The 130801-nt window shown below is 39.7% G+C and overlaps 1 protein-coding gene and 1 long non-coding RNA gene across 2 annotated transcripts; one reads left to right on the forward strand and one right to left on the reverse strand.

Moving 5' to 3' along the window:
• Nucleotides 1-29443: 29443 nt before the first annotated feature.
• EMSY (EMSY transcriptional repressor, BRCA2 interacting) lies at nucleotides 29444-109364 on the reverse strand. The gene is made up of 21 exons (XM_008149992.3): nucleotides 109294-109364; nucleotides 107444-107552; nucleotides 101443-101542; nucleotides 99489-99563; nucleotides 98193-98234; nucleotides 94366-94541; nucleotides 92152-92304; nucleotides 88891-89150; nucleotides 79992-80268; nucleotides 77006-77260; nucleotides 70577-70726; nucleotides 66761-66931; nucleotides 58590-58726; nucleotides 55698-55871; nucleotides 53890-54085; nucleotides 44546-44710; nucleotides 42671-42826; nucleotides 38247-38398; nucleotides 35738-36301; nucleotides 34290-34790; nucleotides 29444-31459 (listed from the first exon to the last, which is right to left on the reverse strand). Exons 2-21 carry the CDS (start codon nucleotides 107511-107513, stop codon nucleotides 31265-31267), a joined length of 3969 nt encoding a protein of 1322 aa, XP_008148214.1. The 5' UTR covers nucleotides 107514-107552; nucleotides 109294-109364; the 3' UTR covers nucleotides 29444-31264.
• Nucleotides 109365-113429: 4065 nt separating this feature from the next.
• On the forward strand, nucleotides 113430-114427 carry LOC129151295 (uncharacterized). The gene is made up of 2 exons (XR_008558017.1): nucleotides 113430-113489; nucleotides 114301-114427. It is a non-coding gene; the product is annotated as an uncharacterized LOC129151295 (long non-coding RNA).
• The last annotated feature ends 16374 nt before the right edge of the window (nucleotides 114428-130801 follow it).

The following is a 130801-nucleotide window of genomic DNA, read 5'->3' on the forward strand; positions in this document are numbered from 1 at the left end:
CAGGACTGACTATGGCTCCCCGCCTCCCCGGGCTCTGGCGTGAGTTCCTCGTAAGTGCCAGGAGCTAAATGCCTTTCCTGGTTTGCATTTATTTCATCCTCTAGTGACGGGAGGATTATTAACATCATTCCACAGAAAAGGAAACTGGGGCTCAGAGAGCAACTCCCACAATGTGTCAGGGCTGCGTAACTCCCAAACCATGACCGCCCCACTCCTCCATCTGTTGGGGTTGTCTGCAGCCTACCCTGCCCCCCTAGGCCACTGCCCTCCATCCTTCTGCCACACTTCATTCTGGGAGCCAGACTCAGCCCTGCACCTCAGCCAGCTGCCTGGGCTGTTACCTGCACAAGCTTCCCACAGCCCTGCTGCCCCGTTACCATGAGGCCACCCACCACACACACCTGTAGGTGCCCAGCTCACCTGGACATCGCTAGTGCCTGGGTACTGCTGGGTCCTCTGCTCCCCACTCTGGTGAGTAAACCTCAACAAGGGAGTGGCCTTGTCTGCCTTTGTTGTGCTGTATCCACTATGCATGGCACATGCTCAGGGCTCCTCGAACATTTGCATGAATAAGAATAAATGGCCCAGCCAGTGTGGCTCAGTGGTGGAGCACTGACCTATGCACCAGGAGGTCACTGGTTCGATTCCTGGTCAGGGCACATGCCCGGGTTGCGGGCTCAGTCCTCGGCGGGGGGGTGTGCATGAGGCAGCCGATCGATGTTGATGTTTCTCTCTCATGGATGTTTCTGTCTCTCCCTCTCCTTTCCTCTCTCTCTAAAAAGCAATAAAAACATACTTTAAGAAGAAAAGAATAAATGACTCAGTCAAACAGCCCTGGCACCTACAGCCAGCACTGGCTGTGCAGGACCATGCCACCGCAGAGCTGGAGCCAGGAAGCCCGAGCAGTGGCCAGGACCGTGTCTGCAGCTGGATTCCACAGGTGGGGCAGAAAGTGGAGGCCGGAAGCAGATTCAGAGGAAGGGGCAGGAGGTAAAGGGCTCTGGAAACCACAACCAGGAAGGATGGCTGGGGGAGGTGGAGTAGCCTGGAGTCATCCTACAGAAGACTGCAGAGGGGTCTGCCCATTTACTCATTCGTTCATTTGTTCAATAAACTTTGCTGAGCATTCTTCCCATGCCACGCTCTGTGCTGCACGCTGGGGCACAGAGATGAATCCACCCGACCCCTGTCCTGGAGAATCCTCTGGTAAGCGGGGGATGGAACTGGGCCAGACAAGAGCCTCCCTCCTACCTCCCGTCCCCTACTGCTGTGATGAGCTGGGAACCCAGACCAAGACGGCGGCTGCCAGGCTACAGGGATTGGGCAGGGGGCACAGTGACGCCCTGTGACTAAGCAGCCAGGTGGACGGTGATAGCACCACAGAAATGGGGAACATGAGAACACCCAGAAGAACATGGGGAGCCAAGAGAGGGTCTGTGTGGGACATGTGGGGTTTGAGGTGCTGGTCAGGCATCCCAGGGACTTCCAGGAGGACCAGACAGATGGGTCAGGTGATCCCAGAGGCTCCAGGCGGGGACAGAGCCTTGGCGACTGCCAGGGTAGAGATGGTTCCCCGTCCCCTCGAAGCACCTGTGGGAGAAGAGTTGACAGTCTTGACGGAGAGGAAGCCCAGGCCACTTCCTCCCTCTGCTTGGAGCCGAGGGGTGGATAACGGCTGGCCTCAAGCCTGAGGCAGCGGGACCTTCCTGCTCAGCAGTGCAGCATACGAAGGAAATAACTTTATTAGCTCGTGGATGAAAAACAGGAAACGAATGCTGTGACTCGGGCACCGGCCGAGTTTCACTCACATCTAGTTTCTAGGAAACAGGTATGTGGCCTCAGACTAGGTTGGGGTTTTCTCAGCGAAGTCTTTCTGGAAACGCCATGCTTTTCTCAGGAAAAACCATGCCCTGTTGCCCCCCTCCCCGCCCCCCAGGCTAAGGGGTAATAGTGAGAAGAGGCCCCACTACTCACTCTGTCCTACCCCCTAACCCAGCAGGCCTCTAAGAGACCAAGCGTTGACAATGGCTGGTTTCCTAAGCACCTACTGTGTGCTATAGGCAGAAATAAACTGAATACATCAGTAATGATAATAACAAGAAGAAGATTGTTAAAGTTAAGTAAAAACTTTAGCTCAAAGAGCACAGAAAAGTTGAAAGTCAAAAGATGGGAGAGACAAATATTAACCAAAAGGAATCTGGACTAGCCAGATTAATGTCAGACAAGACACGCTTGAAGACCAAAGCATTACTGGAGATAAATTAGGCCATTACAAAATGATTAGATTCAATTCACCAGGAAGATGTAAAACTGTTTAACTCATACGCACATAATAACATAACTTAATAGATATAATAGATGTATAATATATACATGTAATATATACATATATAATATATATAGTAGGCAATCTATCAGGATTTGATAGATTATGTAAAAAAAAAAAAAAAAGCATCAGTAAGACTTTAGAGACCTAATGCATGGACACAGAACCTGCATCCAATGACTGAAGAATAAACCCAACGTAAAGCACATATGAACCACCTCTGCACACTGATACTACACTGGGCTATAAAGCAAGTATCAACAAATTCCAAAGACTCTGTTTCATCACAAACCATGTTCTCTGACCACAGGGCTCAACATTAAACAAATCTATCAATGAACTACTCTTTAGTAACAGATTAAAAGAGAAAAAAATAGAATTATTTCAATAAATATATAGAAAACATAAAATTCAACATATCCATCCATGGTTAAAAATGCAACTCCTAGCAAATTAGTAATATAAACCAACATTCTAAACCTGATAGCTACAAAAACAAAAATCTGAAATGTTAAAAATATTTATTTTAAAAACAGGAATAGCATAAGGATGCCTATATTGCCATTTCTATTCAACATGGTACTAGTGACTCCAGAAAATTGAATGAGACAAAAGAGAAATAAACTTTCCCTAGCCATTTGGCTCAGTGGATAGAGCATCCACCTATAGACTGAAGGGTCTCTGGTTCAATTCCGGTCAAGGGCACATGCCCAGGTTGTGGGCTCCATCCCCAGTAGGGGCAAGGCATCGAGGCAGCCAATCAATGATTCTCCAACCATTGATGTTTCTCTCTCTCTCTCCTTCTCCCTTCCTCTCTGAAATCAATACAAAATATATTTTAAAAAAGAGAGATAAATAAACTTATAAGGACTGAAAAGGGAGAAACAAAACTGTGTTATGATTTATATTATGATTTAATGTAATTTTTACATAGAAAAGCAAAATAATCTACAAACTATTAGATTTTAGAGAGTTTAGCAATTTGTCTGATATAAAATCAACATGCAAAAGCCAATTGCACTTCTATATACCACCATTTTTCCATTTTTCCGTTAGAAAACTGTACTTTTAAAAGGTAATTTGTGCTAGCAATAAAAATACACAATGTATTTTAGCAAGTCTAACAAAAGATGTGCAATATTGATAATAAAACATCAATGGAAGGCATTAGAGGAGACCTAAAGGAACAGAGAGGCCCACCACACTCATGAACAGGAAGGCTCACTATCCTGAAGACGCCAATTCTCCCCAAATTGATCTGAAGGCTCAGTGCGATCTCACACAAAATGCCCAATGACCTTTCTCACTGTTTCCTCATGATTAGATTCATATGGAAGGAAAAGGTCCAAGACAGGCTCCCATTGACCAAAGACGGGACCATTTGAAAATCAACAACAATAATAGCAAATAGATTTAAAGCATAAAAAATGATAAGGTCATAATAATAATTTAAAAATCCTTCTTGATCACATTTAGAGGGTGCCAGGAAGCTAGCTCATTATCCTGAAAACTGGCAAGTCAAAGGGAAAGATTCAGACATTCATCCTGACTTCCTAATTAAATTGTGCCTCACGAAAATGAACCAGTGTAGTTGATGCAAGGGAAGTTTTTGTTTTGAATGAAGGAATTCTAGCGAATAAACAAAGAATAGAATTAGAATATCACTGTTTTACATTTCCTCAGAGATGCCTGATTACAGGATAGGGACAGGAAATGTCCAAGAACATCTTGTTATGCCAGCAAGTGAGGAAGTAGTCCAGGAACGATGGGGGCTTTTCCAAAGGATGCAGGAGCCAGTTAGAAGCGACTCCCACTGAATAAAACAAAACCATAAGGTCATACTGATATAAACAAATAAATACATTGAAAGTTTGCTGAGGAATGGTATATTTGCAGCATTTCAAAGGCTCTCCCTATAAAACCACGAAGGAGAGAAGAAGCACGTCACTCGGAGAAGACTGGCAGACATCACCTTAGTCATCACCAGCAAAGGGGCCGATCAACACCACGCACCACCTGAGGGCACGACAAGAGAAGCACAGGGTCACTCCCCTGATGGTCCTGCTAACGACGGGTCATCACGACGACGAAACGTCAGACAGACTCGCAAGGAGGGAGAGCTACGGAATAACTTCCAAATTGTTAAACTTTAGAAAGTCCAGTAAGGTGGTGGGCACACAATGCAACGTACAGATGATGTGTTGTAGAACTGTACACTTGAAACCTATGTGATCTTATTAACCAATGTCACCCCAACACATTTAACTAAAAATATTTCTCAAGTTAAAGTGGATGAACTTTTTCCCACTGAAGGAATCTAAAGAGCCATAACTAAATACAGTACGTGTGTCTGAAACTGGATGCTGAGGCTATGAAAGGCATTATTAGGACAATCGACCCCTTGAATGGGGTCCAAGGAGTAGATGAGAGCAATGACTCTCTGTTAACCTGCTGGCTTTGATGGTCGTACTGTAGTTATAGAGAAGACGGTCCTTGTTTGTAGGAAATAGTACCGATTCGGGGGTGATGGGAAACCGGGACCACAGCTCACTCTCAAAAGGTTCACAGGAAGGAGGGTTCTTTGTAATGTACTTGCAACTTTTCGCGTTTGTGATTGTTTTCGAAATTAAGAAGAATTTTAAGAAACAATCAAAGGCAATGTCTGCATCTTGTTTTGGATCCTTCTTCAAGCAAACGCATTAAAAAGACAACCAGGGAAACGTAACACATTGGATATTTGATTATATTAGAAAAACATTCATTTTTTGAGGTGTGAGCGTGTTCATCTCTTGGAGGGTGATCATGTAGACCTCGAGGCTTGCTGTGAAGCTCAAACGGAATGATGTTTATGGAAGCGTCTGGGATGTACCAGGCTTGGTTGGCTCTCAGTGAACATCCGTGTCCTCTCCTCCTGTCTAAGGGCTTCTCAGGGAGAGGGGAAGCCCAGCCCTGCCACCCAGGAGCACGGAAGCCCCTTGAGGGCAGGGCTGTGTCATGTACTTCACTTCTCCGCGGTGGTCCCTGCAGCTGTCCCGCCAGCAGCACCATGTCTGACATGACTGACCCCTGGGAAAGGACAGCCCGACAGCAAAAGAAAGCCAGTCACCGCTGGGAAAGCCGGGGGAGGCTCCTCACTCATGCCACGAAGCGAAGTCTTGACCCTCAAGAAAGGAACTAAAAGGACAGAAACAGAACTTCTCAGTGGGGGGCCGGGCACGTTCTTGCTCCCTTTCCCCCTCTTTGGAGTCTGGCCCCATTGAGATTTGGAAATGTTTATTTATTATTTACTTTTTTTGGTGGGAAAACAGAGTAAGATAAAATATTTCCTTGTGTCTGGAGCGCTATTTTGAGCCAGGCCAGCCGGGTGATGCTCCCGGCGATGGACGCTGGCTGACCCAGGCTGGACCCCGGCCTTCCGGCCTCTCTCCCTCCCAGGCCCCACAGTCCTGGCAGCAATGCAGCCTGCGGGAGCCTGGTTCCACCCCCAGCCAGTGACTCATCCAGGGTGATCTTGAGGAAGCCTTTGGTCCTCCTTAGACCTTATCTGCCAAAGGGGAGGCTCGGGCTATCCCCGTCTGGGATTCTGACAGGGCCACTCAAACTGTGGAAACAAATGCGCTGGAGGGATATTGAGGGTGTAGACAAACAACAGACTTCCACACAGCCTGTCCAGCTCAAGATCCCAGAGGTGGCCAGGACCTCACGGGCGGTTCCTCGGACCCCCAGAAGCCTCCTCGCATCAAGCCGTGCCCCTTCTGTCCACCTCCTCTCAGTGGCCAAAGTGCACTTCTGGACAATCTGATTTGGCCCAACACTTGCCCAATTCTTTATCAGACTCGCACTCCTCCTCCAAAGAGTCGAATTGCACCTGAGGGCTGCAGGCCCCGCCAGAGCTGGGCACCCCCTCCTCTGCTCACCCAGCCCACTCTTCCTTTGTGCTCTGAAGCCAGGCTGGCCTCTGTCTGCTCCTCAAATCGTTGACGAGTCACCCAGGAGTTTCACAGGCTTCGTCTTAGTTCATCCTCACCTTGACCTTCAAGGCAAGTGTTCCTTCCGGGGCTAAGAGTTGGGTGGAAGTGATGTTTGCAAAAGTGTCTGCCGCACAATAGAACCTTAATAAATGTTGGTTTTCTTCCTTCCTGATGAACACACACCCTCTTTTCTTTACAAAACCCCAATGGCATCCACATAAATCTCATTCCAGCAGCTGCTGCTATTGGGTGGGTGTGAGGGGGGAGGGGCAGGAAGCCCAGGGGCCCACACCAGCCAGTGGGCCAGGCCCCGGGCTGGGAGGCTCTTGGGAGCCCTGCTCTCTCCTGCTCCCCTGGCCTGTGCTGAGGGGCTGGGTAACTGTGCAATGAGCTCCCCGCATCCCCAGTGGAGATGGGACTCTGTCTCCTGCAGATTGGAGGAGGGAGCTCCTGAGCAAGTCCCAGCAGGAGGAAGGAGCTACCTGAGACCTCTGGATCCTGAAGGTGGAGCAGGAGCAGGTGGTGGGGAGAAACACCCCCAAGGAGGAGTTTTGAGAACCTCTGGACAGCCCTGGGGAGGGGTTTGCTGGGATGAGGAAAAGGAGGCATCCCAGAGCCCAGCAGCCTACAAGGGCCAGACCTGGAAGCCCTGAGGGCTCCTCCAGGCCCTTGTTCTTAAAATGTGGTCCCAGGGTCAGCAGCATCAGCAGAGTCTGGAAGCTCGTCAGAAACGCAGAGCCTCAGGCCCTGCTCCAGACCTGCTAACTCAGAATCTGCCTTCTAACAAGACCCCATGCTTCACAAGCACGTGAAAGTCCGAGAAGTGCTGTGTGCGGCAACGCCAGGGACCGAGGCCCCGAAAGGAGGGACTGCCCAGTTTCTCCCAGTGAGTCAGCGGCGGCACGGAGCCAGGGGCCCAGCACGCCCGCCGCCATCGTAGACTAGCTCTGCCTCATCCTGGCCCTCCGCTCAGGAAGCTGTCCCCCCTCTCTGGGTGTGTTTAGGACAGAAAGCACTGAAACTGGGGTTAGAAGGGCCCTGTTGGGGGGCAGGGGCCTGGGATCTGTTACCAGCTGGAGGTGTAAGCTGTGCTCCCGGCCCTGGCTTCCCTGCAGTTCTCTGAGTGGACCGGGGTGGGCAGTACAAGCAACCACATTCGCTTTCCGCACAGCTGCCTGGTGAGGCAGGCAGGACAAGAAATCTCACCCCATTCTACTTGCGGGGACACTGAGGCCTGTTAGACAGTAGCCTACCCGAGGCTGCCATCCCCCGCTGCCCTTCACGGCTCTGCACAGCTCGGATGACTGAACTGTGCTCCCTCGACCCAGCCTTCCTCTCTAGTGGTTCTTTGCGCTCCTGTCAGTTATCAGAGGCCCTGGCTCGGCTGACAGCCAGCGTGTCTGCTGCTGCTGCTTGGATGTCCACATTCCTGGGCTGTGACAGGGAACACACCCCGAGCCCAGGCTGGGGGCACCCAGAGGGGTTCCGCTTGGCTGCAACCCCTGGGGCCTGGCTGTCTGGAGAGTGTCAGGAAGCAGAGAACTTTCCTTCTCACTGATGGGGGCAGGGGAGATGCTTCTAGAGGCTGAAATTGCCAGAGCTGAGTAGGGCGCAGACTCCGGCCGGCCGGCCCTGAGGCAAAGCCTAGCTAGTCCTGTGGACTGGGGGACAGGGAGTGTGAGAGGGGCAGGGACACGCTCAGGGTCAGTGGCTAATCAGAGGAAAACTGAGCAGCAAGACTGAAAGACCTCGGGTTAAAAGCCAGAGCTGCCTGGATTTTTGTCCAAGCTCTGACATTTCTTAGTTGTGTGACTGGGGCAAGTCGCCTATCACCTCTGACCTTCCGTTTCTTCATCTATAAAGTATTAACACAGCCGGTACATGTGCAGTAACCCCTTGGGAAGCCACGGGCACTCGTGGTTCAGTCTCAGCGCGGCACTGCATTTAAGAAGTGCACCTCCACAGACAAGGCCATAGAATAACCCGTTCTGTACCTGATGTTCTTGACGAGAAATGTGAATCCAGAGTCCATGCAGAGCTCTCAGGAGCCACTTCCTTCTCCGAGCCACTTCCACCCTGTGCCTGGTTTGGCTTCTCTCTCCTCCAACACCCTGAAAACTCCAACCCCATACTATTCAGCTTTTTCTCATCTTCCCTCCTCCCCGGTACTTTAGTATGTGCATCAACTTAGTCCATCGTCCAGCGATGGGGAAGAGAAGGGGGGAAACTCACAGGATTCCCTTTGGCAGGACGGGGACCCTGCATAGTGACCTGTGTCCATCCCAGTAACAACTCTTTTTAAATCTGTGGCAGGACAAAATTATTAACATACTAGAGGCCCGATGCATGAAGATTTGTGCAAGAATGGGCCTTGCTTCACCTTGCTGCTGGCACCTCCTTCACTCCGGCCGGAGCCACCTTTCCGCCTTCCCACGCTGCCCAGAGGCCCGGAGTGGCTGGGGCAGTGCAGAATGCCTGCGTCCCGCCCCGCCCCCAGCCGCTTGGTGCCTGTGTATGCAAATTAACCCACCATCTTTGTTGGATTAATTTGCATACTCACTCCTGATCGGCTGGTGGGCATCAGAAATGTACAATCAATTTGCATCTTACTCTTTTATTAGTGTAGATGGGTATCAAAGGCTTCTCCTAAGCCCTGCCCACTAACAAGACTCTGCCTTTCTCCTTCAGTTTCTTCCCATCCTCACACTCTAAGGAGGGTCTTACACTGCCAGGTAGAATCTTTTACTTTGGAGAATGGAGTTGGAGGGTATGCAGAGAAGAACGGGATTGAAGGGCAGCAGGGAAGGGGAAAGATTTGGCAAAAGAGACTTATTTCATTAAGAATGAAGGAGGGGCCCTAACCAGTTTGGCTCAGTGGATAGAGTGTCGGCCTGCAGACTGAAAGGTCCCGGGTTTGATTCCGGTCAAGGGCATGTACCTTGGTTGCGGGCACATCCCCAGTAGGGGGTGTGCAGGAGACAGCTGATCAATGTTTCTCTCTCATAGATGTTTCTAATTCTCTATCCCTCTCCCTTCCTCTCTGTAAAAAATCAATAAAATATTTTTAAAAAATAATTTTAAAAAAGAATGAAGGAGGGAGTTTTCACTACTGCCCAAGATATAGAACGCTAGAAACAGTGTTGCTCCCATCCTCACAAGAAAGGGCCAGGAAAACTACACACCAGATTTTGTACCCATCAGAAGTCTGAGGTTGGAGGACAATTAAGTACCCTGAATCCCCAGGAGGGACAGGCACCTCCAAAGAGAGATGAAACCAGGGAATGGGTCACCTGTGACAGAGCCCAGGAGGAAGAGGCACTGGCCACCATTCACACAGACAAGAAGAAAACAGCTAGGAGTTTAATAACTGCCAACAGCCAAGCGTTGCCTAGCATGATAGTATAGAGCTTCAGACTCAATAGAGTTTTAACATACCTTTAGGTTCTCTTTCATGCACCTCTACCAGGTAGCCAGGAGAAAGATGGGGAGAAGGGTGAGAGACTATTGGGAGTCACCTTCAGGAGTTCAGATATGCAGGAAGGTTCAGCAACTAGTAGAGGAAAGGCACACAGCACTGTCAGCCTGCCCAGACTCTTCTCTCATAGGGAACAAAACCCTTCGGCTACTTGGGCAGAGCATCATGCCTTAGTGCCCCCAAGGGCACAGGCAAAACCCCACTGCTTGACGACAGAAGGATGAAAGAAAAATATCTCCATTCTGGTAGAGAACAAGAAACTGTCCCAGGCCTCACATCCTAAACTAAGATGACTAGAGGGCTCTTTCCACTGGAAGAGGGAAGGAAATCCCATCTGGTGCAAGGTGCACCACAGATAGAAGGCAGACATTGGCTTCCCTGGGAAGGAGGGGCAGGAATGCGGAAAAATTCCCAGCTGTGAGGGCCAGGCACAGTGCTAACCTAAGACCAAGGCTGGAACACAACAAAAAGAACATCTCCCTGCGCCTTTGGTGAGTCTCACAGCACTGAGTCATCAGTCTACTACTGGGGAGGAGCAAAAATGTGGACAGTGAGTCCTTCTGTGGGGAAGGAGTAAGAGGATGGTTAAAGGAAAAGAAGAAATTCCTGAGAAAAATCCCCCAGCATCCTAGTTCCAATCCTAAGCACAAGGCAACTCTAGAGGAACTTGAAACGTATGATGTACTGAAGGTAACCATGATAACAACAAAAACCCAAACCCAGTTCAACTCCCAATTCAATCCCACACACTAAAGGTTTCACAGAACCGGAGATATGCCTATTTTCAGGTGTAAATTGTATTTATCTCAGTCTCTACTGTTCTACAGATAATGTCTGATAGTCAATAAAAAATACAAGAGACATCAAAAAATCAAGAAACAAATGGCCCATTGTCAGAGACAAAGCAATCAATAAAACCAGAATCAGAAATAATCCAGATGTTGAAACTATCAGAAGGGAACTTTAAAACAACTAAAAGCGATATGTTTTAGAATCTAGTGGAAAAGATGGACAATATCAAAAGCAGATGGAGTTTCAGCAAAGGAATGAAACTATAAGACTGTGTCTAATGGACACCCTAGAAATAAAAATTACAATACTAAAATTGAAGAATTCCTTTTATGGCTCATTAGTAGACTCTCTGACAGACTCCTCACTCTGAGCTCCAGCACTGGGCAGCTGCCCGAAAGGTCTAGAGACATGTTTGGTGGGGTGAGGGGAGTTTTGAATCATCTGGCTTTGGAGTGAGGGCTGGAGGGACCGCTTTCTCCCAGATAGAAGTGCTGGCAGAAGCTGTTGTTCCTTTGCTGAGCCCTTCCCTGGCAGGCACAGGCAGGTGCCGTATCTGAGTCTTGACCAGCCTGGCTAACACTGGTCACCCCACTCTGATAATTCCCTGAGACCCTACCCCATTCAATTTGGGGGCCCACCCAAGCAGCTTCTAGTGGCTTTTTCATACAAATGGCCCATTGTCATTCCTAAATTATCTCAAAGGTCTATAAACCCCAAACAAACAGCATCTGGACTTGGTGTGCCGTACATGGCCCCAGGCCCAGCACTAGTGGCAGCCAGACTCAGTTTGAAGCTTGGCCTCTCCCAGGCACTTCCAAGCCCAGCACAAGTAGCAGCCATCTTCAGATTGCTTTGTAGCTCATGCCAGCTGGTCCAAGGCAGGGCACAGATGGCAGAGGACCTTGGCCTGCATCTCCTGGAAGGCCCCAGTGCCAGCACACCTGGTGGCCAGTTTCAGACCATGTTGGAGTATTGCCCAACCACCTCACAAGCAACACACTCACGGGGAAGACTAGGCAGGCACCAGAACCCCACTGAAGCGAGTTTTGCTCCTTGTGGTCAGCCCCTGCAGAGCAACTCTTCTGCTATAGTCATGGCTAGTCCTCATAGCCAATCAGCCTGGAGGTCAATCCATCCCACTGATATGCCAACAGCAATCAAGGCTCAATCTAGGAGGGTATACACAACCCACATCATGGGTTACACCTGGAACTCCTGGCTCTGGTAATTAGGGAGGCTGTGCCACTGGGCCCTATAAGAAATCTACTATATAAGGCCAACCTACCAAGACTGAAAGACATGGCATATCTACCTAACACATAAAAACAAACACAGAAAGGCAGCCAAAATAGGAAGACAAAAGAATAAGTACTACATGAAAGAACAGGAGAAATCTCCAGAAAAAGAACTAAATGAAATGGAAGAAGCAAACTACCAGATACAGAGCTCAAAACAATAGTTATAAGGATGCTCAAGGAACTTAATGAGAATTTCAAAAGCATAAAAAAGGACATAGAAGCCATTAACCCTTTGCACTCGCTTGCTTTTTTCTCAAGCTGCTACTGATGCTAACCGTGTCGAGTCACACTCGACATCCGAGTGCAAAAGGTTAAAAAGAACCAGTTAGAAATAAAGAATACACTCGAAGGCATTAACAGTAGATTAAATAAAGCAGAGGATCAAAGCAGCAATTTAGAAGATGAGGTAGCAGAAAACAATCAGAACAATAACAACAACAAAAAAGAATTTAAAAATGTTTAAAGGACCACTAGGACAACATCAAGTGTAATAATAACCAAATCATAGGGTTTCAGAAGGAGAAGAGAGAGAGAGCAAGGAATTGAAAATTTATTTGAGGAAATAATGACTGAAAACTTCCCTAACCTGGTGAAGGAAATAGACACACAAGTCCAGGAAGTACAGAGAGTCCCAAATAAGATGAACCCAAAGAGGCCCACATCAAGACACATCATAATTAAAATAGCAAAGTTTAAAGACAAAAGAGAATCTTTTTTTTTTTTTTTAAAAAGAGAGAATCTTAAAAGTAGAAAGAGAAAGACAGTTAGTTACCTACAAGAGAGTTCCCATAAGACTGTCAGCTGATTTCTCAACAGAAACTTTGCAGGCCAGAAAGGATTGGTACAAAATATTCAAAATAATAAGAAGCAAGGCCTACTCAGCAAAGCTATCATTTATTTAAAATTGTAAGACAGATAAAGTGCTTCCAAGACAAGTAAAAGCTAAAGAAGTTCATCACCACCAAACCAGTATTACAAAAAATGTTAAAGAGTTATCTTTAAGAAGAAGAAAAAAAGTCAAAATATGAATAATAAAATGGCAATAATTACATATAAACAATTACTCGAATTTTAAATGGATTAAATGTTCCAATCAAACGACATAAGGTGTTATGCTGTACACCTGAAACTAATACAAATAATACTGAATGTAAACTAATTTTAAAAAATTAAAAATATAACAAATTATTTAAAAAGACATAGTGTGGATGAATGGATAAGAAAAACAAGATCATTACATATGCCACCTACAAGAGATTCACTTCAAATTGAAAGACACACATAGACTGAAAGTAAAGGATTGGAAAAATATATTCTATGAAAATGAAAATAAAAGCTGGGGTAGCAATATCTATACCAGACAAAATAGACTTTAAAACAAAGGCTATAAAAAGAGACAAGCACCCAGCAATTTCACTTCTGGGTATTTATCCAAAGAAACCCTAAATTGAAAAGACATATGCATTCATATGTTCATTGCAGCATTATTTACAATAGCCAAGATATGGAAAAAAACTTAAGTGTCCATCAATAGATAAATGGATAAAGAAGAAGCCGAAACCGGTTTGGTTCAGTGGATAGAGCGTCGGTCTGCGGACTGAAAGGTCCCAGGTTCGATTCTGGTCAAGGGCATGTACCTTGGTTGCGGGCACATCCCCAATAAGGGGTGTGCAAGAGGCAGCTGGTCAATGTTTCTCTCTCATCGATGTTTCTAGCTCTCTGTCCCTCTCCTTTCCTCTCTGTAAAAAGTCAATAAAATATATATTTTTTTAAAAAAAAAAAAGAAGAAGTGGTACATATACAGAATGGAATATGACTCAGCCATAAAAAGAATGAAATCTTGCCACCTGAAATAACATGGATGGACCTAGAGGGTACTGTGCTGAGTGAAATAAGTCAGACAGAGAAAGACAAAATGCCATATGATTTTACTTATATGTAGAATCTTAAAAGCAAAATAAACAAGCAGAATAGAAACAGACTTATGATATACTAGAGGCCCAGTGCACGAAATTCATGCACTTGGGGGGGGGGTTGTCCCTCAACCCAGCCTGCACCCTCTCCAATCTGGGACCCTTCTCACAATCCGGGACTGCTGGCTCCTAACCGCTCACCTGCCTGCCAGCCTGATCACCCCCTAACCACTCCCCTGCCAGCCTGATCGATGCCTAACTGCTCCTCTGCTGGCCTGATTGCCCCCAACTGCCATCCCCTGCCAGCCTGGTCACCCCCAACTGCCCTCCCCTGCTGACCTGGTCACCCCCAACTGCCCTCCCCTGCCAGCCTGGTCTCCCACAACTACCCTCCCCTGCTGGCCATCTTGTGGCAGCCATATTTGACCACATGGGGGCAGCCATCTTGTGCGAGGGTATGAGGGTCAATTTGCATATTATCTTTTATTATATAGGATTTTGATGGCTGCCAGATGGGAGGAATTTTGGGGGGATGGGTGAAAAAATTGAAGGTATTAAGAAGTACAAATTGGGCCCTGGCAAGTGTGGCTCAGTTAGTTGAGTATTGCTCGTCCCATACACTGAGAGTTTGCTGGTTCAATGCCCAGGTTATGGGTTTGGTCCCTAGTTGGAGTGCATATGGGAGACTACTGATTGATGTTTCTCTCACATCGATGCTTCTCTCTCTCTCTCTCTCTCTAAATTCAATAAAAACAATTTTTTAAAAAATAAGTACACATTGGCAGTTACAGAATAGTATAGCATAGAAAACATAGTCAATAATATTGCAATAACTATGTATGGTGTCAGATGGGTGCTAGTTCATAAGTTATAAATGTCTACTCACTGGGTTGCACACCTGAAACTAATATAATATTGTATGTCAATTGTAATTGGAAAATAAAAATTATATAAAAAAGAAAAAAATTATAACCTCAATAGCCCACACATGAACCCACAGATCTAAGAAGTTAAGATAAAATTAAGAAGAATAAATATAAAACAAAACAGAGACCCTAGATACATCATATTCAAAACTAAATATAAAGAGAAAATCTTGAAGAACACCAGAAGGGGTAAATACACATTACTTAGAGGCACAAAGATTAGAACTACAGCAGACTTCTTGTATGAAACTATGCAAGCCAGAAGGCAATTAAGAAATACCTTTAAAGCACTGAAATAGAAAACAATAACTGTTATCCAGAAGTCTTGCCAGTAAAAAATATATTTCAAAAATGAAGTCAAAATAAAGGCTTTTCACACAAATAAAAGCTGAGAGACACTATTGCCAGAAGACCTGTGCTATAAGAAATGTTCAAAGAAGTTCAAGTACAAGGGATATGATACCAGGAAAAAAATTAGATAAACACAAAGAAATGAGTACCTTGAAATATTTTTTAAATAAAAATAGATATATTTTTAATTGCTCTAAAAATAACTGTGTACCACAAACATAGTAATAATGGATTGTGGGGTTTGTGATATAAATAAAAGCAAAATGTATGATAATAATAGCACAAAGTATGGGCAAGAGGAATTGAAAGAATCCTATATAATAACAGCCTAATATGCAAATTGTCCCCTCGGGTGGTAATTCAACCGGGAGTTTGACAAGAAGTTTAACTGCTTGCTATGACATTCACTGACCACCAGGGAGCAGCACGGAACATGGTGGGCACTGGTGACATGGTGCTGGCAGAAGGCGGCAGTGGAAGCACTGCGGGCCCCGATGGGCCCCAACGAGAGCAGGACCGCGGCTGGATGGTGGAGCAGGTGAGTGGGTGGCACCAGGCCAAGGTGGGTGTGAGCGGGGGCCCAATCGCCCCGACGATCACCCGCAGATGGCGACCAGTGAGGGGGGGGGGGTGCGGGCACCACCTGGCTCCCAGGCACTGAGGAAGCCAGACGGGGGTGGGGGGGTGGGGGGGAGCCTACCCCAACCAATTGCCCCACAGGCGGGATGGTGGAGCAGGTGAGGGGGTGGTGCCAGGCCAAGGCGGGGTGCCAGGCGGGGTGGCACGGCTGTGGGGCTGTGAGGCTGGGGGCACGAGCTGGGGCCCGATTTCTGAAGGCCACCCAAAGGGACCCCACCCATGCACGAATTCATGTACTGGGCCTCTAGTACCATTATAAAGTTCTTATACACCTTAGGTGAAATTGTGTAATATTATTTGAGGGTAGGCTGTGGAAAATTAAAGCACATATTTTTAAAATCTAGGAAAACCACTAAGGATTTAAATTTTAAAAACAAGTGTAATAATAATAACAGAGTTGAAATTGAATTTTAAAAAACACTAAATCCAAATGAAGGCAGAAAAGGGAGAAGTGAAACAAAGATGGGATGAACAGAAAACTACTAACAAGATGGTAGATTTAAATTCAACTATATAATAAAAGCCTAATATGCAAAATGTCCCCTCCTCCGCGAGTTCGAGGGGGAGGGGGCGGCAGGGCTGGCCGGCCAACCACCTGCGGCCCCTCCCTCTGGCTGGATCCCCGCCGTGCATATATATTACATTAAATGTTGATGTCCTATATACACCAATTAGAAGACAGAAATTGTCAGATTGCATTAAAAAAGCAAGACAATAACACATTGTCTACAAGAAACCCACTCTAAATGTAAAGATATTGACAGGTTAAAAGAAAAAGAATGGAAAAGAGTGTACCATGAAAGCGTTAATCAAAAGAAAGATGGAGTGGTCATATTAATATCAGACAAAGCAGATTTCAGATCAAGGCAATAATCTGCAGCAATAATCTTCATGACTCTCACAACATAATGTTGAGCAAAAGAAGCCAGGTACAGACATGTATATACTGTATGATTCCATTCTTATAAGGTACAAAAGCAGACAAAACTATGTTGTTAGAAATCAAGATAGTAATTAACTTTTGGCAAGGGATGGTAATGACTGGCAGGAGCACACGCTGGATTTCAAGGTACTGACAATCTTCTCTTTCTTGGTCTGAGTTCTGCTTACATGGAGGTGTTCAGTTTGTGAAAATTTATTGAATCAACATGTTTGCAAGGTACAGTGTCCTGCATTATATTATACTGAAGAAAAAGGGTTGTGTGTGTGTGTTTTTTAATAGCATTAAAATACACAACAATAGCATGTAAGTCAGGAGTGGAAGGTACATATATTCTATGGCACTTTTATTATTCAAGAAGAGGGTAAACATATTAACTACATTGAGTTTTGGTAAATTCAGGATGATCTTTTAATTTCTTAAGAAATCACTAAAATGATAAAAACAGAGTGTATATCTTTCAGACTAATAGAGGGGGGAATGAAATGGAACCAAATAATATGAATAAAGGGGAGAAAGACATAAAAATAATGGAATAAACAGAGTTCAAATAAATGATATAAATTCAATATATCTGTGTTTAAATTAAGTATAAATAGAGTAAATGATATACTTCAAGCACAGAGATTTTCTGTTCACCAAAAGGCATTTTAAAGAGTGAAGGCAGGTGACATTAAACTTTATATAGAGAACCTCAAAGATTCCACCAACAAACTACTAGAACTGATAAATGAATTAAGTAAAGTAGCAAGTCACAAAATAAATGTCCAGAAATCAGTTGCATTTTTATACACCAATAATGAACTATCAGAAAGGGAAACTAAGAAAACAATCCCATTTACAACTGCATTAAAAAAAAATACCTAGAAATAAATTTAACCAAGGATGTAAAAGACCTGTACTCAGAAAATTATAAGACACTGAAGAAAGAAGATACAAATAAGTGGAAGCATACACAGTGTTCATGGAAAGGAAGAATTAACATAATTAAAATATCCATACTATTGCCCTGGTGGGTGGTTCAGTTAGTTGGAGCATCGTCCTGTGCACCAAAAGGTTGTGGGTTAGATTCCAGATCAGGGCACACACCTAGGTTGCTAGTTTGATCCCTGGTTAGGGTGTGTATGAGAGGCAACCGATCAATGTTTCTCTCTCACATTGATGTTTCTCTCTCTCTCTCTCTCTCTCTCTCTCTCTCTCTCTCTCTCTCTCCCCTCTCTCTCTAGTGAATAAGTATACCCTCGGATGAGTATAAAAAATTCAAATGTCCATACTACCCACAATAATTAAAACAGCATGGTACTGGCATAAAAACAGACATATAGATCAATGGAACAGAATAGAGAGCCCAGAAATAAACCCATGCCTTATGGTCAATTAATATTTGACAAAGGAGGCAAGAACATTCAATGGGGTAAAGATAGTCTATTCAATAAATGGTGTTGGGAAAATAGGACAAAAATGCATTTAAAAAAAAGAAAAGAAACTAGATCACCTTCTTACACCATACACTAAAATAAACTAAAAACGGATTAAAAATGTAAGCCCAGCTGGTGTGGCTCAGTGGTTGAGCATCAATCCATGAACCAGGACAGTGGTCGGCAAACTCATTAATCAGCAGAGCCAAATATCAACAGTACAATGATTGAAATTTCTTTTGAGAGCCAAATTTTTTAAACTTAAACTTCTTCTAATGCCACTTCTTCAAAATAGACTTGCCCAGGCCGTGGTATTTTGTGGAAGATCCACACTCAAGGGGCCAAAGAGCCACATGTGGCTCACGAGCTGCAGTTTGCCAACCACGGAACCAGGAGGTGACCAGGGCACATGCCGGGTTGCAGGCTCAATCCCCAGTAGGGAAAGTGCAAGAGGCAGCCAATCGATGTTTCTCCCTTTTCAATGGATCCATTATTTAGTCTATACAACATCAGGCAACATCATCTAAGGGTGGAGATTTGAGGAGAGAGATGTTATTCTCAGTCGGGGTGTCCTACGTGAGACTGCATAGACCCCATGTGCTACAGCTGTACAGCTCAACCTTTCATTTTCACACAAGCATGCACATGCACCCACTTCCCCCAGCATTCTCACACCACTAAGAGTTCACAGAGCCGTGTACAGCACATAGATACGGAGGAGACAGGAAGAAGCAGTGAAAAGAACACTAAGTGTGGAACCATGGGCTTTGGTTTGGCCCCTTCGTGAGCTGTGGGATGTCAAGAATTGGTTTTTCAGAGGTAACATGGTGCTAACTTACCTCCTCAGACTATTGTGAGAATGAGGAGAAACAGGGGATGTGAGACCTCTCTATAAACTTCACAGCACTGTGCACATGGTGGAATTATTCCTACTAGAGGCCTGGTATTTGTAAGACGCCCCAGAGAAAGTTGCTAAAGATAAGCTTCCCAATAAAACTGATGCACAATCACAAGAAAGCCAACAGGAGGTCAACTAAGACTTGATATTGAAAATAGGGTCTGTGGTCTAGCAGCACCAGCATCTTCTGCGATCTTGTTAAAAATGCAAAACTCAAATCCCAGCTCAAAATTGAATCCAAATCTACTGAATTGGAATCTGCATTTTAACAAAATGCCCGGGTGGTGTGAGTGCACACTGAAGCTGGAGACTCACTGGTCCCGTCAGTGGGGTCAGGGCCTGCCTTTTCCCTCACTTGCCCCTGGAGCAGCTCAGCTGCCTCCATTTTAGATTTTGGACTCTTATCCAGATCCGCTCTGGGGAGAAACGGAGCATGAACTAACCTGTTCTTATTCCTTTAGCAAGATTCTGTATTTTCATTCCTGAGTTGGGAAATTATTATAACTATGCCCATAATAATTGTAAAGAAATAAGAAATGGTAGAATCATGTTCAAGAAAGCATAATGAATTTCTGAAGTTTATCATCTAAAATGATTCAAATTAACAATAACAACAATATCCTATTGCTTAATTGATTTGCACCGTGTTAATCCGGAAAAGTTGTCAGTGCAAAATGACTCATTCCCTAAAGGTCTTAAATAAGATTCTAAAACCACCTCCCATGGCTTTCCTGCACTTTGAAGTGACAGAACGACAGCAGAGATGGGCACTGCCCCCTAAGTCTAGAATGGCTGATACACAAACATCTCTCAACAATAACATCCTCATCCAAAAATAACCTGCAATAAGGAGGCTATTTCTGGGATTTGCTTGTGCATTTTAGTTAACAAGCATCTGTGCACCTGTGGGCAGAGCCCCAGGACCAGGATGGTCTGAAGGGGGGGAGGGGGTTGTACAGTTGATCAGCAAACTTGTTAATGCTTCCTCCATAGGAAGTCCTGTTCTAAAAACATGGAGATGAATCCAACTTTTAGGGCAAAACCCTCATGGAGAAAAAAATTGGGAGCCATAATGGGAGATAAGGAGGAAAGAGTCTGAGAAAGCATCCCAGGAGGAAACTTTGGAGATGAAGGGTGAAAGGGGGTTTGGTCAACAAACAGAGGTATGAGAACAACCTGCGCAAGGCTTGGAAACAGAAAGGGCTTGTGAGTGTTCTTCTTCCAGCAGGACAACAATCTAATGCTATGGAAGAAAAACTCAAGATAAGTAGCCCTTTTTGGATCATGTCAAAAACTATGGATAGGCATGTGACAGGGGGTAGGGGAGGCTTGGGGAAGGTCAATGGGGGGAAAAAAGGAGATATATGTACTACTATATATAATACTTTAAACAAAAATAAAAATAAAACTATGAATAACTCATGGACCTGTCAGAATGCTTTGTTGGCCTCTAGGTGTGTAACAGCCTTCAGGTGACTGCTCTGAGCTCATTGCTCCCTAGTGAGCCCACACTCAAGCCCAGTTTCCCACCCCATCTGGGTGCTCTATTCCATTCTTCTGCCCCCTTGCTCATGGAAGAGGTCTACTGGTCTTCCAGCTTCAGCTCTGGGATTGCCTGTTTTTGAGGCCTCCACACCACTCAGAAACCTGACTCTTCCTCTCCTCACCATGGACAGGTAATAATACAGTAGAAAGCATGAGTTAGAAGAAAAGGAGTTGATCTTGGTTTGGGACAACTTGAAGCTGAAGTACTTGTAGGAAATCCAGTATTTGTACTAGTAAGATGTCCCAGGCAGTGGGTTTTGGGTCAGGGAAGAGATAATGATTGTACATATGGATTTGAGACTCATTATAAAAATTGAAGCAAATGTTCTATCACCTACCTGCTTCTGCCCCCTGCATATCTTCTTTCTCTTCTGTTGTAGTGGATGAATACAGCGCTTCCACAATCTTGTGCCCCCCCCCCCTCACCTCTCCACACACATACATACCATTACTCAAAAACAGTGCACCAGCATTCTCCTCTCCTGCGTTGTAAAATTTATTCTCTCCTTTGGATCAATGACTCTGGGAATCCCATTTCTTTAAATGATTTTTTAAAAAGGCCAGAAACATCTTGATCTCACTTGCCTTTCCAGCAACTATTCCATATCTCTGCTCCTCTTTACAGCCACTCATTGGATAATCTGTGTTCAGTCTCCAATTCCCTCCTCACATTCTCCTCTAGCTTTTGTCCCCAACTCCACCAAAACTGCTCTTCCCAAGGTCACCAATGACTTCACTTGACTAACTCCATAGTCTTCATCTTACTAACTTAGCAGCTTTCTTTATGTATTTCCAAAACACTACAATCTTAATCTCCAGCTTCACCTCCCATCCTTCTGGCTACTCCTTCTCGGTATCTCTTCTGGTTCTGCTTCATCTTCCTGACTCCTGCCCAGGGATGAGACCTTGGACCGCTTTTCTTTTCTACCTACCTACTTGACTTCTCCACCTGATGTCTAATAGGCAACTTGAATTTAATTTACCCCAAACTGAGCCCTTGATTTCCTCCTTCAGAATTATATTTTCTACCACAGTTTTTCCGACCTCAGTTAATGGCCATTCTAATCTTCTAAGTTGCTCAGGACAAAACCTTGGTGTTGAGAGTGTTGTCAACAAATTGCAGTGGAGGCAGTCCCAAGCTCCTATCCTCCCACAGAAATATTGAAAAACAAGCAGAAACTGTCAGAATCCACTTTGTCAGAATTCTGGAACATTGCCAAATGTTTACAGAAACAACCAAATGTTGAATTAAGAAAATGGAAATTTCCAAAGTGTAAGGTGGTTAATAGGGGTTGGGGGAGATGGAAATGGAGGCTATTTATAGCAGGTACAGAGTTTCAATTTGGAATGACGAAAAATTTTGGAGATGGATAGTGGTGATAGTTGCACAACAACATCAATGTACATAATGCCACTGAACTGTATATTAAAATGATTAAAATGGTAAATCCTATTCCATGTATATTTTATCACAATAAAAAATGAGACAGAAAAAACTAGGAAAGCTTTGTGGCATTTTTTACTAGCCTTTGCCCTACCCTGCTTGTCAACAGTCTTGAACATGTTAGCCCATGTCACCAGTGTGAGGACTATTCCCTGGTTCTGGAAGAAGCATAGTAGACCTCATTTGCAAATTATTGTGTCCATCTGCTCTAACCTGTCTCAGGGCCATTTGAAGAACTAATGCAAGGCACTTGTCTCTGTCTTACCTAAATCAGAACTCAGCCAGGTTGGAGAAGCAGCAGACATTGCTTGAAAACATGGTAAGGCTAACAATCCTCAGACACCTGAGGTAAAAGATTACAGATATATAATGAAAGAGGAGGAGGAGAAGGATGAGGAGGAGGAGGAGGAGAGGGAGAAGGAGAGGAGGAGGGAGAGGAAGGGGATGAGGGGGAGGAGGGGGAGGAGGGGGAAGAGAAGGAGGTGGTGGACTGGGAAGAGAATCTGAGGAGAGAGTTTCTTCAGGAAACTGGGGAATTCAAAAGGACCTATATACTAGTATAAGGAGGAATTTCGAAAGCCACATACATGCTTAGAAAAGAACTAAGATAACCTCAAGCTTTCAGCTTAGGTTGGTCCCTAGGTTTAGTGGAAGTCTGGGTAAGTGTTGAAGAAGAGCCATAGCACAAAGCAAATATGTAAAGATGAGAAGTGTGTTTGTTCATTTGTTTGGTTAACTTATGAGGTTCAAGAAAATCTCTGTTAAAACAATAGCTGAAAGCATGCTGAGGAACAGAGACTTCAGTGACCACACACGAAAAGTAATATAGTCTCTGGAAAAAAAAATAGTTAAGAGAAGTCACTAGACAAATACTAGTAAACCACTATATCCTTAAACAATATAAAAAAAACAAAAGACACCAAACCAACCAAACAAAACCTAACCTCAGCAAACACTGAGGGGAAGGGAAAATCTAATTTTCAGAGTTACCACATCAATATTCAAATGTTTCACTTTTCAACAACAATAAAAAATCATAAACAAACAGAAAAGTATGGCCCATTCAAAGGATCAAAATTAATCGACTGAAACAGTCCCCAAGAAAACCCAGACATTGGGCATACTACATAAAGACTTTAAAGTAATTCTTAAATATGCATAAAGAACTAAAGGATAACATGGACAAAGAACTATAAGAATAAGTGATGTATGAACTAAATGAGAAGGTCATGAAAGATAAAATATAAGAAGGAACCAAATGGCAATTCTGGAGATGAAAAGTAAAATTATTGAAATAAAAACTTCTTGGCAAACCAGTATAGGATTTCCTCAAAAAATTAAAAATAGAATGTCATAGGATCCAGCAATCCCACTGCTGGGTATATCCAAAGAAAATTAGATCAATATCTCAAAGAAATATCTGCACTCCCATGTTCATAGCAGCAATATTCACAATAGCTAAGATATGGAAACAACCTAAGTGTCTGTCAAAGATGAATGGATAAAGAAAATGTAAAACACACACACACACACACACACACACACACACACACACACACACAATTATTCAGCCTTTTAAAAAAAGTAAACCCTATCATTTGCAACAACATGGATGAAACTGGAGGACATCATGAGAAGTAAAATAAGCTAGACACAGAAAGACAAATACTGCATGATAACACGTATAGGTGAAATCTAAGAAAGTTGAACTCATGAAAGCAAAGAATAAAATGGTAGTTGCCAGAGGCTGGGGAAATTGGAAATATTGATAAATAAAAATTTTTAAAACTCATGAGGGGTTCAATTAAAATTTGAGCATGCAGAAGACAGAATCAGTGATCTTGAAGATAGAACAACTGAAATTATCCAGTCTAAGAAGCAGAAAAAAAAATTAAGAAACATGAATAGAGCCCGTGGGACATCATCAAAGAAATATTTTAATAATAACTGAAAATTTCCCAAGTTTAAGAAAAGACATGACTCTACACATTCAAGATGTTCAAAGAACTCCAACTAAAATAAACTCAAAGATCTACACTAAGACACATTATAGTTAAACTGTCAAGACAAGACAGAGAATTGTGAAAGAAGCAAGAGGGCAGCAACTTGTCATGTATAAGCACTCCTCAAAAAGATTAACAGCCCATCTCTCACCAGAATCCATAAAGCCCAAAAAGCAATGGGGTGACATATTTAAAGTGCTGAGAGAAAAATTGTCAATCGATAATCCAATACCTAGCAAAACTGTCCTTTGAAAATGAGGGAGAAATTAAGACATTCCCAGATAAACAAAAAGGAAGTTCCCTACCAGTAGATAGTACCTAAAATAAGAGCCAAAGAGAGCCCTCAAAGAAAATTATGAACCTACATGAAGAAATAAAGATCTCCAGGTGAAGGCAGCTACATGGACAAATATAAAAGTCCGTATCATTGGTTTGTAACTCCACTTTTTATTTCCTATGTAATTTAAAAGACAAATGCATAAAATAATTATAAATCTATGTTATTGGACACATAATCTTTAAATATGTAATTTGTGATGACAACAACATAAAGATAGGACAAAGCTGTATAAGAGCAGAGTTTTGTATGCTATTGAAGTTAAGTTGTTATCATTCAAACTAGACTGATATAAATTTAAGATGTTCAATGTAATCTCTTTGGTAGCCACAAAGAAATTATCTAAATATCTAAAAAAATGTACACTAAGAAAATGTGAAGGGGATCAAAACATTTCACTGCAAAAAATAAAAAATAAACTAAACACAAAAAAATGTAATGGTGTTTAAAAAAATTTATAAGGCGTATGGAAAACAAATACCTAATGGCAGAAGTAAATCCTTCTTTATTAGTAATTATACTAAATGTAAACAAATTAAACTCTCTAATAAAAAAGCAGAGGTTGGCAGACTGAATTCTAAAAATAAAATGAAAAATACAATATCTATCCATGAGATTGTAAATATAAAGACATAAACAGGTTGCAAGTAAAAATATGAAAAAATACATTCCATGCAAATGGTAACCAAAAGAAAGCTGAGGTAACTGTATTAATATCAGACAAAATATACTTAAAGTCAAAAATTGTTACTGGAGATAAAGAAGGACAATAAAAAAGGAACTGAATCATCAAGAAGTGTAACAATTATAAACATATGTGCACCAAATAGAGTCCCAAAACATTTGGGGCAAATATTAACGGAATTGAAGGGAGAAATATAGTGGAGACTTGTGAAGACTTCAGTATCCCACTTTCAATTATAGATAGAATATGCACAATGGAATGAAGATATAAATTATTAATAGAAGTACAACTGGAAAATTCACAAATATGTGGAAATTAAGTAACACACTCTTAAGCAAAGATTGAAGAAATCACAAGAGAAACTAGAAAATACCTTAAGATAAAAAAACAACAACCACAACATACCTAAATTTATTGAATGCAGAAAAAGCAGTGCTCAGAGGGAAATTTATAGGCATAAATACCTATAGTGGAAAAGAAGATCTCAAATCGATAACTTAATTTTATACTTTGAGTAACTAGTAGAAAAACTAAACCCAAAACTAGCAAAAGAAATAAAATAATAAATAATAGAATGGAGATAGATTAAATAGGGAAGAGAAAAACAATAGAGTATCGATGAAACAAAAAATCAGTTCTTGGAAAAGATCAATAAAATTGACAATCATTTAGCTACTAGCTACTGCTAAAGAAAACAGAGAAAAGATGCAAATAACTAAAATCAGAAATCATAGCAGGGATATGACTGCTTCCTTAAGCAATAAAATTATAAGAACACTATACACAATTATACTCCAATAAATCAGATCACGGAGACTAAATGGACAAATTCCTAGAAATATACCTATTACCTAAATTGGCTTAAAAAGAAATAGAAAATCTCAACAGACTTATAACAAGAAAAAAGATTGAACCACTAATCCAAAACCTCCCAACAACGAAAATTACCAGGACCAAATAGCTTTACTGGTGAATTCCACCATTTAAAGAAATAACACCAATCCTTCACATATTCTTTCAAAAAATAAAAGAGCAAACACTTCTTAACTCATTTGATGAGACCAGCATTACCCTGATACCAAAGACATAACAAGAAAATTATAGACCAATATCCTTCATAAATATAGATACAAGAATGCTCAACAAAATACTAGCAAATTGAATCCAACGGCATATTAAGAGGATTATACAACAAAAACCATATGGGATTTATAACAGGAATGCAAGAATAGTTCAACGTAAGAAAATCAATCCATTTACTTACTGTTCTTTGAACATGCCAGATACACATCTCAGGGCCTTTGCACTTGCTGTTCCTCCACCTCGAACACTCTTCCTAGAGACATCAGCCTGGCTGACTTGCTCATTTCCTTCAGATTTTTTTCAAGTTGCCGTCACGTGAGTACTTCCCTGTTTATCCTATCTAAAATTTCACACACATAGAAGACCCTGAAATTCCGTATTCTCCTTCTCTATTTTTTCTCATTATTTTCACTAAGATACTATATATTTTAAATGCATATTTATAGCCCATTTGGAATGTAAACTACATAGGGCAGAATCTCCCCCGCCCCCCACCCCCATTTTGTTTGCTGCTGGCTATCCTAGTAGCTAGAACAGTACCTGGAACAGAATAACTGCTCAACAAATATACAGTCAATGATTTAACCCATTTACAGGTGGAGGTTAAAGCCATAGTATGAATGATAGCTTCAGGAACACTGCAGAGAGTAAGAGGGATGTAGGTTGAGCACAAACCCTGGTGAACTCTATCATCAGGGGAAAAGCAGCTGATCCCATGCAGAGCCGAATATAATGTTATTGACTGAATGAGAGTGAATCCTACCTACCAAGATCATCAATGATCTCACTAAATTCTAACCACCTTGAATATTAAACCTTGAGATGCAAGGGCATAAAAAAATAGAGAAACTCAGCACCTCTCACTTTAGACTGAATTTTTTAGAGTAACTCCCTAGCACAGTGGTTGGCAAACCGTGGCTCGCGAGCCACATGCAGCTCTTTGGCCCCTTGAGTGTGGCTCTTCCACACAATACCACGTGCAGGAGCGCACGTACAGTGCGATTGAAACTTCGTGGCCCATGCGCAGAAATCGGTTTTCGGCCTGGGCGAGTCTATTTTGAAGAAGTGGTGTTAGAACACTCAAGGGGCCAAAGAGCCGCATGTGGCTCGTGAACCGCAGTTTGCCGACCACTGCCCTAGCATGTTGAATTTCAAGGACTCACTGGCAGGCACATTGTGGGGAATTGCAAAGGAACCCTCACATTGTGATAGTGTACATAAGGAATTCCTATCAGGTAGCTATAATAATAAAAGTGTAATATGCTAATTAGACCGGACAGCCAAACATCCTTCTAGACAAAGCCAGGGCTGCGAGGAAAGCCGCTGCGGCTGCAAGAATTTTGTGCATCGGGCCTCTAGTCGTCCATATATATTAAAGCCTAAGTGACAGAATGACTAGTTGACCAGTCGCTATGACACACACTGACCACCAGGGGCAGACACTCAAAGCAGGAGTTGCCCCCTGGTGGTCAGTGCGCTCCCACAGCGGGAGCGCCGCCCCGTTCCGATGACCCACCAGCCCGGCAGCAGCCATTCCCTCCCTCAGTAGTCCTGCAGGTCCAATCTCCGGAGAATAGGCCAGGCACTGAAGGACCAGCACCACTGGCATGATCCCAACAGTGCCACCGGCCTCCTGGAAGGCAGCCTTGGGCCTCACAGCCGCTTCCCCTCCCTAGACGCACCACAAGGAAGAAATGATATAAAAGCGGCCACCAGGTGGCTCCTGGCAACCAGCGTGAACGTCAGCAGGACAGATCCGGATCCCAGACTGGCAAGGGCGTCCCACTGCCCTGCCCAGAGGACCTATTGCATCCCAGCCCCCCCACCACTCCCATTGGGATGAGCGCCAGATGCAGGGCTCATGGCTGGTGAGCGCTGCTGTGGCGGTGCGAGCCTCTCCCTATCAGGATTGACTGGGCACGAGCCCACCAGTGCACGAATCCATGCACCAGGCCTCTAGTTATACAAGAAACTGGGTGACTTAAAAACAAAAAAAAAGTGAATCCTTGCCTACACAGAGCACCGTTATGCAATGCAAATAATTTGCAGTAGGTTATTAATGGTGAGCGCTAAGTAAATATGTTTATCCCCAAATGCTAGAGGAACCCAGCAGTGGGGTGGGATGAGTCCTCATTGAAGAGATCTGGGAAATCTTGGAGGAGGGGAAATTCAAGCTGGGCTTTGAGGAATGAGACTTTTAAATGCAGAGCAATAAAATGTGTGTGTGGTGAAGGAGACAGGCAGTAGATCAGGGACGTGAAATGGTTTTGAATCTAGAAACAAAGGTGGAAGCTTTGGCTGCCTGGTATGTCAGATTCAAAGTACAGTATTGGGGAAACCACGGAAGATGTTTGAGAAAAGGACAAAAGGAGTTGAGACTGGCATCAACAAAAGGTATGTCAAATACATTTTTCTGTTCTAATGAACCAATGTAACTCCAAACAATTTGTAACTATGGTAATTCATTTTGCAAACTCCACTGCCTGAAAACTTTTCAATGATGTCTCATTGTTCTTAAAATAAAGACCCAACCCTTTATCATAACCCACAGGATCCATATAATTCAGCCTGTACTTTCTGCTCCCACCACACTGGCTTAGTCTCTATGCTGCTGCCACAATGGCTTATTCAAAGTTCTCCTCCCACCACAGGGCTTTTGTACCTGCTGTCCATATGCCTAGACAGGTGTCCCCGCCTCCTCTTTGCCTAGTTAAATCCTCTTCCTTCAGATCACAGCTTAGGCATTCCATCCTGAGGGAAACTCTCCAATCTCCCCATTTCTATCATGGCACTGCAAATTTCTCCATCACAGCACTTAGTTGCGGGCTCGATCCCCAACAGAGGACGTGCAGGAGGCAGCCTATCAATGATTCTCATCATTGATATTTCTCTCTTTCCCTCTCCCTTCCTCTCTGAAATCAATAAAAATACATTTTAAAACATAAAAACTGAAAGGACGCCTGGAGATCCACATATAGTGTCACCATCCACTTAATCAAGAAACCTGTTTCTTGTTTCCTCCTTCCTTTAGCCCTCACATTCACTTCATCAGCAGGAAGTCCTGTTTATAAACTCCATACGGGTAGAATTTTCTGTTTATTCGGTATAGTATCCCTGGTGGCTTAGAATAGGGCCTGGCACACATGAGATGCTTAATTAATACTTTTTTGAATAAAAGAATTCATGTTGCCCTTGAAAATAACACCTTTAAGAGAAAACAATTTTAAAACTCTCATTTGAGAATTTGTTAATATGTGCACTAATTTTTTAAAAATGTAGACTATGGAAGTTTCATTTGCCATTCCAGTTGCTGAAACATGTTAAGACTAAATTCTCAAAGGGAGACAGGTATGCTATGCTGCCAGAATATATATAGAAGTAGAATGTAATAATTTTATTCAAGTTTGCTCTTGTTAACCTGATCCACAAATATTTAAAAGATATTTTATTTTATAAAAACTTACACCTGCAAGTAATGAATTGACCATAACAGAGGGATTAACCTGGAATACAGGATATGCTGAGGGGGCCTATAAACCCCTAAAATTATATGCAAAATCTAACATGTATATTGGCATGTGTATCTTTTTGGTGAGAGAGTTCATAGCGTAATCAGATTTTCAAAGAAGTCTATGACCGGAGAGGTTAAAAAAATTACTTAACTATAAACAGTCACAAAGTCTTTTAAACATGAATTTATACAATAAAATAACATCCAACAGCTCCATCTATGGGTAGGTCATCATCAACTAACAGAAATAATGACAACTACCAGAGATCAGTGCATCTTATGAATGCTTGTGTTTAAATCATGTCACTCTAGTGGGAATTTATTAACTATTGTATCACAGTTTTTCTTTCCAGATATAGATGCAAAAATTAGGAGACTGTTGATGAATTCTACTTACAGTACTTCAGCACCAAAAAATTGGGCAGTTATGCTGATATATGTATGTACAGTTCAACATTTGTCAGTCTTAAAACGCTCATTTATAGTGAAATCTATATAAAACCGTTAAAAACATTTCTATTTACATTTTTTAAAAATGAAAAGTATAATTTCCTTTGCCACAACTTGTCAAAACTGCCTTATCCTCCCACCCTCTTACCCCTCACTCTACTTGCGACAGTGGTCAAAAGACCCAAACATATTGCTTAAACAAACTATGTCCTAAAAAGGTAGAATGCTTAAAAACATTACATTTAGAACTGTAAATGAACCTTTTATACATTTCAAAGGGGGTTAAACAAAAGTATGTAAAAGATTTTTCAAAGTCTCAGTCCAACATGAATGTGCAATTTCAATGTAAAGATAGCAACATATGAACAATTTGTTTTCCTGAACATAACTGAACATTTCCTTTGGATCAGAAAATGTTTCTTTTTCCTCTGCTTCACAATGAAACATTTTCTTGTAAGTTTTCTTAAAGTGGGGAGGGGGGAGGTGGAAATGTAGGCAATCCTGGTTCACAGGAAATTTGTCAGAAGGAATATAGTCTGCTTTAAAATGTTTACACTTAAATAAATAGAAGGCAAGTGTGCTGGCCCGGAGCACAAAGGAACAACAACACAATAAATTAGCATACAATTGGTGAGAATGTACAAACCACCAGAAAAGCACTTCCCACTGGTTAGGGATCTGATTTTTCATCATCCAACAAGGACTCTTTAATGCCAGTATTTTTCTAGTTATTTTATAAACTATGATCTGAGCAAATGTAAAATGTTGAATTGGTTAATTCAACCCTTCCAGGGATTTGCAAAAACATACAAGATTAAAGGGGAAAAAACTGTTCCTGTCACACTGTTTCAAAGTACAAACTATTCACATTCTCTTTTTTTGATGGTGTTTTGCTCAGTAGAAGCCAGCAGAGGAACATTCACAGAAAAAAAGTCTCTTTCCACTGCAAGGCAAACTTTTCCATCAGCCACGGTCCAACAGAGGAAGAATATCAGGTCTCCTGCCCTGTAGATGTGCATCTCTTTTTTTTTTTTTTCTTTTTTTCTTTTTTCTTTCTTTTCTCTTTTTTAAAAGTACTTTCCCTGTTTTGTTTTGCTTTAAAATGCTTCTCCTGCAGCAATTCTTGTTGAAATACTGCTGCTGCGGGATCTACAGCCTAAGCATGGGCAAAGTGCTCTCTTTACACATCAAAATACAAGGGCTTCCCTGGACCCTTGGTAACCAAGTAGGTTTTAAAGTGCACTCCTGTATCCGAAACACTAGGATCGTTCAGCAGAACTCTGAGAGGGACTGGGCTCAGTTCCATCCTCTGTGCTACTGTCTATGTCCTGCTCCATTGCTGTTTCATCGTCATCCAACTGCTGACTGGTGAAGTTGTTTAGCTCAAGGAGCCCGCTGGGCTCTACTACCACATTGGAGCTGGAGTGACAAGGAATAGCATACTGGGGAATGGCCTGGAAGAGAAGACACAGGAGAAAAGCTTTATGGAAAGAAAAGGTAACAGAAAGATTATCCAACAACCCTAAAGAAGAAAAAAGGAATCTGACATTTATTAGACAATTACTACACGTTGGACACTGTGCTAGGTACTTTCACATGATATTCTACTAAATCCCCATAATAACACTATAAGGAAAATACTATTCCCATTTTACAAATGAGGAAACTAAGAGGGTCAGTGACTTAATCAAGGTCACAGTTGGTCAAGGTTAATGTCAGGATTCAAAGCCAAGTCCTATTAAACTCAAAGTAACCCTTCTACTCCTTGAGGGTTCCGCTTCTAACAAAGGAGGATGAAAGCTGTGCCTAATTCAAGAGACAGACGTTGAAGGACATTTTCATTTGATCATTAAGCACATTTTAAATGTATACGTAGTCAGATTTTTTGTTTGCCGCCCCCCCTTCTCCCCGTCCCCCTTTCACATAGCTAATCCTTGTGAAAAAGTCTCAGAGTCAGGAGACCAGGATTTTTGTTCAGCTTTGGCTCTAACTGTGGACCTCTGAAAAAATCACTTCACTTCCTTGAGCTTTTATACAAAAACTTTTATACAAAAGTTTGCTTTTGTATAAAATAAGATAGCTGAAGAAGATATATTCTAAAGATCCTTACAGTTTTAAAATTCTATGAATTGCACATATATAGACTCTTTCAGGATAGTAGATATATTCTATCTTGTTTACTACTCTAATCTCAGCACCTAGCACTGTGCCTGGAACATAGAGTTAAATAATACATGTGGAATGAATGAACAAACGAATGAACGAATGAATAAACGAACTATACATTACCTCTGTCTACAAAGAATTCATGCTTTTCATTCAAAGCATTTACTATCAAAGCACTTCTGTAGACTTCCCCATAGGTATTTTTCTAAATCAGTAAAATCAGTATGTACTTCAGGTCAAAGCTAAGTATAACTAGTAAGATCTGAAAATGTTCTAGCAATGTATTAATGATAATTATAATAACATGAACTATTTTTATTGAATCTATCAGACACTTGACCAGCTGCTTTATATACATCTTCTGACCTAATCCTCAAAACAACACTGTGAGGTGAATGTCATTGTTTCCATTTCATACATGACAAAATTGAGGTTAACTTTGTTGCTCAAAACCAAAATGCTGACAAGGAGTACAGGTGAGATTCAAATCTAGGTATTTCTGACTCCAAAAGCTTGATTCTTAATCACTATGCTGCTCTTCCCTCTGACATAGCAATCTAGCACATGGTACATGCTAAAAGTTAGCTGAGTATTCTGAAGAGAAACTATTAAATAGCTATTATCCTGATACATGCAATCGATTGCATTTTCACTCCTGTTCAGAAAGTGCAGAAAGTAATTTCCAATTAAGCTATCCAAAATTATTTTCAATTTAGTGAGTATACCAATTTAACTCCCCAGGAGCCATAATAAATTTTAGTAAAAATAGTATTGGCTACAATTTATTGGGCAATCACGGAGAGCCAGGTACTGTGCCAGGTGCTTCATCTCAATTTTATGTAATCCTTACATCAATCACGTAAAGTAGGCGTAACTTAGTCCCACTTTACTGATGAGGAGACTAAGGTACAGTGAGGTTAAGTAAGTAGCCTTGCCCAAAGTCACACAGTGAATGGCAAAGCCAGGAAAACATTCCTTTTTCACTATACCTCTTCAGAGAAAAACAACAACAAATCCCTTTGTCAAAGATTATTTAATTCACTAACATTTATTTTTTAATAGGGGGGAAAACAAAATATTTAAATAATTCAATGGCCAGTTCAATTTGCCTTTAAGCATTTTCCCCATACTTAATTATATCATATTTGGATTAATACTGGTTAATTTGCATTCTCTCAGAGCTTGGCATCATGGAAAAGGAAGTTTACCACAGGAACTGCCAAGTGTGAATCTAGAGTAAAATCCTAGACTATTCACATTTCATAAATCTAAAAATTCTCAATTAACTAAAATTGTTGCTCTGATACCTTCTGAGACAAGTATCAGTTTATCAAAATATGACAATTGTCAAACAGCCTGGTACTCTGGAAGGGGAGAGGGAATAAAACACAATTCCTAAGGGCTAGTCCAAACCAAATCTTGGTCTATTATGCATGATGAAAGATGAGTTTAGAATGAAGAGAATGTGAGACTCATGTTCACTAGCCTGTACTTACCAAGACAGGGCAGTAACCATAATGAGATTTTTCAATAATAATGATTGAAATAAAAAGCAAAGCTTTATGGTTAATCCCAAGTTAGATATAAAGTTAAATTACTTAGAAAATTTTCTTACTTGTTTCTCCAGACATTTCAGTTAGTTAAGTTTTTATTATCCTAAAAACCATAAATTTGGATCAAGATCAAAAACTGTATTTCCAAGGAAAGGATCCATAAAATGTACTTGAAATAGAAGTACAATCCAATTATATCCCAGAGCAAAGATTAAGGAGTCCAAAATTGACCCTAGGAAGTTGCCAATCTTCAGGGGTGACCTACTGAATTTAACCTTGGGAAGTGTGACCTGCATAAATCAAGCTGACATATGGGCTCAGGCCCCTTGACTGTCTCTAAGGTGTGCTGTCTGACAATGTCCATCAATTTTCTGGGATTCACTTCCAAAAAATTAGTATAAAATTGTATATTTGAATAAGTATTAAACCAAATTTGTCAAACACCATCTCAAGGTAATCTGTCTTTTCCCCATCTTGGTTTGACTTTTTCTGTGATATCCCAAAACCCACCAAACCCACCACCCCCAAGATGCCCAAGAGTTCTCATGTTCTTTCCAGTTCTTACCTGGATGATAATTTCTGCTGGGCTCTCTTCAGCTTTCTTTTGGCCTACATTCTGAATATGCATGAACTGGCCTGTTGTAGGCATTCCTGCTGCATCGATTTTCCTTGTTGTTAGGGGAGGGCCAGCAGCAGATGGACTTGAACAGGACTCTCTACATTTCTGTTGCTGGGGAGTGCAATTCGCCATCCCTGCCACCACCACGTGGGTGGAGGATGATGATCCTGCTTCACCAGCGAGCATACTAGTGGCAAGAGCCTTCTTTGGGGAATCCACTACCATATGCTCTACATTTGTATCAATCTGAGCTTCCATCAAAGACATTTTCAAAATGTCTGACACTGCTGTCTTCTCAGAGGCCTGAATGGGAGATATGCTTGTAACTGGTGATGTCAGCTTAGGCACAGAACTGCCACCAGTTATCTTTGTAACTGTGGGTGGCTGGCGCCCCTCAAAAGTTATCTTTGTAACAGAGGATCCTTGGGTTATAATTGGCTGCTCCACCTGAAAACAAATTGGGGTTGTGTGTGTTACAGCTACATCTTTTTGAAAATCTATCAAACACCCCAGACAATATGGCAAAAGAAACATTTGTGTGGTATACTAGGAAGATATTCTGAAGCTTGGTGTTTCGATAAGAGGGCTGGTAGGGAAGAAACTGGCTACTCGTACAGAACCTAGGGAAAGAGGAGGGGTCAAAAGTTCAGCCAGCCAAAGTTCATAGCAAATTAAGGGGGAAAAAAGTTACAGCAGTCTTGTTTTCCTTTAGGATTTGTATTCCCACACAGTATACCTTCAAACTGTCTCAAATTATTTCATATAATCTTCAGCTTTTAAAATAAGTTTTTTTTAATCTTTTGCTTCAAAATACATTTATACAAACATATTCTATATATTTATGTATTTATAATTTACACCTACACACATCACTCCAAAGCCACTGACTTTCCTGAAAATAGTTTTTCTTTCAACTATCCAGAGATAATTTCTCTGCAATGTAGAAGATAATTTATTAACTAGATGGTGATGATGCAAACTACAAAGGAAGACGTTCAATGAAGCGCCTTAAAAGACTACAGTTTACTTAGCATCACTGTCATAGAAATAAGAGTTTACAGGCATAGAAATAAATATTTTATACCTAAACAAATAGAAATAATTTAGGGATATCGCTTCTATGCACTGTTGATCAATGTTGAAGTGATTTCATTAAAAAATGCCTGGAAAATCAACTTCTGAGTACTATGATTTTTTTCCCCTTCCTATGTTAATGATGTGCATTTCTTCCCTAATGTCAACCTTCTGATGGGGCAAACTAAAACCAGCATAATGAGGCTTTCGAGTTTCCTCTTGCCAGGAGAAAGCACTGCTAATCATGATAGGGTCGTGATAGTTTCATTTTTTCCGTGAACAGAGAAGTTTAACTTTGCATGCTATCAATATTCCGTTACCTGGCTTGCCGGCTGTTTCTCTGACGAGGCTGGGAGCGCCATTTGGCTCTGGGGGGTTTGGGGTTGCACGTAGATTTTTGGTTGGTTCGGAGCCTGCTGCAGTTTAGGGAGCTGCTGTGTGGTTTTCACGGCAAGCACCTGTACTACAGTTTGCGGGGGCTGTGCCATTAAGGTAGGAAGCTGCCTGTCTTTGGCCACAATAGGATGCTGTGTGTGCTGTACATCTGGCTTGGGCTGTGCTTGTTCTTGCTGGAGAGGGGTGAGTTTTTGATGCCTGATGGAAAGCTGGGGCATTTGCGGGAGTTTGTGCTGGAGCTGGTCTGCCTGCAGGTGGATGGTCTGCTTCTGTTTAGTCTGGAAGCACTGCAGAGTTTTCACTTGCAGCTGAGTCTGTTCCAGCTGGGGCTGGCTAAGTTTCTGCTGTTTAGCAGACTGTGACTGAGGCAGGGCAGATCGGTAAAACAGACCTGTCTGAGGGTCTAAAGTGTCCATCTCTTCAACCTCACCCTCCTCAGTTCCAAGTTCCTCGCTGTGTTTGGTAAAAGCAGTGTGGCTGCTTAATGCCTAAGTAAAAAAGGCACAAAGTAAGAATGAAATAAGAAAAACACCTATAATGCTACATTTTCCTCAAATTGGAAAAGACTTGGTTATGAGATTCATGCAAAAATTATCAGAGGGAAGAGCCTAAAAAGACCAAGAAACCTCAAGATTTCCAAATCTAAAGGGGGCTTTACATTGAGACTCCTGTAATTTCAACTCTCAGACATTAAGTACTGTAAAAACTAGTCTACTCACTTCTACTAGTATAAGAAAAATTTGAGAGGGTCCGAACTTATAGGTAAGAAGAATAAGGTTGCTCTGCAAGCACAGCCCAACACAGAAAAAAAAAGAAAATGCTGCCCTGGCTAAAGAAACAGCTCTCAAGACTGGTAATCAGAGATGCTAACCATACAAAGATGTAGCAAACCAGGAATGAGGCATCCAGAGAAAAGCCAAGGTTCAGAGAAGCCTACTTTGGCTGTGTGCATGCCCAACAGTGTCCAGAACAGCGGTCGCCAACTGGTGGTCCGCGAGGTCCAAAAGGTTGGCGACCGCTGGTCCAGAAGGTAAGAATTGTTGCCCGAGGGACATGTCCATCCCAGTCCCCACAGAGGGCCTCTCTGCTCAGAGTGGAGATGGCTTATCGGGCTTCACAAAGGTCTGCGGAACCACCCTCTGCACTAGCCCTCCTCACCTCACTCCTTTGCTCAGATTCTAGGCCCACCAGGCAACAACTTCCCAGAGAGCCGGCTCCCTGGAGAGAAGGAGGGGGAGCGGACAAGAGCACTTCTGTCGGTGGGAAGGGAGATTGTCTGCTGTTTGTTATAATAGTGTTAGGAGGAGCATCAATCTTGAGTGACATGATTGGGGCCAGCCTGTCTGACCTCTCTGGCTGTCTTGAGAAAGAGGTCAATGTCAGGACTGGCCATAAGAGGGTCAGACTCCAGGCTGAGATCTGACACCTAGCAAAACCTCTGGCCATCTGACTTCCCTAAGTGACACCAATCCCATTCTTGTCCTATGCTGTACCTCTATAAGATTCAATTAAAACCCTCCCCCATCTCTTAACGAACTTATACCTACAGGTTTTTAATTCAACATTTTCTTCATTGCCATTCAGGTAGTTTGCCTACTATTAGGGTCAACTGCTACCGGTAGTTGAGAGCTGGTGATTTATGTAAATACTTAAATGTGATATCTATGATATCACTTTATAATAAAGGCAGGCTACTTTGAATTTAAATCCTGGCTCTGCCACCTAGGATAAGTTACTAAACTTCTGTAAGCATGAGTTTCCTCATTTGTAAGAGGGATAATACACCCATCTTACAGGATCATAGAATTAAACAAGTTAGTGCATTTAAAGCTCAAAGCACAGTATCCGACCAAAAAAAATCAACTTATCAACATGTTTTCTTTCTCCCATTATCCTTGGTACCAGATTCTCTGTTTTAATTAATTCATTCTCCCTGTTGAGTCTTTTCCTTCTTCATTGGTCATATAAAATTTTTTTTTTTAAAAAAAAGGTCAAATATTTATTTATCTACTTATAATGTTCCCATGAGGATTCATTATAAAATCAAAAAGTAAAACAAATAAGAAAAAAAAAACAACAACCTCAGTAACAAAAACCGAAACAAGCCAACTTCTATTTCATCTGAAATTTATCTGTGATAAATTCTTTCATAACAATAAAAATCATAGAAGTAGCGACCAATTCTAAATTCATATAGATAGCCCCACCCTTTCAAAATAGTAAGAGTTCACAGAAAATCCAAGAATATTATTTCTTAATTACTTTCTGTTAAGACTTTCAATTCGTTTCCTCTATTCACTCCTCACAGATGAAAGAAGTACACAAACACTCTCTGATTCAGTTATTTCTCCTCTTACAAGAGGAGATGAAACTGAACCTCATTTCAGGCAAAATGCAGTTACAGAAGGTAGGAAGAAAAAGAAGAGGTACAACCTGCTGCATAATGTGGGTGATTGCTCCTGGGGAAGATGCTGGAATGGACTTCACCACCACTGAAGTCTGTGTTGCAGTCTGTGACTGAGCCACATGCTGGAGTAGTGTCCGCTGGGGCTGGGAGGGCTGTTGGGGCTGGGAGCGATGGCTGACTGAAAATAGAGGAGGTGATGATATTTCTCCAGAAACCACTACAGCTTATGTAGCTAGTAGTCATTTTAAACAAATATGTGTGATACTGCATCACAGAGAAAGTGTGAAGTGAACTAGGAGGCAGAAGACCAGAGTCTGCCCATCTATGAGCTGTGTGACTCTGAGAAAGTCACACCCTCCTATGAGTTGTACTCACTTTCTCCAGTGACTTTTATCCCACTAAATAAAATAATAACCAGTTTCTGTAATGGAATCCCAGATTAATTTCTTTAGGGATCGTAAGACAATACAAGTTTATTTAATCTCTTGACCCCAATTCCAAGTGCAACAAAAACCAGAAGCATCCACTCTTTATGTTTATACTAGAGGCCTGGTGCATGAAATTTGTGAATGGGGGAGGGGGTTCCTCAGCCCGACCTGCACCCTCTTGCAGTCCGGGACCCCTCGCTCCTTACTGCCCACCTGCTCGCTGCTCCTTACCACTTGGCTTGCTGCTGCTTAGCACTGCTGCAGAGGCGGGAGAGGCTCCCACCACTGCCACTGTGCTTACCAGCTGTGAACCTGGCTTCTGGCTGAGCAGCGCTCCCCCTGGGGGAGCGCACTGACCACCAGGGGACAGCTCCTGCGTTGAGTGTCTGCCCCCTGGTGGTCAGTGAGCATCATAGCGACCGGTCATTCTGCCGCAATGTCGCTTAGGCTTTTATTATATAGACTAGTGGCCCGATGCACGAATGAAGATTCATGTAGGAATGGGCCTTCGCTCTGGCTAGAGCAGCCTTTCTGCTCCGGCCCAGAGCCGCCTTTCTGCCTTCCCACGCTGCCCAGCGGCTGGGGTGGTGCGGAACGCCTGTGTCGTCGCCATGGCGACAATGCAAACATCCTGCCCCGTCCCCTCAGCTCCTGTGTATGCAAATTAACCCATCTTTGTTGGGTTAATTTGCATACTCAGCCCTGATTGGCTGGTGGGCATCGTGAAGGTACGGTCAATTAGCATGTTACTCTTTTATTAGGTAGATAGCCTTACAGTTCTTAAAGCTGTAAAAGGTCAAGATGATACTGCAGAGAGTGTCATCACTAAGAGTTACACCTGGATTCTGCCCCACTCTGCCACCAACCAACTGTGGGAATTTGAAGACATCGTGTAAACTTTATTTAACTTCTGAAACAAGATATTTTGTTTGATTTTTGTTTTTTAATGGGATAATAATAATTTGTTTCTACCTAGAAGAGGACCAAATGAAGTAATAGATTGAAAATATTCCTTAATTTGTTAAGTACTAAAATATAAAGTTAACAAAATAATAGAAAAATCAGTGTTCTTTCATCTTCTCTTAGCTCATCTGACACAAATAAGAGTATACATTGAAATAACCCCACTTCTTTTTCTTTCGCTACAAAGATATATTGATGCCAATCGATCATATTTTACCAGCCTGAATTTCCACATTTTAAACAGTATAAACATTCACTGCGTCTTATTCTACACAGCTTTAAACATGTTTATATTTACTGAGAAACCAACTTTCTGAATCAGGAACAGAGTAAAAAATTCTAGAAAATTAGCTAAGAATTCTGAGAAATGAAAACTCAATAATCCATGATTCTAATGCTCATATATATATTTTAAAATATATTTTTATTGATTTCAGAGAGGAAAGGAGAGGAGAGAGATAGAAACATCAATGATAAGAGGGACTCATTGATCAGCTGCCTCCTGCACGCCCCCTACTGAGGATCGAGCCAGCAACCTGGGCATGTGCCTTTGACCTGAATCAAACTTGGGACCCTTCAGTCCGCAGGCCGATGCTCTATCCACTGAGCCAAACCAATGAGGGCTAATACTCATATATCTTGATCTACAATTTCAAGTAGTAGTGGTTTCATACTTAGAAAAGTCATCAGTGGGGTATCTAAGTGTAAGATGATCACTACAGAAATCAATGTAAAAATGCCATTTATGTGTAATAAGTACAGAACTTTTAAACTATTCAGTGAAATATAAACAAGCTTTATTTTTATAACACATTCTATCTATATTCAAAAATGCATTTTTCTATTGTTGCTGTATGTACATACTAGTATGCCTACATCTGATGAGATTATAGGCATCATTAGTCTTATTTTATAAATGTACTGTAGTATCAGTTTGCTTTATTTTTCATTTTATATTATATGAATTAATAAAATCTTTCATTTGTGCTCAACCAAACTGGAAAAAAAAGGAGTTGGCATTTATATCAAAACAACTAATGAAATCTACAATATGACTGAATAAGAGAAAAATAAATCATATTAAAATTAAATAAGCAAGTTAATGAAATTTTTATTGATGAAAGCATCATCAAAAATGAAAGGTATTTAAAAAATAAAGAAACTTCTGATGAGATTATCAGATTATATAAAACATTTCTGCTGTCCATACTAATCTTTACACTTATTACTTTAATTTTTAAGGAATGAAATGAATTTAATAGAAGATCAACTAAAACCATTTAAAAATAATCTTTATTCAAAATACTATAAATCTCTTCTCCAGAGTACAGGAAAGTTAAGACAAAACTAACACCCATTGCAGGATAATACAAGAGGCCAGGGCCAGGAAACTGGCTTGGAAGTCAAAGAAAATGCTGCATGTGATTGAGGATATTATTGGGAGGAGATTATGAAAGGAGGCCACAGAGTGAACATTGGAAAACAGCTTAACTGGGCCAAATAAATACCATAAAACGGTCACTTACTTCTTTAAAGAACTCTTTTTCCCCTAATGTCAAATTGTTTATTTCTGAGAAAAAAATCCCACTATTCTGCAAAAAGAAAATCTCTCTTCCTTTCTTTCACTGATTGGAGCTTTCCTTTCCCCTACCAGATCAGAGTAGAGCACCTACATTGAAGTGGTTCTCCCCTAAACAATCACCTTTTACCTTTGGTTATACAACAAATGGATGCACACCACTCACCTAGAAGGGGAAAAGCAACCTCTGTCCCCTCATCACTGCATTCTGAAAAGGATAAGTATGGGAAGAAATCATAGGTCTTTTCATCTATTTGTGATAATCTAGTCCAGTGATGGGCAACCTTTTGAGCTTGGTGTGTCAAACTTTGCCAAAAAACTGAACATAACTCAGGTAGTGTGTCACTTTGAGGAAAAAACTAACTCCAAGACTCTAGTCGCAAATGTTTCATCCTCAGGAGCAGCAAATGTTTCATCCTCGGCATGCGGCCGCGTGTCATCAGAAATGGCTACGCGTGTCAGTGCTTACACGCGTGTCATAGGTTCGCCATCACTGATAAGTCTATACCAAGGTTAATACTGATTTCCCTAACATACTGCCCTCTGCTTTATTTAGCTTTCTGCTAAATATCTCTAAAGTGCTAATAAATGCTAGATGGCTTTCCATAATCTTTAAATGGATTTTCCATTTGGCAATTTTAACCCATTAGTTTTAATATCTTCTAAAATGATGCCAAAGAATTCCCTTTCTGCTTCAGTATTTACTTCCTTCAAATATTTTTAACTTTATGTTCTCTTTTAATCACTGCTAAGGAATACTTAAGACAGGTGTTCTTTACATAGTGCTTCATAAGTCCTCTCTCCTAACCCTGAATTATTCACATTACTACTCTCTGAACTATTTCAAATCTCAAGGTAATGAAGTGTCCAAAACAGAAAGCAGTATTCCAGGTGTGGTTTCACCAGCATCTGAAAGAATCTATTATCCTTCCTGCTCCATTCTCTATATACACCATCCAAAAATCTCATTAGTATTTTGCTTCCAGGCTGTATTTTAAACAAATACCTAATTCACTTTCCACCAGAACTCCTAAGTATTTATAATAACTTAAAATTTTCCACATTTTTTCCCCTTTACATTAAAAAAGGGTTGGATTTTCTACCTTCTTTCTCCCTTGATCCACCTCTCCCCCTCCCCCAAAATTAAAAAGTTTGGATGCATAAAAATGTTTATTTCTAGATTTAAAAAAATATTTATCCTCTCTCTATAAGTGTTAGCCTATAGTCACAGGTATTATTTATGGCCAACTTTGCAGTTTTATATTACTTGCTAACTATAGAAACCTATTATCTCCGCCGCCCCCCACCTCCCCCGCCAGTTGTAAAAGAGTAAATCCCAAGGACAAAGTGAATTTGCTCTCAGAGCAAACTGAAAGAGATCCGGAAATGTAAAAAATATATTCTCCCCCAAACAACCACCCTATGAAATGCAGAAAGGTAGCTCTCCTATCTTAATACTACTTTTCAAAAGGACACCTACCAGTAGTGATGTATTCAGCAACTAGTTCTGACTCTACTACAGCAATTGATGGACTCTCCGGAGAATGTCTCTTTTCCTGGGTCATCTGAATAGGCACTGCCATTTGACTCAAGTCAATAGTAGGTTGTCTTGGTTTCGATTCCAATTTTTCCTTTACTGCATAAAAAAGTCAGGGGAAAAGTTAACTTTTATTACAAACAAGAACTAAAACCAGAGTTGTCCATGGGAATAACGAACCAGACCTCTGGGGTGCCACACTGGTAGTGACTAAGGAGACAATGAGTTGAAAAGGAAAAATCAGACTGCTATGCAAGAGTATAGAGTCCACAACTTGTGCAATCATACCCAAAAGCCTAGCAAAAAGGACTCATATGCAATCAGAGTAAAATCCCCCCCTATTATCATTAGGCCAGACAACTGGTTCTGTTTCCCTTATACACATTTCCCTTAGAACATTTTCTTTACCCTTCTGCAAGGTAGTCCCTGGAATCCTTGAGTTCACCAACCTGAAAACAAAGGGTGAATAAGCAGTACAAAGCATGATTTCCACTCAGGCACACCTACCCTGAATAACACAACTCGGTGATCAGTTTAATTGGTTCTATTAAAATTTTAAGATAATCTCTAAAGAAATATTAGAATGTTTTCAATGACTTTTAAAACATAAAAATTTTTCAACATTAGAAAAAATGGCTTCTGTGTTCCTGCAAAAAAATGTCTTCTGGAATAGTCTGGAATCAGGAATGGTTTCCGTGGACAGATTTTTCTATCTTATCACTTTTTCCACAGAATCTACTCAGTTTCTACTTTCTTATAAGGCATTAATGAAAATGGCTGAGTATGTAAAAAACAAGGAGCTGAAGAAATAAATGACTAAGGCTAAAAATAATATCAATATTTAAAAATGTTAACCAAAGACTTACATTAAATACTAGTATTCTTGGGGTAGTGTAGAGTGGATGTCACAACAAAGAGTAGTAACCAATAATCAAGTCCACTGAATGATCATTCAGATTATTCCCACAAAGCATATAATGTGACAAAATCAAGATAATCATTTAAACAAAGAAAGCAAAACAAAACCAAAAAAATACAAAAGTCACCCTATAAGTAGAGAGGACATTGAACTAGGAATCAAGACATTGAATCTCACTCTGCCACTAACCAACTGGGTAACCTCTCTAGATTTCAGTTTACTTATCCATAAAATGAAAGGGTTGGATGAGATCATTGCTAAGGTCCCTTAAATACTCCGACAATCTTTGACCTATTATAATAGAGAGGTCAGTATTTATAACACACGTTTTGCCTAGTTTGTTGAAGATATTTAGTAACTAGAAATACTGACAGAATCTTGTGAGGATAGCTTTGCATGGAAGTTCAAGTAAGTAAATTATACAAAGAAACATGAAGATAAAATTAAAACAAATCAGAATGCTAGAAAGGGCCATTAATGGTATTTTATGAACATAAAACTGTCCCACCAATATCAAGGAGGATGACAAGGGCCCTTCAAACTGCCTCCTACTATTCCTGAATAGAGCTGGTGAACTGTATCTATCTTTCCACTTAGAAGTAACAGACCTACTCCTTTCTGGTAACAAGAGAAACAGGATTATCCACTTAAGTCAGGAGACAGAGAAGAAAGAGCTCTGCCATTTTTTTCTATCTTTCTACTGACTATATCTATCCTTCAATACTCCTGTGCATATCTTAATGAACTAACAAGTGAGCAGACTGCACCAATGATTATAGACAAGTCCAGAGGGGGGAAATGTGCTCAAATAACAAAGAAAATAGAACAGTGGTAGTATTTTAGCACAACCCATCTCTAGAGAAAACATGCTTCATTCAATTGAGCATGTGAGTTCATACCTGTTGTCTGTTGGAGTTCTAACAGAGCTTTGATTGTTGAAGTAGCTGATTGTGATTCACTGGATACATCCTGATAAATTATGGTGGGGCTAGTCTCCATTGCAATCTCATGTTCTGACCAATCCTGACGCCGGGAAGCAATTACATGAACTACAGGCTGGGAATCTGTTTTATATTAGTTAAAAAAAAACAAACCCTATAAACAAAGTTTCTCTTTAAAAAAAACAATTTGCTTTTTAAAAATCTTTGTATTTATTGTAAACTTCATGCTTTATCTCCCCAAGAAGACTTGTAAGCCCCCAGAGGGCAAATGTCTTTCATGTCTGTATTCACATAATCATTCATTCATTAACTGAACAAACTGGACACCTATGTGCCAGAGTCTATATTTGGCATTGAGGATACAAAGGAGCTCACAGAATAATCAGAGGATTCTCAAGAAGCACACAATCTGGTTGGGGAGACAGACATGTAAAAAAGACAAGTTACAATTCAATGTGATAACTGCTGTAATAAATAGATGTGTACTGTGTAAGTGGGTATATATTTGTCTAAGGACAAAATGCTATAGGAGTCTTATTTTCCCAAACGCAGCTGGAAATGTGCTCTGTATTACAACCTCAGCATTCAGTCAACACTTATTGGATGGCTGATTTACTAAAAGGAAATCTTGTCCACTGACAATAGGACTGGATAGATAATCTAGAAGCAACCTGATATAATAAAACACATATAACATTTGGAATTCAAAGTCTGAGGTTACAGCCTCAGCTCTATCAATTATTAGCAAGTTGGTTCTTTAGGTCTTAGTATCATTATTTAATTATGGCAACAATAAAATCACCTCTCTACCTCACAGAATTTCTGAGGATCTGAGGATATAAGGAAATCATACATGTAAAAGAGCTTTGTAAACTATGAAGGGCAATAGAAATATTGTTGTGGTAGTGGTGGCCCGAAAGTCCTCAATTCTAAGACTTTTTGATAGTTTCAAATTAAATTACACCCTAATTCAAGGTTTATTATATTCATGCTATACCGGTATGCATGTAAACACTAAATGTGCATCAAATCGAGCAACAAATTATTTATGAGTTTGCTATCTACAGAATAAGCAGATTGGAATAGACTACTTTTAAGTTCCTAAACTCCTTTGTCCAAGACACCACACAGAAAATTATGCAGGGTATATAAAGGCATGATCCCTACTCCCAAGTTTGGATTATAATGAAAGAGACATAAAATAAACACACACACACACACACACATATATATATATATATATATATATATATATATATATATATATACATATATATATAGCTTTGTATTTTGGGGTAAAATCAAATGATTAGGGCAAATAAGATGAATACATAGAAAGAAAAAGTCTGCTTTGAATTGGAATGGTCAGTGAAAGCATCACAGAATAATAAAAAGAATTCATGTAGCCCCCCAAACAAGAATAAATGCAACCTAAGTTTGGCCTTCTATGAATATTATATTTTTGAAAACCACAAAATTGTCCCAAAAGGTTGAGGCAGGGGAAACAACTTTTAAAAAAAAGAGAGAGAGATAAAAACAAAAATAAACCAATACAGTACGTCCTCGGGTTACGTCGGAGATCCGTTCCTACGGTGCGATGTAACGCGATTTTCACCCTAAGTTGGAACCCACCTACGTAAGCACCTGCGTCACTCACATGGAGCACATACACAGCAGTAATGAAGTGAAAAAGTAAAAAAAGTGTAAAAAAAAGGTAACAATTCCTGACCTTTACTTGTGGTAAATAAATAATAAAAAACATAAAGCACATATGTACATATGTCAAAATGACAGAACTTTTTTTAAATAAATAAATGGGAGATGGCAACGTAATCACGAAACGACGTACGTAACCCGAGGACTGCCTGTAATCTTCCCAAAGAAAACAAAATCAGTATACAATAAATCTGGAAATTTTAATTAACATTAATAAGTTATTACACACACACACACACACACACACACACACACACACCCAAGTGGGTAGAACTATAAGGCACATGAATAAGGTGACCAGATTTTAACATTGGTAAAGCGGGACACCATTGACCAGGATGGGGGTGGGGGGGTTCGTGATTAAAAATTTGGTCTATATGGAGCAACAAAAATTTTCATAGAACGCAAAAATAGTATTGTAATATATTTTTTTAAATTTCAACATAAGTACAATTTACAAATATAATAAATAAAAAATTATGTATAGTATTATTTTATTCTTTGGCATATTTCTCATTTGAGTGAATTTTTTTAGTAGATTGCTGTCGTTGTTTAAAAGGTCATGAATTTGCCGTAACGTAAGTCGTAAGTGTCACTTTCAAGGCCAGCACTAGACTTTTTGCCGCCACTATAAAATATAAATAATACGAGTACTGTCTGCTAAATTCAAGAAAATTTATGTATTTATGAAATAAATAAATTACTTATCTAAATTATCTGAATAGCTGATTTGTAATGACATCACTTGTTTAACTAGCTTACTAGCACGCAGTACGATGTGTATCGTCTGAGAGACAGTTACAAAATGTTTTCGTCGTTGCCCATCCCAAAAAATGCCATTGTTCATTAAGTCCAAACAATGGTGGTCGAATTCTAACAACTGATCAACAATGCGAACTTTGATAAGCAGTTCTCGATAATTAGTTCTCAACAATTATTTGTTATTATTAAAGTTTAACATTATAAAATTAACAAAAATAATATAAAACTCATATCCTGGCTAAACAGCCACATGGCCGCCGAAAACCGTATATTCCCTTCCCGTTCTCCTGCCATTCCCTAGCTTGTCGTGCATTCTTTCCAAAAATCGGGACTTTTTTAAAACGTCGTGGAACGTGGGACAAACTGTTAAAAATCGGGACTGTCCTGCCAAAAGCGGGACGTCTGGTCACCTTACACATGAAGGATGTATAACGTCCATTAAACTTCCTCCAAAATCTAGAAAATTAAAGGATACTATCCTGAAATACCAAATGCTATGTGAAGCATATAACAATTTTTCTTTACTCATTCAAAGTAGATATATAGAACTTAAACTTAAGAGAATTATATTAGAGAACCATTCTTTTTATATAACCTAAGTTCTCAAATTTAAAAAATTCCATTGATGATATAAGTACCCCTTGATTGGGTGAGAGGATCTATAGGCAAAGAATGACTTGGCAACTCCACTCCATATATATCGATTATCTAGAAGAAAGCAAGGACTGCATTTGTAGAGGGATATGGTAGAGACTAGAAAAGGAACACAAATTTCCACATGGGAACACCTATCAGAGACATCACCACAAATAACATCATCCCATAGAGACTGGGGAGATTGCTCACTCTCTGCCCATACTCAGAAAGAGTAGCTGACCATCACAAAGTATTACTAAAACAACCCCAACATCTATGACACAGAATGAGAGAGTGAACCTAGATGTGAAAACCATTTCTTGAGTGATTTTCCTCTCTACCTTTGGCTTATGCTTAGTCTGGATAGATCTACTGCCTATCAAGCCTGATGCTGGGGTAGGAAAGTAATGACTGAGGTACCAGGAGTCTGATCTCATAGTACCATTTGATTATGTGATGTGCATCCATCTTGTAGATTTTTTTGAAAGTTTAATGGAAATTATGCATCCCTGGTGTTGTACATATTCTACTCAGTGTTATTGTTTTTGTGTTTTTTTTTGAAGGCGTATGGGAGAAATACAGTTTTTAAATGATAATTAAAAATTCCAGATCTATTGTATGTTGATTTTGTTCTCTTTGGGAAGGCTATTTTTTTTTAATGACCCTATCTCTCTTGAAGATGGTGGCCTGCTAACCCTCAAATATCTTTCCCAACAAGTTACTTAGCGAGTATTTATTAAATACCTATAGCACGTTGGGTACTAGAGATACACACTGTATCCAAAGTCAGAGTCAGGCATCTCTATGAAAGAATGTCTCCTATGTCTTTACTATAAAATGCCTATATCACATTTTCATAACATCATAAGACCTGTCAGCTAGAAAAGATTTAAAAGTTCGTTTAATGCTCTCAGCAATCCTATGCTATAATCTTCACAAAGTACCACTGCCAGTCCAGGAACTCCGCCACCAGAGAACTCACTACTTTCCAAAACAGTTTCCTTCCCAACTCTGCACAATTATGACAATTAGAAAATTTTCTTTTATGGAGTGGAAGCAGGTTTTCCTGTTACTTCTACCCAATGGTTCTAGTTTCCATCCATGTATCTATAAAGACCAATTCTTTTTCCTTTTCTTCAAGATAACTGATGACATTTCCCATGCTCCCCCAACCCAACTCAATCTTCATCTTCTCTTCTCCATGATAAATGGTCTGTCTTCACTAACCATTCCTCATATAAAATGATTCCCAGATGCCTTACCCAACTAAACCATCTCTTCTAAACTAAACCCAAGATGTCTACATCCATTCTATGATGTAACATGTACCTTCCCTCTGAAGTATTGTCATAAAGCCTAAGGCCTTCATAGTATTTAATTATCTAGATAGCATCGCCCAAAATGTTCCAGAGAACACTAATTTCTCAAGATGTTCTGCAAAAAAAGGGTCCCATGGTCAAAAAAGTTGGGGAGCATTTTACATTATATACTGCACTCCTCATAATAGCACATAACAGCTCTGAAAAGTTATGCGATAAGTACGCTTTGCTTAACTTTGATTTATTCCTCACCTTCACCAAGACTGCCCAAATCATGAAGCTTCTGGAAGAATCATCCTAGAAACCAAGATGTGGCCTACTGAAAACAATGTCTTGACAGGATGCATTTTTGTATTTGCCTCATGCCTTGTTCTATCATAAATCCCTACCCTTGGTTTTGTCCCCTTATTCTCTTCCATTTTACTTCACATAACCTTATATTCTATCTAACCCACCTTAAAACTTTTTGGAAATAAACAGAATATAAGAAAAGTAACCTTCAATATTTTTTCTTTTAAGAAAATCTGGAACACTATAAGTCTAGCCTATTCCTAAGTAAGAAAGGGGGGAAAAGATACAATTAGGAAGAAAAGGTTAGGAGCTGTGGAAGGCATATGGTCCAATCTTCAGTAAGTGACCCAGGCAAATAAGGTTTGATCCTTTAGGATTGGTCATCTAATTATCAAATAAGATCTAAAAATACTCCACTTAAAAGGCCCACCTGCAAGGTTAGAGGGAACCCCAGAAAGGAAACAATATTTTGGACTCAGGCAACAAAATGAGTTTATGCCCTGACCGGTGTTCTCAGTGGTTAGAGCACTGACCTGTGCACCAAAGGGTCACTGGCTCAATTCCCTGTCAAGGGCACGCACCTGGGTTGCAGGTTCAATCCCTGGCCTGGTAGGGGTGAGTGTGGGAGGCAACTGATTGATGTGTCTCTCTCATATTGATGTCTGTCTGTCTGTCTGTCTGTCTGTCTCTCTCTCTCTCTCTCTCTCTCTCTCTCTCTCTCTCTCTCTCTCTCTCTCCCGTTCACTGCCCCTTCCACTCTCTCTAAAAAAAATATCAATGGAAAAATTATCCTTGGGTGAGGATTAACAACAACAAAAAGTTTATAAGGCTGAAGCTTAACACTATGCCACAGATACTATGATTGTTGTTTTACTGTTTGTTCATTCAGTGAAACTTCTATTGAGTGTCTCCTTAGTGTCAGTTAACCTATTTTCTAATTATTGGCTATACAGAGATAAATATGACCTTTGAGAAGCTAGTAGCCTTGTGGTAAATAATCATTATAAATAAATGAAAAGTACAAAATAAAATGATCAATGATAAAATAGCTGGTAGTACAAAGCAATTCTGGAAACATTGTATAGAAGGAATGATGAAGCCTCCAGGGTGATACAGCAAGGTGAAGATGAAGGCCACTCTTCTAGCCTTAGAGATAATTTAAGAATAAGGTATAAGGACAAAACTGTTCCTCTTTGGGGGTGGGAGATAATGGGAAAAGTTAGAAACTATTAAGTAGAATCAAAAAATTCCCCTGGCATAAGAAATATCCTTATTTCCAGGACTTGTGTAAGAGAAATCATCAGAAAAACATCTGAAATCAAAAAAAGGTTGATTTAAAAAAAAAAAAAAAAAGGTTGATTTTACAGTAGAATGCCAACTATCAATATACAAATAATGGACTTTAGAAAATCATCAATGGATGCTAAAACTAGTAGATAAATGTTTAATGAGGAACATGATATTTATATAGTTTCAAAGTATCTCCTCACAAATTAATATAAATCTCAAAGGAAAATATGGTAACTTCACAATGTAAAAAAATGGGGAAGATATCACCTTAGCCAATTGATCAACATTAAATTAACATCAATATAGGGACAAACTAACATCATGTGCCTACTAATGAGATAAAACTAAGGACACAATATCATATCTGTGGAATTCTTGCTGAATTTAATCAATAGTAAACATCAGACAAAACAACTGAAGAATATTCTACAAAGTAACTGATCTATACTCTTCAAAAATGTCAAGGTCAAGAAACACAAAGAAAGGCTGAAGGATTAGCTAAAGTTAAAGGAAAATGAAGAGCCATGACAATTAAATGCAACTAAATGCAATGCATAGTCTTAAATTAGATTGTGGACTGAAGAAAAAAGTATAAAGAATATTATTAGACAATTGATGACATTTGAATGGATTATAGAATCATAGCATTAAATTTCTTGATTTTGATAACTGCATTTTAGTTATGAATAGACTAACCCTTAAGAAATATGAACCTACAAATGTAAGTATTTAGGGGTAAAGGACATATCTACAACTTGTTCTCAAATCGGGGGGTGGAGGGGTTTAGTTAGAGAATCAACAACAAAGCTAACAGGGCAAAATGTAAACTAGTGGTGAATCTAGATAAAGAGTATACACAGTTCTTTTTACTCTTCCTGCTACTTTCTCCTGTCTTAAATCACATTAAAAGAAAATGTTGCTATTATGAGGGGGGGAGGCGCTAAAAACCACAAAAGCAATATAAAATAAAAATGGACTTCTAAGTAGTGTTTAGATTCCTAGCAGTTATGACACTCAAATACTCTGAAAAGCAGCACAATTTTAGACTGACTCAAACCTTTATCCCTTTCTCTTTAAATCACAGCATATATATTCCCAACACCTTGTCTTTGTGAGAATGTACTAAAGAGCTATACAAGGATATGGGAAGGGTAAATGCAGATTATAAAAACTGGCTTCATATTCAATTACATTAGATATGCTTAGTCTGATATAAAATATGTCTGTATTACAGAATTTTTAAAAATACAAAATGAAAGAAAACTAATAAAAACAGATGATGCTTATATTATAATAGATCAAAGAGCAGAAAACCTTATATTTAATCACGTCTAGAAATAGCCAAACTCTTGCACCATCTTAGAATGACAACTGAAGACTCACTAATGAAGTGACATGTTTGGGAAGTACTGATTGATTTAGGGCTCCCTTAGGAAAAGAAGAACAATTTCAAAAGATCATCTGAGATTATATATACACATATATATAATCTCAGATACACACACACACACACACACACACACACACACACACACACACACACACACTAAAGGCCCAGTGCACGAATTCGTGCACAGGTGGGGGACCCTCGGCCTGGCCGGCGATGGGGCCGTCTCACCAGTCCCAATCAGGGCCCGTGGGGGCTGGCCAGACAGGGAGAGACCGTGGGAAGTTGGCCGGCCGGGGAGGGACTGCAGGACGGCTCCAGGGCATGTCTGGCCCTCTTGCCCAGTCCCGATCGGCCGGACCCCAGCAGCAAGCTAACCTACCGGTCAGAGCGTCTGCCCCCTGATGGTCAGTGTGCTTCATAGAGACAGGTCGAGCAGTCGACCGAAAGGTCAACCGACAGGTCAGACACTTCGCATATTACGCTTTTATTATATAGGATATATATATATATATATGTCTATGTGTGTGTGTGTGTGTGTGTGTGTGTGTGTATACACACATCTACTATTCGTGCCCCCCTTTTAGCACCAATGCATAAACTAAATATTTTACATTATTTTATAAAATGAGTGACATATTGTTCATTTGTTAAAATCAACTTTTTTATTTACTTTGAATTGATGAGTTTTCAAAGACCATTTCAAATGCTACTTCCTTCATGAGGCTTTCTCATTTGCTCCTCGCTGGAGTGTGAACTTTCAGCACTTGGTATTTTTGTTAGTAATAACATTTTGTTACTAATAAAATTCTTATACTGAAGTTGTACATGTAATTTTTTTTAGTCCCCTACTCTAGAGTTTAAGCTCCTAACGAGCAAGAACTATATTTTATTCAGCCTTTGTAGGTTCTAGCATAATTCTTAGTACATAGTATAAACTAACAAATAATTTTAAAATTGAATTATTAAATAATTAGCAATCTGAACCATGTAAGACTAACTTGGGATGACTCTACTTGAAGAGTTAAAAAATAAAGTGTTTGGCACAATATGAAGAGTCTGTATTAGAAAAGTGCTAAGAAAGCACTCCAGAAAGGATAATGGGAAGGCAGGGACAGAAATAGAGTGGCTAAGAATGACCGAGGGAATATAAACCACTTTGCTTAAATACATCAGAGTGCATAAGCATGGGCATAACATACTACCTGACAATAAGAGTGATTTAAGGTAATTGAGTATTAGATTTGTAGAAGGTCTCAAAGATTATGATCATGATTTAATTTCAAATGACTTCCTAGAAGAACATAATTAAAAAAGCACTGAAAACAAAAAGCTTCCCTACTATGAATTATGGCTTCATAGCCCCTTCCTTATAATTAGGAGAGTTATATAATTATTATCTAAACTGGGATACCTTTGAGAGTGAAAGGGAATGCTATTAATAATGATGCTAGAACAGACATAAACTAGGACTTGTCCCATGCCAACTGCAAAGCATGATAACCTACTTACAGCCCACTTGTAGCCTACCTCTGGCCACCTTGACTCTTTCTCAAGATTCGGCAACCACCATTTCAAAAGGTATATTCACTTTCTTGCATACTTCTACCTACCCAAAGAAAACAGGAGGAATCATAGCTCTAAGCAGTTTGATAATACCTACCTGTCAAAATCATTATCTTAAGTTTACCAATTATTTGAAGAACATATGCCATGCAGTAAAGAATGGTAGGCCTTACCAAAAACAAAACTTCAGCTCACTAATTACATATCAAACAAAAGAAAATCAAATCAAAAGAAGTGACAAATCAAAGCATATTTGTTTATTTAAAATTTCTAGATGCAACTATTTTGGAACTAGGGCACTATTGTCAGCAGTAATTATATAAAATGAATCTTACCTTGGGAACTTTGGGAGGACTCTGTAGAAGAGGAACTATCTGTATAACTTTGTGGTTCTTCTTTTCCCTCCTGAATAGAAGAATTACTGGCCTCTGCCACCCTGGATGCTTGCTGTAATGTTTCTGTGACCAGCTGCCTTGTTTGTTCACTAACAACTGTGGCTTGAAACGTTACTGGTTTGGGTTTAATAAGAACCTAGAAGAAAAGCAGAAATATACCAAGTTCAAATTTTAGAGCACTATTTAACCTTTTGCACTCAGATGTCGAGTGTGACTCGACACGGTTAGCATCAGTAGCAAAGGGTTAGCGAATGCAAAGGGTTAAAATGTTAATCTTCTATGTCATGAACAATAATATTTCCTTGGTGTACTAAACAGCATTCTGTACATTTACTATGTTTTGGGCACAACATTGTTCATCAAAGACTAATTCAATCTATGAGCAAATTATAGTCAAGCTACATAAAACATTTTAAGTAGTACATGCCATATTATTACAGCCATGATTCTGACAAGAGCATCTGCCCTTCTTTTTCCTTGCCTATGATGTCTTCAGGAGTCATTTTACAATCTAGGCTATATAGTAGAAATGAGTCACATGAAAAATACAAGAAGCCTAGATTCCCAGTGGAATTTTTGTGTCCAGATTTCACCAGTCTGTACATTAATTAACATAGTAAAAATAAAACCCTAATTTGTTTAAGTCATTGTTCTTTGGTTTTCTATCATTAGTAACCAAATGAAATTCCTGACACACGTATCAAAGTAAACTTGCTTGGGACTGAAATCATTTTTGAAGAAATCCCCAGAGGAACAATGATGTAGTCAACTATTAGAAGCAATATGGAATATGTGGTAGATCAACTCTTGGCAAAGGTGAAAACCACAGATACCAAAGCAAGTGAAATGAAGAAAGATTTTCAAAGTGAACCATTTCATTTCAAAATTTGGACTCTAGGAGTTGACTTCAATTCAGTACATGGAATAATGTTAACTCACCACATTTATTTTTTATTTCTCCCATATATAAGATTTTAAACCTTTTCAGACTCTATTAAGTCACCCATTTCTAAGAATTCAAGAATGAAAACATAATACAACTTAGATAATGGAACAAATCATCAAACTTACTTGTTTAGATAGTACACTATTTAGCTAAAATTCTGAGGAATCATTCTAAACTCAAATTATTATTTTATAGATAAATTACTACTTTTTACAAAAATTCTAGAATAGCATTTCTCAACCAAAGCAACCTTGCTTCCTTTGATATTCTCAGACATCATGTAAAATACACAGCAGCCCAGCTAAGATTAATTCCTGAGCCTCAATTTCCCAAGCAAATTTCCAGAAAAGTTTCCTTAGTAGTAGAAAAATTGAACAGATCTCTAGCTTCTCTATTATTTAAGTTTCAAGTAAAGCAAATTTTTAAGTAAATAAAGTGCTTCCAAAGGCCATATTAGCTTATAAAAAGTAAATAATTTTCTCTGAGAGATGCTAAATAACTACCATTCTTCCTCAACAATATACTCCTCAAATAACAATATACAACTTCAACAATTTTATTCCAAGGGGATTCTTTTCTCCAATCTTTGCTCATAATAAGACACAAATATTTAGATATTTTTAAAAAGCGCGAGGAGTGAAACAAAGGGTTTGAAAATAGAAGGATAATTATACACGTGGTCATAACTTTTAATAACATTTTTAAAATACTGGTGATCTTTTCATTCAAATTTCTACTTTGGAATTTTAGGAATTTAAAATATACCTGAGCCAAGAAAAATCACCATTATCTTAGAGCATACCTGTGTTTTCCCTTGCTGCCCATAAACAATTTTTGTTGGGATGATTTTAGCTGCTGGTTGAACCGTGGAACCTATTCCTTTTGGTTGCGTTACAATCATTTTGGTGATGGGTCTTGTAGCAGTGATGATAGCTGGCTTTGCTCCCGTTGGCACTGTCTGAATAGTCTTTTCTCCCTAAATTGAAGTCAGTAACATATGAGATTTATAAGCATTTAAATGATAAAAACTGTCCTTTTACTGAAAAATCACAGAAAAGATTTTATCAGGATGATGGGAAAAAGAACTATAAATTGTGCAACAAAGTACAATGTTTCAAGGTGATCAAAAATCCTAGACTTAATTGAAATGATCTTAGTAGTCATCTGGCTAACTTTCTATCCAAAGAAGGCATTAATTATTTCCTGGTGAGTAAATTAAAAGAATTACTGAATAAGAATACCTATTATACTGCCTCATTCATAGACTAAATATATTAGAAGTCAGAAAATTATAGAAATACTAGAGGCCTGGTGCACGGGATTCGTGCACTGGTGGGGGTGTGGCCTGTGCAGATCAGCCTGCTGTGGGAGCGCTGCTCATCCTGGTCAGCCAAGTGGCTATGGACCCGCCCTCTGAGCGGCTACTCCCGCTGCGGTCAGCCAAGTGGCGCGCCCATTCTGGGAGTGTACTGACCACTAGGGGGCAGCTCCTGCGTTGAGCGTCTGCCCCCTGGTGGTCAATGTGCGTCATAGCAACTGGTCGACCGGTCGTTCTGCCGTTCAGTCGCTGGGCTTTTATTATATAGGATATGGAAGTGTAAACGATAGAGTTGGAATTATACGTCTTACCCCACCCCATATTCGTCTTTATTTTCTAATTTATCTAAAATTAACATTTATGTAATAAAATTACTGTGCATTATACCAATAGCTAAAGGCACAGATATAAAATAAACTGCCTAAGTCCCCAAATATAAATTACAAGGATAAATAGCATAATGTCTATGTGAAAAAGCATGGGCAAGAGATGAAATCAGCAATGATTTAACATTCTTTCTGAGGCCATATGGGAAAATACACAGGAAAAACTTAAGGCATTTCCCATGTTTTATTACTAGTATGTTACTAATATCACTTTACTTTATTGTCTAGATAGCATAAGCCCATTAACTTTTCACCATTTTCTACATTTTCATCTGCTTTATTCTTAAGTTCCATTTCTAGTAATTTATTAAATCAATACTTAAACTTAACTAAATTTAATTCAAATAAATGATTTTACTAAATTAGTAAAATTTTAAAAATTAAAATCCATAAATAAAAAGGATCTGAATTTTTTCACCTTATCAGTTATTTTAATTTTTAGTCATTAAATGTGTCTATCTAAACTTAACAGCCAGTAAAAACAAAGCACCCAGGTGAGCTGGCAAAAGGTAATCACTATATGAACTTAAGAGCCAAAATTATTACACAACTCACAAGATTAACTATCTGCTATAATTATCTAGAGGACACATGAAGTGTCTGCCAATTGTGCATTTACTTATTTTAACACACACATACCCTTCACAGCTGCATTCTCTGGAAAGAGCTCTAGTTCATTTGCCAAGAACTGCTGGTTTATAAGTGGGCATGCCTATCTATTTAAATTGCTTGATGGCCCTTGTCCAAGTATAATGACCCATTCTAAGACAATTCAAAACCAACTAGCAGGTTATTTTTTTAAAAAGCTTTTCTGGGGTGTGTGTGAGCATGCACAGGAGAGCAAGTGGTTAAGTACAGGTGCGTGTACATATGTGGTAAAGAGGATTGGTCTTATACTCTTCTTCTTGTAACTGTCATGCCTTGTGCCTACTATAATATATATCTAGCAACTACAATTCACAAATAACTCTTAGATCTACATGACCACAGGACCTAGGTTACATGGCAACCTCTCTTATATATCAAGTTCTATGAAATTACAAAAAGGTTCTGAAAATCTAAATTCTAACTGTGGCTTTACTTTTGGCTTACTATGTGAACTCAGGCTAGGAACAATCTATGTCTTCCCACCTGATGAAAAACTCTAATGCTGGACCCCTATCAACACTGTGAAGACTGTGATGCCTAGGAAGCTAATAGAGATCTATTATAATGAAGTATAGCATTCTTTTTCAAGCAAAGTAGGGACATTACCAAGCCTAAACAGTTAAGTACTAAGAGTAATAACAATAAAGAACAAACGAAACAAAAATACTTGAGGACTTCCTATGTGCGAGGCACTGTTCTAAGCACTTTCAAAACAGCTACCAGTTAGTGAAAAAACTCACTGGTAGAGATTATCATCCCCAACATACAAATGAGGAAATTAAGGATGAGAGAAGCTGAATAAATTAGCCAAGGTCAAACAACTATGACACTGAGAGACCCAAGGTTTATCTAACTCCAAACCTCTTAACCACTGCCTATATTAATAAACAAAACTATAACTGAATCTGTTAAATTTTTTCACTAGCTCCAAGGTAAAAATGAAAGTAACAAATCCCTGTCAATTAATTTAGTCTTAATCCCAAATATTTCTCTTTTCCCAGCCTAGGCCAAATACTAGGTCGCTCTCTACTGGCCACATGCAGGAATAAAATATCCTCTAACAGATGTCCCCCAGTAGTTAAGCCAGTGGAATCCTCCATCAGGATCAAGCTAAGTATCTAAATCATGATCATAATCAACCTGGCTATAAGCAACATGTTCTAGAAATTACTGTAAAAAATGGCATCAGTAGATGTGTTTAAACAGTTATTACATCACAGCGGTGGTAAATCAAGCCATTCTGGGCATTGTGGGGTTCTGAAGTTCTTAAGCAAATATTTGTATAGCTGGTCTTTCAAGTCCTCAGTATACTGCTGAGTCTGCAGTTCAAGCTCTTACTTACTCCAGCATTTAGCAATGTTGTGACAACATTTTTGCCCGGGAGGCCTTGAATGGTCGTTCCTTTTCCTGTAGTCTTTTGCACAACAATCACATTGGGCTTGGAAGTCATTGGGATTGTAGTGATTTTGGTAGTCGTTCCTTAGAGAAGGGGGGAGAAAAGGAGGCCTGAGTTAAGAACTAGTGATATTTAACTATTTATGTTGTACATAATTAATACATGTAATCAACGTCATCCCAAGATGACATGAAGGCTGTCATGAGGATGAAAATGAAGGCTTAGAATAATAAATTACAAGTTGTCCTAGAATGAAAGAATATTAAGAATTGACTCTTATAGCAGACATCTTTTTGGAATCTGAGGACCTACATACCAAACTCAGAACCTAAATATATCACTATCAGTTTCTCCATCAATATTCCTCTCCCAACTAGTTAACTGAAAATCAGAATCTCTATTCCATGATATATATTTTCCCCAAACATAGTATCATATGTAACTAGTGTGATGGGAAAACTCATCAAAAACAACATAAAAAAGAGGTAGTTAAATGCTCATCAAAGTTCACATAACACTAGACTCTAGAGAAAATTTATGGGGAAAAAAGTCATGTATTTTTATGTGATCAAAAAAGACAAACTAAATACTGACTCACAGACTAAGTCACAGATTAAATATGTGCTCTTATAATCTGCAGCACTGTAAACAGTGAGGATGAAACTCTATTTTTTATTTTTATATACATAAACTTATATTTCCATCTATTAAGATCTACTTAGTAGAGCTATAGGTACTGACCCAAACATCATATTATCTTGCCCTCTCCCCCACATCTGCTTCTCTCCTTACCTATGAACTCTATCTACCTATCAAATTTGTACCCTATATTCTCCTAATTGTCCAAGTTGGAAATCCTGGTACTAATCTTTGATTCATGCCTTGTCTTCACTCTGACAAAAATGAAAGTTTCTTGAGGTCCACACTGCATCTTTACACATCACTGATTCCTCAATGCTTAGCACACAATGTATGGCAATTACTCAGTAATAAGTATGTGAATGAACCCAATTTGTCACCAACATCTGTCTTCTTTCAAAATATTATCAATATCAGTTCAATAGACAACCCTCATCTATTTTGGCTTCCCATTATTTTCTCCCTATTTCAACTTTCTCTATTACACAAATAGTTCTGATGGTACCTGTAGCAAATATCCTAAAAACCAAACAAATAAAAAAACCACCTAATTTCATCATGCCAAGAACCCAGAACATGTGAAATTGGTTAAAACCTTCCTAATCCCTCTTGTATTTAGTTCCAACTTCCCATTTTGATTTTCAAATTCCTATATGATTTGCCCTTAATCTACCAATTTGATCTTATTTGTTCTGTGAGAAGAAACAAGTAATCTTTTCAGTCAAAGAAGGGAGTTTAGGCAGTAGACATTTTGGCCTGTGACTTGCAGCTCCCGTGGGGGCTGCCATTTTGAAACAGCAAAGGTCAACTCCTCCCTTTCTCCTCTAGCCAATTGCACAAGACTGTGAGCCTAGGCTCCTCCAACCAAGAGTGAGGGACAGATCACGTGTGTCAGGAATAAAAACCAAGTGACCACCGCTCAGTGTACATGCTGCCAGGCTCTGCTGGTACACACCCTTCTGCAGAAGTGAAGATATGTGCCTTGCTGCTGGCTCCCAAGGGTGCTTCGTATTCTATCAGGACCCCTGATTTTGGGGGCTTGCCTTATTTCTAACAGTTCCTACTCCACAATACATACCATAATTCTAGTCTAACATGTAACTTCTTGACTATGGCTTCCTATTACCTACCACACAAAGCCAAACTCCTCTGCTTAGCTTTCCAGGTTCCATCAGACTTTTAATTTTCAGGATTACCTAGTATATACCTCTCCTTCAGTGATGGTTTCCACGTGGGTCCTTGAGCATAACAGTCCCAATGCAACTTTTGCACCTGTAATTTCCTTTGCCTATGAAAACAGGCAAGCCATATTTTTCTTCCATGACTAAGCAAAGGACAGATACTCATAAAAATATAATAGATTAATATATTCTCAAGGAGAAAAATTAAACAAAATTTTTTTCTACTGAAAAACCTTAGCATTTCATACAAAAGATTTAGAAATAAGATTGTACTAAGAATAAGAATATTCTAGTTATATGTCAATTTTTTATAATCTTGCTACAATATCCTTGTAATATACTTGCCATCATCTAGTATCTCATCAGCCCAAGGTAACACTCAGGTTACACAAAAAAGCACCTTTATCTATGCACCCCCAGGTTCACAAATGTTTCTTCCTTTATCTGTAGTATCTAAACAATAAGCTAAGAGCCACAAAAATCAGGCTGCCCATTATTCACTTATATCAACTTTAATTCTTAATTAACTCCAGTCCCTCATGTGTTACTAATTATGATGCCTCTCCTTTGGCAATACAGCCTCACCTAATTTTGGCTAAGAAAAACTTTTTAGAAAGTAAGCATTAAAAGCTATCTCAAGGAGCCCTGACCGGTTTGGCTCAGTGGATAGAGCGTCGGCCTGCAGACTCAAGGGTCGCAGGTTCGATTCCGGTCAAGGGCATGTACCTTGGTTGCGGGCACATACCCAGTGGGGAGTGTGCAGGAGGCAGCTGATCCATGTTTCTCTATCATCGATGTTTCTAGCTCTCTATCCCTCTCCCTTCCTCTGTGTAAAAAATCAATAAAATATATATTTAAAAAAAAGCTATCTCAAGGAAATGTAAACCAAGCTTTAACTACACCAAAGTATAAGGACCACCAGCTTAACAAATGTGGAGGAGGCTTAGCATAAGGCAAAGCAAGTACAGCATTATATTGAAACTAGTGCCCTGGCACATGGATTTGTGCACATTGAAAAGAAATTAATTAGAAGGTGGCCAGTGGGGCGGGACTGGGCAAGACAGGGCTGGATATGCCCTGGAGCCAACCTCCCATAGTCCCTCCTCAGTCTGCCACACCTGGGGCAGTGCCACAGCTAAAAGGGCGTCTGCAGAGTGAGCAGGGTCCCTCTGGCAGGTGGGGTCCCTCAGCCTGGCCTGCGGAGATCCGGCTCTCTGACATCCCCCGAGGGATCCCGGATTGTGAGAGGGTGGCTCTCGGGTGACGCACCCCGGAATCGGGCTCCTTTCTCTCTGATTCCGGGGTGCATCACCCGAGAACCACTGCTGCCAAGTCACCGCAGCTCGGCAGTTCCTGCATTGAGCGTCTGCCCCGGTGGTCAGTGCACATCATAGCTACCAGTTGGGAGCGTTTGCCCCCGATGGTCATTGCGCATCATAGCTACCAGTTGGATGGTCACTTAGACTTTTATATATATAGAAAGGATACAATTTATAATTGATTAGAATGATCAAATTATAAAACTCTAAAATTCCAGTGAGTATGTTGCTATATCTCAGGTGATACCTATGTTTATTGAAGAAAGTAGTACTACTTGTTTTTTTAAAAGATCTTCCTCTATGCTTTCATAGAATTCAGTCTATAGTTTTCATGTTACAACAGAAAGTATAAACTTAGCATTCTTTAGGGCAGAGAATGCACCTCATGTACATCCCTATGTATCACAGCACCCCACCCAGCATCTGGCTCATGGTGTATCACAGAAACCATTTATATAAAGTCTTTACTTATAACAAGTCAAGATATAATGGATGCAAATAACTGTGAATCACATTTGGATCATAGGCTATGACAGTGATGCATTCCAGGGATTCCTATTTAACAATAAAAGAATTATGGTAGGGCCCTGACCAGTTTGGCTTAGTGGATAGAGCGTCGGCCTGCAGACTGAAAGGTCCCAGGTTCGATTCCAGTCAAGGGCATGTACCTTGGTTGCGGGCACATCCCCAGTAGGAGTTGTGCAGGAGGCAGCTGCTCGATGTTTCTAACTCTCTATCCCTCTCCCTTCCTCTCTGTAAAAAAATCAATAAAATATATATTTTTAAAAAGAATTATGGTAGGTAGGCTTAAAAAACACAAATTTTACTATTTTTTACTATTTACTATTAACCCAGATTTTACTGTGCACAGATTCTTTTTTTCCAGGGTCTACAATTAATTTTATTTACTATCTAAACACATACACTTCTCAATCCCTTCACCTTTTTCACACCATCCCCTAACTCCCCTTCCCTCTGGTAATCATCAGTCTGTTCTCTATATCTGTGAGTCTGTTTTTGTTTTGTTTGTTTATATACTGTTCTTTAGATTCCACATATAAGTAAAAACATATGGTATTTGTCTTTCTGTGACTAACTTATTTCATTTAGTGTAACACCCTGTAGGTTCATCCATGCTGTCACAAATAGTAAGATTTCATTCTTGTTTATGGCCAAGTAATACTCCACTATGTACATGTACCACAGCTTTTTTTAAATCACAGATTCTTAGGTCACCCTAACAATCTTGGTCTCTTGGGTAATGTTTTGTTTTTGATTTTTCAACCACAGTTTACACTCAATACCATTCTGAGACAGTTCCAGATGTACCACAAAGTGGCCAGAAAACCCCACTGCCCCGAGTACCCACCTGGCCCCATACCCAGTTATCTCAACATTATTAACTATAATGTCTTCAGTAATGTTTTATGTTGTTTTGCTCAGAGATAAGCAAATTAATAAATGAATTAAAAAGAATATATTCCCTGGCCAGGTGGCTCAGTTGATTGGAGCACTGTTCCATGCACCAAAAGGTTGCAGGTTCGATTCCCAGTCAGGGCACATACCTAGATTGTGGGTTCAGTCCCCTATGGGGGGGAGGGACGGTGTACGGGAGGCAACCAGTTGGTATTTTTCTCTCACATCTATCTTTCTCTCCCCCTTCCTCTCTCTCTAAAAAATAAATCAATGAAAAAACATATCCTTAAAAAAACAACAAAAACATATCCTTGGGTGAGAATTAAAAAAAAAAGTACTTAAACACTTGCTTTTTGTTTGGACATTGTATTAAAAATTAAGACAATCAGCCCTGGCCTGGTGGTTCAGTTGGTGGAGCATCATCTCACACACCAAAAGGTTTCAGGTTCCACTCCTGGTCAGGGCACATACCTAGGTTGTAGGTTTGATCTCTGGTCAGAGCACGTATGGGAGGCAACAGATCAATGTTTCTCTCTCACATCGATGTTTCCCTTTACCTCCCTCCCTCCCTCCCTATCTAAAAAAATCAATGAAAACATGTCCTCGGGTGAGGAAAGGAAAAAAAGAGTAAGTGTATCAAAATCAAGTTTTGCCATTGTCATGGCTTTTAATAATGTCCTCAGAGTCAAGATAATGAGTTCACCTCTGAAGGATTCAATCATCTCCATAAAATATGCATAATTCTTCAACCAACCCACAGAAAACCTTACATATCTCTTAGTCCTCTCTATGTATACATATGTAAGTAAATATTTGACTCTATTAACATATGATTTAAATAACTGCAAAAATGTCATGCCTTCCATTTAATTGCTTATTCCAATAAAAAGAAAAACTTGACCTTTATAGAATGCACTTCGGAAGCATGAACTTGCTTTCTGGGATATTATATACAAAGAAAGTAAGGCCTTCACATAATAATATATGTATAATGTTCATCACAGGATTATTGATAATGAACACAAAAAAATTATAAGCAACCTAAAACACTGTGTAACCATTAAGCAGAGTGGGAGGGATATCAAAATACATTTAATGGAATGGAAAAAGAATATTATTATATAAAAAACACTGGTTATATTAGCTCTCAAATTAAATACACACACACACACTTATACAAAGAAATGAATAGAAAAAGGAATGAACTGAAACATATACCCTTAAATTTCAACACATTTCTCTGGATGATAAAAATTCTAAGTTTTTAATTTTCTTTGTACCTTTCTATATTTTCCAAATTCCCCACAGTGAGGAAAAAAGTCTCACTTTTTAAAGTCTTATATTCTTACATCTAGATTTTTTAGTGTATTTTTAAAAAGTACTCTTTTCTTATTGGGAAATAGTGGTGTGGGGTTGGGGTGTGTACAGACTCTAGAATCCAGCATCTATCTGCTCATGGGTGAAAGCAGAAACTGTCTAAATTCATCCAACCAGGCTTACCAGTTTACTATAAATAGACAGCTTAGAACTGAAAACTAGTAATAAACTAATCTATAATCCTAGTATCACAGAGAACAAAAATAAGAGAACTATCTTTATAAAGGAAATTGATACGTAGCGTAAGGATCAGTTTAGAACAGTCAGAAATGAGGTAAGTTCTTTAGAATAAAAGTGTCAAACAGTGAGGCAGAGGTCCAGACAAAATGAGCTCCATGCAATAGAGTTGTTTCAACTGTGTGCCAAGTGTATCCTATAGTGCTGAAAATTTAAGAACTCTTCTCATGTATACCCACATTCTTGAAACAGCAACTATGAGCTGCTTTATAGTTAAATAGAAAGGTGGGTAAAATGTATACATGATAAAATCTATAAATGTTATATCTAACCACCTCTTTGCTTCTAGAAAAATGTGCTTGCTTTGCATTGCTCTAACCTAGTACAAAAGCAGCTAAATCATAAATGTCTGAAAACAGGCTTTATAACATCTAAACATACCTTCCAACAATATAATACCATAAATTAATATACAGAGAATAAAGAAAAACACTTAAGAGTCATAAAAAGCTACATACCAATGAAAAACATTATCATTTTTAAGAAATGTTTAACCGACTATATGTTCTATACTATTTAAAGATATTGTCAGGTAATAAATTATAACTTGAGTTTTAACTGTGTTATTTAAAATAGCCTCTTAAAATCCGGAGTATGATAATTCTTTCCCTACTGGTTTCACCCTCCTCAGTTTGGCAAATGTTAGATTTTCTCACTTATACTTAAAAGTAGAGCCAAAATTAACAGCTTTAAATATAGTACTTTATACCAATACCATGCCCTGCTTTGCTTTTTTTTTTTTCACTTCCTGGGTTATCAGCAACATCATATTATGCCAGGAAAGTCAATCTCTTCATTTTTAAAATAGAACAATTCACCTGGGGCATACAAGTCCACAGGACTTGCTTGATCAAAGATTATTTACATCATTTTAATTAAAAAATAATAACAACTGAAGAGGTCAATGGAGGGGAAGGAGACATATGTAATATTTTAAATAAAAAATTTAAAATTAAAAAAAATATATTTATCACTAAAAAAAAATCCTATATAATAAAAGGCTAATATACAAATTGTCCCTTCGACCGTGAATTTGACCAGGAGTTTGACCAGGGGGCGGGCCGGCCAACCTCCTGTGGCCCCTTCCCCTGGCCGACCCCAACCCCAACCGGTCCCCCCACCCCAGTCAGGGGTGAGGCCAGCCGACCTACCTCCCCCGGCCCCTCCCCTGGCCAGCCCCACCCCGCCCCAGTTGGGGCAGGCCAGCCAGACCCCACCCGTGCACAAATTCGTGCACTGGGCCTCTAGTAATAATAATAATCATTGAAAACAAAAACCATATTAACATTTCACTTCAGGATCCACAACCTAAATTACTTTAGGAATTAATGAGACCATAAAAACCTAGGTAAGGTTCCAAAATACCAATAAATATTAGCCTTCACTATCTAAGTAAAATATTTTTTTAAAGTAAACAGACCATATAAATGGTGAAAAGCAAAGATATTCAAATATTTTTATTTTTAATAAGCTAAAGTGACATTAGTAACTGAAATTATGAGTTATGGTTCCTCAAACACATTTAGATAAATAAATACTAGTTCTTCCAGTATCTAGAGTGTGTGATCTTGGAAGGTCAATTTCATCTCTGTAACCTTAAATCTGTATCTGTAAACTGGGGATGATGCCAACTATGTCAGAGTTATGAGGTCTAAATAGATGAATAGAATATTTTATAATGAAAAAAACTCTATGCAAATGTAAGCCATAATCGTTTCAATCTGATTAAAAGCAACATTTATTTCTTTCTATTTTAAAATGATCAAAAACTTAATATGTGAAGATTTAATACTAGAACTAAAAAAAACTGTGATCGCTAAACATCAGGACTAAATAAAAGCTTTAGATTTCTAATCAGAAAACTGAGACCAAACAGAATCTTTCAACAGTTGAAATATGTTTCATCCTCTAATCACCTGTATCTTTTACATGTTTCAGAGATACCTACCAGAAACTATATTACTGCTAATTATCTTTCCCCCCAAGGTAGCTAATGATTTGGGTACTACTGTAATGATGCTACCACTGGTAGTTTTCACATAGGTTGCAGCTCCAGGGGTTGCAGCCATCCGACCTATGGATGGGCTCACTGTTGGCCGGGTATAGGTTGCCTGTGTGCCTGTAAAATGGGAAAAGCCAAAAGAAAAACTTGTCATTGCTTATAGAAGAATGACAATTTATACAGTTTTACTATAATTCAATGTAATCTACATTGCTTTAACTTGAAAATGGAGTTTTAAGGTGTCAAGACTTAAGTAACAATTTACAGCTAGTTTTCAAAGCACCATACAGAACTATAGCCAAGTCAATTTGAAACAATTTTACACATCAAATATTGTGATGTGTTGCATCAAATTACTAACCCCAGAAAAAGTTAACTCTGTTCCTTCTCCCACTACCTTTCTTCCATTAATTTTAAGCCAAAAGAAACTTAATTATCTTTCCTGCCAGAGCATTTTAGCTATTTCTGTTATAGATTTTAAGGTCTATAGATTTTAAGGTGCATCTGTTTTATGCTGTCTCAGTGCCAAACCCAATGTCAGCACTCAGGAAATAAGGCAGTACTGTTTGCCTAAAATGTTATAAACTTTTACTGTTTTGTACTCTGCTACCCTGTAAATATATTTCCATCTTTTAAAGAATTATGCCATCATTTTATTAGAGATTAAAGATGCTGCTGCCAAGAATATTTCTTTTTAGCCTAAAAAGTTCACTATTTCCATATTTACTCAACTTTAATTGACCTGTAAAGATATTTTTCTCAAAGGATTTTACACTCTTCCCCACTATTTCTAGGATTTTTTCCTTTTCCTAAAGAGGAATTAAAAATTAATCAAATGAGCCTGTTATAGTTTCCTACAAATCTGGTAACTCAGAAATCCCATTCCTAAACTAAGAACTATTTGTCTTGAAGAGAATGAAAATGACTAAAATAACACCTTCTTCAACTGAAAAAAATTTTTCCATGATAATTAGATTCAAAGGTCACTGTGAAAACCATTTTCAACAACCTCCTTCCCAAAAAAATGATTTTAGCAAGTTATTCAACACTTAAAAATACAATCTCTATCCAAAAGAGGGAGGAAGGGAGGAACATTAAGTAGAATTAGTTTAAATTGATTACAAACATACATCTGAATCAGAAAAAAAAATTTAGTGCAAAGTAAATGTTATATAGTTTGAATCAGTTAAATTATAACCAGAAAAAAATTTCAACTTCAGCTTTTGTTTTTTAAAAAAAGAAACACTCTAATATAGATACATAAGTATAGACATATTATTTTTTGCTACCTTCCATAACATAAGGATTCATATATACATAACACTAATACCTTTGTACCGAGTGGTGAAAAGTTTTGGGGGAAGTATGATAGATTTAATACAAAAATAATGGTATATCTAAAGCACAGGCTTTGCATAGAGACAGAAAGTACAGTGGCAGTTGCCAAATCCTGGAAGAAGGTGAGACTAGTTACTATTTAATGTGTACAGAGTTTCAGTTTGGGAAGATGAAAAAGTTCTGGAGCTAGACAGTGGTGATGGCTACAAATGTGAATGTACTCAATACTAACAAACTGCACACTTAAAAATGGTGAAAATAGAAAACTTCATGTTATGTATATTTTACCACAATTTTTGTTTGTAAAGCACTGGGTTTGGAATCAAACAGATCTGGATTCAAATTCCAATTCTGCCTTTTATTGACTATATGAACTTGGGCAAGTTGCTTAATGTCAGTCTTCGTTTTGTCGCTGAAAATGGAGATAATAGAGCCTAAGGGAGATTAAGTGCAATGTTTGTACAGACCTTTACATACTGGCCAATAGCTGATAGCTTATAAACTTCAGACAGGTATCATCTTACACTATCTAAATTCTATCATCTAAATACTGTCCATCCTCAAAAAAATTGGTAAGAGTGATACAAATTTAAAATAATATCAATGAATAATTCTTTTTTTCCCCCACCCTAACCCCTAATAATTCTAATATTAATTAATAGTAATAGCTATTGAGCACTCTGCTGGAGACTTTACACACTTGATTTCATTTAATAGTTACATAATAATTCTAATATTAATTAATAGTAATAGCTATTGAGCACTCTGCTGGAGACTTTACACACTTGATTTCATTTAATACTTACAATAACCTTATGGCATAGGTATTATTATCCCATTTAAATAGACAAGGGAAAAGATTGAGGATTGTATTACTTAAAATGTTCTACACACTTGTCCTGGACAATGTGCTCAATGGTTAGTGTCAGCCCACGCACCAAAAGGTCTCGGGTTTGATTCCCTGTTAAGGGCACATACCTGGGTTGCAGGTCCCTGACCCTGGTCAGGGCACATGTGGGAGGCAACTGATCAATATGTCTCTCTCTCCTCCCCTCCCTTCTACTCTCTCTAAAACATCAATGGAAAAAATATCTTCTGGTAAGGATTAACAAAAATAAATAAATAAACAAATTAATAAATGTTCTGCACTGTCACTTCCTTGAGCATAGCCTGGTTGCTCTCATATCTAGGCACAATGTTATCCTGTGCCTCCCTCAGTCTGAGGAATGTTTACTACACTATAATGTAATACAGATTCTCAACCTCATTAAAATGAGATCCTTATGAACTGGGACTGCATTTTCATTCACTCAACAAATCCTTACTAACCACTTACAGAACAGAATAGCACGTTCTCTCTCTCTCTCTCTTTCTCTTTATATAAATATGTGTGTGTGTATGTGTGTGTGTGTGTGTGTGTGTACACACACACACACACAAATATATATATATATATATATATATATATATATATACATACATATGTAAATACTAGAGGCCCGGTGCATGAAATTCCTGCAAGGGTGTGTGTGTCCCTCAGCCCAGCCTGCACCCTCTCCAATCTGGGACCCCTCGAGGGATGTCCGGCTGCCCATTTAGGCCCGATCCCGGTAGGATCGGGCCTAAATGGGCAGCTGAACATCCATCTCACAATCCAGGACTGCTGGCTCCCAACTGCTCACCTGCCTGCCTTCCTGATCACCCCCTAACCACTCCCCTGCCAGCCTGATTGATGCCTAACTGCTCCCCTGCCAGCTTGATTGCCCCTAACTGCCCTCCCTTGAAGGCCTGGCCCCCCTCAACTGCCCTCCCCTGCAGGCCTGGTCCCCCCCAACTGCTCTCCCCTGCAGGCCTGGGTCCCGCGCTAACTGCCCTTCCCTGCAGGCCCAGTTGCCCCCCAACTTCCCTCCACTGCCAGCCTGGTCACCCCTAACTGCCCTCCCCTGCAGGCTTGATAGCCCCCAACTGCCCTCCCTTGCAGGCCTGGTCCCTCCCAACTGCCCTCCCCTGCTGGCCATCTTGTGGCGGCCATCTTGTGTCCACATTGGGGCAGCCATATTGTGTGTTGGAGTGATGGTCAATTTGCATATTACTCTTTTATTAGATAGGACATATAATAAAACAGACATGGTCCCTTATTTCCCTTATCCTTATGGGAGCTTATGGTCTAAAAAGGTGAAAAATATTAAATAAATCAACAAACAGTAGCTAAGTAAATAGAAATTGTAGTACGCACTATGAAGGAAAAGTATAGATGACCATACCACAAAAAGAAAGAACTTTTTTTAGTTGGAGGGAAGTGGGAAGTCAAGAAAGGCCTCTTGAAGAATTGTCTCAATAATATCTGTAACCCCAGTGTCAAACACAGAGAAATTACTCAATGTCTATATAATGATAAATAAACTAATGCTCAAGAAAACTTACCAGTAGGAGTGGTTACCAGCTTAGTTGTCATTATTGCACCATTACTACTAACCACCATAATAGGGGAATTGCTACTGGTGGGCAGAGTTGCTGTCACTGGTTTGGGTAAGATTTTACTTGGTTGAACTTGTTGTGTGATGATTTTAACACCTTTGAAAGAAGAAAGATAAATATCAGTACAAATTATTTTTAAAAATACATGTGCCTTATACCAAGCCAAGAGGGCAGTAGTTATAAACATTTACTCCATTTACTCCGTCTTGACTAAAGAGAAGCTTTAAAGTTCATGTGGATAAAAACTCTTCACCAACTTCTGTTTCTTAAATTCCTAATTTCTTATTCAAGAATACAATTAAAACATTATAGAAACTATTGAATTCTTAAAGAAAAACAATTGTTTTCTTTATCTATGATATATAAGAGCTTTCAAACCAAATAGCCATTGGCCTGAACTTTTATAGACAAATAAACAATGTTTCATGCAGATGGGTATGAAAGATTAGGATAAGAAGTCAAAAACAAATGTTAATGTAGCTTTTATATATTCCCAACTGCACCAAGTAGTTTTCTAACCTCTTAAATTATAAAGGCTGTTGCCCTGACAGGTTTGGCTCAGTGGATAGAGCCTCGGCCTGAGGACTGAGGGGTCCTGGGTTCGATTCCAGTCAAGGGCATGTGCCTTGGTTGCGGACACATCTCCAGTAGAGGGTGTGCAGGAGGCAGCTGATCGGTGTTTCTCTCTCATCAATGTTTCTAACTCTCTCTCCCTCTCCCTTCTTCTCTGTAAAAATTCAATAAAATATATTTTAAAAAAATTTATAAAGGCTGTTGTAAACTATAAAGGAGCAAGAACATTTCCTTTTTGAACGTTTATTTTTAAATTGACAGCTTTTTAAAAGTATTTTTAATAGCACACTTTGTCAAATACATAATAAAGGATACATTATTATTATACCTATAAAAATATGCATTTGGACAAGAAGTTAAAGGCAATATGCAAAAATTAAATAAAAATATTAGGGTGGTGAGGTTATGATTCTTTTTTACATTTTTCAAAAATTTTACTTAAATAATATAATTGTTACATTGCCTTTCCAAATGTAAAATGTAAAATTTCATGCTAACTACAACTTTAAATAACAATTGTTAACCGAGGAAGAAAAATTTTGGTAACATTTTTTTCCTCCATAACTTCACTGAAATAATTCTGGAGTTGAATGTATTGCACCAGGACTTTAATTTCATGGGATTGAATGTATTGCCGTAGACAACTGAAAATTGTATTACTTTTTTGGATGGTGATTAGATTGAGACATTAGAAAAACAATAAATCTACTTATTTAATAGCCTTAAATAATTTTAAACTTCTTATAGCCAACAAAGAAGTTAAAATTATGACATCTAAGAATAATTAGGCAAATTACTTAATCTCTCTGACTCAGTTTGCTCATTTGAAATAAATATACTACTACTATATACCTTCTAGGGCTATTGTAAAGATTAAATAAATCAAAATTGTCAAGTGCCTAGTACATAACAAGAATTCAATAAATAAAGTATTATTATCATCAGAGAAATAAAGAAATCTTAATTATAATAAATCATAAACAGTGAAGTTGGAGGGGAAAATTATTTTTAGTATTACCTCATTGGTGAATTACAATAACAATGCTTAAGGCACATAAAAAGAAGTTCCCAAAGAAATAAAAACAGAGGAAAATTTAAAAGGATCATAAGAGACTACTTTGCTCAGTCCTACAGATAAGTTGAAAATTTGGATGAAATAAATAATTTTCTAGAAAAATATTATTTATCAAAATTGACCTCAGAAAAGAGATGTCTAAATAGACAAATTTCCTTAAAATAAATATTTAAGAGATCATCCTCCATCACCAAAAAATAGCAGGCCCAGAGCTGCACAGGATAATTCTACAGTCCTTTAAAAAGAAGGTAATTACAATGTCACAGATATGTAAAGTATAGTATAGGGAATATAGTCAGTAACTTTGTAATAACTATACATATGGTGCCAGATAGGTACTGGAAATATTGAGGGGAACACTTCATAAAGTATATGATTATCTAACCACTAAGCTGTACACCTGAAACTAATCTATACTAATAAAAGGGTAATATAATAATTAGACCGAGAGACCTTCAGGACATCCTTCCAGACAAAGCCATGGTGGCGGGGCCAAGGCAGAGGCAGTTAGGGGCAATCAGGCCAGGAGGGGAGGGCAGTTGGGGGTGATCAGGTCGGCAGGGGGGGGCAATTGGGGGCAAGCAGGCCGGCAGAGGGGGCAGTTGGGGGCAAGCAGGCCGGCAGTGGGCGGCAGTTGAGGGCAATCAGGCTGGCAGGGGGGCAGTTGGGGGCGAGCAGGCCGGCAGGGGAGGGCAGTTGGGGGCGATCAGGCCAGCAGGGGGGGCAATCAGACCAGCAGGGAGGGCAGTTAGGGGTGACCAGGCCAGCAGAGGAGGGCAGTTGGGGGGGACCAGGTCTGCAGGGGAGGTTAGTTGGGGGAAGACCAGGCCTGCAGGGGAGGACAGTTGGGGGGGGGGGGGGGCAGGCCTGCAGGGGAGGGCAGTTGGGGGCGACCAGGCCTGAAGGGGAGGACAGTTAGGGGCGACCAGACTGGCAGGGGAAGGGCAGTTAGGGGCAATCGGGCCAGCCGGGGAGCAGTTAGGCATCGATCAGGCTGGCAAGGGAGTGGTTAGGGAAGTGATGGGCAACCTTTTGAGCTTGGTGTGTCAAACTTCGCCAAAAAACTGAACATAACTCAGGTAGTGTGTCATTTTGAGGAAAAAACATTATTTCGCAAATGTTTCATCCTCAGGAGTAGCAAATGTTTCATCCTCGGCATGCGGCCGCCTCCGTGGCCACGTGTCATCAGAAATGGCTATGCGTGTCAGTGCTGACACGCGTGTCATAGGTTCGCCATCACTGGGTTAGGGGGTGATCAGGCTGGCAGGCAGAAGCGGTTAGGGGCAATCAGGCAGAGGCAGGCGAGCAGTTGGGAGCCAGCAGTCCTGGATTGTGAGAGGGATGTCCCACTGGGATTGGGCCTAAACGGGCGGTAGGACATCCCTCAAGGGGTCCCAGATTGGAGAGGGTGCAGGCTGGGCTGAGGGACACCCCCCCCCATACACGAATTTCGTGCACTGGGCCTCTAGTACCTAGTATAATATATATGAACCTTGATAATATTAAGTGAAAAAAGCCAGTCACAAAAAAACCACACATTACATTATTACATCCATATGAAAATCCAGAAGAGTCTGCCCATGGTCTATAACATGTATAAAACTCTAACACCTGTATCAACTGCATATGCACAAGCAAGAGGGGATGACAGGATGTCTTCCTTTGGTGGCTCTGTTACATTATCTGATATACTAGTATATGATGTCCCTACTAACAAAATTTTCTCCAGAGAGATATCTGATGGTATTGTTGCCCTAGGACAGTGGTCGGCAAACTCACTAGTCAACGGAGCCAAATATCAACAGTACAACGATTGAAATTTCTTTTGAGAGCCAAATTTTTTAAGCTTAAACTTCTTCTAACGCCACTTCTTCAAAATAGACTCGCCCAGGGTGTGGTATTTTGTGGAAGAGCCACATTCAAGGGGCCAAAGAGCCGCATGTGGCTAGCAAGCTGCAGTTTGTTGACCACAGCCCTAGGATATGAAGAGACTTTAAAAATACTTTCTAAAGAGAAAAGTGGGAACTACTATGTTCTTCAGATGATCAGTCTTACAATCCAGATGAAAATGAAGTTCAAATTCTCTTTGGTCTTTGTTAAACCAGAGAAATAATGGTGTCATTATTTAGCAATGATTTTACCAAGATTAAAGATTTGCCAGAATGTGTGCTCACAGACCTCTTCATGGCCACCATTGCTGTGAAATATACACTCAGTCTAACTCCGAGTATCAGGTTACTGGCATTGAAGAGCAGGACAGCAGTCTCGGACACACTGCACATGCCTTGAAGGAGATAAGGCGAATGAATGCTCTCAATGAAGTTTAACACCAGAGTGAAGACAGGAGAAATCTCCAATGCCATCAATCAATATGGTACTGGAACCATCAGCAAGGATGAAGACTGAGTAATGTGGAAAGCACTGTGAGGAAGTCCCTGAATTATTAACCAAGGCAGAGAAGAAGGAATGATTTGACAAACTTGGTGAAGTTTCTGTCAGCTCTGAGCCTTCCTGCCTTTCAGGGAGTGGTGTGGCATATATTACTATTCCCACTGGTTCTGCCACTGATAAGATTGTGATTGAGGCCTGTGATGAACTGGGAATAATCCTCACTCACGAGTTGTTTCTTTCATCACTGATTTCATCACACATTACTTTAAGGTTTGCTTATATGTGGGTGAAAAATAATGTGGGAAATTTTGAAAATACTTAAAACATTAAGTCTGCATAATTTTTTAAAAATACTTTAAAAAAGAAATGTGGTATATAGACAGCATGAAATATTATTCAGCCATGAGAAAGAAGGAAATCCTGCCATTTACAACATGAATGGCATTATGTTAAGTGAAATAAGTCAGAGAAACATAAACACTGTATTATCTCACTTATATATAGAATCTAAAACAAAACAAAACTAACAGAGCTCACAGATACAAGAGAACAAGCAAGAGGTGAGAGGTTGGCTAAAATGGGTGAAGGTGGTAAAAGGCACAAACTTCCAGTTATAACATAAACTAGAGGCCCAGTGCATGACATTCGTGCACTGGGGTGGGGGCGGGGGGGGTGTCGGTCCATCAGCCTGGCCTGCGCCCTCTCGCGGTCTGGGACCCCTCGGGGGATGTCTACCTGCCGACTTAGGCCTGCTCAACATCCCCAAGGGGTCCTTAAGCACTGCCTCGGAGGCGGGAGAGGCTCCTGCCACCGCTGCTGCACTGGCCAGCCTTGAGCCCAGCTTCTGGCTAAGCAGCGCTCCCCCTGTGGGAGCACAGTGACCACCATGGGGCAGCTCCTACGTTGAGCGTCTGCCCCCTGGTGGTCAGTGCACGTCACAACAAACAGTCATTCAGCTGTTTGGTCAATTTGCATATTAGCCTTTTATTATATAGGATAAGTTCTGGGGATGTAATGTGCAGCATTGTGACTATAGCAATCAATACTGTATTGTATATTTGAAAGTTGCTAAGAAAGTAGATATTAAAAGTTATCATCATAAGAAAATAAGTTTGTAACTATGTGTGTGATAGATGTTAACTAACCACTTTATAATATTCAGGGGTAGGGAAAAGGAGGTCTACAGTTGTTCAAATGGAAAATAATACAAGAATAAACTGAGTTTTGCATACTCACAACTGTAAATCTACTTTTGCCTACCCTAATATACATATAACAAATCATTATGTTGTACACATAAAACTAATACAATGTTATACAGCAATTATCTCAAAACAATAAATGTTCCTATCAAAAAAAAAACCAAAATCTAATAGAAAATGTCAGTATCCTCCAAATTACTGTTCTATCACCAAATAAAGTCCAGATTCATTAGAGAAAAAACATCTATTTTCTTTCCTTTTAAAGGTATTAAGTATGTTAAGAGGCTTTTTTAATTTCCCTGTGACTCAGCCTCCATCCTACCTGCCTTTCTATTCAATACTTTTATGATTTGACAATTTAGAGTAATTGACTCCTACCTCTGAGTTCCCATTGTGCTGGAGAAGCTTTCAATAAACTGCTAAATTGTTATTCCACAAACCACAAACTTCTTCATTGTACATGATCCTATATAATAAAAGGCTAATATGCAAATTGTCTTCCCAGGAGTTCAACCAGGGGGCGAGGTTGGCCGGCCAACCATCCACAGCCTTGCCCCCCCTACCCCAATTGGGGGCGGGGCCGGATGGCCATCCTCCTGCGGCCCCTCCCCCCAACCGGCCCAGCCTGATCGGCCCTGATCGGGGTGGGCCAGCCGGACCTCACCCGAGCACAAATTCGTGCGCCAGGCCTCTAGTAGTCTATAATCTTAGCACCTCTTCTGCTCTTGAAAATTTTATGTCATATTATTCATAAATATGAACTGCCCTCTAACACACAATTCACCAGACTAATTTTTCAAATGTTCACTTCCCATGACCCCAACAGGTCCCAGAGTATAATTCTAAAATCTGGGTTTATTTCCTCAGCATTCTTTATCTCTCTTGAGAGTTCATTGAAAAAATAACAACAAAAAACCTCTTCCTGCTGTGCAAACTGCTTTTTATTCCTTTTCTATTCCCAAGCTCCAGTTCTTTCTGTATAGGTATTTCCAACAAGAGAGTCTCAAAATACATTTTGGAATTTAAAAATCTGGTAATTGAGGAAACTATGTATAGAAGTAAATCCATATATTAGTGGTATTCTGAAGCTGGTGATTAGAGAAGGATTATATCTTGTAAACATTTCCCATTTACCTGACTCCTGTTTGATTTGAATTGTAGGCTTAATACCAGGTGGCAAAGGAGACTGCTGAGGCTGCTGCTGATGAGATACTGAAGAAGGCTGAGCCACCTGTTGCTGTGTCTGTTGCTGCACTTGATGTAACTGTTGCTTAGGAGACTGTTGATGCTGTTTAGGAAACTGTGCAAGAATCTGAGTTGGGGTACCCACTAAGCTTTTGGGGGAAGGAAGTCTGGTTGATGCCATTTTGATTGCTGATGTAGATACACCTGTAGAAGAGTGAGGAAAAAGAAAATTCAATAGTAAAGCATAATTAAGGTTACTTCTGGTTATTGTAGTAGATAACACAAACTAGGTAAATCAATAAAAGCAATAATTTATTAAGCACCCATTGTATGTCAGATATAATGTGTGATATTTTACATATTAGATATCTAATCCCCAAAAGCTGCAAGGGAGGAGGCATCATTGCTCTCACTCTCAAAAAACACACACTGATTTCCCTTGGTGAAGAGTTAACACAAAAGAAACAAAAATATCAAGCAGGATATTCTCAAACTTGTTTCTCAACAGATTTTCCATTAGAAAATATAAGTTCTTAATGTAATATAAAAGCAAAGTAAACTAAGTTTTAAATCTTATTTCTAATACATTTCTTTTTAGGTTCTAGTGAGCCAATTTAAACATGGCATGAAATAAAATAACTGCCCTGGCTGGTGTGGTTCTGTTAGTTGGGTGTCATTCCATGCACCAAAAGGTTGCTGGTTTGATTCCCAGTCAGGGCACATGCCCAGGTTGTGGGCTCAATCTGCCGCCATCTCCACCTCCCTCCCACCAGTACGGGGTATGCAGGAGGCAGCCAACTGATGTTCCACTCTCACATCCATGTTTCTCTTTCTCTCTCCCTCTTCCTGCTTCTCTCTAAAAAAAAAAAAAAAAAAAAAAAAAAAACAGTAAAAATATTTTTAAATATAATAATTCACAATGAAACATTTATCTTTTGAATTATTTAGCAGGGCAAAGTAGCTTTTCTTTATTTTGCTTCCAATAATCTATAAATTAAAGTCATTTCTTAAGAACTCTAACTGGGTCATTAAATAATCATTTGTCCCCCAGACACTCACACAGGGGCTACAGAAGCTCTGTAGTCAGAATCACAACTACAGTCTGTATATTATCATCCCATTAAATTTTACCTTTTTAAAAAGAAGATGCCTTAATTTCTTAGAATAATATAAAAATTAAATAACTGAAACAGAAACTCAAATCATCATAATTTCCTTCAATATCTACATTCATATACTTTTATATCCCTCATGCTCTACTGAATTCCAGTGAATTCATGAGAAATCTGAGACGTCTTGTCCAGCTCCCCTGTAACTAACTACTTAAGGCTCACAGAGAGATACAGGATGCAAGAAGAAAAGAAGAAAATAGGGAAGTCCTAAGTTCCCAAGAGCTTCAGAGGGTAGCTGGAGAAAATTAAGAATGAAAACAGAAGCATGGACTATTCATTTTGTCTAAATGTTATTTCATTAGTAACCAAGAAGAATACCCCTCTTTTCTCAAATAAAAACTTGGAAGAACAGTAACCTTTCTGATATAGTAAAACTTTAGCAAACTGTAATGAGGACTAAAAGGGAAAAAAAAACTGTCAATGGATAAGAGTTTTGATATAGGGTCAGGTGAGCAGACAAGTGGCCTTTGCTTCTCTCACCTTCAAATTCTGAAATGATGAATTTAGATCATGTTTACAACCAGCATTTTAAATACTTTTTATATAGAATTATTTCTATTTTTAATAATGCTATATTATAGTTTACTACTGCACAAATAGAAAAGTTGGAATGACTTTTTTAAAAATCAGTTAAGGTAACAAATAAAAGAAAATTTCAAGCCTGCTATTTCTTGTTATTGATTGAGACATTAAATGAGTATTAGAGCCAGAAAATGATAACAGATGCTCTCACATTCTATTAGGGCTATAGAAAAGGAATACTGACCACACTGCATCTATGTAACCTCTTCCTTACTAACAGAGTTATATAGAACACACTAAACATGATTAAAGCAATTATGAAAAACACTATTTTTCTACTCAACTGCTTGCATTTGCTACTAGTTCATAAACTATATTTCCAAGTCTCAGTCTATCTTGAGCTATATATTATTCAAGTAAAATCCAATAAAAACTAATATTAAGTTCTGTCCTATGTTGCTTCTATGCTCCTTTTTCATAGATTACACCATGGGTATGAATTCTATATAATAAATACTTCTCTGATCCCCATCTTAAGACTTACCAACCCCGCAAAATAAAAATTTCCTAACAGGGTGCTCTTCACCTTTCCTCTAGGAGGAACATAAAAATATAGAAGATATCTAAACTGATTTAAGCTAACAGAAAAGTGATGTATCCACATTTCCTTTCCTCTGCTATAAAGAAGCAATTGTCCTTCAGGTCAGCCTCAGTTCCTCTCAATATCTCCCATTACCACCCACACAGAAACATTGAGGATATTGAAAAAAGGCAAATGGCATGTCCTTGGAATCATACTCTTCCCCCTACTTTTTATCCTTGGGTAACTTACTTTGAAGAGGTTACATACTTGATATCTCTGAGTACATAATTACAAACTGAGTGCCTACAAAGAACCTATAGTAAAGTAATTTCAAGTTCCTCATTTGAAAATCCCACTATATTAAAGATATTTGTATACGCCTTTGAAATTTGTTGTGACAAGATTTAACCTACAGTTGGGGAATGTTAATTACCTTGGTAATTAGATACTATGTATGTGAATTTTAAAAATCTTGAAGTATATTAATATAAGAAAACTGAGTAATCTACTATCTTGACATTCTCAGACTGGGAGAGGGAAAGTGGTAATCTGTGATGAAACAGGAGAGACCTTCAGACCCAAAGCAGAAAAATAAAGAGTTCTCTTCAAAATTCCCATATAACACAGGAATAGAATTACATGTTGAATTACCACTCACCTTGTGCTACTGTTGACATGACCACAGACGGTGTGGAAGATACCACAGCTGTTACTGCAACTGTATTAGGGATAGGTGAAGGTGTAGAACTGCTGCTGCCACTGCTGCTACTACTGACCAGAGAGGACTGTGAAGCAGTTATAACCACCGGTGGCTTCTGGGTTGTGGAAGCAATTACTGATGTTGGTACAAGCTTAGTGACTGCTGCATAGTTATGGGATTTGGAGAGAATATTGGGCACGAAGGTTGAACTTGGTGATGTGGTCACTATAATAACCTAAGAAACGAAAAATAAGTTATTTTCATATACCTGCTATACTACTAATGTATTTAGACTTGCCGATATATATAACTCAAAAATAGCTTATGAAACACAAAGTATGAAGAAACAATTTAACAGAGATAAATACACAACTAAAAATATTTAAACGAAAAATTTTTACCAACCAAATATTTTTAAAGACAACATGCAATGCTGTTCAAGACACAGTAAAGTAAGAATGTTAACATAATATTTAGGAAATATATATTGGCACAATCTTTCTAGAAAGTAATTTGAATAGTCATTCATTTGTAAATATTTGTTGAGCATCTACTATGTGCCAGGCATGATTCTAGATGCTAGGGATAGTGGGATAAACAAAACAAAGTTTGTACTTCATGGAACTACATTCTAGTGGGGAGAGAATAATAATAAACAAAGAAAAAATTCATGTCACGTTGGAAGAGACAATAAAGCAAGATGGGACATAAAAGATAATGGAGTGCTTTATGACTTTTTATCTAATATTTAATAATGACCTCTATGATAAGGTGACATTTGAACAGAAACTAGAAGTAAGCAACGAAGGGGTAAGAAGCATGTTGCTACTTAGAGGAAGAGTATCTAATGGCACAGGGAGCAGTAAACACAGGGGCCCTGAGGCAGAAGCAAACTTGGTATGTTCAAGAAACTTCAAGGACCTAATAAATAGGATTGGAATTTATAAGGTAGAGCATAGTAGGAGACAGATTCAGAGAAGTAATGGAGGACTAGATGATATAAGATCATGTTGACAGTAAATACCCTTGATCTGATATGATGAAAATGGCACTTTGTATCTGTAGCCTTCCTTCTAAAAATCCATAAACCTTGACTAATCATGAGGAAACATTAGACAAATTGCAATAGTGGGACATCCTACAAAGCACTTGACTACTACTCCTCAAAGCTGTCAAGGTCATTAGACATAAGGAAAGTCTGAGAAACTTTCACAGCCAAGAGGAGCCTAAGACGACACGCAATAAGGTATCCTGAAACAGAAAATGACAATAGGTTAAAAACTCCAAAAAAATGTGAATAAACCATGGACTTTAGTTAATATCAGTGCATTGATATTGGTTCATTAATTTTAACAAATGTACCATACTAATATAAAATGTTAAAAATAATGGAAACTTAGTGCAAGGTATATGAGAACTCTCTGTACTATTTTCTCAAGTTTTCTTTAAATCTAAAACTATTTAAAAATTAAACTACTTTTTATTTTTATTTTACTTTTAATCCTCACCCGAGGTTATGTTCTATTGATTTTTAGAGAGAGAGGAAGAGGGGAGGCGGGGGAGAGAAAGAGAGGTGTGAAACATCGACCGGCTACCTCCTGTACATACTCTACAACCTAGGTATGTGCCCTGACCAGGAATCAAACCCACAATCATGTGGTGTATGGGATGACACTCCAACCAATTGAGCCACCTGTCCCGGGCAAAAAATAAAATTGTGTGGGTTTTTTTTTTAAAGAAAACATTACTCTATCTGCTAGGTGAAAAGTATAGTAGAGCAGAGATAGTAGAAACATAGAAACAGGGAGAAAAATTAAGAGCCTCCTGCAATAAACAGAGATGATGGTGACCAAAGTGTTCATGGTAGAAATAGTGAAAAGTGAACAGATTCTGAATATATTTAAAGGAGAAAACAATAGGAGTTGCTCATAGGTGGATACAGAGAACAGAGAAAAAAAAAGGGAGGGGGCAGGGGGCAAGAAAGAGACTTCAAGTGTAGCAGTATAGCTAAAAACTCTAAATGGCATAGGGACAAAGCATTTCAAAGAGAACAGGATAGAGCAAAGGTCCTAAGGTGGGAATTAGCTCAATGTAGTTATAAACAGAAAGCAAGCCACTGGAACAAAACCATATAGAGCAAGGAGAGGTGGAAAAATAAGCAGAGATCAGATCAAACTTGTAAGCCAGAGTAAAGAATTTAAATTGTATACTAAGTATAATGGGAAACCATGGGATGGTTTTACAACAAAACTTGATTTTTATTTTAAAAGATGACTCTAGCTGCTATGTGATAAGATGCAAGAGTGGAAGCAGTGAAGCTAGTAAAGAAGCTATTGCAGTAGACCAGACAATGATAGAGACTGCTTGAACTGGGGTGTTAGTGGAAATAAAGAGAAGTGAGCAGTTTCAGATTATTTTGAGAGGTAAAGTCAATAGGACTTGATGTATGGAAATGAACAGGTTAAAGGAAAAAAAATCAAGATTAGCTCCTAGCGCTAATATGCATTGGCTTATTTAAATCTCTCAACAATCCTATGACGCAGATACTATTATTATCCCTATTTTACAGCTGAGAACACGAAAATCATTTACAAATCTGTAGTATTACAGTTTTATCCTTGGTGTCATGGTGGTATAGTGATACCCAAAACAGAGCTGAATGTCTTTTTCCTCTTTTACCAACATTTCTTGTACCAAGGGCAGAAAAATTGTTTTGAAAAATCCAAAGAATTTAAGGAAGAAATTCTTTTTCATTTTTATATCAATCCTAAAGAAGGCCTGAAGTTAAATCAGTTAGTCAAAATTTACTGAGTATGTCTATACTCAATACCTACATCTCAAAGAAGCTTTGGCTAAATCTCTATTATATATATTTCAAGTGTTATAGAGAATTAGTACATGTCCATTACTTTAAGGACTCAAGAGACAAATACACATCATGACCAGCATACTTCTATATAGACTTGATCAGCAAATACCTATATAGTTATTACAAAAACAACCATCAGCCGTTATGTAAACTGAGAAGAAGTAGACTAATATGGTAAAAAGACCAGAAACTTAAGAGTCAAAAGAACCTGAGCTTACCCCTGCACTGCCACTGACAAATAGTGACCCCTGGACACGTTTCAAATCTCTGTGCTCCAACTTTTATCTATAAAATAGGGATAATAATACCTACCTTGCAAATCATTACAAGGATTAAATGAGATAATGATGTGAAGCATCTAACATAGTGCTAGGCACATAGCAGATGGTCAATATTTGGCAGTCAACAAATGGTACTTTTTAGTAGCTTATTATTACTACTTAATAAGTGTTAATAGGATATCAGCAAAGGTGTTATAAACCAAATCAATCTGGAAATAAAATGTACTTAATTTTGTTACATTAAAAAATTTTAGATAGCTTTTTCCAAAATTCTGATACCCCTGTATATTCAAAGAATTCACATAGCTACTAACACAGCCAAACCAATTAGCGTAGTAATGGCAATTAGGTTTCACATTTGCCAATTCTGAACTAATAGTAGTAAGCTTTCTCAAGCACAGTGTTTATATAAGGACTCTGTGGCACAGATGAGGATTTGCCAAGGTTTGGCAAGAAAGTATGACACAGTTAATTTGCAATGTCAGTCATGGGCAAGGGAAGGGGAAGCATTCATACTTGTGTCAAATATTTGCAATTTCAGAATTGGAATATGAATGTAGGCTTCTAACATTAAGACAACATAATTTCAGCAAAATAAATCTGGAGTCTTTAAGAGCATGTTTTAGGTTATAGATACAAAGATAAAACATATTTGAAATTTCAGTCTTCAGGTTGATTTTTTTATCTGAAAAGGGATTATTCAAAATTAGAGATCCACCTTGAAGAAAATTTACTTGTACTTTAAAGTTACTTATTACAACAGGGAAAATAAAGGGATTTTGAAACCAAGTGAACCAAACAGTGTTTATTCAGGCCATAATTCAAATTACTGACCTTCTAGCACTCACAAAAACTCCTTAAGAGTGCTGGGACTTGCACCCTAAGGATAAAATGAAAAATATAAATCAAGCACATGAAAGCATAAAGCTATATTCTGTTGCTTTGTTTATATTAAGTGCTATACAATGTTATACTTAAAATGATGGCACCACATTAACATAGGTGGAAGTTTGTCTACCCTGAAAATATATGACCTATTAGAATTTGAATCAAGTCCACAAAATCATAAATAATTATATTTAATGTAAAAGTCACTTTACCTAAAATAATTCCTAAGTTGACTTACATAGGATTTGTGAGAAATCCAAGGTGAATACAATAATGTCAACAGCCTTACAAAGTTTTCAAAAAAAATCCATCTACCCAGCAAAATGAAAACAAAAAAACCAACAATATCTATTAGTCCTACCCATACTCAGCTTGTCCAAGAAATAATAAAACTAATGGTACTGAGTGTACATGAAGTAAGAGTAGTTTTGCATCTGGAACACAGTAAATAATAAATATTTGAGGAATCAATGAATCTTATTTTTAACATAATTTGTTTTAAATGTTTATTTTTTAAACACAGTAGAACAAATCTAAAGTTCTGAGCCTGAAATCTCATGGTATGACTCATATATGACTTTGGAGATAAATATGCCCTCTTATAAACATCACAACTGTAATGACCTCAACTATCCATTTTCATAAGTCAGAAAGAAAAAAAATAAAGTCACTAAATTAAAAAAAAAGTTCACCAACTTTACTTACAAGCAAACCTCCATCTATTACAAGTATATTTATATAGGTCTACCAAAGAAGATTGAAAGGTTAATAATGTTAGGTGACATTTACTGAAAATTCAACATATGCACTATGTAAAGCACTTTCCATGAATCATCTCATTTAATTATCCTTATAACTCTAGGAAGTAAGTACTGTCATTAACTTTGTTTTATAGCAATCTGAGGTTCAAGAATAGTGATAAAGCCAGTACTGGAACCAAATCTATTCATTCATTCATTCATTCACTCATTCAACAAATATTAACACCTACTACATCCCAGACACTATTCTAACCACTGAAGAATACAGTGATGAGTAAGACAAAATCTCTACTCTTAGCAATTTCTACTCTAATAGGAAATAAACAAATATGTAATATGATGTCAACTAGTTATAAGCATAATAAATAAAAATAAAACAGTAAGGAAATAGAAAGGCATGGATAGGAGATAGGTGCTCTTTTAGCTATAACTTTGCTACACTATTACTCAAATTTAGAAAGTAGGAGAGAAGGTAGGGGAGAGAAGGATTACTGATAAAATAAGATCCAGCAAAGAAGTCAGTAAAAAAGTTTTAATACATTGCCACATACTACAGGGCTAGCCTAGAAAGCAATAATTATAATAACATATAAAAAATGATATTCAAAAAGACTACCTTGGAGACATCAAATTACAAATGCAAAATTTATGTTCAGTGTAACTTTTAAGAAGTCATCAAAAATAGTCAATTTCTATATATTAAGGGGTAAGCTTCAGTTAATTGGTGAGTTCAGTTACTTGAAACAACTCACTCACAATGGTGCAAATAAATAAAACACTGCTTTCCATAAAATAACTGCATTGGAAAGGAGCTAACATTTTTGAGTACACACATGATGTTGTACTTTAAAATACCCAATCTTGTTTAATCCTCACAATAATCTTTTAAGACTGGCATTATTCACCCTGGCTGGTTTGGCTTAGTGGATAGAGTGTCGCCCTGCGGACTGAAGGGTCTCAGGTTCGATTCCAGTCAAGGGCATATACCTTGGATGCGGGCACATCCCCAGTAGGGGGTGTGCAGGAGGCAGCTGATCGATGTTTCTCTCTCATCGATGTTTCTAACTCTCTATCCCTCTCCCTTCCTCTCTGTAAAAAAATCAATAAAAAATATTAAAAAAAAAAAAAGGACTGGCATTATTCTCAACTCACAAATGGGTAAAGAGATTTAAAAAGACTAATTTATCTTAGATCAAACTGAAAGAACTGGGGTTCCATCCCAGGCCTCCTTACCTAGAAAAATCATTGTTTGATTTTAACACTACACCATAATGCCTCATTCTAAGATGGAAAATAGAATTATAATTCCACAGATCAACTCATTATCACTTCTACTTTATTAAGAAAATGATATTTTTTATATATTATCTAATGGTATCCTTCTAGAAAACTCAAGGAGATTCTTTAAATGAAAATTATAATGTATCTGAAGATTGAAAGTGGGAAGATCACACATTGAACACAAAAATTTACCTCCACTCTCTCTCCCAAATTCCTCTAACAGTATGAACAGATTTTTTTTTTAAAGGAAAGAGCCACATAAACTTGGAAAGTCAAAATGGAAAGGAGACAATAGCTATAAAACTTTTGGAAACTGGAAAACAGACAAGCAATAATTGATCAAGCATTCCCAAGAAAGTGAAAACCTAAGACAGCAAACAGAACAAAAACAAGACAACTTGTATCAGAGAACCCCAGAAAGACTCAGCAACTGAGAGCACAAAATACTTCTGAAGTGGGGATAAAAGTAGAACTAGAGAGAAAAAATTAGCTGAAAGTCTGTTTAAACAGCATTTAGATCCCCAGTTATCCTCCCCCATCCTAAAGAAAGACTAAATCCAAGGGAATTTGATGACACCAAGATTTACTGTTCTATGTAGGAAACTGGAAGATTCTCCTCTGAGGAAACTGAGTGGAGTGGGTGCTATGTTGAAAACAGAGAGATAAAGTTTATATACTTAATGATGGGGTTATCCAACCCTCTCTCTCCATTTACTTTCAAAATAAGGGCAGAAAGATTTACTGCTCTAGGTAGGAAACTGGAAGATTCTCCTCTGAGGAAACTGACCAGTCCCTGAAAAAGCACCAAATTAGAGTGACAGCTTAATGGAGGTAAAGGGATAGTCAACCAGCTAGGTCAACCTACAAAGAAAGTCACCAGCCACTCTATACACAGAATTTTCTGTCAGCTTTTTAATGCCCACTTTCACATATAATAAATAGCCAGCATTTAAGAAAACTCTGATATGAGAGATCAAAACAAACAGATAAAAGGAACTTACAGGTAAAAGAGAAAACATCAAAAATTATCCTGAGCTATCATAAGAGAATATAGTGATTATATAAAAGAGCAGGATGCTGTATAATTTTAAAAAAGGAACTTTCAGAGTATAAAAAGGAATTACCAGAAATTTAAAGTATGAGAGCAAAAATAAAAATTTCCATAAAGTAGTGAAGGATAAAGTTAAAGAATAAGAAAAATAATACTTATAAAACATTAATTATGTGCTAGACTTTATTCTAACAGTTTTACATTTATCATCTCACTTATTTATACCCCCAAAATCCTATAAAATGGATATATTATTTTCCCTATTTTACAATAAGAAAACTTAGGTCTAGAGTTTAGTTTTCCCACAGTCACAGATATTAACCCTTTGCACTCGCTTGCTTTTTTCTCGATTCCTTTATTCTACTCGGGATTTAATTTTTTAAATACCCCAGATTTTACAAAGCAGGGCAGTAGAAAAAAAACTGGAGTTTCTTTTCATACAAACTTATTTATTTGGATTTTTTTATATTTCAAATTATTGATACATTCAAAGAGTAATTTGCACTCGACATCCGAGTGCAAAAGGTTAAGTGGCAAATACAATACTGAAATTTGAATTCAGAAAGTCTAATTCCAAAATCCAGGCTTTTAACCATTATACTAAAGCAGAAAGAAAAAGCAAACAAATGGAAAATGTGAGTGAGAAAGGATAAGAACAACAAAAGAATCAATCCAGGCAGTTCAACATCATGAATAACAGGTGATCCAAAAAGAGAACAGAAAAAAATCAAAGAAATAAATGAAGGAGGCCACTCAGTACGCAACCCAATGGATTAAAAAAAGGACTCACACTAAAAAAGTTACCTTGAAATTTCAGAACTCTGAAAGTTACTGAGTTTTCAAAAAGAAGAAGAGGATCTGAAATTAGAACAGCATTGGCCTTCTCAAAAGTAATACTGGAAGCCAACGGCGAGTGGAGCAATAGCTTCAAAATTCTTAAGAAAAATGACCGCCACTCTAGAATACTTCCCCATCAAGAAAGTGGGAGGGTAGAATAAAGAAATTTTCAGTCCACCATGCAAGGTCTCAAAAATATACTCTCCATCCACTTATATACCAAGAAGTTACTGCAGGATATGCTCTAGCAAATGAGTAAATAAACCATGAAAGAGGAATATCAGGATGCAGTGAACGAAGATCCCAGAAATGCAGGTGTGCAAGAAGCCTAGGATGCCATCAACATCCAGATTAGTGTGGGAAGTTAGAGGATTCTAGTAAGATGAAATTGACAGAATACCGATGATTCGAACATATGGAGAGAAGAGTTTAGGAATAAACTGATGATAGCAAACAAAATAAAAAGACAATTATTCATTTAATCATATGCTTCCTTCTTATATGAAACACCTAACTCTGACAACTCTATTACTCTAGCAAAGTAAAAACTGAGTGCCTAAAGGTAAAGTCATCTTATCTCAGGTAAAAATAATCTTTCATATTTAATTTTTTCAAAGTAGCATTACAATAATAAAATAGAATAAAAGTCTTAGAAGCATGGGATCTGCTAACTGTGGGTATTAGGCAAGTCATTTGGCATCTCTGAGCCTCATCTAGAAAAAGTGAAATACCTATCCCAAAGCTGTATGTGCAGAATTAAGGAAATGTGAATATTCCCAGCATAATGCCAAGCACATAGTAAGTACTCAGTGCGTGTTTGTTAAATCTGAACTGTACTGAAAGAGACGGAAACAGCAATTGGCAAGCAGAGACTCCCAACACTATATACCTTCTGTGTTGTTGTGTTTGTCGTCTGTGTTGATGGTTTGGTGAAGGTTATTTTCACAGGAGACATGTGAGGTGGTAAGGAGTTGGCAATGCTCTGCATGATATTGCTCATCTTGGGACTTCCACTCACAGGCACAGTGATCGTCTTTGAGACGGGAACAACAGCTTTTGGAACTTCCTTTAGGACAACAGGGGAGGAACTAGAAGAGTTTGTTCGCCTGCGTTTTCTGGGTTTTTCATCTTCATCTGAACAGCTAACACCTGAAAGACAAGGACGATATTGCTATATTTATAGCAATTTAACATTGCATTTTATACCTTATTTTAATATCTTTGTATCATTAAATCATCCTTGACCTGTCTCTTTGTCATGCCCAATCAGTCAGTAGTAAGTCCCATCAATCCTCCTTCAGAGAAGTTGTCTCTGAATGCCTTCTTTCCTTTCTTTAACCCTATGTTAATGGCAAGACCCTCTTATCGCCTGCCTGTATTTTAGTAACAACCTCCTAAAAGGTTTTCATGCTTTTAATCTCTACTTCTTTTCCACCCTCCAACCTACTACCAGTTATAAAATCTCATGGGAATGCCCTGCTTCAAATTCTTTAACAGTTTTTATCTTCCTACAAGATAAGGCACAAAATTAGTACTATATCAAAGTCCCATATTTTTACAAGAACACAATATCCTGTTCCACTCAACCCTGTGTACCTCTATAATCCTGGTACACTGAACTGCTCACCATTCCCCAAAGCCTTACCACATTCTATCCATCTGAAGTCTCTATATACTGTTGTTCTTTGGGGAATACTACCTCCCATCAACGACCACTTCACCATGGTGCAATCAGCAGCAGCAAGCCATCTCCTCAGTGAATCCATGTCGCCTCTGAGCTTATAAAGCACTTTGTATATTCTCTTATCACTTACTCCATGACAATGTGACTGTCATTCTGCATATCTCCCATAATTAAGGGGTACCAGAGGAAAATGACTAAGTCTTATTGGTTGTTTCCCTGGCATCATGCCTTGCACATATAAAGTTAAGTGAATGAATTATTCTATCCCAAACTAATGTTGCCTGTGTAACTTCTGAGAATAAAGCAATATACGTCCTGTTACTTCAAACTATATGTGATGTAAAATGGTTATTTTATGTTTAGGTTCACTTTCAAGGTTTTAAAAAACTATTAAAAAGTAGATCTCTAAAGTTATTTTAAAAGACCATCTTGAAAAACACACAAGGTGTCAAAACAAGCCAGAGGAAAATCATTTGGGCAAAAAATGAAATAGGATCCCAAGTCAAATTTATAGAAAATATTCCTTTATTAACTTTTGGTCGAGAATATGTTTGTATATTTTCAGAAAACAACTCCGAGACCATGTGGATTCCAGCAACAGAGAGGAATCGACAGGACTACTCCAGCCATGAAGACAGAAGAGAAGCAGTCCAGAGATGGAAGACGCTGATGTGGCCTTCCCATACTAGCAGTTAGCAGCTGTGCGTCACTGCAGGTTGCCCAGAACCAAACCAGAGAGGGTCGGACCTGCATTACCACCATTTGTCCACCATCCAGAACTGTAATGTCAGTGCTGACATGTGCACATAAGGAACTATTTGACATTGAAATTGGGTCTCAAAAGAACTGTTGGCCCAGAAAGAAACTCACTACAGACTGATTCATTTGCCTGTCACCATAACCATTATTGCTTGTCTCATTTTCGGTTCTTATAAGTGTATTTCTAATAGCACATGATCTCACTCATCTAGGGGAAATAATGAACAACATAGACGGATGAACAAGAACAGACCCAGAAACAAGGAGGCATGGATCAGACTGTCAGGCCTCAGAGGGAGGGTAGGGTAGGGTGGGGGTAAAGGGGAGAGATCAACCAAAGGACTTGTGTGCAAGCATAAGAGCCTAACCAGCGGTTAAGGACAACAGGGGGGTGGGGGCACGTATGGGGAGGGGGGTGGAATGGGAATGGGGGATGAGGACAAATATGTGATACCTTAATCAATAAAGAAATTTAAAAAAAAAAAAAGACCATCTTGGATAAATCCACAGAAATCAGACATAAATTTAATAGTCCCAAATTCTCAGTTTTTATATACTAAAGTCTCAACTGTTTTTTGTTTTTTTTAAATCAAATGAGAAACATAAAACCTTCCAACACACATACAAAATCTCTACAGAGAAGATATTTTTTATAAGGATACAGCATGACTCATGGAACTTGTAATAAAATACAACTCCTTACATGTTTAATTTTTAGACTCTAATTTAAACAACACTGACAATGACCTAAAATCATTCCTGTCTAAAACAGCTAATTCCACCTCTAAAAGTTACAAAGAAATCAAGTTTATAATTATATTGACAAAAATTAAAATCAAATATTAATGATCTCTAGTTAACAGCAAAAGCAGAAAAATAGACATAGATATTAAAAACCAAAAAAGTGATCACCCTAGCTGGTTTTGCTCAGTGGTTAGAGAGTAGGCCCACGGACTGAAGGGTCCCAGGTTCCATTCTGGCCAAGGGCCCATGCCTCGGTTGCAGAGTTGATCCCCTGGCCCCAATCTGGGCATGTGCAGGAGGCAACCAATTGATGTGTCTCTCTCACATTGATGTCTCTCTCTCTCTCTCTCTCTCTCTCTCTCTCTCTCTCTCTCTCTCTCTCTCTTCTTCCCTTCTACTTTCCCTCCCTCCCTCCAAAAATCAATGGAGAAGAAAAAAACAAAAAAATGAACTGGACATTAAACTGCTTTACAGGGTAGAATCAAGGGGTTAAAAACTGCAAATAAACTTCAAAAAATTATAGTCAATTAGAAATATAAAAGATGGACGTCTAGAATGCTTCACTGAATCTAACAGATAATGTCTATAATTTTTTAAAGCACTACAAAGATTACAATTGTAGGAGTAACACTGAATGACTTACATAAGCACATTCCTTCATTTCTACTCCCATTTCTATTTCATGACAATCAAAACAAGTAAATACTTGAAGGGTAGCACTGTTCAAGGCATATTCCCCACAGAGAACAAAAGAAAAGTAATTTATCAACCCCAGAACTAATTAAAAAGCAATATATAGCTAGTCACATGTAAAGAAAAGAATTCTTTAGAACCTCCAAAATCTAACCACTGCTAATAGCCAGTGGATCAATGATTTAATCCAAGAAAGCAGATCTAATCAGAGCCTATGCCGCAGCATTTAGCCAAGAAGACCCTAATAACAACACTGAGAATATCACTTACTTTTGACATAAACAGTACTTCCACTTGGCAAGACAACTACATTGGAGGCAGGACTGGCAGGTCTTGGAGACTTAACCGTTGCTATGCTGCCACTTGGAACAGGGGTAGAGGTTGGGGTTGACGTGGTACTTGTGTAGGAATAGCAAACCACTACTGAAGGAACGATAAAAAAAGTCTGCTGTTAACTTACACGAAAACTGTCCACTCATATAGAAAAATTTAGATTTTACCGCAGGCTAATTTTAACGTTTTCATGCGATCAGAAGTTAGAGGGCAGTGCTAGGTATTAGGTTTACAAGTTAAAAGGTATTAATAACCTTCCTGAAAATCATCACGTAACTGGGTTTCCCCCAAGTATTTAACAGGTGACACTGCCAATAGAGAAAAGTGCAGTTACAAAGAAATTAAGTCTAAAACTATCTAAGAAAAATTAAAATCATTTTCCATTCATGGCAGGAGTTAAACAGTACTTGTATTCCCTTTAAATATTAATACCAGCACCAATGATGGAGTGATGGATAATTTTTTCCTAACCATAGCAATTTCCAACTTGGCTACTAGGGGGAAACCAAGGCAAGGTTCCTTTATTATAAACCAACTCACTAGTCACTTGCCATCCAAGCAGTGCAACAATAACTCAACTAAAGTAATGATAATATATATTTCAATATCTTGAATAACAACAAGAAACAAAAATAATTCATAGGCACCATTTACTGAGTACCATGTACTACACTAAATCTTTGTCTTCTATTATTACTAACTAGAGGCCTGGTGCATGAAATTTGTGCACAGGAGGGGGGCGTCCCTTCAGCCCAGCCTGCACCCTCTCCAACTGAGGATCCCTCTCACAATCCTGGAACGATGGCTTCTAATCGCTCACCTGCTTGCCTGCCTGGTCACCCTTTACTGCCCCCCCTGCCAGCCTGGTCACCCCTAACTGCCCCCCTCTGCCAGCCTGGTTGCCCCCAACTGCCCCCCCTGCTGGCCTAGTCGCCCCTTACTGCCCCCCTGCCAGCCTAATCACCCCCAACTGCCACCCCCCCCACTGGCCTGGTCACCCCTCACTCCCCCTCCCCCCGCCGGCCTGGTTGCCCCACGCAGCCTGCTGTTCAGTCGTATGGTCATCCCTCACTAACCCCCCTGCCGGCCTGGTCGTAGGCAGCCATCTTGTGAGGGTGTGAGGGTCAATTTGCATATTAACTCTTTATTATATAGGATTGTTACAATACCAACCTACATTTTAAAGATGAGGAACCCAAGGTTGACAGAAGCTAAAAAACTTGCTGGAGATCACATAGCTAGGAAATGGCAAAACTAGTATTCAAACATAGATTTGACTATTGGAAATCCTATATCCTTTCCACTCTACCAGAGTTGTGGATAGAAAGGGTTAAGTGGGAAGAAAAGATTCCTCTCCTACAACAAACAAATCAGAAACTCAATGGAGGTCAAGTTTGCACACTGGTAACTCTCTCTGAATATAACTGTCTCAGCTTAAAGAGAACCTGGCATGCACAAAAAGGGTATCTCACTCTGCTCCACAGCCCACTGCTATTCCAAAAAGACAATTCCCCAAAGTCAGCTGACAACTACATTATTTTCAGGGTCATTTTCATGCAACACCAAAGTAAGCTACTAAAAGTCAATCCAATGTGCACTCTCAAATTTAATATTACTCTTGGCGACCTCAGGAGAATTCAAAGATTTTTAAAGTATGTGTCAACTACTAGATTAAGTAACAGTAAGAAAGCTTTCTTCATCTGCCAGGTAATCCCTAATGGATTTGGCACATTGAGTGGAATAGAGAAGCAGCATATACCACTGATTCCAGAAGACAAAAACAGAACTTCATATTGTAAAGTATAAGTTCAGCATCTTTCCCCAACAGCTAAGTGACTTCTATCATCTTACTTATTTTCCATGTCACCCATTAAAACCATTTATTCACTCCTAACAAAACACACAAATCTCAAAAATTCATTCCAAGAAGGCTTTTTGCAATTTTGTGATTAATATAATTTACACTTTGCATAAAAGGGGGAATTAATTCTGGCTGAGACTAAAAACTTAGCAGTTTCTAGTTTCAGAATAAAAATTGCTCACTGATTTGCAACCTTTAAATACTGAGATATAAACAGATAAAAAATAAGACAACTTTTCTTGAAGAATCTAAGAAAAATCATCTGTATACACAAATATTTTTCTACTCACCTTCCTTGCTTCCTGTTTCTGCAGGCACTGGAAGAGATGCATTGTGCTGGATAGCTGCATTGGCAACAGCGTTAGCTGTTACAGTGAAGGCAGTTTGAGGAACCAGCCGGGGCATCAGTGGTACCAATCGCCGACCTTCAATGGACCATTCTGAAGAGCTATTAGGTCCAGACATACTGAACAAAAAAGAAAACGCTGCTACAAGAGTTCTCAATCACTGAAAGTGAATCAAATATGTTTGCTCAAACAAATATAACTTTTTACATTTAAAAAGGACCCTAGGTGAATAGGAGAGGCTTCATTTTAAGCAAGTTAGATAAAAATTATGAATAATTAGAATTCAAGAAATTTCATATATACTTAGCTTCTTACATATCTTATTCCATCATCTGATTATAATGAACATAATTGAAACTATAAAAAATTTTCCTATGCTTTCTAAATAAATATCGATATTATTTTCATTAGTTTAAATCCAGTGGTATGGATGAAATCTAGTTTTCTACTAACTTTTAGAACTTAATTTTATAATTAAACTAGAAAGGTAAAAAGTACTCAATTTTAAAAATCAAATTTTCCTCAATAATTAAGGATGGAATTCAGTGAACCTTTGCAAAATTATCTAACTGCCTGCATGGCCAGAGGTTCTAAGGCTTTCAAAGATGGAAAACTGAGGCAGTAAACGAGGGAGACTTGAAGGGTAGAGGCGGCTGTATATATCACTGCATATTTCACTGGCAATATTATTATTATATATTATTATCCTTATATTATTTTTAAAAAGACTAGACCTGAGGACACTGGGAGAAATCTGCCACTATTTCAATTTTAGTTACTTATACCACTCTTCACGGTTAAGTATTTTGAGGCTGCTACACTCTACCCTTAAGCAGACACTATTCTCAGTTTCTGTGCTCTAAACTTCGTGAGCAAAAATGTGTTTGTTAGTCCTCACCTGAGGATATTTTTTCCATTGATTTTTAAAGAAAGTGTAAAGGAGCAGGAAATAAAAGAGAGGAACATCGATGTGAGAGAGACACATTGACTGGTTGCCTCCTGCAGGTGCCCCGACTGCAACCAAGGTACATGCCCTAGCCCAGAATTGAACCCGAGACCCTTCATTCTGCGGGCCGATGTTCTAAACACTGAGCAAAACTGGCTAGGCTCTTGAGCAAATTTTATCCCAGGAATCCAAACAGAGGTTGAAATATGAAAAGATAGTTGCATCTCCTCTCTTTACTTGGCTCTGTAAAAGGTAAGTTGTGTCACTTCTCCTGATTAATGATTAGGGTTGAAGTTTAAAATTCACTTAGAGTCAATCAATCAATCTCTTCACTAAATCAGAAATATTTCTGTACCTTTTTCAAAACCAAAGATTCTACAACCCAACCTAGAGTTTAAGACTCTCTCTGTCCACTGATTCTTCATATTTAGAGTACAGAAAAGACCTTATTAGAGGACAGTGGAATAATGATGATGATGATGGTAATTATGATAGCTAACATCAATTAAGCACTTACTCTATCTCTGCTATAGCACTATTCTAAACATTTTACATGTAATTCTTTCAAAAATCCTATGAAATTGGTAATACTATCTTCATTTTGTAGATAGGGAAACTGAGTTTAACTAACTTGCCTAAGGTCACACAGCTACTAAATGCCTCCTTCAACAAGCATTTATCATGCTACTGAAATTGTTCACATTACAAGTAGAGCATATAAAGATTTTCAAATGTGTTTTATGTCTAACTTTTGCTTTTGATTTATACTAATCAGGCACTGCTATCTAATTACTACCAACTTTCACTAAATAGAACAAATAAAATTACTTTACAACTTGAGAAGGATTTACATTCCGTTCAGAAAGGAATTTCTAGGAGTTGATGAATTCAATTGGGTTACTGTGGGAAATATGCACATTTCCTAGTCATTTAACACAGTCTTACCTAAGACAAGAGAAAGAGGATTTCCTAAGACCCCCTGACAGATCTATTAACACATTATCTCCCTATTGATGCTAGTTCTGAAACAGAGTAGTATAAACAAGAGAGGCAAAGAAACAGCTATGGCTAATTGTCAAAGGAAAAAATTCAAAAAGATATTCAGCATTTTCTTGGCTTTGGCTAACTCCTATTTTGCTACCATTTTATTAGAATATCACTAATAAATGTGCTTAGTGAGAGTTTACCACACAAATAAAGTGTTATCTACACTTACCTGGTGCATTGTTTAAATGGTGGTAGAAATTATGGAAGATTAACAATTTCAAACACATGAATATATGCTACTGAAAAGACAAAATTTGCAGCGCAAAAGACACACTGCAGCTTTTAATATATAAATCTTCCAAATTTCTACTCATGCAAATATGCTCAAACTTTTTTTAAGTTATGAAAAATTAAACATCATGCTAGAATTAGATAAAAAAAATTCCTCTCTGCTTAGCAATGAAGGTATAAATATGCATTAGTTGCACAAATCATCTAAACTAAATTTTAGAAATTTTTGTAAACATCTTACTCCAGGGCTTCTCTGGCACACCTAAGTTATATTAAGATGGCAAAGGAGGGTGGAAGCCTTGTTCCAGCCCCTTTTCTGAGAGATCTAACATGATACTAATAAAACTACCTTGGCCCTCACATCCTTTGGTGTGCAGGGCATTAGCAAGAAATCCTCATCCTCACATAGAAATTCACACAGTCTCCTATGATGTTGGGCTGATGAAAAAGGAGTTAAGAGAACAATAATTCCAGATTACCACTTTCTTTGAACTCTAGAGACAATGCTGGCAAGAGTGGACAAATTAAAGACTCTGAAGCCCCTTGACATTCCAGGCTTTAATACTATAATATTCTGACTTGTTTCAAAACTGAATTAGAGAATCAAACTTAATAAATGGCCTGGTACCAAATAATAAATAAGTGTTATGCTTCAAGCCACAGGCAAGATTTTTCTTTGATCCCAGACATCCCACTCATTTTGTTTCTACCTCCTTTGTGCTCAGTCTTCTCAGTTTTCTCTTCACCTTTCAACCACATTCCTTGGGCCTAAGCTGATATTTTGAGTGGGGGAAGGAAGGGAAAGAAGGGGAATGCAGTCAATTCAGATGCATTCTTCCTTGGCTAGAGTTGCTTTTTTCAGGCTCAGAGTATGACACCCTCCTACAGATATTCTTTGAAACCAGGTTCTGTTGCTACCTCTTAAGGAAAGGCAGAGGAGATGAGGGATCTATGCCTTCCTTATCACTGCCACTCTGACGTTTGGGCTCAACAAATAAATGTGACATCTGATCAAACTAAAACCACAATATAAAATATTAAAACAGAAATATGGAAAGACCTAAGAAGCTTAAAATTATACACTGAAGTAAACTCTTCAAAAAATTAAATTCGTGTATTAAAGAAATCAGAAGGGGGGAGGGGGAACACAGGCAGATAAAAGCCAACTCTCAATTATCCATGCTAATAGATAGAGGAGGGAAAGGGAGAGGTCAAACAGATTAAAGAAACCCACATATTATCTAAAAATACTTTGGCAAATACTTGAAAATTATTCCACCAAACTTCTCCAGGACAACTAATAAGTAATAAAATAACTAATTAAAAATTTCACCTCCTCTCCCTTCCCACCCTCTGACTAGAGTACTCCCAAGCAACAAAATGGCTAAAGGGTGGACAGTATTAGGTGAGGGAGAAGGAGAAGAGAAGGAAAAGCAAGGGGCAAGGTTAATTTGTAAATGGAATATGCGCCCCTGAATAATTGAGAGCTTCAATTTTGAAATAAATACAAGAAAAAGCCTGAAATAATAATAACCTATTTGCATACCTGTAACTTGGTCTTTCACCCAAATATAAGGATAAATTCATTCTTTAAAGGGGAAAAAAGGAAAAGGAGACTAAATAAATGTTATCCTTTAAGTATGACACTGATGCATCAACTTACAACTATTGCCCCACAATACTGTTCCAATGGTTTTAAGGTTCACTAATATTGTATCTAAGTGCCTCTGTATACAAGCTACTGTTAACTACTTTATTATCTAGCACATTACTTTCCCATTACCAGTTCTCAAATTAGAATCTAGGCTGTTATTACTTTTTGAGCATACCAATTCAAAAATTTACAGTAAATTAAAGAAGGAACACATTAATATTTTGTTCCATGTTGGCCTGACAACTAAATATTTAATATCTCTAATGGAAAACTGCCAGCTTTCTACAGTGCATACATATCTACCACTGAAAGCTCTCAAAATTCAAATAGCTAAACTTTCAAACTATGAGGTTAAAAAGATAGCACTCCATTTTATAGGTTAAGTAAAATGAGGAACAGTGAAGCACAACATGAAGCTAATGGATCTTCAGGGCCAATTAATTTAAATGCACTATTTATCACATCATAAAAATAAAAAACAAATGAATTATAATATATTTTATGAAATGTTCCTATCATCTTGCATTAACATTTAAAGGATTAATTTCTGTTCCTTCCTATTCTTTAGGAGGCACTGTCTCCATACATACTCTACTGTTTGATCCTTGCCCTTAGTCCTCCACCACCCTCTACCCCATCTGCCAAACAGTTATAATGATTTAAAAATAATTTGATAAGAATCCTTTATAATTGTATTTTGTTGGCTTTTAAAAAATGTATTATATTCATATTTCTTAACAGCAGAACATATATTTTATAATCTTTTTGTGAATCTCAAAACATGTGACATATTAGTTACCAAAAAATTTAGAATGCCTATTTATAAAGATATATATATATATATCTCAAATACCATTACAAAGAACCTCTAAGGGAAAGTCAAATTTGGGGAGCACACTACTTTGTTACTGAACTTTGCTTCAAGTGAATCATCTGCTAAATTCTGGGGGCCTTTAGAGATTACATTGTAACGGGATTTGAACTGAGTATTTAGAGCTTGCCTAACCAAATGCAAAAACATAACCAATTGAATAAACAGTTAATAGCATTATGGTCAGGATCCCTGAGTAGAGCAGTATTACTATTAAGATAAAAGACTCAGGAATCTGCTACACAATAGGAAGACTGTTTCAAAACTATATTATACTATGTCATAAAAAACCAGGGGTGGTATGACTAATGGCTTACTTATGTGCAATTGTTGTTAACCGTTCATCGTTTACTGCTCTCCGAACTTCAGCACGGTGGCGTTCTGTTGAGATGCTATGAAAAAAAATAGCCATTATAGAACTCTGTCAAGCAGGCAGCTCTTTTCTACACTTTTATTAATGTTTAAGCCAACATTTTGCTTGGGGTGGGAGGGCAAAGTTGATTTGTAAGATATAGATGGGATCTAACATTTATCTTTAAATGCTTTATTTAATTAAATTCAAAGAAAAAGATTCAGACTGATTCTGTGTAACTGCAGAAAGAATTAGCTGAAAATCTGAAACCACAGGAAGACAAATTTAGCTTGATCTGAAGTCATTGCCTCAAAAACTCAGTAATGTCAGACCATGTTCAAATTAGTATAGGTTCCTATTATCTGAGCATGCAAACAGCCACTGAATGACCCCTAATCACTCAGGAGAAAGTCTTCTGAAGTCCTTTCTAAAGCTCACGCACAAGTCTATAATTTTATGTTCAATGAATATAATAAAGAAATGAAAGTGACAAGATAATCTGTTTCTAGTGGCAACTTGCTATGAAACTTAACACCAGGATATTACTCCTTTATTACTCCATATTTCAGCTATGTGTCTTTACAGTATGTCATGTTACCACTATGGTAAAAATGTGCTTACATTGAACCTGGTTAAATACATGTAAAGTTAATACTAAACAACTGAAAAAAGGCTACAGCATTCCATTCAAAAGTAATAAATACCACTCTTCAAATTGTAGTGTTTACTGTGTAAGCTAAATCTATACCATGGACTAAAATAAATTTAAGGGGCTAGAAAGCAGAATTTATGAGGAAGTATATACAACAAACAAACAAAAAACATAAATTATTAAATATGAAGACAGTAAAATTGAGGATTTGGCTTAATAATGTCCCTGTATTAATGTTCATATAGGAAAAGCCTCTTCCCTACTTTCACTTTTTAAAAAATTGTTTTTAAATGTAGAAAGGAAACTTCCGTTAAAACAACATTTTCTGAGAAAGCTCAAGATATTAGAATGGCTTAATCAAAATATCAAAGAACCCCTTCTACAAGAATTTTTAATGGATTCAAGTGCCACTCTAATGGGAAGCTGAAGGGATAAACTATCCTTAAGGCTATGACTACATAATCACCACCCATTTCTATAAATTAAGACAACTGCCTAGTATCTCCTTCTTCTCCTCAAAAAAAATGTGAGCCCAGCGGGTGTGCCCCAGTGGTTGAGCATCGACCCATGGACCAAGCGGTCGCAGGTTCAATTCCCAGTCAGGGCACATGCCCGGGTTGGGCGCAATGCAGGAGGCAGCTGGTCAATGTTTCTATCTCTTTATCCCTCTCCCTTCCTCTCTCTCTAAAATCAATAAACGCTTATTTTTTTTAAAAAAGTAACTGGGCCGCCGAGACCGGTTTGGCTCAGTGGATAGAGCGTCGGCCTGCAGACTCAAGGGTCCCGGGTTCGATTCCGGTCAAGGGCATGTACCTTGGTTGCGGGCACCTCCCCAGTGGGGGGTGTGCAGGAGGCAGCTGATCGATGTTTCTCTCTCATCGATGTTTCTAGCTCTCTATCCCTCTCTCTTCCTCTCTGTAAAAAATCAATAAAATATATTTAAAAAAAAAAAAAAAAAGTAACTGGGCCTAGACTCTAGATCTTCATATCCAGTTGCTGCCAGCTCTTCTTTCCTCTACCCATATGAAAAACACTTTCCTTTCGCAGCTGGCCCAAGCCTAAAATAACCTGCCTTAAACCCGTTCTGATTATATTACAGAATAAATGGTAAATTGCATAATTTTCTGTAACAAAGTACACAACTGGGATGGGATCTTTAAGCACCAACAACTTGAAAACCTGTCTTCAATCTGAGTGTGAAAAGTACTGAAACCCCTCAAAATGAAAATTCTAGAGTCATGTCTCACAAACTTTTATGTTAATTTACCTAAGAACTTTTGAGAGTTCTCCAAGAAGATCTTTCTTTTCCTTGGTGAGATCCCCCTGTGCCCGAAGTGCACTGATAACTCCAGCATATGCCTCCAATTCTAGAAGAAGAAAATTATTTTATCAAGAAAGGCCTTCAATATTTTAATACTGTGGCTACATATAGTGAAGCTTCAGGGGAAGAAACCTAAAAATCAATAAAAAATCAATATACAAATATTTTTTTAAATTCCTCTCAAAAATTTTATCTAATAACATAGATTAAAATGTAGCTTTTATAATTTTATATTACTTTCTTCTTACTGCCTCAAGAAGTCATGTATTTAAAATATGGAGGTAGAAATTCTAACGGTAAATATTTTGTCTCACACATTATCACTAAAGGACATTTAACTCAGATGCTACCAACAACTGGAAACAGACTCTAAATGATATAATAAGGGTGATAAAGAAGGTTTTAGCATTACTGAAAGTATCTTCACCTCTAATCCTTGAAATAATTCCTTAGGCTCACTTAAGAATTCAAACTATAGTCCACATACCTCCTTGATAGTTGAGAGTACTATTGAGTACTGTGCAACTGAAAAATTACTGGAACAAGAGTCAAGTGGCCAGATTCTGGCTCCAACAGTGCCACTTACAAGTTGTATGACCTTGGGCAAGTCCTTTCTCATCTCTGAGCCCCAGTTTCTTTATCTAAAAGAGACTTTGAAGGGCCTGGCCAGTGTGGCTCAGTGGTTGAACATCAACCTATGAACCAGGAAGTCTTGGTTCAATTCCCATCAGGGCACATGCCCGAGTTTCGGACTCAATCCCCAGTGTGAGGTGTGCAGGGGGTAGCCAATCAATGATTCTCTCTCCTCATTAATATTTCTCTCTCCCCCTCTCCCTTTCTCTCTGAAATCAGTAAAAAAAAAATATAAATATATATAGATATATATATATATATATATATATATATGAGACTCTGAAGGTACCTTCCAGATCTAAGAGCTTCTCCAGCTATAAAAACAACCATCAAAATGATTAAGGAAGATTAGGAAACATGAATTACTCTTACAGCAACCAGGACTTAATATTACCAACACAGCAACAACCATTATGAAATAAAACTGTCAATCCCTGGAACTGGTAAAACCAAAAAGTCCTAAATGGCTCCCAATGAACCATGCCTCTCCCCCTGATTTGGCATGTGACTTGCTTTAGCCCTTAAAACCAGTATATGTGATGCAAGCAGACAAGCACACAGGGCCTGGCTCTCTTGGAACTCTGAAATCACCAAGCCATGAAAAAGCCCAGAATGAAGGCCACATGGAGAGAGAGGCTCAGCCATCTCAGCTGAGCCCAGTCAACCAGCTAAACTACCAACTGAAAACAGCCAAATGAAAGAGCTCAGGCAAGACCAGCAATCCACAGAATCTTGAGATAAGATAATAAAATAGTTGTTTTAAATCACTAATACTAGGAGACAGGTAGCTGGGTAAAACAAAATAATGGGAAATAAGTGCCCAGGCTACAGTTATCTTCTTCCTAAATTCAAGTTGCTACCAGTATTTGCCACTAGCCAATTCCTGACACAAAAGACACTCAAAGTTAGCCAAATAATGAAAGCAAGGATAGTTGCATTCTCAGCACTTATATCAATAATAAACTAATAGCCTCATTCAGTTCATATTATTCACAGTTCTAATTATAAAAAAAAAAAAAAAAGCTTTATATGGAAAGCTGAGCTGACTATATTAAATAGAAATCTCTGGACCAAAGGAATTATCCCAGCTGCAAACATCCTGCATGTCCACTCTGTGCTGGATACGAGGTCAATGTTTCACGAGGTCTCTCTGGACGAACAAAGCTCTCTGCTGCTCTGGAATAGTGAAGGAAATACTCAGCTCCAGAAAACATATATTTTAGCTATTATCAGAACCCAAAGTAGAGTTCAGAAAAACTCTAGGATAACCAACTAAGAAATCACTGCACTCTAAATGTTTATGCCCCATTTATGAAATATTTCATGCAACAAATCAATATTGAGTCCTGTTATATATACACCAGATAGTATGCTAAATCCTGCCCTCAAGGAGTTAACTCTAGAATATAGCTACAGTGAAACAAGTCATCAGACTATTATGATACAGTTTATAATAGAGTGGTAGGGGCACAGAGGAGAAACACATCATCTAGTCTGGAAGCGTAGGTTTTAATCAGAAAGGTATCTGTGCTCCAGGCAAGCAGGGGGAAAAAAGGCAAGTGTGCAAAAGGAAGAGAGAATAAGACAGCAGATAATGTTTCATACAGACATCAAACTTCCACTGAGTCAGTGACTACTTTGAGTTTTACACTAGGGGAAGTAAAAATATGTCTGTACTTGCATAGTCAATAATTCAAACCGAACTAGTAGTTGAACATTACTACAAGGGACCATGGAGAATCCTACATAATCCTACATAATAAAAAGGTAATATGCAAATTGCATCACTCCGCTAAGCCCACGATTGGGCCGGCTGGAGGCGCGGGGGGCGGGACTCAGGGTGAGTGATTGGCTAGCAGTAGGAGGAGGGGGGGCGGGGAACGGCCGGCGCTGCGGGAGGACCCAAGGGGCTGGCAGAAGACGCCAGTGGCAGAACTCGCAGAACTCGGGGTGGCCGATTGCGTGGCTGCCGGCACCAGTTTTCCACCAGCACCAGTTTTCCTCTGGCCACCCCCAACTGATTGGAGCGCCTCCCGAGTCCCACCCTCAGCCTTCGGGAGGCGCTCCGATCTGCAGGGGGCCAGACGAAAACTGGTGCTGGCGGAAAACTGGTGCTGGCAGCCAGGTGAAGGAAAGTCTATTGCACGAAACTTCGTGCAACGGGCTTCTAGTATTTACATAAACAAAACGAAGTCCCTATCCTCAAGGGGATTAAAATCCAACAAGGGGTGCATGTGAGGGAATAGAGAAGGATAAAAATGGAAAAGTAGTTTGGTGCCAGACTAAGAAAAGCCTAAAAAGTTCTTATTTGATAGGACTCAGTAACTGAATGTGGAAGGAATAGCAGAAAGAAAGGTTTTGCAGTTTACAAGATATTTAGGAGAATGTCAGTATCATAAGAAATGGAGAGGTCAGAGAAAAGTGGTTTGAGGAAACAGAAAAAGAAATTGACTTTGGGGCTCTGGAATTTATAGTGATCAAGACACTATTTCAAAAAAAGTGAAATTAACTAAAGAAATGTGATAAAGATTTTTGACATATCAAGTCTCACTCCAAGTCTAACTAAAAAGTCATGCACAAAAGTAGGTGGCAACCTCACAAAATACTGGGACTCAGAACAATTACCATAGCTACAAAATCAAAGGTCCCTCCTCTCCTTATCCAGAAATTCACTCATTGTAAAGAACTTTTAATAGCTTCCCAACCTCCTTCACATTTATTGATTTCCATTTTGATGGGTATCCTCAGATCCTGACAAATACCAATTTCTGACATTAATTTTGATGCCATTCTATTATAGTGTTAACTCTAATGATACATAAGTATAATGAAATAATAAACACATGCAAACACCACCAAAAAAACCCAAAGGATTTACCATACCATTTTTATAAAGTCCTCAACCCATTCCCTTTAAAGAAATCAGCAATTCAATTATACTATTGTCCATAAAGCCCCTGTTAAGAGTTATAGCTCAAGAATTTGATATTAGAGGCCCAGTGCACGATATTCATGCATTTTGGGGAGGGGGGGTTCCCCTCAGCCCAGCCTGCACCCTCTCGCAGTCCAGGAGCCCTCGGGGGATGTCCAACTGCTGGCTATTAGTCAGAGGTGGGAGAGGCTCCTACCACCACCGCTGCGAACTGTTGTTCTTAATTATTTCAGCTATGAAACAAATACAAGCCTTACTTTATAGTTGGTAGCTTGAAATTATAGCAACTGCATGTAAGTGTGTAGAAAACCATCCTTAAATTAGTACTAAAAGTTTGGATATAAAGTTAAAGGGAAAAAAAAATAAAGGAATGACTGACCAAAGACAAAAACAAACCAACTGTCTAGTTGTACTAAAACACAATGCTAAGTTTTTAAAATAGAGAAATCTTCATAGTGGCCTGAAGGGAAATAAAAACAGCCAAAGTTATTAACAGGCAGAGTAAGGGCAGCTATGACCAGATTTATACATAGGAATTCCTGACAAACATTTCTTTTAAAGAAAAGATTCTGCCCTAGCCGGTTTGGCTCAGTGGATAGAGCATAGGCCTGTGGACTGAAGGGTCCCAGGTTTGGTTCCGGTCAGGGGCACATGCCTGGGTTGCAGGTCCAATCCCCAGTGGAGGGTGTGCAGGAAGCAGCAGAAACAATGATTCCCTCTCATCATTGATGTTTCTATCTCTCTCTCCCTCTCACTTTCGCTCTGAAATCAATAAAGATATATTTAAAAAGAAAAGATTCATAGATTCATCTGCAAAAAAAAATGTCTAAAAGTTGTTTTAAAATTCTGTACGCTCAGATGTCAAGCCCTATAACAGGCCCTTTTTATATACAGTTAATCCACATAACAAACTTATGCAGCAGATATTGTTATCCTTCCTTTACAAAAGTGCTAGCAGATTTAGGGAGAATAAATAACTTTGTCCTTGATCATGTGGATCATTAGTAACAGAACCAAGACCCCAAGCCTGTCTGAATTCAAGGTCCACACTTTCCCCTTCAAAATCATAGATACCTAAATAATTCATATCTACTGCCAAAACATTTAATGTTCTTTTCAAATATTTGTTCATTTATTGCGCACCTACTATGTGCTAGCCTGAGACTACAGTGGTAAATGAGACAACAAGGTCCTTCTTCTACCTTGCAGTCTAAAGCAGCATTTCTCAACCAAGGATCCTCATTTGAACCACAGAATACAGAAAATTATTTGAATTATTCTTTTGCTCAATTTCCTCATTACTAATACCATTCTGGATGCATAAGAAGTTAGTTCATTATATACAACAGATACTTTAGTATTAGGGCTTAAGTCCCTAAATGCTAGTTGAGAAAGGCTGTGCTAAAGGAAAATATAATAAACGAGAGGCCCGGTGCACAAAAATTCGTGCACTGGGGGGGAAGGGGCGGGCGGCCCTCAGCCCAGCCTGCGCCCTCTCACTCCCCGGGGGATCGGGCCTAAGCTGGCAGTCAGACATCCTTCTGGCAGCCTGGGAGCTCTGCTGGGAACGGGCCTAAGCCGTTAGGTCGGACATCCTTAGCGCTGCCATGGAGACAGGAGAGGCCACCACCACCACCACCACGCTGGCCAGCCATGAGCCGGCTTCCGGCTGAGCGAAGCTCCCCCTGTGGAAGCGCACTGACCACCAGGGGCAGCTCCTGCATTGAGCGTCTGCCCCCTGGTGATCAGTGCATGTCATAGCAACTAGTTGTTCCTGGTCATTCTGCTGTTACGGTCAGTTTGCATATTACCCTTTTATTATATAGGATTACTATATAATTCATTACAACCACAAAGGGTATTTTATTACTGATGGTAAAATATAATTTGGGAAAGACAGCATAGCTTACGTTAACTTACAATTCAGAAACAATATGTAATTCACATATACATTCATGAATGTTAAAAGTATGCTAAAGTGAGACAGGAATCATATTCCCCGGGTTGAAATACTGACTCCAGGACTTACTATCAGCATTATCTTGAGTTCTAAGCTTCAGTTATATCATCTGTAAAATGGGGACAAAAAAAGAAAAATGCCTCCTTTTTTAGTTTGAGGATTAAATACGAATGTAAAGAACTCAGAATAGCCCAGTATCCCTCAAGAATTCTTAGTTGTTATGATTATTATGATTCATGCACCTACTATGTACAAAGCACTACGGTAGGCACTGGGGAAATAACAATGAGTAAGACGAGAACAATACCGCTCAAGAATTTCTAATGTAGCAAGAAATATGGCATCCCTGCAAACAGCCATGATCCAAACAAAAAGAGAAAAGTATCATGGAGGCATAAAAACACAGAAAATGAAAAGCATACCCAATTTTCGAAGAATCCTTTTGCATTCATCCCTGCTGAGATCCAAAAGGGTTGGCCACACAACAGGCATTGCTGCTTCTTTTTGGTAGCCCCAAAGAGCTTGTCTTCTCTACCAAAACAAAAAATCAAATCATCAAGTACATTCAAAAGGCCACTCACCTGGAGATCCACAGGCTAGGAAGTAAAACCAACAATAAGAATATCTCACAACCACTCTTTCACCACCACACTTTCCAACTTCTGACGAATGAATAACTAAACAATCATTTGGGAGCATACTACTCCAGCCTATGACTGGAAAAAGCACAGGCTACAGAGTCAGACAACCGTAAATTCTAGTTCCATGTTTCAATTTACTGCCTGTGTGATCCTGGGAAAATTGGCCTATCTGAGCATACCTTTTACACATTACTAAAGCAGAGGTATCATCACCGGGTTTGTTATGAGGATTAGAGAACTGTGTATGTGAAGTTATCATCATGGCTGGTACATTGTTTAATAAACAGGCACTACTACCTTTGGACAAGTTACTTGATTTCTGTTGGCTTTTTCACTTATGAGTTACATGAGATAAAATATGTTAAAACGCCTAGCACAATACATGGGTTAATGGAACTTAATAAAGAAGGTTCTCCTCAATCCAAACAATGAAAGATGAATGCACACCCTGTAGTCTTTAGCCATTTAACAGAAGTTTAGATGCTAGGAACTTACTTGGCAATGGGAATTCCCTAATCTGGAAGATAAAAAGACAACGAAGCTGGGCACTTGTGCAATACCTGCTTAGCACACAGTGGGTCCGCTGTAAGTATTTGTTAAATAGACGAATGAATGACTGAGGAGAGTAAACTGAATGAGTGAGTGAGTGAATGAATGAATGAACGAACGAACGAACGAACGAATGAACGAACGAGCGAGCTCACGGTCCGGTCTAGGAGTCAGGCACCGAACCCTAAGGACAGTTTTATCCCCTTCCAGGCGCCGAGGCTGCAGACTCCCAACTCCCCGCCTGGAGTTGAGTCCCCCTCCCCCTACTTCCCATCGTCCCCTCAGCTCAGAACCTACCCAGAGCAAGGAGACAGGGACCGCGCGCCCCAGCCGGCAGGATGACATAAAGAAAAGGGGTGGGGAAGAGGAAGCAGGGGCAGAGCTAAAAGAATCCGCTCCCTCCACAAGCCAGTCCCCGCCTCCCGACAGGATTTTGGAGGCGGCCGGCGACCGACCGCCGGAATCGAGCACCACGTCACGGCATCCCGACGCGTCCCCCTCGCCAGCGGTACCCACCGCGGGACCGCATCGCTCGGGAAGCCTGGGCAGCAGTGGCCGGAGCCGGGTCCCGGAACCGGGATCTCGTATAATCCTTCCCCGACTCAAGTGTCAAGGAGACAAGCCCGCCCCGCCCCCTCCCCAAACATGCACTCTCGCAGCGCCACCAGAGTGGCCAGCCCACCCTCCTCACCGCGGCCGGGGCGCCGGTCGGCGCCGACCCTAACATCGAGCCCGCCACCCAAGCCTTTCGGGGACAGTGGCCGGTGTCAGGGGCGCCGGCCAACCTCAGCGCTTCGCTCCCTTCTCTGCGGAGAGGATAACGAAGAGAGAGGAGGCGCGTGGACAGCCAGGCAGATGACCGAGACTCACCAGGAGGCTCCCTGGGCTGGAACCCCAGATCCCCCAGCACGAGGCCTGCCAGAGTGCCCCTCAACCCACCTCGGGAACCCAACGATCCCGTTAGGAGACAACGGAGGATGGGGCTGGGCGCCCCAAGCCGGGCTCTGCATGCTTAGCCCAGGGCTCCTCCAGCCTGACTAATCTGCCAGCTCTTTCCAGCACCCTGTCTGAGAGTCACCCACCTGCCCGGCCTTTCGGGGCTCATCTAAAAGGCTCCTCCGCCAAGACTAGGGGACACCAGGAATTGGGTTTGTTTGCGGTGCCTCAGAAGGGGCAAGATGGCGACAGGTATCAGGGCGCAGGCGCAGCTGCGCGCTGCCAGTCGGGAAATGTAGTTCGCCCTTCCCGCCTTTGGGAGAAAAGCCCGCAGAAGGCCTCCTTTCTCCCCGTTCCTCTTCTCCTCCGCATTTTGAAAGGAAACGAGAGACATCGCGAGGGGAGCTGGGAGTTGTGGTCCGAACCCAAACTCTTCGGTCGGCTGTCGCCCGCGCAAGGAGGACTGGGATTGTAGTTTCCTTGGCTTCTCCTCCATCCCCTCCGCTCCGGCTTCGCGCGCCTTGTCTCTGGCTGCCATCTCCCAGCCAATCAGCTGCGCTCTCTGCTACGTGTGGCGTCACACGTAGCGGTCAAAATGGCGTTGGTAGCTGGAGCCGTGGGGTTTCCGCGACCTTTATTCCAAGGGAGGTTAGGGCTGGAAGGAGAGCAGCTATGTCCCTGAAGTGACGTGGAGGATTAGGATCAGATTCTTGGGAGCAATTATCAGCTGCTTTTAACCCTGCCCTCTCCCCCCCGACGCAACTCGGGAGAGTTAATCTGCGCTACGAGAATCCATGTAGTGGACAGCACAGGTGGCTTGTACCTGATCTGGGGGTTGCGAGGTTGCGGAGAAGGGGAACCCTAAGCGTCCTCGAATTCGGGTTTCTCCACCTGTGAAGTGGGAATGAGAGTGCTGTCTCGTGCTATATCTGCCAAAGGCCAGGAGAAGGGATTTATTTGAGGCCCTAGGACCTGGTAGGTTCGCCCTTTAGCTTTTGTTCTTACAGAACAGTTGTGTGAAGAAGGTATTGTTGTCCCTGTTTTACAGATGAGAAAAGGGGCCCAATATACGATTATTCGCGGCCATAAAATCGAAGTCAGTACCTGGTATTGAAGATTTAGTCAAATTTTGTGATTGCCCTCCCTCTTAAATTTTGTACTTTTGGAAACATAGGAACTGGTAAAAAAAGTTCAAGTCAAAGAGGTTTTTAATATGCTTTCTGATATTAACAAAGTTTCCTTGAAAAAAAAATAAAAATGGGGTCAGTACTACCCAGTGGGGATGTTAGGATAACACAGAGAAAAAAGGTTATTTGTAAATTGTGGACACTATACAAATGTGTGAGACTGTTCATGTTTTTGAATGGTGCTGTAGGTTAGAAAGAGAAAATAAGGAACACCATTTAAGTTTCCTACTATTTTCCCATTAGCTGACAATACTCTGAGGTCCGGGAAAATTGTTACTGTAAAACCCAAGCCTGCCCCTTCAGAAAGTCATAAAGTGGGACAAGAAATCACCAGCTCTCCCCCCTTGCTCTCTGTGATCTTTCAATGCATTCTCTTCCATCTGTTTCCCACTAATTTGAGGTACCACCTGTTTTCAGTCCAATTACTTAAGACTCTTGGAAAGATGATAACTGAAACCTTAATAGATTTTGTAGTTTAAAGTACATCCTTTGAATTGAGCCTCACAGGTATAATTAAGTGAGGCAGGTATAATTAAGATTCCTCCCTTCAATGAATGAGAAAAACACAGATATTCAAGAACTTTCCCAATGTCACAAAGCTGGGATTTGAAGGGAGCTGGGCTTTATAACCCCAGGTCTTCTAATTGCCAGGTGTCTTCCTCTACAACAAACGTCAAGGTGACAGGTAGTGGAGTAGAAATTGAAAGACAAACTGTTTATAAAATCAACCCTGACATAATAAGTTGCATATTAGTCAAGAATTATAGCTTATGAGGTACCAATACTGTCCTAAACATTTCACATATTAATTCATTTAGTCCTTAATTTTATGAGGTAGAAACTTCAAAGGAGGAAATGGAGGCATAGGAAGGAGATGAAATAGCTTGTCTAAAAAAAAAAAAGAAAGAAAGAAACAATTTGCAAACACATAAACCAACCAACCACACACACACACACACACACACACACACATATAGCTTGTCTCAAGTCACACATGATAAGTAAACCTAAGGATTTAAACCTAAGAAGCTTGGCTCCAGAATCTGCTCTAGACCAGTGGTTATCAAACTTTAATGTTCAACAGGAACCATTTGAGGATCTTGTTAAAGTGCAAATTTAGATTGAGTAGGTCTGGATAGGGCCTAAGATCCTATATTTCTAACAAACTTTTAAGTGATGTTGATGCTCTGGCATCAAGTACCTATAATCTACCACATAGCCTCCCTTTCCTCCTAGCCATATTTGTCTTTTGTAGCCATGGCCTTCCCCATGCTGCCTCTGACTGCTTCATATTTCCCAAATTAAATTACCTTCCTTAAGGATCAAACTTCACCCTCAAAAAGCTAACCCTGCTCCTACCTTTCTTTCAAGGATGGGACAGGCATTCCCACCTCTGCTCCTACATCACTTACTATACATCTTGTTTCAGAACTCAAAACATGGAGTTACAGTCATTTGAATGATTTAAGAAGAGAGACCAGATCTATGCACACTAGTGCCCAGCACAAGAATAGTAGCTAATACTTTTCCAGGGCCTTCTCTATTCCAAATGCTATTACATACATTAACTTGTTTAATCTCCACAATATGAGAAACAGTATTATCCCTATTTATGGATGAAGAAGCAAAGAGGTTAAGTAGTTTGCCCAAGGTAACAAGCTAGTAAGTGGCAGAGCCGTGGCTTCAAGCGAAGGCACTTTTACGTCAGGAGATGTGTGGTAAATCAAATGAGAGCCACCCTCCACTTCCAAAGAAGGAAAAGTAAACATAACTATCCTAGTCTGGGAAAATGTATTGGAGTACAATACCTGTTCAAACTTTATTACTCTTATTTATTAAGCAGGTTTCTTAAAACAGACTTCTTCAAGATGTGTATGCACCATTCTAATTTTGTAGTGCTATATTAGACAAGGTAGATTTCACTGTTGTCATGAAAATATGTTAACCTATAGTATTCACAGGTATGCAAATCGAACCAGGAGGTAACGGTTTGATACCCAGTCAGGGTACAGGCCTGGATTGCAGGCTCAGTCCCCAGTGTAGGGCATATAGGAGGCAGCCAATCAATGATTCTCTCTCATCATTGATGTTTCTATCTCTCCCTCTCCCTTTCTCTCTGAAATCAATAAAAATATTTTTAAAAAATAATAAAATAAAATAAACAAGTAGAATATTAAATAGAGCAAGATGAGTGGATTTGGGGGACACAAAAGAAAGAAGGAAGTAAACTGGGGATAACTGGCAATTACATACCCAGGTTCAATGGAGGATCAAAAGTGCTTTGAACAGTGCAGGATCAGAAGTGCTAGAACAGCTTCAGAAAGGAGGTGAAAGTCTGGCCACTGCCTTTATTCCTTTCCTTCACTGTAGTCTCTACTTCCTAAACAGCTGACCCCATTGTTTTGGTGGGCTAATGATAAGACCAAAGGAATCTCTCTGTACTCCTTGTGCAATGCATCCACCATACTCCCAATGCTGTCAGGGTGAGCTTTCTAAAACTCAAAGCTCATCATGTCACTCCCCTGCATAAAACTTTCCAGTGGCTCCCAGTTGCCAACATAATAAAGTTCCAGCTTTTTTTATAAGCAAACTGATGCCAATGCAAAGAAACTTGTTTACACAGCCAACCTTTTCCTAGAGCACTGCTGTCACCTCTTTATCTTGTCTAAAATGTGACATTTAACTTAATCCCTTTCAAATAGAGTTCTTCCTTCTCCCCCCATCTTCAGTATCGTGAGCCAAAAGTTAAGGCTGGCATTCTCCTAACTTGTCACACAACTTCCAGACCAGCTATCCCTGCACCATCAAGCCATGCAAATTTCATTCCACCTTCATTCCATCACTAGGGATGAAGGGATCTTCGGAAGAACGTTTTAACAGTCTGCTGTCATCAGCTTAGGTTTCCCCATTTTCCTCTCTGCCTCTATACTCAACAGAGGGGTATAAACCTTTCCCCAGCACTGCCATTCGAGCATCCACTTATGAGACTATGTTCTGTACTTTTTTCTCCAGAACTGTTCCACCTCTGAAACCAATAACCAAAGTATTCCACATTCTAAACAAAACTCTTTTATTCCAGATTTCTTACTCCTTTACCCTCACCAAACCTGCTCTTCAACTTCAGTGAAATCTGCAGTTTACAGTCTCAGTTCCAGGTCTGTTGCCCTCCCCGGCTTTACTTTACTTTCTACTCTGAACCCCATGATCATTTAATTCAGACTCCGTCTCATCAGCACTTTCAAATTCATTCAACCACCTCTGTTCTTCCACATAGACCCTAAAACAGTCCTCAACCTTGGATCAGTTTCTCTCCTACATCCCTTCCCATGTTGATATATCTATTAGTTAACTATTACTGCATTATAAATTATTCCAAACCATAGTGACTTAAAAGAACAAGGAAATGTTTCAGACAGTTTTTGCAGTTTCTGTTGGAATCAAGAGTGGCTTAGTTGGGCGGTTCTGGCTTGGGATCTTTAAGAGGTTGCAGTCACAGTGTCAGTGGGGGCTGCGGTCTAAAGGCTGGCTGGGGCTAGAGGGTCAGCTTCCATGGCAGCTCACTCACCTGGTTGGCAAGTTAGTGAGGCAAGAGGTCTGTTTCTGACTGTGCGGATTTCCCTGTAAGGCTGCCTGAGCATCTTTACTACTACAGGGTAGCTGACTTACTTCAAAGTGAGTGATCTGAGCGAGCATATAGAAGCTACACTGTTGCAATGTGCCTGTGTGTGCCTGTGTGTGTCTGTGTGTGTGTGTGTGTGTGTGTGTACACAAAATCAGGTTTTATATTTGTGTGTATAAAAAGTAAATCTAGAACAACTTGATGGAAATAAATTGAAGTAATATTAGGTAGCATTTATTGAAGTCCCATTATAAAAAGAACATCTCGTGTGCATTATTATCTCATTTAAATTGCACAACATTCCCAATGACATAGTAAATATTGTTTTATTTTACAATGAAAACAAGGCCTACAGAGAAGAAGAATTTTTCTGAAGTCAGATATCACCAGAAGACTCTTTCCAAGAACACACAGATATTATGGAGTTCTGGTTATCTGGTTGCATAATAAACCATTGCTGTGGCTTAAACAATTTATTTTGCTCATGAATCTCCATGTTGGTAGGGCTTAGTGGGGACAGCTCATTTCTACTCCTCCAGGCATCAGCCAGGGCAGCTTGAAGGCTCAGATCAGGAATCATGTGAGGGCTCATTAACTCGTATGACCAGCAATCAATGCTGGCTGATTCTTGGAATCTTTGCTGGGATTATCCGTGGAAACATCTGTATGTGACAGCTCCATGTGGCCTGGGCTTCATTACAACATGTGGCCACATTCCACGGGCCAGTGACTAGAGAGAAAGAGACAAGAGAAAACTATATTATTTTTATGATCAAGCTATGGGAGTCATAGCATAATTTCTGCCATACTCTTGATTAGAACAGTTAGGCCCACCCAGGTTCAAGGAAAAGGGGAATAGATTCCATTTCTTGATGGAAGAGTGGTAGAGTTCTGAACATGTGAGACCAGAAATATTGTGGCTATTTTTAAAAAACATTATCTGCCACAGTCAATCTTCTTTCTACAACAATGTCCCTCTCACATGCAAAACACACTCACTCCTTCCCCTAAAATCCCCAAGTCTCTAACAACAATGGCTTGGGTTGCTAAGAGGCTAAGAGGTTGCAGTCATACTATGAGATTCCATTTATATAAAGTTTAAAAGCAGTCAAAAATTATAGTAATAACCCTGGTGGGTGTGGCTAGGTTGGAGCGTTGTCCCCTGCGCTAAAAAGTTGCCAGTTTGATTCTTGGTCAGGGCACATACCTAAGTTGCAGGTTCGATCCCTGGTGGGGGCATGTACGGAAGGCTGCTGATTGATGTTTCTCTCCTCTCTCTCTTTCTCTCAAATCAGTAAAACATATCTTCAGGTAAGGATTTAAAAAAAAAAAAAAAAGCTATTCAGGATAGAAACCTGAATAGTAAATACTTTTAAGCGAGCAACTATTTGGATGCAGCATGTAGGTACCTACTAGGTGCTTGAAATGTTCTATATCTGGGTAGAGGTTATATAAATAGATATGTAAAAGCTTATCAAGCTGTACATATAAGATTGTGTCCTTTATGTAAGTTACACCTCAGTAAAAAGGCACTAGCTATAGTGTTGAATACAAGCAGTACACATGTGTTAAAACCCATAGAATGTACAACACCAAGAGAACCCTAATGTAAATTATAGACTTTGGGTGATGATAATGTCATGTAGGTTCATCAGTTGTAATAAATGTACTGCTGGGGTGTGGGATGTTGATAGTGAGGAGGGGAGGGGACTTTCCACTCATTTTGCTGTGAACCTAAAACTGCTCTAAAAAATTAAGTTTATTACTTTTTTTAAAGGGATTAAAGAAAAACCTACCTGTACTAGTTAGGGGTGTGTGTGTGTGTGTGTGTGTGTGTGTGTGTGTGTGTGTGAGTGAGAGAGAGAGAGAGAGAGAGAGAGAGAGAGAGAGAGAGAGAGAGAGAGAGAGAGAGAGAGAGAGAGAGAGAGAGAGAGAGGCGGGGGGAGGGGAAAAGAAAAAGAGGGGGGAGTGGGGAGAGAGAAATTATAGATGAATGAATAAGCTTAAAGAACATTGGACAATTTTTGTTCAGTTTACTTAAAAGTAAGTCCTGGGGTTGTCTGGCTTCAAGCATTACTGAATCCAGGGATTCAAACAGGGCCAGTCTTAGTATTTCTCCATCCCTCAACTCTGTCTTCTACTGTATTGGCTTCATTCTCAGGTTCCATGTGTTGGCTCCTAGCAGTTTTAGGCTTATATCATCCTCCCTATTCATAGCCTCAGTAGAAAAGAGCACATGCCATCCCTTCCAACAGTCTTTTTTTTTTTTTTACACGTGTTTTTATTGATTTCAGAGAGAGGAAGGGAGAGGGAGAGAAAGACAGAAATATCAATGATGAGAGAGAATCATTGATCAGCTGCTTTCTACATGCCCCCTACTGAGGATTAAGCCCTCAACCCAGGCATGTGCCCCCACCAGGAATGGAATCGTAACCTCCTGGTTCATGGGTCAACATTCAACTGCTGAGCCAGACCAGCTGGGCTCTTCCAACAGTCTTATCAAAAGCCTTCTTAGGCGGGGGAGGGAGTCTTAATATATGGTGACAGGAGAAGATTTGACTTTGGGCACATGGTGCAATACACAGATCTTGTAAGATAGAAACTCACACCTGAAACCTTTATGTTCATGTTGATCAAAGTCACCCCAATAAATTTAATAATTTTTTAAAAAGTCTTCTTGCTCTGTTGCTGTTGGTTCCCTCTGAGTCACATGACTGAACTGTGGGCAGAGAAACATAATGCCGGACCTGACCACATGTTACTCTCTGGGAAGGGGGGGGTGGGGTCGGAAAATGGGGGTGGGTAAAGTCAGTTATTCCCAAAACACATGGAGTGCATGTGAGAGTGGGCTTGGTTTCCATTAGGAAAATTAGCATACAGTTTATCAGAGGAAGGTGAAATAATGCTGCACAGGAAAATCACAGATGTTTACTAAAATAAACCATGGCAATATGTGGTGAGTCACAAAAAATGTTCATACCCCTTGATACAGGATTCCCATTTGTGGGAATAATCCGAAATATGGGAAAGGTATTTATAGAGATTTTAATTTCAGTACTATCAAGAAATTGCAACCTAATAATAGAAGAGTATTACATATCCTACTCATTACATAGTCATTAAATTAATAGTTACAAATAATTAACATCAAGGAATATGCATATGATACATGGAAAAAAAAACATATACATGTAAATATTTAAAAAATGGAAGAAAACATGCCAAAACTATAAACATATTACAGTGAAAAAACTATGAATGATTCTTTTCCCTTTACGCTTTTACAAGTTTTCTTTTAGTTATTCATATTATGATGATGATTTTATAAAACTCCTTGGTCTCTTATTAAGAATACTACATTCTCCTAAGTATGGAGTAGAGCCAAATAAAGAAACTGCCGGATCACTTGGCTGATGATTCCGGTTAAGGTAGTAGAACCTCAGATAAATAATTTAACCTCCCATTTTACAGAAGAGGTATCTGAGATCCAGAAAGGTGAAATAATTTGTACAAAGGCACACAGGAACCAGAGGGCAGTTCTGATTTTTAAGCTAACATTGCCTACACTGATTTAAACATCAATTGAGGTTTGGATTTTTGTGAGATTGTTTGATTTATTTGAAAACTTTTCCTCAAATTCAAATTGATATTGAGCCTTCCATTACTAATTCAGATCAAATTAGCTATTACTGCTTTTATTGGGAAAGTGATATTTTTAAAAGAATATTAAAAGCTAATAACATGACCCTTTAAGTCAGTGATGGCGAACCTATGACACGCGTGTCAGCACTGACACGCGTAGCCATTTCTGATGACACGCGGCTGCTGAGGCGGCCACATGCCGAGGATGAAACATTTGCTGCTCCTGAGGGTGAAACATTTGCGAAATAATGTTTTTTCCTCAAAGTGACATACTACCCGAGTTATGCTCAGTTTTTTGGCGAAGTTTGACACACCAAGCTCAAAAGGTTGCCCATCACTGCTTTAAGTTCTTCCTTTTCACATCCTTGCACATCTTTCTTTGTAAGTAACTGAATAAATGCAGAAGAAGCTCAAATCTGGCTAAATTAAATGGACCAAAGAAAAGTTACTTTACTTCTTTTGGGCATCAACCTCATCATTCATTCAGTGAATGAGTGTCAGGCCACATACCAGGCCCTGAAGATAGGAAATTGAATAAAATACTACTATTATCCTCCTGGAAATCATAGTGGAGAATTTAGACACATGCAGATAGCTCTATATACCATAGGATAACCTGTTACACAGAATGTTCATAAAGGTGTTTAAAAAGTGCTCTGGGGTCAGGGAGGGTTATTTCCATCACAGAAGGCTTCACAGTAGAGGTAGCATTTGGGATGGGCCTCAGGGTGAACAGGATTTGACCAGGCAGTGAAGTGAGGAGAGGATGGGGTATCATGGCAGAGGAAATAGGAAAAGCAAAGGGGTGGAAGCATAAAAGGATGCATAGAATGGCAACCTCAAGGAGCAAAATGAGGGATGCTGGATTCTTAGTGGTTCTCAACTGGAAGTACTTGTCAGAATAACTTGGAGGTCTATCCAATTTCAAAAAATGGTGATGTACACCCGTAGCTAAAAACTATAGATGGCCACTGATATCTTGATTTTACCGTAAAAGTCTCTGGGTTTTTGATTACCAGAGTAACTCACAAGAGAGCACCGACTTAATACGTTATTGCCATTTAATCTATGTTGGAACCCAAGTGGCAAAATACTGTCTGTGCTCTGGAAGGTGATTTGACACTGATTAATGACTCAATCGTTAAAAAGCCAAAGGGAATTGCAAATGAAAATAGAAATACATAATCTCACACATTGAGCTTTCCCTAGTTCATGTTTTATTTTTATTTTTTTTAGGTTCACCCAAGTGCTAAGCCACCTCAGGTGAAGAGCTGATGATCATCAGTAATTATCCAAGGTGAGATCCAAGATATTTCATAAAGATGGAAATAATAACCCTGTCAGAAATGGAAATCAACTATCATGGGGAAGGGGGCTATAAATTCAAACATAATTTCCAGCTTGTCTTCACCTCAGAGAGTTTCCAGCTGTTTATGACGTTCTGCTGTGATTTGCCAGAGACAAAATGCATTTTTAAAACTGCTCCAGCCATCTGAACCAAAGGCTGGAGCCATATTATCTTTCAAGAGGTGTTGAGCACATGTAAAGTCTGCAGAGAAATGTTAGAAGGCGTCCACTTTCGTGTCAGTTCCAATGAAGATCTTTTCCTTGCAACCCTAGGGTTGATCATTATTTTTCAAGTGAGCTAGTGGAAGATCATGTTAGGTCTCTCTTGGGTTGAAAGGACACTTGTTGAGATGCTGTGGGCTTTCAACTTATCACATCAAGGCCAAGCCTTGCTAAAGGCAGAGGCTATAAAAGAATACACACTTATGGAGAGCCCAGGGCATGTGGGGAGGAAATGGTCCAAACAACACTTGTGTAAGTATGCACACGTGTGCGCTCAAACACACCACACACACACACACACACACACACACACACAACACCCTGAGCTAAAGGGTACAAAATAATCGGTGACACCAGTTACCTCAGCACACTCTAATTAGATTGGAGATTCCTTGAGAGCAAGGACTAAGGTTTTCAAGCTCAGAATCCCCTGCACTGTTGAGTGAATTACTGAATGGCATGTTGAAGCCAAGAAGATAGTGGTGTAGGCACATGGTGAAGTCTTCCCACAGTCGCCCCAGACTGCCTGCGATGCCCCAGATCAGCCTTGTACCTTCACACCTGGCCTGGGGCTGTTCTCCTCCCAGAATACTTTTACCCCATCCTTTCCACTCCCTTGTCTTTTGAAGCCTGTCAAAATGCTTCTCATTTTTTTATAGTCCATCTCAAATGTCTTTTTGAAAATAATCCTCCAAGCACAGATGGGATCAGGGCATGTTCTTGGAAGTCAGAGAGATCTGGGTTTGAATCCCAGTTCTACCACTTTCAAGTTTTTGAACAAGTTACCTCACTTCTTTGTGCTTCAGTTTCCTCCAGATGGGTTTTGGGGATAATGTATGTACAGCGCCTACCTCAGTGACTGGCATAGGATAGATGATCAGCAAGTAATTATTAGCTCTCTCCCCTGATTAACCTTCCTCTGTTAAACCCAGCTTGGTGCTTAATAAATGTTAGCCTGCTCTGCCTATATATTATTTAACACTTCTCTTAGACTTCTTCCCCCCCCCCCACTCCCTTAACGGGTATAATTACTGCTTCTGTTCCATGGTGCTTTGTTTATGCCTCCTTTCCAGCACTTATTATTGGCTGACTTGTGCTATAACTCATTGTTTACCACCCTTTTTAGCTGAAAATGCTTCCAGGTAATGTCTCTAGCAACTAGCATATGAACTACTTTAGGACAGACATTCCATAAATGGTTGTCTAATTGAAACAATTTAATCCAGCCTTCCAGGAGGCAAAGTGAACATGTAACATGTCTTCTCCCAAGAAGTGCTAAATGGTAATAAGGAGGAAATTCCCTGGCAATTAAGTGGTTCAGAGTTGATTGCTGTCTGTCCAGCCCCAGTGAGCAGAGCCTCCACTTCCAGATGTCTTTGTTTCTCCCTCTTTCAACCAAGCCCGGCCAGAGGCACAGTCCCATAAGGGTAACCCAATATGTCTTTTTTTTCCCCCCAGATCTGATTAGAATGTGAAATACTTTCTTTGGAGAAAATGCACAAGAGAGAGGTTTTCTCTGTTTTTGCAAGGGATGGAAGGTGAGGGAGAGATAGGAAAATTGAAGCCAGAGGAAAATCTATCATACCCCCCAGGAGATGAAGAATACATGTAGCCAGCACAACGGTCCTGAGTCAAAACTTCATACTCTGAGCCATAAAGGACTCCATACCCTTGTATTGATCCTAAGAAAAGAATTAAACAGAAGCAAAAACAAAACAAAAAAACACCTCTTCCCTGGAAACTATTCTTTGCAATGATATCTTTACCAATGAAGAACTAGAATCAATGTAAAAATTCAATGAAATTCAACAAATATTTACTGAACTAAATGTGCAGAGGCACTAGAGTTATGGTGAAACTGACTTTTAATTTTAGTCGGTTCTATCCACTCAATTATTTTCATTTTTGGGAAAAGCACAGCATTTCAGTCAGTGTTCAACTAAGGAAGCAGAACTACCGTGAGTTATGGGATAAGGGATTTTCTATAAGAATTAGGACTTAAACAATTGTAGGAGGAGCTGGGACAGTACAGCTCTGAAAGTGGAGGGGGTAGGGATCAGTGGAGTCACCAACCAATCAATCACAGAAGAAGCCAGTCACACCAGCTTCAATGAAGGGGAGGCTGGGGCAAAAGTATGGGAGAAGTCCGTGGGTCCACAGCCAAATGTCTGGTGGTGGGCTTGGAGCTACTACTGGTCAGGAGAGTCAGCAGTTGGGAAGAGCTGGATGTGGAATGCAAGAGAGTGAAGACAAGCTGGAATCTACTGGCACCTCCATGTCTGTTGTTGCTGTAACTAATCCCATGGTCTTTAGAGAGCAATGGCTGCTGATTCACTCCTGCTTCCCAAACCTCAAGCAACTATCATTTTTCACCAACTTTAATCTAGATCCATACAGTTGCAGCTTAACCAAGCTGACACACATAAATTCCCTCATCACCATGAGGTCATTTCTGTCTTCTCCCAATTTTCCACAATGGAAAAAGAGTAGTCTGAGAGGCCTGGGTTCTCATCCTGGTTCTTCTCCTCCCTAGCTCTATGACCTCAAGTAAATTACCACCTCTGGGCTTTAATAGACCGGGAGCCCTTCCTCTATGCTATCATAGCCCCCTGCGCTTCCCTCTGTGTAGCATTTGTTTCACCTTCTTGTCATTACATGTTCATTTCCTTCACCGACCACATGCTCAAGCACAGGAATCATACCTGATTCCTCTCTATAGTGAATGGTGTCTAACAATGGCTGGCACTGACTAGATGCCCAATAGATGTTTGCTGAAAGAATAAATCCTTGAAATGGCAAACAGAAACTCATCCCACTATCAAGCTGGTAGTGGAGCCCAGCACTAAGACATTAAGGCAGTGAGACCTATCTCTGTTCCGATCACATCTCAGCACCCCGTAAAAACAGGCTCCAGACACCCTTAACTCATCTGTGACATCTATCTTAAATCATTCCACTTTCCAACCTGTTTTAATCATCCTGATTCCTGACTCCTGGGCTTGTCTTCTGTTTGTCATGTGGTATCACCTCTTGGACATACTACTTGAAATGTTCAAGCCTCTGGCTCTCTATCTTGTTTGAATTTTCATTGTTCCCTGTGATGAAACTATTTTTACTTTGTGTATTTATCATTATCCTACTCTAGGTTCTCAGGCTAGTGCACAACAGATAAGAAAGCCAGAAATTTCAGGGGAGTGTGGTAGGTCTGGTTGAAGTATGTTCAGGGTACTGTGGGAGCATAGAGAGAATGAAGAGCACCTAATCTTACAAAGAAAAGGGTAGCTTTCAGAAGAAAGTATAGTTTGATCTGAATCTTGAGAAATTGCTTAAAAGATTCCCAAGCAGAGAAAGGAGAATGTGCCTTGCAGACAAAGACCAGCAGAGGTGTGAAGACAGAAGATCAGGGATTGGTGTGGTGGGAACAGCATGGAAGGAAATGAGCAAAAGTTAGGTCATAAATGGCTTGAGTTCCAAGCTAAGGAGCTTAGACCAGACCCTGTTGTTTTGTCAACATTTTAAAATTGGGAGATTTCACATAAAATTCTGGATCTCCTGCTTCTGTTGAAAGATCAGAAGATCTAGCCACACTAGGCTCTCTTTCCCACATGAGCTAAGTATTGTTTATCCCTTCCAGATGCCATATGTGTTTTGTAACTTGCTCATCTCCACCACACCCTTTTGTCATCACACTTGCATTTGTGTTTTTCTTTAAGGAGAGAAATATTTCTAAGTACCTGTGTCTCTGTGGAAACTGGGGAAATGGAGGTTAGACCACAAGAACAAGGCATTCAAAAAAAAAATGGGGACTAGCATATTTCTTTATGAAAGTGGAGAAACCACTGTATTTGTTGGAAAACTTCAAATTTCTCTTAAACCCATCCACTTCCCTTATTTATGTTACCTGCAGGACTTGCTTTATAGAGTGATGACTTCATGGGGCCACCTTTTCATAAAACTTAATGGCAGTGTACACAGACCATCAAGAAGGAATGTGCCAGGAATGCTAGTCTTAAAGAAGGTATAGGAAAGAAACATGTACATGTCTGGCCAGAGTTTGTCAGAGAGGAGCCAACTCTGATTCTCAGAGTCTCACATAGGTGATGAATCAGGTAGAAAGAAATTAAGAGGACTCATAAAAGGGCCCGTCCATGGCTCAGAGGAAGCTAATGGCAGGAATACTCTCTAGCCAATGACAATGCAGAGGAAATGCAATGCAACCCCCACATCTAGATCCAGGGCCAGAAGACTGAGCTGCTCCCAGAAATCATGCAGAACTGGCCCATCTTCTCAGTAAGAGTGTTACTGGATCCTTCAGGAGCCTCCTCAATCCTCACATTCTGGGACTACACTGCACTTCCAAGTATCTAGGGCCTCCAGCCCTCCCAGAGCCTGGAACTCCTGCTCTGAGCTCCTTGCAGCTGGCTGAGAAGAAGCTGCGTTGGGTTCCTTCGGGGCCTTCTGTCTTTAGTGATGATTCTCTGCACTCGGCTTTGGCAGTCTTACCTCCTCTCCATGTGTAGCTGATCCCAGTCCACTGGTCTGTCAGCACCTCTGCAGTGTGTGCCATGACGTGTGTGAGCCTTGAGCCGGCAGGAATCTTGAGAGTGAGGTGTGGGTTTCTTCCAGGGCCACTGATGCTGCTTTTCCTCAGTATGCCAGATACTTGGGCTCTGCTGATTGGAAAGCAGTGCCTTCACTAGGTGGTCAGGGAGAAGGGATTCCTTAAGTCTTCAAATTCATCTCCCTACTCTCCATCTTTTCCAACTTCAATTGTGCTTGTACTTGCTGAATTAACATATAGTAAAGCAAACTGCTAATTGTGTTATGTTTCTGATCAAAAGTCTCATTGGCTCCTCATATCCTACCAAATCCAAATCAAGTCATCTGCCCTGATATGTTGGACCTTTCAGAGGACAACCCCAAATGCCTTTTCTAGGTTTATCTTCCACTATGAACACCAAATACTCCAACCAGAAGAACACTTGCCATTCTCTGCAGACATGGAGTTTTCTTGTCTTGGTAATTCTCTTCCTTCTCCCTGCTCACTCTCACCTGTTCAAAGCCTACTCATTCTACAAATCGCATCTCAAGGCTACCTTCAATATTTCTAAGTGGCTCCAGTCACATGTCACCTCATCTTGTTTGAGGTTCCTGCCACAAATTGTATTTTCTCTGTTAAACCCTGGGCATAGTCTCCTCATTATTTTAACTATATGGTCCCATGCCTTAGCCTTCTCACTAGACTGAGCTTAGACAACAGGGGTCATGTATGCTCATCTGTACCACCATGTCCTAGACAGGGCCTAGTGAAAACAAGATGCTTAGAAATATTTGAGTTGGTTGTGTACCTCATTACTGCCATATTTTTTTGGTAGATTCAGAAGAAGAGCCTTCCTGGTAACTCTCGTGTAATCCTAGACTCTTCAACAAAGGAGTGGGTCTTAGCTGTCATTTTGTCCAATCCTGCATTTGATGATAGGAATCTCTCTTCCTAACACCCCTAGCAGGGGACGATGCCAAGTAATTTCCTACTGGGGCAGTTGGGTAAGTGGGACTAAATACCTGGGGCAAGACAGAAATTTCATGCACAAAAGCACCAGAGTTAGTTCAGTTGTGTTTCATTGTACCAGGTTGTCCCTTTCAACAGATGTTCCCAAGCCCCAGTCTGCTGGTAATGGTGTACCAAGCCAAGCCAACTTATGTGTCTAGCTTCCTCCCACTTGCAATCCTTCTGCCCTGCCTTCTCCTCCTCCTAACAGGGGCCATAAAATCTTAAGTACCAAATATGATGGACTCAAGTTTCTGGGAATTTCATTCCGGAAATCGGGAGGCAGTAAAATATGGAAGAAATAGCATGGTCTTTGGAGCCAGCCAGATGAGGTTCAATTTTCATTGTCTTAGTATGATGTGGTTGAGAACACTGGCTCTGGAGTTAGGCAGAACTAGGTTCAAATACTATTCTGCCATTTCCAATCTCCGTGACTTTGGACAAATTACCTAGCTTTCATTTTCTAATAGGTAAAATAGAGATAATAACATCATCCTCATTGATTTCTGGTGACAATTAAATGAGTAAGTACATGTGTATCAGTTAGAATGTCTGCAGCTACAAGTAACAAATGAAAACTCAAAATGGATGAAACAATAAGGGAAAATTTATCTCACATGACAAGAAGTCCAGAAATAGGGAAGTTTCAGATGGGTTAATTAATTCATCAAGGATTTGGGTTCTTTCTATCTTTATGCTTTTCCAAACTCAATTTGCCAGCTTCCCTAGGTTGGCTTTCCTCGTGATAGTAAGATGATTCCCACAGTTCGAGGCATCACATCCAGACACTACGGTATGCAGCAGCAGAAGAGGGTCATCTCTTTATTGTGGTGTTTTTTTAAGAGTGAGGAAACCTTTCCCAAGTGTTCTTGCAGAACACACAATCTCTCCTCTCAAAGCCTTATCACTGAAACCCCTCCATCTTTGGCCAGAGCTGGGTCACAAACCTGCCTTTAATCCAATCACTTACAAAAAGGAATAGGGTCACCATGATTCCGTGGCTAGTCATACTGGGGACAGAGTCATTTTTCCTGAGGGATGGATAACTGAACAAAATTAGCATTCTGTGAGCAGAAAAGGGGTGCGATGCTTGTTGTGTAGGCAACCAACAGTGTCTGTTATTACATGGAATCTGGCACATTGTAAGCATTAAATATATGTTAGCTATTGTTTTTCACTCTTACCCTCTTTGTAAACTGCTAGAGCACCAATTTCTTCACCTGTAAAATGGGAATAGGATTATCTGATTGGTTGGATGGTTATAAAATTAAATGAGATGACACATGTAAAGTCCTTGGTGCTTAGTAAATGATAGCTATTTATTATAGTTGTATATAACTATTGCTAGAGTACAATAGTTCTCTAGCAAGTGTTTCTGGAGTTGACCTCAGCCTGAAAGGCTCAAAAGTATGAGCCCTAGAAACATTTCATACTTCATGTTCTATAGTTGTGATTGTGTGCATTAATTTTCTATGCCCTAATCCTTCAAGAACAGTTGTGCATGCCCATTAGTTCTCTCTTTGTGTCAGGAGACCCAGTAAGACAATGATTCCTTCTAGGTGGCTGCTGTCCTGGTGCTCTTGTCACAAGAGGGCATTACAGGCAATCTCACCTCCCCCAGTGAAGGATTTGATTGCCTAAGATCAACAATTTACCCACCACCAAGAGTAGATCTCATTTCCTGGCCTTTGAGTCCTCAGCTTAGGATGGGAGCTTAATGGGCAGGAACCATCTTCTGTCTCCTTTGTTCCTCCACAGCATCTAGGACTATAGCTATGTCAGATCCAAGTTCCCATCCCAGCTCTACCACTTACACTGATGGATCTTACAGCAGCATGACCTTAAGCAAAGCTCTTATCTCTCTTTGAATATAATTTTCCTCACCTGTAAAATAGAGATGATAATATGATATCATTCATAGAGTTCTGATAAAGATTAAATGAGATGGTAGCTACACATAATGCTTGTCAAATTGAGTGAGTCTTGATAAACAGTGTCTGAGTTCTTGTAAGCACTCAATAACTATTTGTGATTTGTTATAGAAAGTAAATCATTGCACATACACACTTGAAGCACTTGAGGACAGTGATAATTAACATAGGTCCTTACACTTTTACAAACTAAGTTTTCCCTGGAGAGATAATATAAGCCTTATCCCAATTTTTACACATGATGATGATAAAGCTCAGAGAATAAGATCTTGGTTAGAATTACACTGCAAGTTAGTGGAAGAGATTTGAACCCATGTACCTGTGATGCCAAAGCCCCTACTCTTCCACTGACCCATATTTCTTTTTTAATTTACTCACTTAGCCTCCCCTCTGAAGGCAGAGATCCTTACTGACTACACCTTCCACATCCCTGCATTGTGATCTTGCCAGCCTCTGAGTTCCTAGAACACTTGCTTGAGCCTCTCAGTGGTTCACACTTTTGAGTACCTCCAGTTAGCCAGGCCAAAAGCCTGGGCTCACCCTTGTTCCTTCCCTCTCCCACACCCCTCATGACTAATAGGTCTGTCAATTCTACCTTTTAAATAACCCTCAAATTATGTGCTTCCGCCATCCCACTGACCACGCTGTTTCAGGCCTCCAACATCTCCTGCCTGGAGTAATGCAGCAGTCTCTCAACTACTCTCTCTGCCCTCATGTCATCCTCCAGAATGACATTTTCTGACAGAGAAGATTAACCATGTCACTCATGCACTTAAAACTCTTCCAGAACAGGTGATTCTCCTCACCTATGCAGCTTCATCTTTCGTCACCTTCCCCTCAAATTCTAGTTACTTGGAATGACCTGCTGTTCTTGGACAGACCATCTGTCTCTATTCTACAAGCCTTTTCACATGCTAGGAACAGCCAACCCCACTCTCATCCTTACCTGGAAAATCCCTCCTCATCCTCCCACATGAAGTTCAGGAAGTATCTTCTCTTTCTCCACCTCGTATCCACAGCTCAAGTGATCCCGAAGCACCTTGCACTTCTTTCTATCATTTTGCATTGATCTCCCTGGATTGTAACTGTCTTTTCCTTCTGTCTTTAGCATTAGATTATAAGAGCATGAGTTGAGGTCAGACTTCCCCAAATTATTCATTGCTCCATCCTCAGATGCGTAGAGTGTTGAGTATTATCACTGCAATGAAATCTTAATCAGTGAAGGGAACTCTGCTGTTTCCAGTAAAGTCACCATGAATGTTCTGTAGAGCCCCAAATAGCACCACAGAGCCATTCATCCTCCCTCCCTCTTTGCCCCCAGAATCCCAACAACAACAAAATAGCATGATGGAGTGCAGAATCTCAGAGGGAAGGCAGGGGAGGGTGGGTGAGGGGGGGGAAGTAATCAACCAAAGACCTGGTATGCATATATGCATAACCCATGGACACAGACAGTAGGGTGCTGAAGGCCTGGGGCAGGGTGGAAGGGAGGGGCAGGATGGAGGGGGTCAATGGGGGATAAAAGGGGACATATGTAATACTTTCAACAATAAGGAATTTTTTTTTAAAATAGCATGATGACTTACTTCTTTGGGAGTCTTCCAGCAATTGGAGTCCTGTTACTCCTTGCCATCTTCCATGGGGTGGGGTTCTTCCATGACACACTATCCCATTTTCCACTATCAATGGGGTCATCACTGAATTCAAGACCAATCAGGTCACGTAATAATCCCAGATTCCCATCTTTGAGTGTCAGTTTCCCATGACCACTTTCCGTATCAACTACCATATTAGCCAATGTCCTGTCACTAAAACAAATCATTCTAGATCTGTGCTGCCCAATACAGCAGTCATTAACCACATTTACAAGTAATTGTTAAAATTAGACAAAATTAAAAATTCAGGTCCTCAGTCCCACTAGCCATAAATCAAGAGCTCAGTAATCATATCCGACTGGTAGATATGTATTGGTCAGCTCTGTTCTTATCATCACAGAGCATTCTATGAGACAGCACTACTCTAGATCACATCAAGCAGAAAGGTATTTAAAGCAAGAAATTGTCTACAGAAATGTTGGGCAAATGGGAGTAGCCCAAGGAAGAAAGGGCTTAGAAGGGTTAGAGAGGGAAAGGGGAAATCAGGAAGGTGCTGCCAGCACTGGGTGAAACCAGCTCACAGCAGGTACTGACTTAGGGGTTCTGCTGCTGAGGAGGAACCCAAGACCCTTCCTTTACAGCTGCTGCTGCTGGAGGCACCACCAAAAAGCAGATGAAATAAGGGTTTCTTCCCTCCATATGCCTTTCATTCTCCTGTCAACACCTTCCCTCTGGCAAGGGAGTCTACAAACATGGAACTTGCACATTTCCACACTTCCTGTAATACTAAAAAGAGGCCCCGGCCAGTGTGGCTTGGTGGTTGAGCATTGACCCATGAGCCAGGAGGTCACGGTTCGATTCCCCATCATGGCACATGCTCAGGTTGCCAGCTCGATCCTCAGTGGGAGGCTTGCAGGAGGCAGCCAATTGATGATTCTCAAATTGATGTTTCTATCTCTCTCTCCCTCTCCCTTCTCTCTGAAATAAATAAAAAAACAGATTTAAAAAATACTAAATAGAGGAAAAAGAGACTGGGACTGTATCTTACAACAAATAGGCAAATAACTGCAGAGTAGCCGAAACCGGTTTGGCTCGGTGGATAGAGTGTCGGCCTGTGGACTCAAGGGTCCCAGGTTCGATTCCGGTCAAGGGCATGTACCTTGGTTGTGGGCACATCCCCAGTAGGGGGTGTGCAAGAGGCAGCTGATGGATGTTTCTCTCTCATCGATGTTTCTAACTCTCTATCCCTCTCTCTTCCTCTCTGTAAAAAATCAATAAAATATATTTAAAAAAAAATAAAATAAATAACTGCAGAGTAGGGATTTTATTGATAACTAGAGGCCCGGTGCACGAATTCGTGCACAGGTGGGGTCCGGCCAGCCCACCCTGATGGGAGCCCATCGGGGGTGAGGCCAGCTGCGGGGAGGGGTCATGGGAGGGCTCCAGGGCGTGTCCAGCTCATCTCGCTCAGTCCCGATCGGCCAGACCCCAGCAGCAAGCTAGCCTACCGGTCGGAGCATCTGCCCCCTGGTGGTCAGTGCACATCATAGCAACTGGTTGACCAGTCAACTGTCTGCCCCCTGGTGGTCAGTGCACATCATAGCAAGTGGTTGAGCGGCCTTAGCATATTATTAGCATATTACGCTTTGATTGGTTGAACAGACGACCGGATGACCAGACACTTAGCATATTAGGCTTTTATTATAGGATACTAGAAGCCTGGTGCACGGATTCGTGCACCAGTGGGGTTCCTTGGTCTGGCCTGCAAGGATCAGGCCGAAACCAGCTCTCCAACATCACCCAAGGGGTTCTGGATTGTGAGAGGGCAATTCTCGGGTGATGCACCCCAGAATCAGGCTCCTTCCTCTCTGGTTCCAGGTGCATCACCCAAGAATCGCAAGTGCCAAGTCACCGCAGCTTGGCAGCTCCTGCGTTGAGCGTCTGCTCCCTGGTGATCATTGCGTGCCATAGCTACCAGCCAGTCAGCCAGTTGCTTAGGTTTTTATATATATAGACTAGAGGCCCGGTGCACGAAATTCGTGCATGGAGGAGGGTTGTCCCTCAGCCCAGCCTGTACCCTCTCCAATATGGGACCCCTTGAGGGATGTCCGACTGCCCGTTTAAACGGGAAGTCGGACATCCCTCTCACAATCCAGGACTGCTGGCTCCCAACTGCTTGCCTGCCTGCCTTCCTGATTGCCCCTAACTGCTTCTGCCTGCCAGCCTGATCACCCCCTAACCACTCTGCTGCCAGCCTGTTTGCCCCCAACTTCCCTCCTCTGTCGGCCTGGTCACCCCTAACTGCCCTCTCCTGCAGGGTTGATTACCTCCAACTGCCCTCCCTTGCAGGCTTGGTCACTCTCAACTGCCCTCCCTTGCAGGCCGGGTGCCTCCCAACTGCCCTCTCCTGCTGGCCATCTTGTGGTGGCCATCTTGTGTCCACATGGGGGCAGGATCTTTGACCACATGGGGGCAGCTATATTGTGTGTTGCAGTGATGATCAATCTGCATAGTACTCTTTTATTAGATAGGATAGAGGTCTGGTACAGGGGTGGGGGCCAGC

Source organism: Eptesicus fuscus, chromosome 13 (assembly GCF_027574615.1).
Source record: "Eptesicus fuscus isolate TK198812 chromosome 13, DD_ASM_mEF_20220401, whole genome shotgun sequence".
NCBI lineage: Eukaryota > Metazoa > Chordata > Mammalia > Chiroptera > Vespertilionidae > Eptesicus > Eptesicus fuscus.

Coding starts and splice junctions, on each gene's coding strand:
- EMSY (XM_008149992.3), bottom strand. CDS start 107,513: ATGCCTGTTGTGTGGCCAACCCTTTTGGATCTCAGCAGGGATGAATGC. Junction 99,564..101,442: donor GAACTCTCAAAAGTTCTTAG/GTAAATTAACAT, acceptor TTTTTTTCATAG/CATCTCAACAGAACGCCACC. Junction 34,791..35,737: donor AGAAACAGCCGGCAAGCCAG/GTAACGGAATAT, acceptor ATTTGTTTTCAG/GTGGAGCAGCCAATTATAAC.